Below are 144179 nucleotides of genomic sequence, written 5' to 3' on the forward strand. Positions count from 1 at the left end.
ACTTAAATAGAGTTAAACCGTTTAAGCCTCATTATATGAATTATTTGCTTATGCTTTTCTGCTACTTTATAACCTGAATTAATAGTGCTTTGTTCTTTTAATCAAGTGGAAAACTGTATTCTTTCTTCTTAAAATAAATCAATTATAATTTAAACGGGAATAAAAAGTACATTGAATGCTTAATTTCTGGATCATTTTTATCAATATTAATGTACTTAAGTGTGTACTAAATAAAAGTTAATTTAAAAAAAGGTGCTATTTTTTTTCAAAAATGCTGTAAATCAAGTTTCGTTTCTTTTTTACCTACTATTGCAGGTAACACAACTTTTTTTTTTATTATAATTAATTTAAAACAGAAAGCAAGATTTGTATACTATTGAATTTGTAGTTTTTGTTGAGAAGAATATAATTACACGTATAGAATTGGCATTTTACGTTTAAATATCATATTGGTACAAAATGTAAGTCACTGATCCTAACCAATTTCAAGCATTAATTTGAAATGAATACTGTACTAAAATTTGGATATATGTCCAATTTTATCGTGCTTTTAATCGAATTTATTAACACAGAAACTGTTCGTGTAGAACAGTTTCTGTGTTAATAAATTAATACAATTAATTCAAATATGGTGTTTTATGTTTTTTAAAGTGCTGACCACGCTGTAGTTGGTCTTGTACCTGGAAGGTACTGGGTTCGAATCCAGCTTAGTGCATAGATGTAATCTATCTGTCCTTTTAGGGTTGACGTTGATCCACCTTAATGGGACCGACAAAACAGAAATAAACAATAGTGTCTGTCACGTGCCATATGTTGCCAAAAGTGGTGGGCATTGAAATAATATTTCTGAAAAATATTAATCTTTGGAATGTCTTGCACATCAAAATCATCTTAAAGACTTAACAGTTAAAATTGAGTCAGCTACTCTAAAAAAAAAAAAATCTTTCTTGTGTTGCAAATTTTATAAATTAGAATGTCTTTAAAGATTAACAGAATATTGTATTTTAAGTTTATACGATTGTATAATATTTTCATGCTCAATTGACTGAATTAAATGATAAATTTTATATTATGTCTTTTGAGCTAACAATATGTCTTTGTAAATCTGTTTTGGCTCTTTCTTTTAGTATCTTGCTTTTTTTTATGTGTCACGTGGATGCATTCTTTTATATATATGTTACGGCGAATGACCGAAAAAGGTGGGTGTTGACTTTTACTGGTGAATGTCGACAAACACCAAATACGTAAGTGAAGGATCGAATATTTCATTACATTCTTGTACATTCGGACCCTCACCGGTGTATGTCAACAATCACATAGTCGCTTTGGTGAATATCCGAAATATTTGTTATATCCAATTTTATAATAATTTATTCGCTGAGATTATTATATTTATTTGATATATTTATATTTACTCTGTATTTTAATACTTACTGACGATAGATTAGAAGAAACATCAGTGTTTGGAGTATCGGGCAAATATATACCGGGCAATGGCACTTGACTTTAAAAAAACATCAGTGTCGGGTATACCGGGCAGTGGCACTTAACCTTAATAACACATCAGTGTAGGGTATACCGAGCAAATGTAAATGTATGGTCCGATACTCCACACACTGATGTTTCTTCTGATCTATCGTCAGTAAGTATTAAAATATCGAATAAATATAAATATATCCACGAATAAATTCATATCAAATCGAATGTAATAAATATTTCGGACATTCACCAAAGCGACTATGTGATTGTTGACATTCACCGGTGAATGTCGACATTTTCGAGACTTCGGTCATTTACCGTAACATATATCTAACGTCGTTGCCGAGAGGAAGGATAAAAACAGGTCTTAGGCAGGGAAAGAGGGTACAATATTTAGTTTTTAGAGAGAGAACAATCATCAAAGTGACACAAAATCGTTGTGTTCTTCAATAAAAGTTATGTTTCCCTAAACTGTGGCTTTTCTTCAAGTCAAGTGCTAGCTTCTATTGTTCAATACTTATCAGTGTTTGTTTCAATCAAATAGGTCTACTAACGTACTATTGGACATATTTTCTAAATTTAAGAAGTTTTTAATTAAATACAGTAGCATTAAATTCTAAATTGAAATTTATTTAAACTGAAACAGTTGCAGTGAAATAGTAGTAAGCTTGTATATAAAATGAATTAAGTACCTTGGATATATATTCTATAAAATAACAGCTTTCCCTTAACATGTATCTTCAAGAAATGATACATTTTCTTTTGATAATTTTTATTTTTACCTTTTTATTTATTTTTTAGTGGTAAGTAAGAGTACAGCATATGTAAAAAGTATAAAATAGGACCAAAAATTTTTTTTATAAAATTGGATCAGACAATTTGAAGCATGTATATTTTTTTCATTAGATCTTTCTATTTAATATATAGGTTTAACGAGTTGCTTTGCACTAATTGGTATAAAATAATTTCTATATGTTCTTTATGTCCATTATCTGATATAGCTATAGTTTAAAATTGTTCTATGCTATCCCTTCGAAAATAAATTTGATATTGAAGTACATAATGATTAAAACAATTTTCTGCTCCTAATTAAAAAAAAAAACTATATATCTATTTTCTCATTCTTTAAACAAGTTTTTTTTATCAAGCTTAGTTCTTTGAAAGAAAATTTCATTGATATTTAAAATCGAACAATTTAAATCAAATTAATTTAGATAGCGTTTATTGATTAGTAGATGTAATTTTAATCTGTTTATCAAATATATGCGATTATGTATATGTAAATATATGTTGTTTTATTGTTGTGTTATTCTAGGTCCTGTTTTATACTAAGACGTACTTATAGAGGCTAATGTTGGCTGGAAACTTGTAATAAATTGTCACAATTTTTTTTACTGATAAATGAATTGTAGTGGTATCATCAATGAAGAATTTTCTACCCCAGATAAAAGTTGGATAAAAAAAAAATTATTATTACAATATCTGGTTATTGTAACTAAAATTGTCCGCAATATAAAGAAATGTCTACCTTTTTAAAATGTTTGACTTATGAGCAGGATTGTTGATTTTGCAAATTCTTATGAAAAAGAGTCAGCTTTTATATAATTTATTTTTGTTTTGTTAAGACATATCTCTTAAAAAATGCATAGAAGGAAAATAATTCAACAATCAAAGACTATTTTCTAATTAAGGATTAAGCTTTTACTTAAATATATCAGGATGCAATGAGAATTGTGTATTACAGTATACACTCAATATGTTGAAAACCTTGTTATGTCAAAAAAATATTTTTCTCCTTGACATTATACAACCACCAAATGCTAATTTGAATTCCTATGTTGTAGAGTTTCTTCTCAGAACATTATGTTGATTTTTTTTTACATAAAAAATCATTTCTAATTAATGCATAATTATTTTTGTCTCACTTTTAAAAATAAAATTATTGTTGTGTTTAAAATTATATGTGAATGTACATTTCTGAAGCATTGATGTTAATTCAATAGAAGGGAATATATACATTTTCTGTAATTTTTTAATCACTTTGTATTTTAGAGTAAATAAAAAAGCATTAAATACCTATCAAAATTGAAAATAATTTATGATTTTTTACTGTTTCTTAAATACTGTTGAGAAATACATAAAGCTAAAGGTTAAAGTAATTTGTTAAAAATGGTTTAGAATTACATACTCGCTCCTGTAAACATGAATAAATATTTCATAATAATTCATGTTTAAATAAACAATTTCCTTATTCAAAACCATTTTCAACAAGTGTGTGATTTAAGTTCTCCAGCAAAGTCCGTCTTCTAAAGATAGGAAAGTAATCGCTATATTTTTTAAAAATAAGTTGTTGTAGTTAACTATATTTATAATAAAGTAGTTGTAACTAAGTACAAAAATGTAGTTTTTTGCACATCTGTATATGCATATATACTATACGTATATGCATACATATTACTTGCTACGAATTTATAATTAGACTAATGTAATCTGCTTCTGTTTTGTGATTTCAATTGAAAATACAGTTTTCTAAATTTAAACCTGTTATTCTTAAAATCTGTTTTGATAAAACAAAGATTATTTTTTACATAAGTATTTAAATATTTGATGAAAAACGCTTGAAATATAAATGGAACAAAATCTATATTTTTGCATCGCTGTTTTTTTTTTTTTTTTTGCGAAGATATAACTTTTGAAGTGACAATTAATATACATAAAAAATTGGGGAGTGTGGTAATGAATTGGCCACTAATAATGTATGAAAAAGTATTTTTATTTACGTGAAATAAATTTAAATGCTACCGATAAGTGGAGTTACTTGCTCTGTCGAACACATCAAATGTGAAAAATTTGCAACTTCTTTTTTTTTTCTGCAAACAAAATACTACCTAAAAAATATCTGTTATTTAATGACAACTAGAAAACCTTTTGTAGACTAACTTTAAATGTGTCAATGCTTGAATTTAAATGATCTTCAGAATTCTGAATACATGTACAAAAAGTAATACGTTCGACTGAATGGACCTCATTTGCCCTGATTATGAAGATTATTTTGCTTTTGCTTGCTTTTTTTTTCTATTTAGAATTCTTTTTTCTTGATGTATGAAACTATTAAAATGGCTGTTAAAGATTTTAGATTAAATGGCAGTTCAAAAGGCATAATTTATATTCATTTCTAAAGAAAAATGTTGCCTGATGTTAAATTCTTCAGAATATTAGTTTATTAGAAATTGATTACTTGAAATTTAATTAAAATAAGTTTTTGTTTCAGATGGACAGTGTTTTCAAGTCAAAGACAGACCAAGGATATACATTTTAACAGATGTAAAATTAATTTTGATAAATCATTATCTGTTATATTTAGTCAAAAAAAGAAGTTGATACTTACTTTTTAATAGAATTTCATGTGGCCCATTCATATTTAACAATGGCACATTCAACCTCACGTGTTGGAATTGAATGGGCTAAATTTCTATTTTTTTGTTTATCTATTATTTACAGTAAGCATTTTCTAATCCAATTTTTATAAATTTTTCAGATAACCAAATATATAAAATAAACATACAATTTTGAGCTAAAGAAATAAAATCGAAAATATTACAAAACTAACTGAAATTTGACTCATTTATGAGCACTCTTTCCTATGAGGGATTTCCTGGTTTACGAAAAACAAAAACGACCTTTCTTTGTTAAAAGTAAATTATTTAATTTGTAACATGCTTCCATCGTGAAAACCAGTACAAATATATACTAATTAGTCCTCACACTACAGGCTCCAGAAAAAGGTGTAATGCAAATGTTTTAAGATTTATAAATTCATTTTTTCAGAAATTTGGAAATTCTCTCTACATCATTTTTCTTAAAATGTATAAATAAATATTTCACATAAACTAATTTATGTGAACACTCATTAGACTTAATATGCATTGAACAAAATTAAAGACACAGTTTAAAAAAGCCCAAAGAGTGTTTTGCTATTTATAGGTATTTATTTCATGAAAGATAAGAGATACATTAGGTAACATACTAAGTAAGCTGAACAAAATAAACGAATCACAAATTTTCAGCTCATTTTAAAATGAGAAAATAAATTGTGCAGCACGGAGCACAGCTTAATTCCAGAAATTATTTAAATACTTTTTTTATATGTGTACTACAGGTCAATACTCTCAATTAGACTTCGTGTTATGTGAATCATTGTCCTTGAATATTTCTGATGGTGCAAAAAAATTTATTACATGTCAAGTTTTGTTTTAGTTTTTCTCATTTTAACATGATTTTTAACATTATATATTTACAATAAATTTTAAAGCATAAAATGAAAGTAAATTAACTTTTATATCTTTAATTGAGCTATCAATGCTTTCAAGAATTAATTTTCTGGTGAAAAGCCAATCCAACATAAATTATGATACAGTTGAATAATGGTTGAAATTTAATGATACGTCATGTCATGGCATGATATTGCAGAATTACACATTTTGAAAGTTGGTTCTTGTGAAAGTTTTGAGTAATTTATATTCGTCAATAAACATATAATACAGGGTTAAAGAATACATAGAATCACTCAAATAAAATAGGGCAAAGTATGCAAAATTCCTTATTAATTAATTTCATTTATGTAAAAGTATGGTGACTGAAGGTAAGAAATGCTAAAATAAAAAAAGAGGAATCAGGAATTATAAATAGGTTACAAAGAAAACAAATTTAAAATACATGAAACTTAAAATATGATCTCAGAAAATAAATATTTTATTGCTAGTTAAGTAGGTTTGTAAAATAAAAGTAATATTTACAAAAAATAAATAATTCACATTCTCTGACATAAAATTGAATTAATTTTCTTATGGAAAATCAAACTAGAATAAACTTGATTGTGAAAGATTAGCCAAGGGTCCCAATCCTTGCTTCCGAAACACGCGTGGCAGTGCCTTTCCATGGGGAAATGTATGGAATTAGGTTGCCGGACGCTCTTTCACTGTGTTCCATATAACTTTTGCTAAAAATAAATAAAGTCTTGTTATATAAAAAACATACTCTCTTAAAAAAAAAGGAACGAAACCACTCAATTTAAGGAAAAATTTAGAATTAAAACCTTTCACTCCATTAAAAGAAGGCGTAAAATCAAACAAATATTAAAATATTCGAGAACTTGTTTACTTGAAGAATTAAAGTTTACTAATAAAATCTTCTTAAAAAAAACAACTAAGCCACACAAAAAATTATTAAAAATGTCTGAAATAAATAAATAAAAAGCTAAATTATTAAAATTTCTCAATATCACTCATGATAACAAATTCTCTCACTATAGAATATTTTACAAAAAATTTTTAAGAAAAAAAGGATTCAAGCATCTTACATAAAAAAAATATGCTTTTTTAAAATATAAATAAATAAAAACAATATTCTCTAGGGAGAAAATTTTTCTTTAAAAAATTAAAATCAAGAGCCTTAAACGTAGGACAGGATATACTTTAATTGCTTAAACCTCACTTGCTTATTAGTAAATGGTAAACTTTAGTTACTGATATGCATGCCATGAAAAAATACATTATTGAAGAAAAATAAAAGTTTATATCTGTAAAATAATAATAACCTAGTTCCCGAACTAAGATTTATTTAAAATCAATTTAACAGAATGCGCGGATAAAAAACAGAGATTGAAGTTTGAAGAAAATATTTAATAATTAATTGAGATATATAAAAAATTAAATATATTGTGTGACAAGAAAAAGATGCTTTTGAAATAAAATAATGAAAAAATAGTTAAATAAAACCAATAAGCTAAATATAAATTTTATCGTTTGTTCTAATACTTTTAATCAATTTCAAAATTTAAATGAGTATAAATACAGAATGATAAAGCATTACTTAATATGGTAAGACAATTTATACTACTAATTGGCAATTGAAAATGAAATGTATTTGATTGAATTATAAATGACTAAGTAAATTATCACCTTACATGGAAAAAAAGACATTTTGTTGTTAATATTTTCACAATTCATAAGCTTGTTATGGTCAATAATGAAGTAATTGAAGTGATGAATAATAAAATAAATACAGATATAGTAAACGTGACTTTACGCCTAATTTTTCCAAGTCAATAAATAAAATAAAACCAGCATATAAACAGATGTAGAAAAATGATTAGTTTAAAATTAATGATAATTCACAGCATAAATTAGTCAACACCTTTTTCTCCTCATGGCAGCGAAGGAATTTTGTAAGAGTCTCCCACAAATTTAATGGATGAGTAACTTCTATCGCTGCTAAGTTCTTAATGTTTTTCTTAAAAATCAGAAGAGGGTTCTACTCTAGCACGCTAGTCATTGAAAATTCTAAAGCAGTTCTTTTCCAGCAATCTTCTCACTCTTTTCTCTAAGTTTTATTTAATACTCCAATTTTTATGCCTATATATATATATTTTTCTTAGTTTATTTTAACTACATTAAAGGCTATGCCCCCTTCTATTCATTGCTCACCAATCCTTAGAGTTTCACAATTTAATTTCTACAAAAAAATTAGAAATTTAAACAAAGACAGGTTTAAATAAAACATGAGAAAATAAATTTTCATAAATATGACGAATGGCCAAGAGTGAAACTGTATGAAAGGTCAAAGCAACCTCCCATCCTGCAGTAGCAAAACATGAGAATTTTTCTTTAGCATTTTCAAATTTTCTTTGACCATAGTCGAACCAAAAATGGGATAATACACCTTCCAATTACACATATCATTTTCTTCCAGGATCTCGTTTTGCAGTCATATCTTGGAGAATGTGACATTACAGTTTAAAAGAAATCAACAACAGCTGAAATTAAAATATATTTAAGAATTAGCAATAGAATTCACCAAACATTTAAAATAATTTATTAAAAATATTATTATCAAAGCTACATTGTTTTTAATATTACAAGTAGCTACACATGCTTTAGTAAATAATAAAAATAATTGATAGCAAATAATAGTTATGAATAACACAAAAGAACTTCATAAAGCATATAAAAGCAAATGCGTTTTGTCTGTAAAAGGGATTGTTTTAAATAATAATCACACAAGTAAAATTCATTTCAACACGATTTAAGCAATATTTTAAATAAGCAGTCTAGGATAACAAACTTGATCTTCCATCCCTGAGTGCAGGATGAGGGTAAACTTTGAAATCATAATTATGAACTCCCATTTTTCTTTATTTCATGATTCTCAAAAAAAATTTACTCTTCTGTTTTTGTTTTACCCTTATCTATAGGTTTATTTATTTTGCATTATAGATGACGTTGTAGAGGAGAAATTTATATACATTATAGGTACCAACTGCTTAAAATGAATTGTTGAGTTAATTGAACAAGAAGGATATCCATATTTAAAATTTGCTATTCAATTTGATAGTAAGTTGGAAATATTAGACACCGAACCTTTTCAACAATTAAGTTTTATCAATACATAAAAATCAAACGACTTTTTCAGCTATTCAAAAACGAAATCGGTTTAAAATTTTTAGTGAATATAGTTGACTCTCATTTTTTTAAAGCACCCAAATTTTTTTTGATTCTTAAACAACTTAACTTTTTTGTGACATAAAGAACATTATTTTAAATGAAAATTACATGCAGTTACATAAACACAACACAAAAAGGAATAACAGGAAAAATGTAAATTTAAAGCTCAATTAGCAAACTCTAAAGTTTCTTGTTCTTCAGGAGGTGCCGCTGCTGTTGTTTTGCAGCTTCAATTTCTACACAAAGTCAAATATAGCACAAAGAGTAAAGGAACAAAAGAAAAGAAGAAAGAAAGAGTTGGGCCAACACAAATTATAAAGAAAATATACATGTAGACCAGAATTGACTGAAGGTTGAAAATTTATATTTAGGACATAGTTTAAAAATTAGCAAGTTGTTTAAAGTAAAAATTATCCCTTAAAAGAAAGATAAAAAGCACTATAAGATTATATTAAGTGATGAACTTAAATTTTTTGGATGAATCCTATACTTTTCAAAACATTTTATATTATACTTATTTTATAGTTTTTTCAGCAAATTAGCAATCTTCAAATCCCCATAGTGTAGGACATGACATAAACTGCTTGGTTTCAAATGCAAAAACCACCAAGCAATGACAATTCTATTTTGAGAAAGAGAGATAGGCCGAAAGGAATACTTTCTCAAGTTTTAAAGCATGTTGTCACACTTCTTTATTCTTTCCTTTCATTTTGGTTTAAATAAATTTCTGAATTCTGCAAATTTAATTTTATTCCAACTAGAATAGAAACATCTGTATTCTTCACAATTATATCCTAATTTTGCTATAACAAGAAAAAAGGATATTTTTGAAAAAAGCAAACAGAATGAATAAAGCAAAGATGAATTAGATTGACAAACTTTTTATGTATTATTCCTTTATTTTTAAATGCGAAAAGTTATTAATTTCAAGGGAAAGTTTTTTTTTTTATATATATAATTTATAAAAAAATACATTTAAAGTAAAAAAGGTTTATTTAATTTTAAAAAAGTTTTCTTTGAAAATTATCACAGGCTTAATTAGCTTCAAAAATTAGAATGATTGTTAAATATATAAGTCAGCAATATTTTTTTTAAAAAAAATTTGCATATTTTTGCTTTAAGAAAAATACTTGTGAAGCATTTTACCAAATCTCAGTATTTTTCACCAAAAACACATTAAATAAAATAAAGAAATTTCAGCAACAGCACTGAAAAAAAAATCCTATCTTTATGAAATCAAAGTAGACCTGATACATGCATAAACACATTTTTGGCTTTTTGATAAGAAAATATACAGTAAACACACTAATATTTCTAAATTTAAACTGTCAAAACTCACTTTTTAAAAATAAAATATTTCAATGGAAAGAACTATTCATTACTATTGCATGTCCTGGTGCATAAGTAAACTTTTCAAATTCCAAAAATTTTACAAAAATCAGGGGGGTTCGACTTATACATTGGTATAGTTCATTCAACAGGAGTTGACACTTGGCTCCGCCTCCATCACGTGGTTTTCCAACGATACTATTTTGCTATTTTTTGGGAAAAGGATGTTAACAAACCTGAAGAAGGTTGCTATTTGGTAATCGTATGAGAAAAATATTTATTTCGCAATCTTTATGTGTATTTTTTTTAACATTAAATATTTCATAAATTTGACAGGGTGGCCACTCAAAACAGAGTTCAAATTTCCCTGACTTTTCCAGGTTTTCCAGGTAAAAATCTTAAAATTTCCAGGTTTGTGTTTTTTTCCTTTTTTCTTATAAAGTGTAGGCTGTATACAAGAAGAGTGTCTGCATTAAAAAATATCTTATTCAAAATGTCATTTTTAAAACATATCTTGATAAAAAAAAAATTTTTTACAAGATATTTTTTTATTATTTTTTAATGTTCTGGTACAACATTAATTTCTAAAAAATTAAGACGTGGAGAAAATAATATGTTTAGCTTGCAGAATATATTGTTTTTATTGAATAATTTTAATTGTTTTTATTGAATTTAATGTGTTACTTTAAGTAGTATTTGCTCAAAGTGTACCTACAAAATCACAAAATCAGAATAACCAATAAAACCTTGTATAAGTATTGTTTAATATATTTTCATTAAGGAAAAGAAAACCGTTTCAGGTGATTATATATTAATAATTTTTAATAATTACAGTGGCTCCCAAAAGTGCACACTCACTTATAACTTATATTGAAATAGGAAATAAAAATTCAATAATTAAAATGAATATTTCACAATGGGTATTTGATAATAAGATGTATAATCTATTCTTAGCAAAACTGCACGGAATATTTTAAAAACAAAGCAAACGTTAATTTTTTTATCAAATAGTAACAAAAATGTTACCCCACGAAAGTCATCGTACATTTAAATGTTTTGGATCTCAGAATTAAAATTATCGTCAATTGCTTTTTTTATTTAATTATTTTTCATTTCTTTATCAGCAATTTAGTATCAAACCTATAATAGCAAAATTATATTTTAATTTTTGCTTGCTAACTCCGTAATATTTTATTTTATCATTTAAAAATGACTTGTGGTCGTAATAGAATAGACCAAATTTGATTATTTGTCTTCATAAGAGGTAAATCAGTAATGAATATGTTAAATTAGTTTACTGTATTCAATTGAACTGCGCAATATGTGATAAAATGCTTAAAAGAAGGACTTCATATCAGAGATTAAAATCATAAATTTTGTGGAAAAAATTCATAAATTTGCAATTGAGTGTTGTAAAAGTTTCTGTAAAAATTTTTAAAAAATATTCTGCACGAATTTCACCAGACAAAAAAAAAAAAAACTAGTTACACGTATTTTCAACCTTTAAAAGCTATTGTAGATGTTAAAAGAAACTCCACTAAATGTTAATTTAACGAAAAATTAGATTTACTAATAGACTGAGTTTTTACTTTAAAAGTGTATGATGACTTTTGTGGGATAAAGTTTTTGTCACTTTTTGATGATTGATTCCTTAAAAATAAACTTTTCCTTTGTTTTCAAAATATTTCATATTGTCATTTAAAATGTTTCAGTTTTGTTAAGATTAGAACACATTTTTTATCATTAAATATATATTCTGAAACATTTATTTTAATTAATGGATAGTTTTATTTCATTGAAAGTCATCATAAGTGTATCAACACTTTTGTGAATCACTGTAATTACATTTCAATATAAAGCTTTAATGTATACTGTATTTCATCTTACCAGTGCTTTTTATAAAATTCACTGATCATATTTTCCTTAAACCAATATCTCAAGTCAAATTTTTAAATAATGGCATTTTAAAATAACATTTTTATTTTAAGGGATTCAGTATAAAAAAATAAATGTCAGAATGGTAAAATTGTCTAATTTTCAGTTCTATACTCTATAGAAGAAAAAAAATAGAAAAAATTCCTTTAAATTTATACTTTTTTGATTTTATTTTCTTATTTGAAATTAAAACATTTAAAGAATTCCAATCTAAACACACAGTTTTTTAGTTTAGCATAGTTAATTGTTTTTTGTTCCGTCTAAAAAATGTGGGTATAATGGATGAAACAATTTAAATTAAGAAAATTAGCAAATAACTTAAATTAGTGAAATTAAAAAAAATATATAAGAAAAAATTTCCAGCTTTTCTTTAAAATTTCCAGGTTTTCCAGGTTTTTATCCATATTTCCGTGATTTTTCTAGGTTTTTTCCAGTATAAAAAAAATTCCCTGATAATTCCAGGTTTTTCAAGGTTTTCCAGGTGGGTGGCCACCCTGATTTGATATTTCTCTCTTTTGAGTGAAAAGATAGTCACTTTTGAGACATTTTGCTGGGAAAGCAGCAGTTTTTAAATTTAAAATATATATTCAATTAGCCAGAGTAATGAAAGGTATAATAGCGGATGATAAAGAGAAGTAAGTAAGTGAAAAAGAATTTACTGTTTGCGTTTGGCGCGCATTAAGGGTTGTCTCCTTTTTAACAACAAAAATGTTTCTCCTATCCAGCGCTAAAATTAACTCTGCGCCCGAGTAGGTGGAGCCAAGTGCCAACTCTTGGTGAACCAATTATAGTAAAGTTGGGCATTCATTGAATGTGAAATATTCATGCATTATAAACTATAAGATATGTATGAATAACTCAGTATCAATTTACTCCTTTCAAAAACTATTTTTACTATGTTATGTATAATTAATTCTGAATTATCTCTCATATTTTCTTTACATATATTGGTTTTTTTAAAAACAATTCCTTAAAATACGTTCTGAAAAATTAAGATTAAGAAAAGTTATATATTTCAAAAAATATAACACAATGGAAACTTTTAAGACAGACCATAAAGCTACAAATTTAAAGATTTCAGATCACCTGTCAGATTCAGTACAATTAACAGTGTCTTTATTCGGATCTCACATTTAAAATTTCATCTGCTGAGTCTTACAGAAAATAATTTTAATCCTCATTCAAAAAATTTGTATTTCCACACTTTTAAAAAGACTTCACAATAACAATTGAATTTATATTTTGGAGATGGTCTCAAACATCATCTTTACTTAAGGGTAAACGTATCATATTCAGAGAGATTTAACAATTTTATTTATTTATATTCTAATTTTAGAAATTTTCCTATTTGGTTTACATAGTGGTTGACTTATACACCTGACCATACCAGAAACTTGATATGTTGTAATCAAAATTGGGTTGACTTTAATCACAGGATATACAATAATTCATCTATTTAAGATTATTCATAATAAACAGTAGAGTAAACTGAATTTTAAAAAAAAAACAAAAAACAATAGAAGTCATAATATTTATATCCAGTAAACCTGTTTTAAAAGAAGGAATAGAAAACAGACAATATAATTTTAATTTAAAACACTTACAAAAATTTTTTGTTTACACAGGGTATTTGCGACATTTTAGATTTTCAATTCATGGCTTTCCATGACAAATTCCAAGAATTTTTCATGACTTAAGAAAATTACTATTTTCTCCGAAAAAAAAATCAATAAATTAAAAAAAGCATTATAATAACATTAATTGAAATGATAGATAAAACCCAAACTGTTATACTTTGCATCTTCATAATTATAGATTTTAAATTTAAAAAAACAGTAATGAAAGAGTTAAAGCAATATAATAGCTGAAAAATACAGAAATGCAAATAATTTTTTTCTTTTTTTCTGCAGAATTATATTCTATAGATACCTTTATTGTTTAGTCGAAATGAAATAAATACTTCTGATTTTTCTGTTCTCATTTCAGAATAAAAACAATTTGCCAATGACTGGCTTGCTTCAACTGGAATTTTAAATTGATAAAATAAAAAATTCTGAAATCACAGAAGTTTAAAAGATAATTCGCTCTATAAATGATGTTTTTTCTTTCATTTTTTGAAAGATTATTTAAGATTAATTTTTTAATTAACTTTAAGTAAGCAAAATAATATTAAAAAACTCCTAAAAATTAAATAGTAATATCCTGAAATGATGAATATTTATCAACTAAAATTAAAAAATGAAAAAGAAAAAAGGCAGTTTATTTCAAATCGCATTGAAAGAAAAATTAAAGGAACATTAAAATGAATATTAGAGGCATGAATTAAAGCCTTAGCATTTAATTACACACACTAAACTACAAAATAAATAGATTTAAACAACATTTTAAAATTTTTTTAAAAAAAAGTTGAGTTAAGAGTAGAGCTTCAAAAATTGGCCATACTGCATCAAATGTAAACAATATGATCTGCTTCAGATAAACTTATAAAAGTTTGCTATTAACTAAGTCCAGGGAGAAGAAAAAAAAGGGAACTCGGGTACATTAGAGACAACCTCTAAGAGGATAACCAAAACTTATGAGAACAAATTTGCGAGTGGATTTTAAATAATAAGCTAATTTAGGGTTAATTATAAAGAAAAGAGTAATATATTTACCTAAAATGAGTAATTCGGTTTTCAAGAAGTATTCGTAATTGTACCTCAATATTGGCAAAAATATCACTTTACAACAGTCACAGTTCCAATACCATCTGGCCTTAGGTAGAAAATAATTTTTACTTTTTTAGTATATTATTTTCATAAAACACATATAATATTACAATAAAATTAGTATACTAAATTATTTATAATATACATAAACTTGTTCTTAGCATTGATGCAATCTTTATAATAAGCTATGAAGTTTATTTAAAAATGTTTTTAACTTCCACTTTACATATTAACTTTACATTTCAATCAAAAAAGAAAGAAAAGAGGAAAAGAGAAAAAAAAAGAAAGGTAAGTAAGAAAATAAAAAAATAAGCGAAGAATAAAATATTAAGCATATTTTATCGATTTTCTTTTTCTCCTATCTTTTAGCATAAAGAGGCGGCGATATAATTCGTCACTTATACAGGCCCGAAAACTAAAAGTGTCATTTGGCCTTCTACTATTAATTGGTTACAAGACCTTCATTGCATGCCATTATTAATTTTAAGTAACAATGAATAGATTTATTAATAATGAGAAAGTGTAGAGTTGGTATAAAAAATTTTTTATTAACTCGAAAATTTGAAAAAAGATAGAAGAATAAAATCCAAAAATATTTAGCATATTACGATTTAAAAAATGCACTTTCATTGTTCTTTAAAATTTGCAGAACTTTTACATAAAACATTAAAAAGTTAGCATTTTATTAATTTACTATAACCTAAATATGAAGTCTGGAATTGCTTATTAAATAGTTTTAAAAAGTAATTCGATTTGAAATAAATATTTTAAAATTTTTAAATAAATATTTATAAGAATTTTTTATTCTAAAAAGCATTTCTCGAAGTATAATATTTAAATCCGTTTATATTCTTTGTTTTGAAGTAAATATTTTTGATGAAATTTAATACTATTTCCCTTAAAAATAAAATTATTACAACTTATAACTAGAACAATTCTTAAATTTATTGAAAAATGTTTTTATTTTAATTGCTTATTATAAAATGTTTAATATGTTGTATTAAGCACATATTTTAAAATAAAGACTTTTCTTTTATTAGATAAAAGATATATTTATTTTTAATGTTACATGATTCCTAAAAATTTATTATTTTAATATTAGATGGTAAAAACAAGTAGTTAAAAAAATTTCATATAATAGCAGGAAAAAGATAAAGGTACGTTCTTGTTTGTATTACGGCATTTTAGGAAGAAGCCTGAAATGAGCTACTATAACTACTTATAACTATATACATATATATATAATTACCTTTCTTTAAGCCTTCTTTAAAAGTAAAATTAATACGCAATTCAGAAATGATGAAGACATTCAGAAATAATGAATATATTTATAGATAAGAAGAAAAAGTACTTTAAATTGCTGAAATCCTCCTTTTAATCATACATTTTTTTAGTTCAAAGTAACGATTTTTTATGAAATATACTTTTTTATTTTATTAATTTGCTAACTTTAATTACAATTTAAGTATTATGTTATAATAAATGTTAAAATAGGACATTTTTAATTTATATAAATTGTTTTAATCTATTTAAATGTTCAATATTTAATGTTCATTTTAACTTAAAATCTCAGTTAAATTACTTACTTTTTAAAAACGGGATTCAAAAAGGGTTTTAAGAGTTTTGCATAAATAAAATATGTTTAAATTTTTTGAATTTTTAGAACAAAACTCTAGTATAATAAACTCAATAATATATTTTTCAAAAAATTTTGGGATAATATTTGAAAATAGTAATTGCTAAAGAAATTCTGTTTTTAAAAATTGATTTCTCTCAATATTTGGAATTTTTATTAATTGAATTTCAAAATATTAGACAATTTACAATAAAACGATTTACTGATAAAATTATTACTGATAAAATGATTTTATTTTAAATTTTAATACAGAATATAAATGAAAATCAAAATTATACTTTAAAAATGCTCAACATATTTATTTTTCATTTACATAGCAAAAATATTTTTTCATGTAGCATCATATTTATATTTAAAATAGTTTTAAAAAAAACTTAAATAAAATCTTTCAAATGTCATATAGAGAGAGGGAGCTGTTTATTATTTTATTATATTAATCAAAATTATACTTTTAAAATGCTCAACATATTTCTTTTTCATTTACATAGCAAGAATATTTTTCCATATAGCATCATATTTATATTTGAAATAATAATAAAAAAAAATCTTTTAAATGCCATATAAAGAGGGTGCTGTTTATTATTTTAGACGTGTTTTAAAAAGCTTCTGATAGATGGCAGGGAAATTATTTTTCTAGCTTTCACATCATATACCTCCTCAGCAAAGGGAGAAAGAGGGCTTTATTTTCTTCAGAATTCGAAAAGATTAGAACAGTCAGTTTCATATCAAATCGCTAAAAATCAAGATAAGAACAACAGTATCAAAGATTATTTTCTTTAAAATATTATGGCAAAACAACAGCATAAAAGAAAATGGAAATCCCTTTCCATAAAATAGCATCGCTAACTGATGGTTAATAAAATTAATTTCTGCTAACTAAAGCTCTTTTCAGTCACAGATGACTTAATACTGTCAATAATACTCTAAATAAAACCTATTTTATACTTAATATGTTATTTTTTAAAATTTAATGTTATTTTTATAAAATTAAATTTGAAAAAAAAAAATTTCGTGCCATCATTTTTTTAAAGTATTCTTATTCTTTGTGAGTGGAAAGTTTATTTAATTTTTTCCTATGAAGGGGAAAAATACTAATTGAGCTCTAAAATCAAAAATTCGTTCTTTTTTTAATTGAAACTATAGAATTATGTAAAGGAACATTATGTTTTATGGAGACAGCTAATCCATGTTATCCACTACGGCAAATCTTACATTAACAAATTAAAATGTTATAGAACAAATAAATAAAGTTTTATTTTAATTAATTATAAACTCTTTCTTCATTAAAAAAAATTAATAAAGAAAGTTGATTTTTAATACTTTAAACTTTTATGAATAAAGCCTTTTTATAAGTAACCCTTTCTAGTTCAAACGAAAATTACTTTTAAAATGAATGTTGTTTTTCTTATGGTACTTGATATTTATCTGGTAAGAGATTGAGTGTTACATATGAAAGCATCAAAAAATGAGCTGCGAGTTAAGTAAATTTTTCCATGATCTTGGGATAAATAGAGTAATTTGAGTAAATCTATTTTCTTTTTTATAATATTCTGTATTGTATTATACCATTCCTTTTAAATAGAATTTCTTTAAAAAAAAGAACTCTATAATTCAAAAAGAAGTCTATGACTAAAATAAAAAAAAGTAAAATAGTTTGAAAATCAATTACTTAATTTATGGTGAGCTTCTTAAACATTCCAGAGGAAATATATAATAATTGTACCAAGTATAATCATATTTTTTTTACTATCCCCAAGTTGTATTGAAAATACTGTTATATAAAACTGTTATGTGTTATATGAAAGTACTGCTTCCCTCATGATGTTCTGATGATTTTTTTGCCTGCTCTTCTCTTTTTTCTTTTTCGAATTTACAGTAAAATTTTCACTAACATTTCCTTGACTTATCACTATTTTAAGAAATATTCTCTTTTACGAAAAACTTATTCCCTATTCTTGAAATAGTAAATTTTTTCCCTATGAGTTTTTAATAAACATTTCAATCATTACTATAAAAATAATCTTAAAAACTTATGAGAGAACGTTGTCTTACAATATTTTCCTTTTATTGATTAATAAAAAAGGTTTGACAGAAGATGCAAAGCAAATATTTTGCATGTAATGATTTACATATGGAAAAAAATTATTTATGAGTATAACGTTATAAATTGAAGATAAATGCAAGATAAGTTAACTACGAATTTGTAATTGTTAAGAAATGCGATATTATATATTACAAATTTAAATCCCTTCCGAAAGAAAATTCTGTCTACGGCTTGATATATAATATTTTAAAATGTATGAACGAATCATGAAAGCACAAAATTATTGGCAAAAGATCCGATACTTCTTATCTTGCTGTTGAAAATTTCTTAAATTATATATTTTTTGCAATAAAACACAAGTTTCAAGTGAGAAAAAATCCAAAAAGCATGCTTCTCTAAGACAAGGTGTGGGGTTTTGTAGGGTTGATTTGCTTTTGATTCTCTAGAATCTCGCAAAAAAACATTTACACGGGTGTCTGTAAACTGATCGGTGTGGCTTTTGACCAGAGAATGAGAGGAGGTCTTCGTAGGGACCCCCTCCCCCCGGGCTTGACCTTCAAACCTTAAGCTTTCGCTATCCATATCAAGCAGAGAAGAAATTTATAACTCATGTGTTGCAATAGCATAAAATGCGTCATTCGGAAAATATTTAATATAAAAATAAGCAACTTCATTTACCAATTAAAGAGCAAAATAGTTTTTTTTAAACTAGAATTATTTCATTTTAAAAAGTTTTATTTTAAATTAAATTTTTTTAATATCAAATTAGACTAAAATAAACATTAAAATTTTCTCCCTTTCAATTTTGATTTATAGTAAAATTTATCATATAATTTAATTCAAGACTTACATAGCACTCTAATTAAAGCGGAAAATAGTACAAGAGTCATAGCATAGTTTAAAAAAAGTTATAAATTTTTTCTGCTACTAAATCAATTTAATATTCAAATCAAAAGACGTATAAAAAAATTACTCCTTTCCCAGTAACTATTGAATAATGAAAGAAACATAACTTGCAGTGGCAACACAAAATAATAAACACACATTTAATCATTTTCAATGCTGATTTGGAAAAAATGTTTCCTATACATGCAGATTTCTTGCAACAAATTTTTTGGGGGAGTTAACAACTATAAGTATGTGTAAAATGGTTTAAATCTCTGGAGTTAGTTGAAGAACCCTGTTTGAAATATAAAAAGAACGTTAAGAGTACCGAAATTTTGAAATATAAAAAGAACGTTAAGAGTACCGAAATTTCGACTTTTATCGAGTTGAAATATTAGTATAGTTTCCAATTTATAGTTGAAGATACAGAATCTAAATATTTCAGAAAAGGCATAATTGTTTAGATGAAATAAAATTATTTTGTAATTAGGACTTATTAGGGGAGATCTTTAAATCACGAACAGGTGAAAAATAAAGCGGTATTTCTTGCTGCCTATAAATGACAATTTTCATGCTACAAAAGAAAATCATTTTCATACCTCCCTTTTAATTAGTGGAACTCTTTTAAAATTAGTCAAGTAGAATTCCGACAATAATAATTAATGCTAATAATAACTTTTTCAAAAACACGCCTTAGTAGATAAATTACTTATCATGCACATATTTCACTAATAAAATTATTTTTAGATTGTGACATGATTTATGCCTTGACTGCAGCAAAAGATTTGCCTACAGTTCATCAGCCTCCACAGTCGGACTTTTGGAATGATTCTAAATGTGCATCATACACTCACAAATAATTGTTTTTCGTCACAGATTATTTGTAAGCATCCTTTTGTTTTTCTACTGGGAGGCTCCGTTACCTGTTCGTTTCACTCATCAGCCCCAGTAGTTGCTTGTCATTCATGATTGTAGATTAAAAGAGGAGAACTGTTTATGTTCCCCTTTCTTTTATAAAATTACTGCCATTAGTTGTATTTTGAAGATTACTTAGTTTAGCAAATAAAAACAAGGAAAAAATCGGTTCTCGAAGAGAGTTATTACACAATAAAAATGCAGTTTCTGCCCATGCACAAATTTTTTTCTTCTCAAAACCAGAAGCAGTGGACATAAACCGTTCCTTCCCCTTGTTCTTAAAAGTTGATTAAAAATCATTTTGTTTGTAAAATATATAAGTATTATAATTTTCGCGTAAGCATATTTTATTTTAAGAATCCTAACAAAAATTAGATGATAGCTGATTTGAAAATAATCAAACGTACTTGAATAAATAATTAAATTAAGAACAAAATGTGTGAGACAATAGCAATTAAAACAAGAAATAATTTTTCTTGCTAATAATATATAATGATGATCTTATATGATATACCGGATCATATTCAAAACTGCTTTTATCCCTCTTTCTTCCTAATATTTTTTATTTTTTAAAACGTCTATATAAATGTTTAGATTTATATTTGGCAATATTTATAAATTTTTTTTTCTTTTTTAGTAAATTTTTATGTCAAGGGAAGTTTGAAGTTATGAAAATCACGTAAAAGATAAATTTTTCTACATTCCAATGGAAAAATATTTATTATATAGGGAAAAAATCTTTAAGTGAAAAAAAACTCTGTATTAAACTTGGTCTTTTCAGCATGCCAAATTTCAACTTAGTTGCATTCCTGCAGAGTAACTTTGGTCTATTTTCCCATCAAGTTTAGAAGTTACAAATTCTCAAATTAACTATCAAATGCTAATTTTTTTTCTTCCATTGTAATCCTTGTATAGTTTTCCACACACCTTAGTAATTTAAAGTTCTAAGTGAGCAGAAATGCAAAATGAATAGCAAACGTTAAACTCTCAAAACAATCCCTTTCAAGTTTCTGATATAGAAAAAAATTTATTTGATATAGAGAAAAAGCAAGTATCAAGTTCGGTGAGCATGGCAGTTTTTTTTTTTTCTTTTTCCAAGTTCATATGAAAGGAAATTTTTAGGATTGGTCAGAGAGCAACTTAATCGATTAGATCAACTTCAACACTATAGTCTCAAGTAAAAATCTGTAAGAGTCAAAATAAAAAAATAAAAAATCAGGTTAATATAAGCATTAATAAAAAAGCAACACACAAAGATCAAATCAGGCTATAATTTTTGATCTTCTTATACTTGTAGTTGATTGTTTCCCAAGATGAATTTCTTTCTTTTTCTTTTCATCAGGGAGTGATTTTAATATTTTTACATGAAATTACCTTAAAGTGTTTTTATATTCCTGTATGGTTAATTTATACATAATTACTGTCCCTTGTCTTAGCATTATTTCTTATATAAATATGAATACCGAAGAAGGAAAAGAATTTAGTGACTTCATAGGAAACATATTTAGGTTAACTCTTAAACAATTACTGTAAAACAAATAACATTGTTATTGCTGAGAATGTTTGCAAGCTTTAATGATGCATTTTTATTGGAGTTTTCATTGACAAGTCTGGTAAATCATAGATTGTTCAAAAAACTTGAATGAAAATATTATTTCAAATTATTTATATAAAAACAGATACAAATTTTACCCACTGCCTCCTCGTTGCCCAGACTGGTCAACAATAAAATTATAATAATTTAAATATTTTTAGGAATGAATGCTCTGAAATTAGTAATTTGTAGTTTAAACACTTTTTTATGTGGTAAGAACTAGAACTCTTTTTCTGCACATCTAAAAATGTCAAGTTTTTTATGTATCAATATGAATTAATCAGTATGTATTATTATAATGTAATGTCAAAATGAGAATCATAAGGATCAATGCAATTTTAGGAATAAAAAAAATTTGTATGTATATTAGTGTATCCGTCATGATATTTAAATATTGATTACTAGAAGAAGTACAAACGTTTGTTTTAGAATAAGAATTAGAATTTTTTTTTAATAGGGATGAGCTGTTGATGGGGTGCAGCTGTAGATCCCCTTTCTGTAGGGTAAAAAGGAAAATTAATGATGTCCGGCTATGCGTTTTTCATTCCTCCCTGTTGGTGGTTATTCTTGAGAAGCCTTGGGCTTTATCGGCACTTTGGTTCATTTTCTTATACTTTACTTTGCATGAAGCTCCCCTAAACATCTATTTCATTTTTTACTTCTTTGCTAATGATGCTGGTCATTATTATTATTCAACATTTTAATGAAATTACTTTTTTTAAATTGTTTGAGATTAGATATCCGTTAAACTACTTATTTTCCTTAAAAAAAGTAAATAGATGAAAAAATAAAAACTCTAACAACACAAAACTCTCATATTTTGTAGTTTACTCATAAAACAGTTTTAAAGTAAGTAATACAGAGTAAAAATCTTTTACAGCTCAAAATGCAATTTAAAAAAATATCAAACAAAAGTGTTTCTACCTGATATGGAAAATTACAGAAGTAAATAAAAAAAAATAAGTACATTAATAAACTCTAAATTTAAAAAATAAATAAATTTAGATTTACTATTAAGATCTTATTTTTGATAAGTAAGACAACTTTACTTGATGAGGAGGACTTCAAAATGGAAAGAGCTTCACTTTTATGCTTTATGTAAACCATTTATAGGTAGTATGTACTGTTCAAATTAGTACCTTTCTAGCTTATTATTTTCTGCGGTTAAAAAAAGGACATAATGATCAAGGCCACACAACATTATTTTCGGCTCTTTTCTTTATCTTTCAGCTCTTTATCTAAACAGTCGAAAGTTTGTAAATTATTTAAATCATGGCGAACAACTATTTGAGTCCTTCACAACTATTGAGATAATAGTATGTTTAGTACGCCATGATACAAATTAATCCAGTTTCTTCAAATGCTTCAAATATAAACAGATATATTTGTGTGCAGGTAAAAAAAAAGACATTCAAAAACAAAAAATTTGATTCTTTGAACCCTCAGAAATTTGAGTAATTTATCTAATAAATTTGTAATAAGCTTCGTGTTCATGCATCACTGCGATATTTCTTGAACCTTGATCTTGATTTTTTACAACGTAAGCACATTATATTTCTTAAACAAATACGTAAACAGATGTTTAACTGTTATAAAACTCTGAAGAAGCATCATAGTACTTTTTTTCTCATTATAGTAATAATTTTTAAGTAGGATTATTTTAAAATTTCTTGTTAGAATTTTTTTTACTAAGTAAAGAAATTTTTAATAATTTTTTTTCAGGCAGAAGTTAGAAACTGTTAATAAAATTATTAAAAAAAGGAAGAAAATTAATGGTAATAAAAATGTTAAGTCTTCTTATTTCGCAACTTCAAAAATTAGTATAATTTAAATATTCCATTTAGACATAAATGCGTAAAATGTTGGATCTTTTATAATTCATGCATTTAAATGTCTATTTTTTTGTATATTTACTTTGAGGAGGTAACTCAGATGCTTCTAAACTGGATTTCATCTTTTTAATTCGAAAAATATTCTGAAAAAATTTATTAATATATTGTATTTTTATTAAATTTTTCATATGAAATAATTCATAAGCAGCGGGAGGAAAACTACTAAATTATTGAGCTGAATCCTGAAAGAAATATTTACTATAATACGTTTCTCTCTAAATAAAAAAGCCCCAAGCGAAGATCCCCTCCGCTATTTTTGGGTGTTTATTTTAACTTTACATTTTGCTTTGCTGCACAAAAAGTGTAAGATTTAAAAACTTCAAATTACGAGGGATAAGCGGTGGTGGCTCAGGGGAAAGAACGCTAGCCTACTAATGAGTTTTGAGGATTTGAATTGCTGGTTGATACAAATTTCGTACCTGGCTGACATAAAATATTTCAAGGGATAGACCCATCGTGGATTAGAGTCCCATCATCGTCTTGATAACCGTGGAAGGTTTTCGTGGTTTTCCTCACCATGGCATGGAAATGCGGTGCAGTTCCATGAAAAAGTTCTCCATGAAGGCAATTCGCTCCCTGCACTTTTGTACAGGAGTTCTCTTATTTTTTGAATTGGATTCAAAATTACAAGGATACAAAGTTGAACATTGATAGTTATAAGCTCAAATTCGGGTCGGCTGTTCAACGACAGTTATAAAATAAAATTACAAAGGATTATAAAAAAAAATGGACAGGGAGTGCAATGGAATAGAAAAATGACTTTTCTATTATTAGCTTGGAAATTGTTATCTGCAAAATCTGGTATAAAAAAATACTGTACTCTGCAGAACACAGAAATGCAAATACTAATTTGAAATTTTACGCGGTGAAAAGGCTAATTTTGTTCATGAACTTAATACCGGTATTCAAATTTGTTCGAAAATTAATTGCAATTTTATTATTGCCTTTTACGCACCTTTTTTTTCTCCTTCTGTTTCTTTTCACGTTATATTCATTTTGTTTTACTGAGCAAAAACGATAAGATTTATTATTTGAAATTATGATGAGTTGTAGAGAAAATTTAGATTTCGATAATTAACTTGAAAATTATTAATTGTTAATAAATAATACTACGATTGGCTGATATGTTTGCTAGAAAGGAAAACTTAATCAAAACTACCAAAATATTGTAAAACTTACTTCATTTCTGGCTGTAGGGGAACACCAAAAAGCCTAGTATTTTTGTAACGAAGTGGTTTAGTAATGTTTTCGGTAAAAATAACAAAAAATTTAGATTTTATAATATGAGTTGAAATGCGATAAATGTGGTAAAATTTCGTAACTTTACCATGATAGTTTAGAGCACTGTATGAAAATCATTTGTTCGGAAAAATTTATTATTCAGTTTTATATTTTTTACCAAATGTGAGGTTATAAGAGCTATAATTTTGAAAGCTAGAGTATCCGGTAAACTGCTATCATTTTAACAAGAATTTTATCATTAACAAGAATTTTGTTTTGAAATTCCAATATGTCCGAAAGCAATTGCAAATTTAAATACTCATTTGTTATATCTTTCTTAAAGTTTTTTTCTTTTTTTTGCTTTAAATATTGACTATTTATCAATTGTCATAAAAAATTTATTTTATAAGCTTGCGCTCAATTTGTTGTTAATCAAAAGTAGCGAAAGACAGCGAGAGAGAGATTTGTATGTTGCCTAATATCACTCTTAATATTTATATTGACATTTTTAAAAGCAATAAACTTAAATAAATCACGTTAAAACCATTCCCTATTTAAACTTTAATAAGTTCTATTAACGATTAAAATTACTTCGCATTCTTTTTTCCAATTGAATTACACAATCTGTATTCCTTAAGTTAGTTTTTTTTTTCAAGTAGAGATAATTATTTTTCAAATTTATTAAATCCTCTATTTCATTATGCTTAACAACATTTTCTTACATAAAGCTACATTACTTGTATATTTTGAAAATAAAATGCTATGTGTTTTGTGAAAAGTGAAAAATATTGCAGATCAAGGAAGTATATATAAAGAAAAAAATCAATGATGAATGAATGATAAGCAATTACGGGAGTTGGTGAGCGGAGTAAGAAAAGGGTAAAGCCTGCTAGTTTTTATTTTTGTATAAATGGAATTATTTTTTAACAAAAAATAGACAGGTAATTTTTAACCATGCATTTAATAAAATATTTAAAGTTTCAAATGATGAAGAAAAAATAACTTTTTTTACAAGTTATAGTTATACGAATAATAGCAAAATAAAAATTGATGCTACTTCAAAAATATTCTATGCATGTTTTAAAACTGTGTGAAAACAAATAATGGATTTCTAAAATCAATGTTGATGCTTAAACGTAAATAAAATAAAGTTTTAAAGTTAAAGTTATGATTTTTATGTTAAAGAATTTAAAAATCGTGAATTTTAACGCCATAGAAAGTATAAATCTGCATAGCTAAATAGAATTTCATCGTATGAATATCATCTGTAAGAAAGTTAAAAGAACATCATTATCTTTATGAAGATAGTTAAAAGAAGTAAGTATTTAGTGGAAAAGTAAAGTAACTTCAAATTCTTGTTTAAAGTATCCAAGGCAATGAATTTGTTGCAGTTGGCCTATTTAGGATTTTAAATCTTTGTGATAATTAGTTTTCAACCAAAAATATAATTATTATTTAGTAATGTAAGTGAATAATGTAAAATAACACAGTCTTCATGCATTCATTCATAAAAAAACATTTTTTTTAACGTGGGAAGTAATTTATAAAGACTTTTAGACGAAAATATATTTTTTATTAGTTTATAATTTTGTAATACTAATATCATATTTTGCACATCCAGTTTGCTAATGTAAATAAATTTGCCCAATTAAAGATACTTAATTATTTATAAAAAATATTTCATAAAAAGAGAATGTGTTTTTTATATACTAAAACTGTTGAAAAGCTGATGAAAAGCAAAAAAATGGTTTATTTACTTAAATGTGTTTAATTATAGCAGTTTTACTGTTCATTATAAAGAAACGATATCCTAATTTACTACTCCACGAATCAAAATATGTATGTAAGCATTATTTCCCAGTTTATATATATAAAAAATTTGCTTACAAAAAGTACTGAAATGAATTTTGATTTCAATAATTTTTCAATTTAGTAAGCTTGCTTATCGCTAATAGTTAATAAAAGGTTTTAGTGCATATTAGTTTTTTATTATGAGGACCAGAAATAGTTTTTAATAATTCAAAATAGATATTGATTACTGTTTGAAATCACCAGATAAGTATGTTTGAAGTCTTTGAAGTAAAAAGAATGTGGGAGAGAGACTGGAAGGAAGCACATTTTGTCCCCTACCCCCAATTCTAAGAAACATTCTTTTCAAGTACGGAAAATCTGCCCAGAAGGTGGTCCTTGATTGTACAGATTCTTTTGGCGAGAAAGTTTTTTATAAAAAAAGGAGATAAATACTCCATTTTTTAAAACTTTCTCGCCAAATGAATCTTTGCTTAGTCCCTAGTCCTAAAGGGGTCTACTTTCTTCTTTGCAAAAAGAGAGAACTAAACACTTTAAAAGAGCAAGTAAGTAAAATGTTTTTTCTCTTCAGCTCATGCATTTATTATATTAATTACATAGCTTTTTATAATTAGTTTTATTCGTTTTAATTGTATTTGTTAAGTTTTTAGAAATTATATTTTATAACAATCATTTTTTAGTTGGCTATTTCATTTTATGCTCTCCTGTAAGCTGTTAGTTTAGTTTTAAAATGAATTAGAAGATTTTTTTCATAAATAAAAGTTCAATTAACTCTATTTAATAAAAGAATTTATAATTTCGTAGTCATTAATAACAAATGTTTCTTTCATTTTTCAGAAGCATTGCTTAATTTAATAATTTGCTTAATTTCGGTAGCCATTTTTTTTCTTTGGAGGACTGTAAAAAAACATTATTTGAATAATCTAAACCGCGGATGTCAATTATTGTTTCAAAAAATACTTTTGATTAGATATGAGAAGTAATTTTAAATAATTTTTAAACCACCAAAAAATAAATAAATAAAACTAATATTTATAAATAATTTATTTGTTTTGATACTCAATATAATATATTTTGTTTACTAAATAAATGAATAACAAAATGACATATTAAATAGAAGGACCTTATTTCTAATTTTTATTTTGTTATTTTTATCTTTTTTTTTTGCATTTAATGAATTGCTGTAAAGGTATAAGAACATTTCAAATCTTTATATTAAGTTTAATTTTACAATTAAATTTGTTATAAAATGAATGAATTAGTTATAAAACTATTATTATGTTGTAAAATTAAATTTGTTATAAAATTAATTTACTTTAAAATTAAGGTTAAATTTTTTTGAATTGAAATTAGACTATTATTTCATGGTTTTCATACATATCTTATTCTTTTTCTATTTTAATTTACTATTTCGAGTTTTTATCTGTTTTTATATAGTTGTTAATTCTTAAATATACCTGTTCAGCCTTCACCTTTAAAAATTTTGTTTTTAAGAAACTTATACTTGACATATTTTCTACAATAAAGTAACTTTAATTAATTGTTTAATTAAAATTTAATTTAGGATGATAACTGTGTAGATTAAATATATAATCCAGAAATTGTTGGAAACTTTCCTCAATAATTCAGGAAATTTTATTTCCAAAATTTAGTGGGAACCCTGAATAACAAAAGCTTTATTTAGAATTTATCTATTTATTTTAATTCTAATTGGCTCCCATGTCTTATTTTTTTCATACATATCTTATTCTTTTTCTAAATTAGAATCAAAAAAATTTTTCACTTTAAAAACAACTTCATTATGTTAGAAAAATATTTAACTTATTATTATTTTATAATTTTATTATAATATTATTAAATATTTAGTAGTTCACATATTTTATCCAACTTCAAAAAACGATGCATAATAAGTTAAAATTTCAAGTCTAATTATTTACTTTAGATTTCGACCTGCCCTCTAAATTTTCCACTACAATTCCCAACTAAATTTTATAGTCTTTTCCAATGATATTTATTTTTAATCAAAATCATCAGTAGTTTATGCTAAAATGCAATATGCATTGAGCATAAAAAACATAGTTGTTAAACATTCAACTTATTGTCAGTTACTAAAAATAAAAATATTTGCCATAATTTTAATACATGATCTTTCTCCTTCATTTAAATCAAAATTAATTTCATTTAAGTAAAAAAATTGTTTTTAACAAAAATTATAAAATATAAGAAACAGTTTTGATTTTGTAGATTTTTAACTGTTTTTATGACGATCATATTCTAATTAATTCATTTTCTTTTATGGAAAGACAGGATGAAAGATCCAAGAAATGCCAATCCACTAGTCAACAGAAAAGAAAGTAAGAACATATAGTGAAACATTATTTTGTCTCAGTGACATGAATTTTATCCCATATTTTGTGAAATAGGGTGAACCGGGGTAATTCACGATCACTCTGCTTCTGGGGAAAATAATGATCACCTAAGTTTTATTTACAAATATATATATATATTTTTAATTTGAGACATGGACAAGAATGCTTGTACACTTTCCTAAAGTATAACTACATTTACTTAATAATAGTTTTTTGTTTAATCTAACAAAATAAGTATCTTTTAAACTGCTTTCTGCATTTTCCATTTCAAAAATGGGTTTCAAAATGCGTACATTTCTGCAAAGATCCTCCTCCTTCTCTTAATAATAAATATTTTGAGTTACTTTCTTTTTCTTTGATATAAAAATAGTGTAAGCTTTTGTTTAATTGTTTCACATCTACTGTAAACATTATAATTGATTATAGGAAACTCTATCAAATGTTGCCCCTTATAGATGGGGCAATTATTGATCACTATTTGATTGATTAATCTTGTAATTTGTATTGATTAATCTTATAAATCTACATAGAAAAACAGTTACCATTACTACAGCTTCGGCTACACTAGTCAAAACATCAGGCCCCATGAATAGAAAAGTATCTTTAACAGTAGGACTTTAAAGCATTTGTCAGGTCCGACATTTTTCAGCAACTGAATAAAAGAAGCACCCCTAAAAAGAACAAAATTAAAAATGTGCAGATAAAAAGCTAAATATTTAGTAAGCCTAGAATATAAAAATAAATAACTAATAAAGTATGCAATTAAAATTATAATTGTTTCTACGATATTAAATTGAAGACATGTCAAATAATATTCTAAGTGAAATTTATTGAGTTAGGGAATTTAAGTACTAGGGTTCAGTTGTCACTGAAAGCAATGATGTTATGCCAGAGATTAAGCAAAGACTAAATGCCAGAAATCGCAGTTATTTTGCACTTAAGAGATTGCTAACATCAAAAGTAATAACGAGGCTTCAGGTTTATAAAACTATAATCAGACCAACATTTACCTATGGATCAGAGACATGGACTCCAACCCAGAAACAAGAAAAAATACTGATTACCAGGGAAAGAAAAATTCTTAGAACTGTGGAGAAGGCGATACAATTTTGAAATTGCAAGACCATTTAAAGAAAAAGGTATAATAAATTACGTAAAAGCAAAGAGAAGTCAATGGCTAGAACACCTTGAGAGAATGGAGGAAAACAGAGACATTAAGAAAATATTCAAGGGGCAGTGCCAGAGGAAAAGAGGAAGACCGGCCAAGAGATGGTTACAAGGTAGAAAAAGACCTTAAGACTCTATAAGTCCAAAACTGGAAACAAAGAGCTAAAGACAGGCGACTTTAGAGAAAAATTGTTAGTGAGACCATGGTCCAACATGGACTGTAATGCCAGGGAGTTAGTTAGAAATTTATTGCAAAAGATCTTTTACTTATTAACTTTTTCCGTTTTTATTATCTTTATTGATTACTTTTGCAAAATCAATAAATGTAGGAATATCAGTGGATAAATGTACTAAGAGATAGTCCGAGTATTTCTGGAGTGGAAAAAGGCTCTAATTGAATTCAAAAAAAACTTTTTTTTCTTTTCCCTTAAATTTTTTTTTCTTCTTTAAAGGAAAAAACGAGGACACTTACGAAGATGATTGTTTAATCAAATGTGATTTCTTTACGAATATGTTCTCCAGTGAAAAAAAAAATTAAAACTTTTGGTTTCTTTTTTTCCACTTAAAATTAATACTTCTTTTTTTTAAAAAAACTTTTCTTTTACAAAGAGAAGTTGTTTTCTTACATACAATTAAAATAAATACTCATTTTTCTTAAAATGTAAAATATCAAAAGAGATTACACTTAACAAATTTAATATATTAGGAGGCTTTGCTTTATTTGTGGACGAAATATATAACAACTAAAATTGGGAATAGTACTTATAACTATCTATTAAGTTTTCTTTTTAAAAATTTTACCATAAATATTGAGATTTATAACTTATTAAAAGGCAGGATTATGTTAGTCCAAGTAGTTTTGGAGTGAAAACAGTTCTTATTGAATTCAGAAAAAAATTTTCTTTTAAATATATATATATATATTCTCAATTTTTCGAATGATAATAATAACTGGGACACTTACGAGGTTGATTGTTTAATTAAAGATGACATAAAATGTGCTTTCTTTACAAATATGTTTTCCAGAAAAACAATGAAAGCTTTGGGTTTGAAATATAGCTTTTTCCCCCCGTTAAATTAATACTTCTTTAAAAAAAACTTTTCCTTAAAAAAAAAAAAAAAACTTTTCATTTACTAAAAATAAGTTTATTTTATTTTACATACATTTAAAATAAATAATTTTTTTATATTTAAGATACCTAGAGAGAATACACTTAACAAATGTAATATACTGGGAATGTCTGCTTTCCAACCCTCATAATTGATTTTTATTTCTTAAACATCAATATTTTCCACAAAAACACAGAATATTTAGCGAACATGTAAATAAATGAGAAGTAATTTTACTTGTCCTATAACTAAAATAGGAAACATTGCATTGAATTTTAATTTTAAAAATGTCACTATAAATGTTAAGATTTATAATGGGCAACACACAATCTCTTTTTTTCTTTTGCTACTTCAGATTGACATCTACTCTAGCAAGAATTTTTAAATTAAAGATATTAAGATTTTGTGGGGGGAAAGTAAAATTTTTTACAATAATGGAAAAATATTCGGTGTTTAAAGAAAAATAGGTTGAAAAAAAAACTGACTTAAGTTTGCAATAGCTTTTGAACAAATGGAAATTTTTAAAAACGCTGAGAATAAATCAAAGTATAAAATGGTACAACTAGCAAATTAAATTTTACCTCTGTAGTTACGTTTTACAGATAGTAGATTTACGAACATGTGTTTTTTTTCTTCTTTTTTTTACTACAAGTTTAACAGTTAATAATTCTTAAACTAACAATCGAATCATATATACCTAATTCCTTAGAACATTTTGTGTACTATTCTTCACACCTTCATAATTTTAAGTTTCTAAGTCTTATAGACGTTAGGCAACACAGTATAATTTAAGGTAAATCAACAACAAAAACATGGGGAGGGGGAGAAAAGAATTTGCAAAAAAGGCACTTAAAATTTTAATACCTTTTAATCAAATTGGAATTTTAGAAGAAGAAAAACTCTGTTAAGTTCATATATAAATGTGGCCCTTTCAGCATGCCAAATTTCAACTCAGTAGTTGAATTTTTAAGGACTGTAGAGAGGCCTGTATGGTATTTTTTACAACAAGTTGAACAGTTAATAATTCTTGAACAAATAATAGAATGTTAATTTTTTTTATAGCATCATAATTCCACAACACTCTTCTACACGCCTTAATAATTTAAGTTTCTAAGTGTTATAGCTTTTGGGGCAGCAAAGCAAAATGCAACATTAAGTTAAAAACACAAAATAGCGGCGTTGGAGTAGGTGGTACCTCTTAACGATGTTTTTTTTTTTGTACGTAGAGATGATTATCTGAATATTGATCAAACATATTTCAATGTGACACCTAAACTAAATTCTATTTGCACTTACGTAAGTGGCAGCTGTGTATCTCCTGGTTGGGCAAGCGTAATGGTATAATCAGAAAGCGAGAGGGAAAATACAACATGATCATTCATTTGCTTTCACTAGAAAATATTTTTTTTAAAGTAATGTGTCTTTAAATTTTATATTCAGTTACTTTTTCTTATCCAAACATATCCATTAACAACATATCCAAATCATTATCTGATTCAATCAATTTCTTAGATGACATAAATAAATAAGATACGTCAAAATTAGATATTTAGACAACAGTATAAACTAAACCTTTAAAATTTGGAGAGCTATAAAATTATGGCATACTTGAATTAAAATCCTTGGTCATTGTACTGATGGGAAAGGAACTTCAAGCATGAAATTAGATATTATTCAAGAAAAAATGATTATTTTATACTAGTAAAATATTGTTTAAACCAGAGGTTCCTGAACCTTTTTGTTTCGCAGACCACCTGCCATGTTTTTCCATTTTGGATAGACCCCCTGCTTTCCTGATATTGATTTTCTTGTAAATTCATCAACTTAATTTTGTAATGTATTTTTGATAGCTGGAACAGTGCTACTCACAGTGAAATATTTAAATTTCTAACTGTAGTGAAGTATATTGTGGAAAAAACATGTTATTTTATACATTTATTAATTAAATTCAATCTAATTTAATATATAAATGGAATAAAATAATTCCACTATATAGCCCGTACTCCGCTACAAATATTATAATTGCGGAAATAAGCTTGAATACAAAACCATAGTAGTGTAGTGTCGGTCTGCTTATTACGTTTTCACATAAAAAGTAGGCAGCAAATCTCCGTGATCTTGTGCGTAGATAAAGTTGGCAGTCTAGCTAGCTAAAGAGTTAACACAGGTTAGACTACAATTTACCACAGAAAAATACTTTTTTGTTACAAAATAAAATCTTACACGCAGAGAAAAAAAAAATTTACGCAGGCAGAGCTGCAGGCAACTGCTAGTTTATAATAATTCAGTTTCATACATCAAAAAATAATCCTAATAACTTAAATTTTCATAAAATTTTTACTTCATAGCTACTTTTGTAAATTATGTAGAATGTAGATAGATATATGCTTTTATATTATAAGGTAATATAATGTAAATAATTAAGTACTATCAGTGTATGTTGATTATTCCATTCATGAAATGCCAAAATTAAAAGTCACTACCTGCCCATATGAGATCCACTATCGTTGACCCCCATTTTCATTTCATGGACCTCCAATTTTTTTTCACTCGACATGGACCCCTTGCAGGTTGTCATCGAACCCTGGGGGTCGATATAGACCAGTTTGGGAATCACTGGTTTAAATTATTAAACATTGTTCAAATTATTGTTAAGAATTTTAAGATATACAATTAAAAGAAAAATGTTTTCAATACCAATTTATCATTATGGATTTTAAGCTCAGTTACGTTTATTTTCAACATCTACAGAAAACTAATAAAGACCGATTAAGGATTGCCACTCAAATCTGAACAAAAAATTCCCTGTTACATATTATAAACAATATATTAAGAGGGAATACACAATCACTATGCTCATGTATGATCTATATTAGGATAACTATACAGATTTTAATTGCAGGAAAAACTCAGAAATAAGGAACAGTTCAACAAACTACTTTAAAAAAATGCTACAGTAAATGAAATAGCGTAGCGGAATAACGGTTGCTAATCGGTCACAAGGTGATAAAATATAACACTAAAAAATTGTCAGTCAGCAGACACCAAATTGATCTTTTCTTCTACAATGCACCCCATGTGCGTTTTGTTATAATATTTTAAAATAAATATGGGATTATTTTTTGTATTTCGCAAAATTCCAAAAATTACTTTATTTCATACTTAATTTTTTTTAAAAATTTTTAAAAATTAATTTTGTAATGTTGTTCATATTTTGAGAATGCTTAAACAGGGTTCCCACTAAATTTCAGGAAAAAAAATTCCCCGACTATTTCAGTTAAACTACGTAAATTAAAATGAAAATTGAGCCCTACGTTCATCAGAAAACTTTGATTCTTTTATTTATAATGTGAAATATTAGATTTTCTGTGTAAAAGATTATTATTAAATGAACAACGGGAACATTTCAGTTTGACTAAAATGTGTATCTTTTATAACAAATAATTATAACAAATAATTATAATAGATGTTAGAATTATTTAACTTGAATCTCAATAACTGGTTACTGTTACTGACAATTTTAATACTGGTTATTTTCTAGGCACTATATAGGAATATTCCAGGTCTTTGTAAAGGTCTTAATATAGGAACATTCCAGGTCTGATAATTCCAGGTTTTCCCCATGTCTCCTTGACCCATTTGAACACAGTTTAAAAGAAATGCCTAACATTATCAAAAGTTTTTCCAATCATCTAAAATTTTTAATTTTTAAAAATGCACTACTGTTAAAGGTGTTACAGTTGGCCATTGGCCGGTATCAGAAATTTCTGAATTTTAGTACATCCAACATGAAGAAGAGAGTAAGTAACAGAGGTGATTGTGACACAAAGTAAAAGACCCCGAAAATTTTCTGTGCACAAAAGTGACATCTAGATATTAATTCATATGCCATACATGTTTCATATTTAACATAATAATTTTTTTAACTGACATTAATAATTAAATGAAATACTAATAGAAAATTTCACACCTTTATAATAACTAATTCAAGAAAAAAATTACTACTCAGTGGAATTGCGATATTGGATTTTAAAATTGTTCAATTTGAATCAAGCTATTGGATTTTAAAACTGTGGAAATACTACTTGAAATATTGAATTTTTATATTGCGCAAATACGAACCATGATGCATGTAATTTTTAGATTTCGTTAACATGAATCGCACTGCGTATTTCTCAAATCACCTTTAAATACAAAAATAGATGTTTGATATGGGTCAATATGAGACATGATATTGGGTTTCAAAAACTCATGAATATGAATCTTGATATTGGACTTCAAAAACTTGTGAATACGTATCGTGACATTATATTTTTAACTCATGTTAATACGAATTGCAATATTAGGTTCTGAAATCAAGTGAAATTAGATTGCGATGCACGATTTTTAAATTGTGAAAATACGAATCACATAACTTTTAAATTAGATTGAGGGGGAGGAACCCTCGCATATTAAGTTGAAGACAACTATGACAAAAATCGAACAACATTTATTACTAACTGTAACATAACAAGATAAAAACAGAAACGTAAAATTAAGTATGAGTGTGCACAGAGCAAAGTTCGAAGCTTCTTAAATACTGAAGAAGGGTACAAGGTTGCCGATCCTGCGTATGTCATCCAGCTGATTCCCTTGGCGACTACGCACTATGCCTGGCGCCACATTACTCCCCACTGGATTTTCATAGTCGTCAGATTCTGAAACGAACTCTTCTTCCATACCGAGTAACATACGTCTTCGAGCACAGTACCCTTTCTGCCAATGATTGCACAATTGCAGTCATTGGCAGAAAGCCAATGACTAGTTTGCTTTAGCTAGAATTTTAAATTGATAAAATTAAAAAAAAAAAAATTCTTAAATCACAGAAGAGTTTAAAAGATGATGTTTTTTCTCTCAATCTGAGGGAAGAATCTCTTTCTGAGGAGTCCCCCTCTAGAAATGATGTTTTTTCTTTCATTTTTTGAAAGAACACCATAATTTTTAAAGAACATGATAAAATAATTTTATATTCTAATAAAATATTCCTGAGTGGTGATTTTGTTAGGAATTCAGATATTTGGAGCAGGATGAAATTGGGTAGAGGGGACTGCATTTTAAAAATTAGATTTTTTGGAAGTGGTGCAAGGGGCAAAACATGATTTTGGAGCAACAAAAAAGCAATTTTGGAGCAGTGAAACAAAGATTTGGAGCATATTTAATAAAAGGAATTAAAACAATAACTTAATAGCAAGAGTTTTTAATTTTGTTCATTAATAACATATCTTAATTTTTATCACTTTTTTGAAGGTCCCTGCATAAACAAATTAAGTTTCTTTTTGGTATCTTCCAATGCTGTTAAATATTCTGCTATCCTCAACTTAGCCTCAGATAAGAGGATCTGTCCACTTTCTATAATCGACATGTCTTTATTATTTAACTCATCTTTAATATTTTATTCAGCTGTGGCTAAGAGATCTTGAGAAGCCTTCAATTTTTTTTAGCAAATCAATTTCAGCAGCTTTGAATCTGCTTTCCTCAGTTTCAGTGTTTCCACATTCTTTTCGCTTTCTTTTTTCTCAACCTCTAATCAAGTAGAATAATTTTTCAATGCTGCACTGGTCCCTTTAATCATATCTTTGTCAACTTTAAAGTTATTTAAATTACCTGCTGATATGTGAAAACTTGTTTCAAACTATTAACACTATGCAAATTTAAACTTGCCCTATTGTCAAGTAGCTTTTTATTCACACATATGAACAAAACTAAAACCTCTCTGGTACTAAAACCTCTTTCAACATCGGCATTCCCATGTGGTATGCACAAAAGAGCTTTAAAAAGCTTCGTTATAAGAGGATATTTCCCAAATTATCTTTCTTCACAAAATAGTCCAAGTACACACAAAAACACATCAAATCACAAGTCACAAAATAGTTCCAAAACACATCAATTGGTGCATATTCATTTGAGTCAGAAGACGTAACAGTAACAAAGGTTCTCCAAGTAACAGTAACAAAGATGCCTCTTCTGGGTTTATAATGAATGGAGTTACTGTTGCCAGATATCTTATTGACTTAATAGAAGTGTCTTCCATTCTCATTACAGGATGCAACACTTTAAGATGGTACAGTGACCTATTTTCAAGAGGCAATGCCTTTAATAACATTTTTGCACATGCCATAGACCTGGCACCTAAATACAGACTTTTTTCCTGAAGAAGATAAGGATGTCATCGTATTTGTGATATCTAGTCCAACATGTATTAAATTTGAATTTTGGCAAATTTCTGCGTTTTCTACATCCAAAGATTTTAGTCCTTTCCAATCAAACTAAGAAAAGCAAAACTCTTTAAAAAAACGCCCTAACAATGCTTAAACAAGAGACACCATTTCATCATACAGCAAGTGAATCAATGGTGTCTCAGCTTGGAAAAAACCTAGAAATTTATTTAATATAGCCGAAATATTTCTTAAAAATGAGCTTTTGCCAAAACCAATTTAAATAAATTCAATATTGAGTGGCTCATACTATTTTTTAAATTAATAATTACTTTATTTAATTTTGTAAAAGGTAATTAAAAACTCTCATTAATACGATAATTTAATGTTACTATTTCAAAATTACTTTGAAGACCGTCAACTTAATTATTTTTCTATTTGCCTCCGTGGTTCATTAATTTTAACCGAAGAAGTAATTACAGATACAAAGTTTTATAAGAGTTAGTTATTACAGATATAAAGCATAGAAACTCAAACAAATCTGCTGAAAAAAAGTTCTTTTGGATCTCATTAAGTACTCAAAAAGAAAAAGAAAAAGTGCTTGTAAAGGAGGTATAAATTTCATGTTAACGAGATTTTGTGTAAGTAGTGAAATTTAAATTTTTGATTAGCGAAATTCCGAGAAAATTTTGTTGAAATATAAATTATTGATTAACAAAAGTTTGTGAATCAATAATCTTGAGATTCGCGGAATTCTGCAAATTAACAGAAGAAACACATGCCTGATAAGAACAAAATTCCCAATAATCCCAATTTAAAATGAATTTTAAAAATCAAATTGAATAAGTCAAATATATTTAAAAAAAATAGTAGATAAATAAAAAGGATTCTACCTATACATTACTAGCCCTTACTGTTTACATTCAAATCTGCAATGAATTTATCTTAAAAAAAACATACCTTTTGCATCTCCAAGACAAGAAAATATAGTTTTGATTTTACAAAGAATATTTTCTGTAATTTCGCGAGATTTTGCTATCATTGGAAAACTATTCCTCCAATTATACAACAATTCCTAAAAGAAACAATATATAGCTTTAATGAAATATTACAAGTTACAAAATTATAATGTTATGAATAAATGTTAAAATAATTTATAGTGTAATGAATAAAACAGTTTAACACATTTAATCAGCAATATGTATATATGTAATAACAGGGCTACAACCCTGTTATCAGTGTTGTATTTAGCTTGAAATAATTGCAGTCTTAAGCCATCATATGTTCTAAACAGGTTTATTTAGAGGTAGGCTGGTATTGATAACAGTTCCCGTCCCCACTCCTGCAAAGGAGGGGGCGTGGACAAGTCTCCAGACAATTCCGGAACAGCTTATCTGGATCAAATCATAATGAAAAGGACACACAAAACTATGTGTTCTTACGTTTTATACCAACACAGATTTGAGGTAAAAAGGCACACTTCGTACATTCCTTGTAGCCTTACGCATTAATGAAAACCATTTACTGCTTCCTTATATGGCAGTGAATGAGGGAACGATTCTAAAAATAACTCTTCCTTTGAAATATAAATCTATTTATATTTCAATGGTATGTTTTCAGCCTTGAATTCCCAAAATAGAATCTCTCTACGCTTATTCTTTAACAAAGACATTTTATGAAAACGAAAGAGTTTTAATTCTTTTATTAATACAAAAGTAATATAACAATTGATTAGACTAGATAACTAATTGATTAGATTGATAACTAGAGATTAAAAATGCAATCTGAATATTTAGTAAAAATGGCTGATCTAGACACAGTAGTTACCCGTAAGATTTCTTTCTGTGAGTAATGCAGATTTTTGCTAAACATTTTTAAATAAAAAAAATTACAATGATAAAAACAAATTCTGCACAAAAAAAAATCAAATTTAATTTAACAAAAAATAGCTCAAAAATAATATTGAGCCACCGGGGGAACGATTAGGTAACAAGCAACTGTCCTTAATTAAGACAAATAACCTATTCAAAATACACATAAAGCATTTAAAAAATTTCGTAAAATAGTGTTTTTTTTTCCTGAAAAAATCCCCCCCCCAAAGTTTTTTTTTTTACATAAATGAAAATTTCTTTTGGAAATATCAACTTTGCCATTATCTCATAAAAAATAGAAGTATATTAAATTTAGAGATATTTTCATAATACTCTTTGTTATCTTGTTTTTTCATTTAATACTAAAATAATACTAAACATTTACATTCATTATGTAAAACATTTACAAAAAAAATGGATAGTTTTAAATCACATATAGAATAAAAATAGGGTAATTATTTATACTTAATTCACGAATTCATTATAATAAATAATACAGATCTCAGTGAGCAATTTTTTAAAGTTGCAACACCTGATATTATCTTTATGTTTCTCATGGCCAATCATAAAAAATGAATCATATGACTAGAATAAAAATTGCAATTTAAATATTGTTTTAAAATCACTGAGGCTTAAAGTAATTATTTCCTTAATTAAAACTTATCTTTAAAAATTATACTTACATTTAAATTATAATTATATTTTGTTAAAAAATTCATCATCACAAAAATTGTAGTTGAGTATAATATTAGGCAGGTGAAAAACTGAAAACTTTAGCCAAAACGCCATCTTCTTCACGTATGAATAAACACCAAATTTACAAAATACAGAATATGAAACTTCTCATTGAAAAACAAATTATGAAAATAATTTTAGAAACTAACAAGTAGTAGGTAATAAAAAATTTGAAAAAAAAAAACTCATTATAAAGCTTAAGAACACAGATTCTTTTCTTTAAAAAAAATTAAGTGATATAATTCAAAGATAATATGAAAAACTTGTGTTACCTATGATATACTAACAAAACTCATGATGTACTAAAAATTTAGAAATACAATAAATATTACTTTTAATATTTATCCGTGTTTAGAAATAAAAACTTGTTATTAAACGAAATTTGAAAATATTTACAACATTTAGATAAATGACTTAGTTTAAAAGAAAGAATGTGTGTAAAATATTCAATTTAAAAATTTTTTTACAACAATGAGCTCATAAGTAAATAATCAATTTATTTTAGAAAAATTACATATAAAATCTTTATTTAAATAATGATAGTAGACAATAAAGAGAGTAGAACTTATAAAAAATTAACTTTTTAAAATTGTTTGATATTTTAAGAATGTAACAAAAAATAATCAAAGTTTAATCAGGCTAAACTTAAAAGTTTAAAAATAATGATTGTAAACAAAAAAATATTGTAACTTAGGCAAATATACTTTCATAGAAATTCATTATACTACACTTAATTTTAAAATATTTAATTTTCACTTTTTTCTTAAACAATCAATTTCATTTTTAAAAACAAAATAGTTTGCCATTTTTTGAAAGGTACCAAATATTAAAATAAAAAATTAGATTATAACTAAAATAACAATAAATAAGCTTTTACTAAACAAAAAAAGTTTTATTAAAATCTCATTCAATAAAATCTTAACAATTAATAACTAACAAATTTAAATTTTGATATTTTAATTTGATTTTAACCAAAACATTTAATTAATCAAATACGGTATAATTAAAATAAAAGCTAAAAATATACAAAGATAATTGTTACTTTTTTATACAAATTGACAGCACATGAAGAATATATATTAAAAAATACTGAAACTGAATATAAACATACTCATTGAATATTTTTGACTGGTAATTTAAAAGCCAATATAAAGAAATAAAGAGTTTATACCAAAAGAATATGGTTAAAGGATATTTGGAAAAAAGAATTAAAAAAAACTGTGTCAAAGATTATATTCTCTTATTTTCAAAATTTAATATAAAAACTAAACTTTAATTTCTTTCAATAATTTTTTTCTTTCAAAAAATGAAGTAGAAATAGCAAGAGGAATAGTTCACACTACTTTTTGTACATACAAATAACTATTATTAAGAGTGTTCTAAGAGAATGTTTGTATAGTTAGAAAACATTTTTAATTATTTTAACATTTTTAATTACGTTTGTTTAGTTAGAAATTTTTTTTAATTTTTTAATTCTTTAAAAAAAAACGAAGATTAAGCAGTTTCAAAGAAATTTGAAAATATTATTCATCTATTAACTAAAGATATCTAAGAAACTACGGAAGATGCAAGAATTCTAAATAGATTACATTTACAGATAAAGACAAGCATTTCTATAATCATTACTAAAATAAATCTTACTCCATCATTTCTGAAATAGTACCTTGTAATTCTGTACTTCCTTCTTCTACCATCATAAAGAAAATTGAAGCATGAACATAAGTATAAACCGCAGGAGACCACTCTAATCTCAATATATCAGAGCATTTTGCTGCTTCTTTCCAATCACATTTAAAGCTAATTAAAATATAACAAAGTTTATCATAAAAACAATGTATGTTCACAATTATAAAGCAAGAAGGTAATTAATTCTGAATGTTACCAGTGGCACCACAGCAATTCCCAATAACAAACATAACGAAAGTTTTTACACTCTTGCTGAACATTAATAGACAGTTGATATGTGTCAATGGCCTAGATACCCAAAATGCAATTTTTAGTGCAAGATGATAAATACTATCGACACTGGTGGACAAAATTAAGAGATGGAAAGCATTTTTGCCCATTTCTATTATGCTATATTCTTCTATGATGCACATTTCTATGACGCTATTTCTGGACGGTTATTGATATGGAGGGAACCCGATACCATCCCAGCAACATTATCGAAAGGGATCATTATGCTGGTGGAGGACTCATGGTTTGGGCAGGAATCATGCAAGATACCCGCAAACCGCCCCCATCTTTGTTTGCTTTTTAGGTTAAATGGAGGAATAGTTTTGGAAACATCATCTCTGGAAAGCAAGTAACATTTACGAACTTTCGATATTGTGATAACTATACAATTAGAATTTTGAATTAAAAATCAAATATTTACCAACAAAACAGCAAAATGACATATTAATATATAGTTGGTTCTTGAAAAAAACCTTCTTTTAAAAATTGTAATATGTTATAAAAGGTTAAAATGAAACAGAAAAAATAGCATTAATGCAACAATTGTAACAATTTGTCGACAAACATTGCTGTTAGCGATTGTAAAAAAATGTGTGATTAGTTGGTTTGCTGAGAAAAAATAGTTCACAAATTTCTATGAATGGTAGTACAAAAGCTTCCAAAAAAAGAATGCAACATAAAATATATTATTATTAAATTATAACCAACTAATTTTTGGAGAATTTTATAAAGTTAAAAAAACAAAAACATTTTGAATCATTTCATCAAAATGGAAAACAATTACCACCAAAGCATCAGAACAAACTTGAGCCATAAATGGATTCAGTCCATGGACAGAATTTAAAAACAGAAGCAAATATCCTGTTATTATATAGCTTATATATTTTATCTAATATAATTTTTATATCATGAAGTAACTAAAATATAAATGCTTTTATTACATCACTTTATTTTTCAAATAATGTGACAAGAGGGAATTAATCAAATATTGATTTGAATCTTGTTTATACCTGTTAAGCAAAATTAGGAAAAAAATACACATTCTTCTGTGGAAGCCAGAAGGCGAAGTAAATAAATAATTGATTGGCTAGAATCATTTTATTAACTGAGTACGTAAAATGTACAGATAATTTTCAATTGATGGTATTTTTAAAAATGCATGCATTAGCCAAAGATTTGAAGGTAAATAGGCAGCTATACCGTTAATCTACCCAGGACATAAAGTGTATAGAAAAATAGGAGGCATCATATTATGTATAGCTTAGATTGGTATATAAATTCGATATTTTTTTCTACTGAACCTAGGTAGAGAAACTCTGATGTTTGATAGTTCTAACTTAAAAAAAGTAAGATTTTTTTCAAATTCAACTTACCCCTTATTGAACAGCAGTCTGGACTTTAGCATCTTTCCCTGATGTATTTACAGATGATTTTGAAGTTGATTCAGAAGAATTAGACAATTCTTAAACTGTAACGTAAATAAATAAAATTGAACAGTAAAAGCATTAGCAAATTTCAAAAAACTACAAAAATCCCCTTACTTTGTGGAATAAGGAAAAAAATAACCAGCAACATACTCTATAACATTTGTTTAAGCATATATGTATAGCATTTATTGATTTGCATTCATGAAAATATTTTAGCTTTAAACTATGAATTCATGCTTTTTTTAGAGAAATAATATTTTAACATACATAGTCTAATAAATATAAAGTCTGGTTCTGGAAATTTTTAATATCATTAATGTCGAGAGCATTGTTCACAGATACAGCAGATAAATTTCTTAGTTTTTTTGCATTTTTCTTGAAATATAGGGAAACAAATGTTATAATTCCATCATCACAGACTGAAATATAAGTGGAAGAGCTAAATTTTCGTTCGAGTTCAACAAATGTGCTCAGCAAGGTGAATCCCTATTAGTTATGCTGTTCAATATCACCTTACATTTGAGAATCACATCATTCGACAACTAGGAAATATAATCACAAAGTCAACAAAAGTCTGTGCCCATGTACAGAATATAGGAATTAATGCAAGAAAAAAATAGTAGACTAATAGAACAAATAAAAGAAATTACAGGAAAAGCAAATGAAGTAGGTCAAACTAAAATAAAATTCATGATAAAGACAAAGACAGAAGAGCAAATACAAATACAAGGTCTAAAAATTGATAAAATTTTTTAGGGTACCTTTACTTATCACGGTCACGAAATGAACAATAAATGTGAAATTCCACGGACACAAAATGGAAATATTTGTAAATAATGATTACTAAAACGGAAATTAATTTTGAGAATATGTATAATATGTAAAACCCTAATAAGACCAATAGTAACATATGGGTCTGAAACCTAGGAAAACAATATGAAAATATAGTAGGAAATTTTGAACATAGTGTAATTAGAAGAATTTTTGAAGCATTAGTTAAAGTAACGCATGGAGAAAGACATGCAACCACAAAATGGAAAAATTAAAAAGGAAAAACATCATATGATTTATCAAAGCTAGAAGATTATAGTGGATAAGACATGCCTTAGAAAATCATTAAAGGAAAGGAGGAAGATCAAAGTTAAGATTGCTGGATCAGGTTGAGGAAGAACCAGAAAAAAATATTAAACTGGAGAAACATGGAACTTTATTGTAGAGAAAGCTCACAGGACTTTTGAGTTGGAAAAGAAGAAGTACAATTCTGATAATCTGACATGACTCTAAGAGTTTCAACCAATCATATAAGAGGAAATCACTTGAGATCTTAATTTTTTTGTTAAAATCCATATAACATTTCTTAATTAGTAATAGTACTCATCATATGATGTATACATCACATGAATGTAAATTATATTTCCTTCTGAATTCAACAAAAATGCATTATCACATAATTTAATTGTGATTCATAAAGTATGATTAGGATAAGTACAAAAGCAAACCATGATGATCAACTGTAAATATCTATGCAGCGTAACAAAAGTAACAACTTTATTAAATCATTCACATAGATTAGAAATTTTTTTTTTAAAAAAAAGCACTGTCGTTGTTCATTTACGTCACACTAGAGCTGCACAATGGGCTATCGGCGACGGTCTGGGAAGCATCCCTGAGGATGATCCGAAGACATGCCATCACAATTTTGATCCTCTGCAGAGGGGATTGCACCCTCGCTTCGGTAGCCTGACGACCTGCACGCGAAGTTGAGCACTTTACGGTAGCACAGTTTAACGAGGACCAATACCGCACACCCTCGGTCCCTACGCAGACTGATCCAAGTGGTCACCCACCCGCACACTGATTGCAGCCAGTGATGCTTGACTTCGGTGATCTGATGGGAACCGTGTCTTAACGATCAGTCAACTGCGGGACTAAAAAGAACTGTCAGATTTGTTATTTTATATACATCTTTGAATTATCATGCTCTATTTTTTTACATGATATAAACTGTCATACAAACATGATATAAACTGTCATTTTATGATTGCAATAATGTATTCACTTGTAATAACTTAATTCAGAGTATAAATTATAGTCTTTTAGAAAGTTTATCTAAAAGGCAAGTAAGATAATCCATGGATTTTGATTTTCCAATATATCTGCAGTCTTTTGTGGATGTTAAATAATCAGAATTTGAACTATTATTTAGCTATTAGACAAGAAATTCGTAAAACTATTCGTCAATATCAACACAATAAATGAGTAAGAGACATTTAAATTTAAAAGACAATAATTGAATAACCTCTCACTTTTACAACATCTAATTCTCCTGAGAAATTTTGAGCTGTTGTTCGTAGATTAGATTGTTGATCTTTGAGCTCTTTCACATTGCTTTCTAGAGCTGTCATTTTACTTTCAAACTTAGCAACACTCTAAGAATAAAATTAAATGATTATTTATAGTACTTTTCTAAAAACAGAAATTACTGTATTTTTCACATAAATGATAGTACGTTTTTTTAAAAAATAAACAAATACATCAATTAAAAATTTTATTCAATAAGTTCCAGTATTACCTTTCTTAAAATAGATTGAAAAATACTTTAAACTAGGGGTGCGCTATCTCTTGATCTGCAAACCAAGACAATATCAAAAATAAAAAAATTTTTTAGAAAAAAACATCCCAGAATTTTGAATTGCACATTTAATTTTTTTCTCTTTTTTTAATGAAAAGGAACTAAAAAAATATCAGTTTTGCATTTGTTGAATTTTAATTTATAATTTTATATCCAATGTTTAAAATAATTTAATTTTATTGAGTTAACTGATAAAAAAAATTTAGTATCTAGTATATTGATGTTTCTGTATGAAAAATACTATAATTGCTAATATCTGTCTAAATACTTGGACAAGCAAATTGGTCAACCTGCTGTCCAAGTGGCCCTTCTCTTAAAAAGATTGTACATCCCTACTTTAAACACTTTTAGGTTTTTTAGGTATTTTAGGTGTGAAACTATCTTCCGCAGTCTTAGCACCAAACGTTTTTTTACAGTTTCCCGTACGAATGATTTTGCTTTCAAAAAAGATGTATAAATTCTAATATAAGGTATAGTGTTTTCTAAACTAATTTTTAGGATCTTCGTTAAACACTTCGGAGGTAAATTAATGAGGTCGGAAAATCATTGATAGAAATAGAAATGTTACTTAGTGATTTAGTTTCATCACACTAGTAATGATCTTTGTGCTTCAATTATAACAATTCTAATTTCAAGTTGCAGAATTAGAATTTTTAGATCATTCTAAATGAATAAAAATATCATTTCATCAGATACTGTACATTAAATGGTTATTTTCAAAGAGAGATGACCCATCTTGAGTACTCATGGTACAATAAAACTACGAAGAAACAACACCAACAGAAATCACACTTTTTAAAGCTGGAAGCTAATAGTTTTTAAAAATTGAGTCATCATAAGCAGCAGAAATGAGTTGTATTTTTGAGAATAGATAAGCTTATTTAATTTTGTATAATTCTTATTATTTCAAATGATAATATTCCTCTGCATACTATTTGTTTTTGTAAGTTTATTCCAAAGTAAAATACTTAGAGGGAAAATTCAGGAATATTACAATATATTTTAACAGTAGAATGAAATTTTTTTAGTACATTAATACATTAACAGGCACAATTTTTTTTCATATTAACTCAAAAAGTACATGACATATACATTCAAACTATACCAATTAGTAAAATAATTTTTCATAGAATTAATATAATTTTTTTTTTGTTGGTACGAAAAGAAAGACCTAAATGGACATAAAATAGAAATACTTGACTCAGAGACTTAGTTATTGGTCACAGAAGTATATTTTTATCAATAGAACTATTTAATAAGGCATTAAAACTGAATTCTCAATGTATTTATTTCAAATATCAATTAATTCATCAAACATTGTGAGAAGATTTTAAATTAATTTAAGAAGAGAGTATTGAAAACAGTATAAAATGGTTTTGAACTGTTTTCTGTAAATGAGGTTCGCTTCATTGTGTATAAGTAATACTTATTTAAATCAAGCCTGTACAAAAATTCTATTTCATAGGAAACTGAATCAATTTTAGTGAATTTCTAAAAAATACAAAAACTGGGAGAATTGAACCAGGAGAAGCTGGCAATAAACACTTACATTCATCGAAGTAAAAAGTATGCATATAAATCTTAATCTAAAAGTCATTTCTTTAAACCATTATGCATAATTACTTAAACTATTAACACTCAACATACTACAGCACAGGCCATATTATCACACTGGTAACCTGTTCAGAGATAAAAGAATTATTTTCGCCATCAGTGGGTATTTGATCGCCCAAAAGTTTTTTTTTAAAAAATTTCTTCGACAAATACGGAGAAATTTGGGAATATAGGAGTAAACAGGAGATAGTCGTAAAATACAGGAGTCTTCTTTACAGGTACACATATAAATAATGACCTTAAAACATATTCCTCCAAAATATAAAGGGCTCCCACTTAAAACCAGAAAAAAAATTTCCCTGACTTGTCCAGACATTTCAAGTAAATTTCAATGAAATCCAGACCATGTTTTATCTATAATAGGGGGTGCACAACCAGAGGATTCTGAACGAAATAAAAAATATTAATTCCAATTTTTTTTTCCTTTAAAAAAATTAGGAAATTTTACATTTATATATTCAAGTTGAAACATCTTTCGATGTTTTAACACATTATTACGAATTGTGAGTAAAGATTCGCTAATTTAGATCACGATTTTTGACGTGGTTTATTTGCGCCAGTATTATAGCATGTCAAGTTATTTTTCAATTGTTGTTTTGGCAATTATTGGTACAATTGCTACAAGGTTTTTAAAGTCCCCATATATTTCATATGCTATAGCTATGTCTTAATTTCGAATCCCACATTTAAGTACATCACTTTTTGACACGCTTTATTTACGTTGATTTCATTTTAAATATGAAAGGATTTTGATAGATTTATTTGGTAGTTTTTACTCTGTGATTTAAGAAAATTCTTATATTTTTAATACTAGTCAGAGAGCAGGCAAGTTTTGAATCGTGCATTAAAATATTTACTTTTTACGTGCGCTATTTGCATCGATTTGAACATTAATATAAGAGGTTTTTCGAAAGTGTTTTTTTCTTCTTTTGTGATTTAGAATATCCTGATATTTAAACACAATATTTGCAAATCGCGCAATTCGTTTGCGTTTATTTATTTATTATTTTTTTTTGTAATTTGAAAAGTATTTATGTATCTTATCAAAATCGACACCTTCCTGAAGAGAATTTTAAAAAAAACGAGATGAGTAAATTTACATAAAACACGGTCCCATTTGCAAAAAAATAATTCAAAACATGTGCATATTTTTTTTAGCCCCATGAACACGTGGAAGTTTAACAGCACACACTTAAACTATTCTTTTTGCTGTCATGTGATTTAAAAATCACATATTGCGATTCGAATTTAGGCGTTTTAAAAATAATACGTTATGATTCTTCTTGCAATTTAAAAGTCGCACATCATAATTCGCATTTACGCAATCTTAAAATTGCACATCGCATTTCGTTTTAACAATAACGAGATTTGAAAAATCATCCATCGCGATTAGTATTCACGAGATTTAAAATCACATATCGCGATTCATGTTCAGTCGTTTAAAAAATCATACATTGCGAGTCTTCTCGCAATTTAAAAACCACATATCACTATTCGCGCTATTTGAAAACCATGCATAGCGATTTTTATTTGAGCAATTTAAAAATAAATAACACATCGCTATTTGTATTCACGAGATATAAAAATCAGGAAAGGAAGAACACCGTTTGTGATAGATTCCAAAACTGATGAAGTTATTTACCCTAAGTTTAATACTGCCTACACCAGCTTCTGTCAAAAGGCAGTTTTCCAGAATGAATTTGGCCTGTTAAAAATTACAGAGCAGTTTTCAAACAAAATCATTAAAAATTTTTATTTAATAACTCGAAAAAGCTATCATATGATCAAGTAGATAAAATTATCACAATATTTAAAAACTTTGCAAATTATAGAATAAACATTAAAAATTTTTTAAAACCATTTTCTTCCTACTTAGACCATTTCAGATCATATGCTGGGAAATGATCTCTATATCATTAAATTTTAACTTTAAAAATTTTTATAAAAATAAGTTTCGAAAAGTATTGTAAATTTTAATTGATTTTAAATATATATGTGTAACTGTAAATAGTAAGTGTCGTTTTAAAAAAGCATTGGTCATAAGGAATTGAAAACAGGTATCTTAATAGTTTTTTTTTAATAAGTAAAATAATTCCTTCAAAATTAATGGGTTTTTTTTTCTTCTTTTTCTTCCCTCTCTCAGCCTCTGCTGCTTATAATTAATTTAAAATAAATGTTTTAAAGTTAAAGTATATTCCCGACTAAATGCTAATTCTTTTTAGCTGAAGGGGTTTTGTTTTAATTTTAATCATTTTTAACCCTTATCTTTCTTTAAATCAAAGTATTTAAATTGCATTTTTTTTAATGACAAAATATTTATTTTTTTAAATTTAATTCAGTGGACAAATTTTTTAATGTTAAAATTTATGTTTAAATGGACTTTTGTATTATGTAATATGATAAAAATAAAAATGATTTTTCCAAAATTTTTAATTATTTTAATTTATCTAAAAAACAATTTCTGATAAATTGATTCTGATTCTGTTTCCCCCCCCCCCCCTAAGTAATCAGTTTTGCAGTTTCTCATTTTAAACATTTAAAATTATTCAATTTTATGCAAAGATATTACAAGGTTAACTGACAAAAAGAATTTAGTCTTGAGAACAATGATGTTTATATAACAATTACTACCAACAATTGCTGCCAACACGACTGTCTAAATATTTTGGCCTGCGGCCTTTTATTGGTAAATCTGCTGAGCATGTGGCCCTTCACTCAAAAAAGGTTGTGCACGCCTAATCTATACCATGTAATTTGTCATTAGAAAACAGAGTTTTTAATTTGTAAGGCTTATTGCGTAATAAGACTTTTAGAAGGTCAAAAAAATCTTTAAATGTGCCAGTTTCCCGAAAATAAGAAATTTTTACAACAAATAATTGTAATAGACATTGGAATTATTGAACTTGAATCTCAATCACTGATTACTGTAACTGATAATTCTAAAATTGGTTATTTTTCTGGAATGATACAAGAATTCTCCAGCTTTTTGCCAGAAATTGCAATCTTTCCTGACTATTCCCTGCTTTTTAAAGTTAAAATAAAATTCCCTGAGAATTCCGGGTTTTCCCAGATCCGAGGGAATCTTGATATCATAAATCTGTTTTTAGTAGCGAAGCAGAATATGGATAATGATATGCAGAATTATTCAATATTAATACAAATATTGAAACATTTATTATTTACCATTTAGGAGACCAGTGAAGCATTTGAACAAGGCTTCACTCAATTCTCTCTCTATTAAAAAATCGGAAAGGCTACTGTTTTGGGCGTACAATTTCACATTACATTTTGTTTTGTTGTGCAAAAACTAAACAATTTAGAAACTTGAAATTATACAGGTAAACTTGTAGGAAAAAATACTATGTGGGCCGCTCTACAGACAGCAGGAATACAACTTCAGAGTTGAAACTAGGAATGTTGAAAAGGCCTCGATTGTTTATGCACAGCTTTTTTTTTCTTCATTTTTTTTTTTTTTTTGAAATTCCAATTTGTTGAAAGTTATTGCACTTTTAAGGGCTTTTTTATCTTCTTTTTTTTGCTTTAGATTACATTTTGCTCTGCTGCACAAAACTCTATAATCTACTGTGACAATGTCACTGCCACGGGGGTATTATTTATAAATTTTATCCTAGTTTTTGTTGGTAAGTGTATAAAATTCTTTAAAAGAAAAGATCGATTAATTAAAATAAAATCTAATTTTCTTGATTTAAAAAAAAAAAAAAAAAATTCAGGAAACTCATCCTCATATCTGATATCCTGAGTAGAGACTGATGTCTAGAAGGGATATACAGAACAAAGTTCACAGTTGTTCAGACAAAATTATAAACTATAGGGGAGAGTGGGGTCAATTGTAACAGGGTACGATTGTGACAGAGCAAAAATTTCGAGTGTCCGGTTCTAGATTTGGTTCCTAGGTGGCGCACAAGGTGTATTTAATAAATCTACATGCACACTCCTGCTGGCAACCATTTTTATGTACTTTTGAAAGAGTTACATCACAAAAGATATTTTCACGCGATGTAAGTGCTTTTTTTGGCATTAGAATATTATATTGTAACAAAGTAATTTTGTTTAAACAAAGAAAAATTATTATCCGAATATGTAAGTGGACACCTTAATTAACATTTAAAAAAAAGATTAGTTTTGTTAATAAACTAGCATTGCTTTTAACAAATGAAGCTGAAATGGCGTCTTGGGGACAATTGTAACAATAAGTAAAGGGACAATTGTAACAGCTGAAAATAAATAAACTTACGTTTACAAATCATTACTTAACTCTTTAAGAACCACCAATAGTTTCCTACGTCACTTATATTATGTTGCATGTGCATTATTTTATTTGTCACCTTTCACAGCATAAATTAAAATTTTTAACCCCTTAAAGTTAAAAGTTTAACCCTTTAGGTCTCTGCTCATTATTATTTTTACTCCTAATATATCACTACTATTTTGATCAATAAAAATACGTATATATCACAACTATGATAATATGTATAATTAACTATGTTTTAGTTGAATTTATGAACTGTTACAATTGACCCCGTAAGAGGGGATAATTGTAACAAGTGCATAACTGTCAAAAATTGTTAATAACTAATATAATAACATTTAAAATAATGTATTTACTTTTTTTTCTAGTAGAGGATAGTCTACTTTACTCGTCTGTCAATTAATACTAATAATATATTGGAAGTAAAAAATGTTACAATTGATCCCACTCTCCCCTATCATGATCGGAAATTAAAACGCTGTATCTATATTAGTAATATAAGTTTATAACAATATTGCTAATATATAGATTCTTTGCACAGATTTGGATAAGTGAGTATTAAAAAAATAAAAATCTGTGACTTCGGGAAAACAATGCAAAAAATTTTAAAATTATTTTCTTATTGTCTGTATGAATATTGAATTTATGTGACAAGTTATGCTTTGAATTATGAGGAAACCAGAGACGAAACTTATTCATTTTGCTCGGCAATGCTTTGAAATTGAATGAATACAAGTATCACGATATTTGATTTCTCGAACGTGTGAATACTAATAGGAACATTCACTTTTTAAATCGCACAAAAAACTAGATCATTTTTTTCACAAATTAATAAAAGGGAAAAGTGCCAAAAAATCATTCTCTTATTATATTTATATGCCACAATATATGAAGAAATAGTTCCCTAAATATTCAAAAAGTCACTATTTTTGAAGAAAAAAAAAGTCTTTAGACACTTTTTTTGCTTAAAAGAGCCGCCATAGTCACCTAGGAACAAAATAGGTGGCAAGTATAGTTTGTCTATGGTAATAACTCCCCCATACAAAGTCTGAGGCTATCTGCTGCTATGGAAACAAGAATAGCACATCTGGAACAAGATAGCTTCTCTTCTCTCTAGGGCTAACACAATAGACTGGAGAAAAAAATTCCCCTTCTCCCGCCTACCAGAGCCAAAAACTTGTCTAAACAGTGACCCCCCACCCCTACTTGGGATAGTAATACCACTGTCACCGACACTGGACTAGACGAATTTTCAAGATCAGATAAAAAGATAATACCAAGTTTATCGTCAATGTGGTTGACCAGAGGTGGTTACTGTTAAGACTGAAGAACAAATTCTTTTTCAGCATTCATGGAAAGGTGAGTTAAAATAGGGAGGGAAGTCATGAACAAAACCTAAAAAAAAACAAAAAAAATCATTTTAATCGGGATTTCAACAACTCAATTTAAGATCCGAAAAACAGTTTCTTGAATTTTCAATGTGTTTTCAAAATTATTAATAAAAAATTCTTATATACCACTCCCAGGCAAGGTGTAGAACAGAATGGATTAATCCAGAGTTTAAATCGTCATGCCCAAAATCCTGTTATTAAAATTATGTCACAATTAAAAAAAAAATATTCTGATAAATAAAAAGTTAATTTTTGAATATGAAACGAAATGAAGACAAGTTTTTGTTTTATTTAAAAAGTTTATTATTATTTTTAACATTGCATAATTTATCCTTATACAAAAACATAATTTATCTGTATTAAAAGCATATTTATTCATATTCAAAGGATAAGGTATTCAATTTTGTTGTTCAATGAATTGTGGAGCTTCAAAACTTAAATATTTTTCAGATTATATTATTTTTCTTTCATAAGTTAAAGCATACTGTATAAAAAACATTAAATATTTATTAATATGTGTAACTATTATGTGTACAATGGTTACACCTATAGAATTTTTACCAAAGTTTTGGGACACTTTAAGAGTTTAAGACAGTAAAACCAATGTATTCTGTCCAAAATCTTAATCCTGTTGTTCTCAGGGTGTGAAAATATGAGACAAAATTGTGGCAGAGACTTAGATTAAATATGCAAACATGAAGCTACAGACGGATACATCCGAGCAATACAAAAATCTAGATAGGTCTCCAAAAAATTGAAACTTTAAATACGTAGTAGATCAAAGAATCCTACTCAATTAAAGATCTTTTTACTTTTTTTAAGTCATAGTTAAATATTTATGTCATTCACTACTACATCAGATGAAGAAATGTAACGACAATTTAGCTGCTTTAATGAAAGACAGTTAAATTTTTAAGTTTTTCAAATGTGACATGGTCAGGGATGAGATTAGCCAAAACGCAAAAAAGCTGAATTTCCACGATAGTAAATTTTACGCAAGCGCAACCCTTTAATAATAAATTCCAGACAGTTTAAGGTAATAAATAATGTCTTGACATTCAATTGTGTACTAATCTATTATTATAAAACGATTACATTGATACTTAACATTTAGTGAAAATAAAATTACCAATTGAAAAAATAAAGCTGGAAATTAAATTTTTCCTCAGTTCACGTAAGAGACAATATCTACTTGAAAAACTACCTGGTTTTGCAAATTAAAAATACTGAGGATATAAATTAATATTTCATTTCTTTTAATAAATACTGTTATGTGATTTATAGCAAATATATCAGTAATATTACTTTTTAAATTATATTGGAAAAAAAAAACTTTAACAATGGACTGAATCATTATGTTCATATTATAGTGTGATCTAACTACAGCCCTCTGAAACATATCAATAACAGTGAAGTAGAAATATATAGTAACTCCTTAACATACAAAAATTGCTATTTTAGTTTGAAAAATTACATGACAATCAGCAACTGTTTAGATAATTGTTTTTTATTTGATAAGAATTTTGCATTTTATAGCATAAATAACAGCAATTATAAATAAAATTTTGATTAATTAACTCTTTTTCTCCCAAATTTTTTTTTAATTAAATCCCTTTTTAAGTGATTGCTTTTTTTTGCTTTATCTCTTATGTTTGCTATATTTAGTCGTTAGTCCATCTTCATCTTGTGACAAATCCTATTTTTTCTTCTTTGCAAGCACAGAATAAGTTTTGAATATATTCCCTTCCAGTTTCTCTGATGTTGTAACACTTACATATACTAATAATCGTCGTTAGAAAAACAGTCACCTTTATAGTAACTAATTTTAAAAAAATTTACTTCTTACAAGAATCGCGATAGTTGATCTTAAAATTGCGTGAATATGAATAACAATTATGGATTTTGAAATCACATGAATATGAAACTAGATATACGATTTTGAAAATGAGAAAATACAAACTGGGATATAGAAATTTTAAAATGCGTAAATACAAATCACGATTCATAATTTTTAGATAGCGTAAATACGAATCATGATGCGTAATTTTTAGATTGCATAAATAAGAGTTATGAATTTTTAGAGTGCGTGAATGCGAATCCCAATGCCTTATTTTAAAATAACGTATAAATACGAAAATCAATGTTTGATATTATAAACCGCATGAGCAAATCAACACATTGAATTTTAAACTTGCGTGAACACGAATCGCTACATAAGTTTTTAAAAAAACGTAAATACGAATCACAATATCGGATTTTTAAATCTCGTAAATAAGAATCGCAACGTACAATATTCAAATTGCTTGAATAAGAATCGCAACACGCAAATATGAAAAGCTATGTTTGATATTAAAATCGTGTGAATAAGAATCAAAATATTAGCAGATTCCTGGCTTGGGACCTTTAAAAGGCTTGTCAGAAGCAGCGTCATTTGAACTATGAAAATCGGATCTATCTGTAGGGCGGGTAAAAAATTCGGAAAATCTTATCAGCTGCGTGTAAAAGGGGTGAAAATAGGTAAAAATGAGAAAGGATTGGTAGCTACGTAGTTTGAATTTTCTGCTTCTCTTTGAAAATCGGTGAATTTTCTAAAAAAGTGGAATACTTATAAAAAAAAATGAAATTTTTAGAAAATCTGAATTTTTGATTAAAAAAAAAAAAAAGCTGAAATTTATGAGATAAAAATGAAAAAAGCGGAAATCCGCTAAAAAGCGGAAAAATCTCATCCCTGCATGGTTACAAAAATGACGCTCTGAGTGTTTTTTTGTTTTTTTTAAACGAAAATAACACTATGTCGAAATAAATATTACTCAATCTTGGAAATTAAACTAAAGGAAAATGCTATTTGAAAAAGTAATCGCTTTTTGAAGTAGCAAAATAATAAAAATTAAGAAGCGTATAATTATACAGATTATTACAATTGCTAATAAAGTATAACAATTTTGGTTAATTTGCGAGTCATTAAATGAAACATTAGTGATTATAAAATAGCATTAATTGCTCTATAAGTTACGAAATCAGACATAAAAGTATCCTTTTTTTTGTTGAATTTCTAAAACTCACATTTTGGATTAGCAATAATCTGGGAAATATAAATTCAATAGTTTAAGCAGGAAAGCTAAAAAAAAGTGTGAACCCCTTAATTCATTAACGCCCAAATTTTCTCTACTTAATATATTTTAATGAATCTTTCAAATCTTATTTATTTTGTCTGAATAAGAGTTTAAAACTTAAAATTTAAGCATAATTTGAATTAATTTTAAAATTATTGCATTGAGCTCTCGAAGAAAATTACAAAAATTTAAAAAAACACCTAAAAGGAGAAAAAAGTTCGTAAAATAACGGATGTATTGTTTAAAATATGTCTGATATTTCCTAGCAAATGAAATAAAATTCATAGCAAATCAAATAATTCAAAGCAAATCAGATAATTCAGATGTATTTAGTTTATTCCAAAAATAATTGACCTTAAATTAAAAATATTAACTTCCTGGCTTTTTCATTTTCCAGTTTATTTTTCATCTGAGTATACTAGGACAGTCACCAAAATTAAAAAAAGCAAGCCTCTCACAGAGACATAAGTAAGCTTTTCTTCTGTTATCTGTTCAATATTAGATGGCTAAATATATGGCTCATCATTAATTTGGAAGTATTTGAGATGCAACAACATCCTCAAGAATATTCATAGAAAAGATCGGTATAATTAATGTTATTGTGATGTCATAATTAATGTCATGAAATTACTAAAATATTTCTTGTGAACTTCGCTAAAAAATTTTTCTCCTTTTAACTCTGAAATGTAAACTAATTATAATAAAAGGCTAAGAAATAGAAGTTCTATCACTTTTTCTTTTTTATTTGTAGTGACAAGTAGTTCTGGTTTGATAACAACAAATGAAAAGGAACAATTCCGGCACTGCTGAAATAGAACACACGAAGAGAAAGATATTTTGTTGCCGTTGAACATAAAAAATTTGAAAATGGTTTCTCCTATCTTCCAAAAATATATAAACTTATAAATACAGATTTTATATAAATGATAAATAGGTTTAAGAAGCATTAAATTTTACTCAAAAATGATAACTAGCATATTAGATAAAAAAAAAATTTTATTTAAATCAGTGACATTTAAAAAAAAAATCCAAGTGGTTTAAATTATGATTTTTCCTCTTTCAATACCTGTTCATGTTAAATAATTCCTTGTTAACAATGCTTGATATTTCCGATCTATACTGAAATAAATACAATAATGTTATCTTTTTAACATATTAATAACTGGCACAATCATATATTTTAAATAGGCGCTAAGAAAAGATGTTGGTGCATGCAAAAGTCTAATTCAGACATGTATTCTTTAATCCAACATGCTAAGCAGGACATGTATTATAAAAAAATGTTGAAATTTTTTAAGCACTGGGAGATTCTGAATAACACACAAAAATAATGGGTTAGCGTTATTTTTAAAAAAATATCTATATATGTATGCATATAGACAAATTTATTAAAGAAAATTATTTAGAGTCAGATAATAATAAGAAGAACAAACAGGTATGAAAGTTACAACAATAAATTTAACATGTTAAGCAACATACCGAGCTGGTTCCAAGAATTCTTTAGCAGTTACACCATCTCTGTGCTTTAACTTGATCAATGCCAATTCAGTCATAATGAAAGGTATCAAATACACATCATCTTTAACTCACTTTTCAAACTTACAAAAACAAGTGCTGCCTAATTCTACAGACTGTGAAACATCTTTACTCTATTGCCATGTAATATCTGCAAAATAAAGTTTCAGGGATTGTTAAGCTACTTAATTTTATTTTAATAATTACAAAGATGATAAATATGTACATTGCACAAAAAAATAAATGGACTACCTTGAATAACTTTTTATCTAATGATTAGTTCAAGAACATAGACTTAAGGGTTTGGGGGGTGACATCAGACACAAAAACGAACTGTCTCTGAATAAACTTTTTGAAAGATTTGAATTTCGGATACTTAAAATATAGGAGTGGCAGCAGCCTAGGAAATATGGTCTCAATAGTTTAGATCCCTTAAGTGTTAATTTTACTTTAGCGTATTTCGCCATATATTGAAAAAAATTTAAGCATATTGAAGAATTTTACTTATAATTAATTATTAACTTAATTTTGCCAAAAATAATTCCATGCAAAAATTAGTTTTAGTGACTACTTACTATTTTTTATTATTTTATTTAGTAGTAAAAAAATTTGAATTGCATGGTATACAATTTTAACATTATTTTGAAGACTGTATTTTTGCCTGGAAAAATAAAAAGTTTGAGCAAAATCGGTCAAATAATTTCTAGAGAAATTAAATTTAAAAAATACATCTTTTACAAAATTTGATTTTTCAGAAACTATTTAAACGATTTCGCTAAAATTTTGCATTTAGAAATTTACAACTGCATTCTTTAAAAATGATCTAAAAACTTAAATACCTTACAATCCAATACTTTTTGGATTATTACTATTAAACAAAAGTAATATATGTATACTAAAAGTTTTATTTTGCATGGAACCTTCATGAAAAAAAAATTTATAATTATAAGTAAAAACTTTTTAATTTGCTTAAAAAGTTCTCAGACTGATGGTGAAATAGGCAAAAGGTAAAATTAACATTAAGGAGTTCAAACTGAGGAAGGGTCTCTTGACCAGCCTATAGAGACTATATTTTCCAGAATACCGTTAGATCCTATATTCTGGGGATCTGAAATTCGAAACCATCATCAAAAAAACTATGTTTATACAGAGAAAATACATTTATGTGTGTGACTTAAAATATTGTCTGCATTAATTAATCAGCATATTTTAGGCCACCCCCTTGAACCATTAGGATTGAGTCCCAAAAGGTGAAGATCCGATCATTAAATCAAAATCTATTGAGTGGTCCTTTTTACTTTGTGCACTATACATAAGGTATAAAAGATCAAAAGTCATTTGACAATTAGTGTTAAACTCACAAAGCAAAAGCACAAAAAAAAAAATTAGATTTTTATTAAGCCCAACCAAAATCTTTTTTCAATAAACAAACTAGAGGCTGAGACTATCTCATCTCTATTTCCAATATATGAATTTTAACCAATAGAATATAATTATGAGAGTGATATGAAGTTTTGTTTTGCACTGACAAACACTTTTGATTCCAAGTGTTTCAATTGAACTATATACAGCGCCTACTTTAGATTTCATACAGAAGGTAAGTAAATACAATATGAAATTTAATGACCAATATTATAATATGGGATTTATATATAGTATTATTATTTGATTTATTTTTTGGTTTCTAATGTACAGTACACATAAGATTTAGACATTTCTTCTTTTACAAAATTAAAACAACGGTTTGCTTATCTCCATATAATATTTCTATTTTGTGTGTATTAGTACACCTGAATTTCTATCTTAAATCTCTATCTTTGAAATGCAAAAATTAATAAATAAAGTAAAATTAAATAATTTTTAAATATCATTTTTTTGTACAATTCTAAAAGAAAATTTAAAAAAAAAACACTATTTCAAGAGAACTTTAATGTTTCCTCAGCTGGAACTGCTATTAAATCCTTCCTTACTCATACCCCACAAAGGCTTCTTCCTTTTGCTGACTGATGGAAAAATTCTTAGTTTCCAATGTCAAAATAGAGCAAAGCATGGGAAGAAGAGGAGATGGAACAAGGTTTCTCATGAAGGCTCACTTTTGAAGGTTGGAATCAGCTCAAGAAAACCGAAGCCAGATATAAATATGATTACTTGGAGCCTGGGATATATGTCAGATGAAGGTTTAAAAAGAAATTAGTATCAAATTTCTTCATCTATTCTTTTTGCATTGTAAATATTTTAATTTTTAAAGTTCAAATAAATATCAATGTGCAAATAAGTTTATATAATTATTTCTATGTCATTGTTCTAAGAACAATTTATGGAGTTATTCTAAAAACATTCTCAACAATTGTTATTCTAAAAACAATTTATGGAGTTATTAATGTACCCTTCCTATAAATGGAGAACCCTTGTAAGCAGACAATTTTTTCCCTTTGGGCAATTTTGTCCCAAGAGTGTCCACTTAACCAAGGTTTCCTTATATATCATAAATTAACTATACCTTGAAAAATTGAACAATTGCCAGAAGACAAGTTAACTCCTGAACCAAACATAGGTACAAATATGCCTTCATAGAAGACATTTTAAATGAAATTTGTGTTATATAGAAAGGAATCCACAAAAAACTCTTAAGCTTAGCTCGAGGGCAACTCTAATTCATAATTTGTCTATCACTGAAAATATTTTAAACCAGTAATGTGAACAGCTTTGAACCAGTCTTTACCGGGACTAGGATTTGCCAATGGTTTTCCTCTCATTGTCATTTTCTTATTTTTTGTCACTTTACAATATTTAATATTTTTGAGTTTACTAAAAAATTACTGCATGCCAAAAACTTTTTACAATATAAAGTAAAAGTGGTTATTTTTAATAAAAAAAAGAATTTAGAGGAATATAATTTTATATAAATTAATTTATATAAAATTAAGATTGAGACAAGGTACTGACTACTTAGTTTTTTTAGCTGGATTACTAAGGAATGATTTGCTTTTGTTTTGAGAAGTAATAATTTTTACCATTCAACAGAGATTATTTTCTGCAAGTGTCTGAAATTAAGAAATAATAAATTTCTTTAAATGTTTCATACAATTTTTATAAATTAAAAGCAACTTTATCAAAGAAAAAGTGTTAATATTAAAAAAATTCCAAAATTTCAAATATTGCCTGGTATACAGTTTTTTTTTTTATAGGATAAAATCAAAAATTAAAATGAAATTAATTTTTAATAATAATGGAAAATGTAGAATAAAATAATTTTTGAAAAAAAGGATACTTATTATTTTTATTTTACAAAAAGTAAACATTTTCAAAGCGTGTAGCTAAAAAAAAAAAATTTAGAAAATAAAATTTGTAACAATTAGATAGAATAGGTATTATTTTCATTTTAAACCAACATACTAGTTTTAGCTCATAAAATTAATTAATAACTAAATTAATTAGTTTTGAAACTCACTAATTTCCATTTCACACATTTATTAAGTTTATCTTAATCTCATATTATCCAAGATGGTAAAAATTAATACTGTGGTAGATTTATAGCTTAGTTTATTTTCAATTAGTATGTCTTCTGTTTTAAATCACTAGAGAAATGGAAAAAATTAGAAATTTTCTCCCCTGCACAAAACTCCTCAGTGATCCAGTAGTTGAAAACAAGAATTTCATTTTTTTCCTATCAAATATTTAAAGATGAATTTTAAATTTTTATATCCCTGTCAGCCTATTGTTTCTGAATTTCTTATTTGCCTCTGTGGATAAATTTATCCTTAATAAACAAAATCAACATATTTTAATAGAGCACACCTTGAAGTTACAGTTTCCAGTACAAGGACAGAAATATGGTATGTCTGCTTTTCAAGAGAATAGTTAGTCAATTAGTAGATTAATTTTCTTGTTATGACAGGAATTCTGCAGAGTGATTATCTTGAAATATCTAATTTTATTTATCAAAAATCCATTAGAAATGTTAGAATTATTATATCAAATAATTATGTTCTTACTCTCCCTTTAAAGTCATTAATTTTGAATGAAATAAGCAATAGGAAAATACATTTTGACATACAAATTAAATTACATATAATTTGGAAACTCATATTAACTTAACTCTTAAAGAAAACACAAAGGTTTTAAAGAATTTAAAATTAAAAGAAAGCATCTTCAATTAATAAAATTAAGAAATTTTGCACAGATTAAAATAAAATATATGAGTAGTACGCACTTGACTTTTACTGCCAGTCGAACATGATGAATATCTCCTTCAATTTTTAAAACGTCTTTAAACTGTAAAAGAAAAAATTATTTTAATTATTTAAAGGTTTCACAAATTTTGGGGGAATATTTCTTCCTTAATACTATTTCTTTTGCTAGTTACATGAAAAAAACTTTCGAACGCAAAGAAGACTACAGATTAAATCTTAAATAATTAATAAATGAATTAATTAAATAAAAAGTTTACTTTAATTTGAATATGATTTTAAACCAATCAGTTGGAAACAAAAGTTTCGAAAGAGTTCTATTTGTTATTATCGAAAAATGTACTTTACATTCTGGCACTGAAAAAATTTGCTATTTTTAACTCTGTCTTCTGCGTGAAAATTCAATCATTAGATCAAAAGTTATTAATGCATTAGCTTTGTGCATTCGTTAGAAACCTGAGAAATACATTAACAAAAAATTGCTTATTTAAAAGAAATGCCAGATTCAGCTGCAATCATGACAAAGTCAAAATCTACGCTGTTAAAAATTTGGAGAACTTTACAGATTTGGTTATTAATCTCTGGAACTTAATGAACTGATAAATTTTAATGAAATTCGTTTTGGATAAGATGATATAATACAGTCAAACCCCGCTATAGTGAACACGGTTTATAGTGAACTCCCGGATATAGTGAACGAAATATTCGGCTCCGTGCCCTGCTATACCCGTTTTTTGTGGATATAGTGAACCAAAAAAGTGATTAAGTTGGATAAAATGAACTTTATCTGTCTACGACTGATTTTTTTCTTCATTTTTTGTAATAATTTTAAAATTTCTACTTCAAAATAAATACATATACCGATTTTTAAAGTCATCTGTAGAGAGGAAGGTAGCAGTAAGCATTTTTTTCTTGTTTGCTTCTTTTATCTTACTTTCCCATCCCTAAACAAATCAAGTAGATGTTTCCTACCCAGGCAGATGATGCACCTGTAAGGTGTCAGTGGGATCAATATGCATTTTCTGTCAGAGGGAAAGAGTAATTATTCATTATTGGTCAAAGGGTTGGACACTAATATGTGTTGATAAGACCCTCATTTCAACTCCATTTTGCTCTCAGTTCAGTTAAAAAAAGCCTGCAAACAAGTGTCTCAAATTTAACTATGGCGAACAGTAAACGTAAAATGTTCTTCATTGATTATAAAATGGGCATAATCAGGAAAATTGAAAATGGATGTAATCAAGCTGATATTTGCAGGGAATATAAACTATCCAAATCTACACTTTGTAACATATGGAAAAATAGGCAATTAACAATTTCTGCTCATGAAAAGGAATTAAATGGCAGAAAAAAGTTGAGAAAAGCAGATCCCAAGGATGCTGAAGAAGCATTACTAAAGTGGTTCAGCATTCAAAGAAGCCGCAATCTTCCAGTATCTGGACAAATGTCGAGGAATTTGCTGAGCGATTTTATTAGACTGCTTTAATGTGCTCGAATGGCCAATTCCAAGATCTGAGTGGCCAATTCATCTGGCGAATATCTTCAATTTCGAGAAAATTGTGAGAGCAAACAGCTCTAAGTGAGTGTCTATTGTTGATCAAAGCAATCATAGAGCTTTTAGATTTTACTCATATGCTGCACACTAGCTAATTTGCCGCTCTAAAGAACATAGAAAGATTTATAATTACTTAGTATAATGCCTGCCAAGATTATCAAACTTCCTCTGCTATAGCAGTTGAATTTTTTTAGTTGGTAGGTAGATAGTGAGTGCCTGGTTTGTATAATTCATAATTATATAAGAAAAGAACCAGGAATTTGATGCCTTAAAGTTCAATGTTAACCTTTACAGAATGTAATCGGGTGGCGATTTCATTTTAATGGGACTTGGGCAGCCATCAAGCTTACCTAGTTTAAACTTTAAAAAGAGGGGATATTTGTTGAATCAAATTTCCAGCCAGATATCAACTTAATAGTGTATTAAAATCTGGTCTGTCATAATGGAGATAGGCTACCAAATATGAAAATTCTCTTATTTTTGAAAACACAAGTGTATTTATCTTAAAATTTAAAGAAATGATTAAAGCAATTAACCTTTTAAAATTGACTAAAATGTAAACAAATATCATTTATCTAGCTTGAAAAATTTAGTTAAAAAGAAATTATTCAATGCCTCAAATCATAGTAAATCTATATTTTCAAGTAAACCTGTGATTCTTTTTGCAACTTTAGTGTTCTTTCCTTTGCTTTAAAAACTAATGAAATGGTACAAAAAAATTACAAAAACAAATTATAATGAGAGCACTACATGAATTTAAAATGAATGTTTCAAAGACATCATGCAAAGAGAAAAACTTACCCCACAAGTAATTTCAGATTTCAAAATAAGAATATCTAAGGTTTCTAAATTAAATTTAATCTTCCTAATTGTTTAAGATTTTAGAATCTAACAAATAGAAAGCTAAAAATATAAACAAAGAATTCCAATTGAAAGAATAAACTCTAAATGGTGGTAAATTTATGGAAAGATATATTAAAGAGACAAGAATTTTTTTAATTAAAAGAAAAAATTTTTCTTAACAACAAAAGTAATAAAAAAATTTTAAGCATTTAAAAACATATTTAATAACAAATATTTTTTTTAATTGTGTTTTACCAAAAGATTATAGAGATGTTTATGTTAAAAGATAATGGTAAGATCATATTGCATTTATAATTAGATGAGGTTTATTTCTTAGTATGATTAGTTTTCAAATTAAATAGTTGTTTAGCAAAATAGCTGTAATGTTAATCAGGACTTTTTTTTATTCTTATTTATTATTAACTCAAATAAGAATTTAAAAATTCAGAAAGAAATAAGGTCAAGTATTTATTCTGCAACTTTGTAATAAATCTTTAGAATAATAGAAAAAGTGGGTTGGTAGATATATGAGCATTGATGAAACATATTATGTTGAAAAAATTTCATAGTACTTAGGTTCCTCCTTACGAAACTGTTGAATGTATTTAAAATTTGGTTACTTTTAATTTATCAAGAATTTATGGATTTTTATCTTTAGTGTACTAATATCTGTACTAATAATAATGTGCTCTAAGATTCATTTTTCTCAAAATTTCGTTTTGATATTTTCCTCCTTTATTAATTTGTTCCTTGAATTTTTTTCTTCTCTTACATACGATGATAAAGGTCACTATTCATTGCAATAATAGATTTGTTACAAAATGTTTTGTATTCGTTTAATTGCATCAAAATGAAAGGATATGATATTAGAAGCAATTTCGTTTTAGCACTGACAATAAACAATATTTTAACAATATTTATATTATCAGAATTGTGTTTATTACTTTAAATTTAAATTATTTGGCTGAAATTTGAGACAAGTACCAAAATTTTTATTCGCATTATGTTTAAAATAATATAACAGTAAAATAATGATCATAGCAAAAAAATTATTTGATTGACTTAATGTTTAAATTTTAACTGAAAAACATCTACATTATGGTAAACGAAAAAAAATTACATCACTGTAGAAAAGAATCTTGTATAAAGTTTCATCTGAAAGGTCCTGTATAGTCTTTGTAAAAACAAGATTTGTAAATGCTTAATATCTTTTTCTATTGCTTATTCATCAATATCCGAAATTTAACTTTAGCATCTCTTCAATTTTTGTATTTTCTTCTTTTAAAATGTCCCATTAAAATGTTTACATATTACACCTTTTATTGTAAACCTATTTACAATGTAACAATGTAATGTGTGTCTTTTTTATTGTAAACCTTTTTTTCCATTCTAATTTCGGAATTTAAAAAAATTCGCCAATGACTGGCTTGATTCAACTAGAATTTTAAATTGACAAAATAAAATAAAAAATAATAATAAAAATTCTGAAATCACAGAAGTTTAAAAGATAATTTACTCCAGAAATGATGCTTTTTCTTTAATTTTTTGAAAGAACACCATAATTTTTAAAGAACATGATTAAAACATTTTATATTTTAATAAAACATGACTGTGAGTGGAATTTTTTTTTACAAATTCAGATATTCAGAACACCATGAAATGTGGGGGAGGGGAACGGACTACACATCAACAGTTAGAGGCCATAGGTTGTGCAACCCTAAGTCAGAACATCATATTCTAAATAAGTTACTGTCAGCACCTTCATTCTTTAAAAGAAAGAAATGCCAACAAATAATAGACTTGATTTGAAAAAACAGATTCTAAAGCAAAAATGTATAAAGGTTTGAAGATATACTAATATCCTACTAAAAGTAGAATGCTTTCTTCTACTCTTAAAATATTTTGTGAACTGAGAATCAATAACACGGATTTGCAAATTTAACAACTAAGACCAACAGCTTGACATAAATTTAAATTTATAATAAAACAGAAACTTTTTTGTGATGCATATTTTTTTAATAAAATAAGGAATGTTTTATTATTATTAAAAGTTTTGAGTTAGAGGTTCTAGAATGATGCCAGTGAACATTACCTAAACAAATCAAACCATAACCATAAACAGAAAATATGAAAGAATATTTAGAAGAAACAAAAAAAACAAAAAACTTTGATTGATGAACTTTTGACTTTTCGGAACTTATGACTTAAATATCTCTTAAAAAAATTAAAAGTTAAATCGAAAGAAAAACTTTCTGAAAATAAAACCCTGAAATGAAATATAAATATTCACTTATTGTTCTGAACAAATAATTCTTTTATTAATATAGTGATAATCAAATATTGTTCTCATTAAGTTTTAAGAACTACAAAAATACCGTTTGAAAAATAATTTTATCCATTAAGAAAAAAAGTTGAACAAATTCATAATAGCAACCATGTTATGTCATACCTACTTACAAAATATATGACTGTAGAAGAAGCAAAATATTTGCATACCAGTAAAACAGTATCCTTCTTTTTAATTAGTAATTTATGAACATGGGTGCAATGTAATATATTTATTATATTGGTACTTTTAGATTGTAAAAATAAATCAATGCTTTAAGCCTTTGGTGTGCTTTTAAATGTTTTATTCTAATGTAGCTAGTATCAATATGTTTTTCAAACATTCAATATCATTCTTTTAACAGAAATAGTCAAAAGAGTTTGTAATTACTTAAGACAAAAAAACTCTTTCATCTACTTTCCAATGCTCATGAACCACAAATAAGATTATATTTCAAAATCCTAAAACAATAATTCAACACTAATGGTTAAGAAAAGATAGTGAATCAAATGCAACTAACAATTTAAATTGTGGTAAAACCATGTTACTCACAATTCTGTTTATAAATTATGATATAAATTAATAGTTATTTTTTAAAAAAAAAAAGAAAGAAACAAAGTGTTTTTACCCCACTCTTTATTTTAAAAAAAAGTAGAGCTTTTGCTTGGTATATTTTTATGTTTATCTTATTAGAATTGGTAAAAATAAATGTAAATTTAGTACGAAGGAAATGATACCAACTTCATTTTAAGTAAAAGAAATGGATATAAAATAACAGCAACAGAACTGAAACTCATAACTTAAACGACTGTATATAATACCTGTGGTAAATACTAAAAGCTGAATATGTTAGTTAAGCAAAATGGCAATACTGCTTTTTGTTAGCAAACATTTTCCTTAAGAAACTTGTTTTACTTTATTAATAAGTTTAAAGATGCAAACACTTCATTCTCATAAACATATCTATCATCATAAACTATTTATTTTATAGTTTCAAAACAACTATCTTCATTCAGAAACAATAAAAGACTTACAAAATATAAAGAAATTACGAACAACCTTCCTAAATTACAGAAGTTTGAATTATGTTTGTAAATAACATTTTTGGTAGGAAAAAAAAATGTATAACTTTTTTTTACATAATTCCATTAACAATTAGAGAGAAGTCAATTTAACTAGTTACTTTCATAGATAAATTGTTTTACAAAACCTTAAATTAAATGATTTTAAAATTGATTGGAGGATTTAAAAATTATTACCCATTTAAAATAGAAATTCTGTTATTTGCAAATAACTCAAGAGCATCAATTTACATATTTTATTTTTCATTCCATAGCAATATGAGAAAAATTTAACGGCTTTTTGCCTTCCTGCGGAATAATTTAAGTGTAATACTGAAACCTTATATTTTAAATACATTGTATCAGATTAAACTTTTCCTAAAAACTCTCGATTGGTGTATTCTCCCTACAAGCCTGTTGATACAATTTCTTTAATCATTCTGCGGTATATCTCACCCTCTTAACCTTGAACAAAAGGCATTAAATATTTATTTAAAAAAATTAAACACACAACCACAAAAACAGCAATATTACAAAATGATAATTTACTTTTAAAAGAAATAAAAGAAACCAAAAACAAGAAAGAAACAAAAACCTCAAACACCAATCTAGGATTTTATTTGAAAGCCAGGCCTTAAGATAAATGCACATTTCTTTAAGGAACAATTTCAAATAAATTTAAAAACTTTCCAATAATCCTATTAGAAATGTAAGAATTAAAAATTCAATCACATAATCAATGCAATTCCACAACAATTAATTTTTTTTCTATGTTCAATTTCCAAACAGGAAAAAAGAAAGTTGCAAGTAAAAATGGCCCAAGGGAATAAATTTCAGAACAAAACAAGTTTACTGAAAAATACCACCATTTCACTTCATTGTATTGGTGGCTTTTTCGAGCAAAGACTGAAAAAAATAGAAAGTGAAATAAAAGGGTTTATTTTAATTGCTAGCACCTGATCAGGCCTTAGATTATTCTGACATCAACAGTTTCTTCAAGTAAAAGTGGGACTGGCTCAACTCTTCCTTAATTATTCAGCTATAACATGCTTATTAATAAATAAAGAAGAACCCAAAATATTTACAGCAATTGTAACAATTAGAAAAGGAAAAATCTTAGTTTCAAAATAATAAGTATCCATCTAATTCAAGACTGAAAATTTTGACTGAAAAAATTAACATAGCAATGAAACCACAAACTAAAAGGATCAATTCATGAATAAAAATATGATTCACAAATTTTCTCATTTTAATGAATAATGATAAAATACGGTCATTATGCAAGCAATGCAATTTTAATCAATATTACTTTTTTGAATATAGAGCATCTTCTTCAGATATTTTCACAAACTCATTCTTAGGAGTTTCATATCTTTTTCTTCTGTTGCATCAGCTAAAACAAAATAAACGAATGTTTCAATTTCAGCAAAACTAAGGCCTAATTAAACTTTGACTGTATTATTAAGCAACTTATTTAAAACAAAAGGTCCTTAAAATTAGATTACTAGGATAATAAAAGAACTAATAAAAATTTAATTCACAGTAATTAAAGATAATAGCATTAACAATAACTACACTAGTCAGTGAAAGTAATTTGAAGAGCACATTTATGAAGGACATAAGAGGAAAACAGTAAATTTCAAACTAATTTACTTTCAATAAATATTTTAGTTAAGATATATAAGATATATTTATTTCCCGTTGTGATATAAAGCATTATCATAATTAATGGGTAATGAATAAAAATGTAAAGGTAACATAAGATGTAAAAGTAACTTTCTAATCTGGGAAATATTAACAAATGAAACAGGGTCTGATTTTTGAGGTCAAAAACATGTTAAAAAGCATTATAAACTGTCAAAAACCTGTGGCAAGTTCTTTTTTGTCATTGGGTAAATTTTATTAGATATTAAATCATGCACAATACTTTTATTATATACATGATGATTTACAATATATATCAGTTATAAAAAAATAGTCAAAATTATTAAAATAATTGTTTTTTCTAAAAACATGGTACTCTTAATACTTTAAAATCAACATTAATCAATAAGTGTACAGTGAAAATATTTGACATAGTTACATAGCTATTAGTAGCTGTTTCTTTTAAAAACAAAATCACAAAGACATTTTTTCAAAAATTTAAAATTATAGTACAAAAATAAAACTGTTACACACAGGATCTTAATATTTATAGAATTTGAAATTAAAAAAAATAGTAAAGAAAGAGTTGAAGCAATATAATAACTGCAAAAAAATCCAAAAGCAAATTCTTTTTTTCTGCAGATACTTTTCTTGTTCATTGGAAAGGAAAGAAATACTCCAAATTTTTCTGCTCTCGTTTCGGAATAAAAAATAATAACAAAAGTTCTGCAATCAGAAGTTTAAAAGATCCCTCTAGAAAAGTTTTTTTCTTTCATTTTCTGAAAGAACACCATAATTTTTAAAGAACACGGATAAAAACATTTTATATTTTAATCAAATATGTGAGCGGGGATGTTGTTAGAAATTCAGACATTTGGAACACCATGAAATTCGGGGAGATGATAAATTCCATCTTAAAAATTAGATTTTTTGGTAACTTAAATCACACACAATAGCAACTTAATAGAAAGATAAGAAATTAAAAAACATTTTCCACTGACATTGGTCGTGAACAAGGCGATGATGATTGTTAAGAATCGAAAATTTTGTGATCGATAGCATGATGAGGCAATTTGGACAGCATTGCACATGCATTCACCTCCTAGACAATCTGGAACCCTTCAATTTTAAGCTGGGTAGGCTTCAAGGTGCCAACAGAGATATGCATCAAAATTATTAAATAGAAACTGTAATACTTAGTATTTTCCTTCCTAAATGATTAAAACAGGGTTGCCACAGAAAAAAATGAACAAAATAGTTGCTTTTAGTAGCCTAAAACATGAAAATAGTTGCCTAAATAAGAACAAAAATTCAGCAAAAATAAGACTAAAATTTTATTAAATGACTTAATTGTCATATACCATGATACATTTAGTCAAGTTAGTGGCAAATACGATAATTTTTATGTCAACGTTAGTGTTCTAGCACTAAATTTTTATATAAAAAAATTTCCATATTTGCAGAAAATTAAATACTTTTAATTACTAGAATTCATTCAAATTCATGCACTGTATTAAAAATTGGGATCTTTCAAATCATGCAGAATTTCTCAGCAATAACCGTTCAAAAGGCAATCGAGAAATGAAATAGACTTAGAATCTATGCAAATTGAACGCATTAAAAAGTGATGACTCAAATTTACAATCGAAAACTTTTTATTTTTTAATTATTTATTTATTTTTTTTTAATTTTATTATTTTTATTTTACATTTCCTAAGAAAAGAAACTCAGTGTCTTCAGAAGATTTTGCGGGCTGCAGGTTTTCAACCCAATTATGCTAAAAACATTGCTAGGAGTACAGAAAAGTCTTCTCATAGTCTCCTTTTCCTGAAAATAGTTGCTTTTTTTAGTCTTTTCAGACAAAAAAAAAATTTTTTATTCAATTTCTGAATTTTTCTATAAATTGTTTAAATCAATTATTATATGGTAAAAACCATTTTAATTTTTAACATGTTTTAATTACTAAGAGCTTGTTAAAATTATCAAATAATACAATCACTTGCAAACATAAATTTTTTTTTTTTTTTTGCTTTCATTGCAATAGAAGAAAATTTATTTATCTGTACTAATCCAATACTTTCAAAATTATATATTTTTTGTGGAAAAAAAGTATTTCTGCCTTAATATTTATGTACCTTTATTAACAATGACTATTTCCAAAATAATTAACACTTTAGAGAACTAAATTCTAGTCAATAAGTTATAAGATTTTTCCACATGCCTACTCAAAAAGCTCCGTGAAACATTGCATGAAAAGATGATTTGTTTGTAAAATATTATAGATTTATTTATACTTTTGATTGGTATTAAAAAATATGCTCCAGTCTTTTCAGCAGTTGAACTTTTTATTCAACTTTCTTGAAATGTTAAAATACACAATATACTTACGGAATTATTCATGAGTGCTTTCACTCGCCCTATTAGTGAGGTGTGAATAAGACTTTCTGCTGTATTGTAATCCATACTGAGTAAGAAGTTCAATAATCCAGACAATTCATTTTGTTCTAAAAACCTCATCACAAAGCTGCAAATAAAATTATATTTAAAACTAAAGGATAATTTAGAAAAAAATTAGTTTTTCTAAGCAATTTAATAAACATAAATCATTATCAGATTATATTAGCATTATTATCAGATTGTATTACCATTATTATGAGATTATAAAAGAATATTACAATAGTGAATATTGAAAGAAAAAAATTAAATTAATGAAAGTTTGAACAATTAAAAGGTAGTTGAAAACAGTATTATCTAATGATCCTTCATAATTCATATTTTTGGAATTCTCGATAAATGCTATAAAAAAATCTGATGAATAACAGTTGATGAAGGCAGGATTAAAAAAAAAATACAAGTAGTTTCATTGTTTGATGAAATTTGAAAAATTCTTTTTCAAATTCCATTCTTCTTATAAATTCTCTGTTAACTCAACAAGTTACGTCTTTAATCTTGCATTCTTTGTTAATAATTTGTCAGGTTTTGATTACAATCTTCTTTTCTCCGAACTAAATACTATTACTTTCCAACCACAAAAGCCTAACCCATATCAACCTCTATTTTTCAATTAATTTCTTATAAGAATTCCATATGTACAAATTTATTAAGGATGGTGGTTGCAAAACAACTTGTTTCATATTATATACATGGACTTTGCCTTACTTACCTTAATTTATCTCAAGTAATCATAATTTTCAGAATTCACACACATTCTGGCTACTCAAGCTTTTACTATGTATTTATTGTATTCACAAAAAACATTTTCATTTGGGAACAAATTATAAATCGTAAGAATAAAAAATGTAATGAAATGAATTTAAATCCACGTTGGAGCAATTTAAGTATGTGCTACAACCCATAAATTTTCAAAATTAGAGCAAAATTACTAAAAAGGTCAAACACCCTTTTGGGATTTATTGAAGATGCTCTAGTTAATCATTAAAATACTTATTATATTTTACTAATGGTATTATATTGGTCTTTTAGAAACAATTCTGTCAATTGTGGATCCCCACGATTCGCAAATTGTTTATTAAATGGGAATAAAAAATATAAAAATTCATAATCTTTATGAAATTTGAAATCTTTGAATTTAATTCTTCTACGGCTTGCTTTAGAAGCTCTCTTGATAAAAATGGTCACAGAAGTATTCAAGATACAAATTGTTCTGCAGGACTTCATTTGTTCTGCGCTGTACGTCACAGTTTTAGGCACTTTCTGCTTCTGGGCCATTACATATCACTACAATACTTGTGCAAAAAGGATTTTAACTTTTACCTACAGTTGCATCCTTAATGCAGTTTTTAAGTTGTCTAAAAGTTTTGCACGGGATATTATTTCATCCTCTTCACGTGGAAACAATAACTGAAACATACCATAGTAAAATTTTTATTCTGTTAACTGAAGCATAGAAATAAATACTTAAAAAAATTAACTATAATGTAAATTTTGTGAATAAAATAAAAACATTTGTTTCAAAACTTACTTCAAAAAGTGTAGGGTGATTCCAATAGAGATGTGTCAAGCATTTTTAAAAATGCTTTCTTAAACATGAATTTCAAGTGTAACTAAATCGATGATATGGTTGGTAATGTTTCTGATACAAGTACCAGAAGTTATCTAATTTAAAATTTTACATAAAAAAAAACATGCTTTTTTTTAAATTCTTTTTTTTAATAAAACCTGCAATAGGAGAAATACCAAATGAAATAGAGGTAAATGGAATGTACTTAATTCATGTAAACTAAGAAATATGACAAAACAGTTAATGGAAGATAAACAAGATCAATTTCATTGCCTTGTTTATCTTCCGTTATTGTATAGTAAGGTACTTGTAAATAAACTTTTAAATGTTCAATTTTTGCATTGAAATTTCACTTTTCGAATTTAACATAACTAGGAATAGTTCATGTTTAATAAGCTTTGTATTTCCTAAATAGGGTTGATGTTTGTTGTAAGTACATAACAGATTTTATTATAAACTGTTCAGCATGAAGACAGACTTTATACTTATAGTTTTCAATCAAATCACTAAAATCCAGACAAGTATTTTAACATTTACATACCCTGATGGAATGAGTAGTTCATGTTATGAAGAATAAAAATCATAAACTAAATTTAATATTCACTTTTACATAAACTAATAGCATATAAGGTTTGAGTGATGGGCATCATTCTCAAAAATTTTAGTCATGATTAAATTTATTTGGAGTGATTATTCTATAGCAATTAAAAAATAATTCAATGTACTAGCAGTAAACTCCTTATTCTTTCTTACAAATAGATCTGTAAGCTACAAATCAAAGAAATTATCCTTCATATGCCTTAAGTACAAATATTACAACAGGTGTCATATTTAAAAAAGTTGAAAAGTCAAACTGTCAAAAGTTAAATTCAAAATAATGGGTAATGCTTAACTAGTCAGAAAATTCTATTTCGTTGCTTGCCTATCCTGCTTGAACAATTCATCACAAAATGCTATAACACTGACAATGATCGTCTCAGTGCTTTGAATTATTATGCCAAATTTCATCGTATTTGGCACACAGACTTAGCCCAAAGATATTCATTTATGTAAATATAATAACAAATTTAAAATAACTTTTATGTATGGAAAAATTAGTACTTACATCTTATTTACTCCTTTAATCACAAAACTAAGGAACTAGTAAAACTATGAGCCTTTATTACTTAGAATTTGAAGAAAAAAATTATAGAAAGAGTCTATCAAAATAAGTGAGCAGGAAAATATTTAGAGGAAAGCTGTTAATTGTTTCAGAAGATATAGTTTAAAGCAAAATGTCAATATTTTAATTTCAAAGTGAGCTTTTGCAGCTATCTTAAATTTACAGAGTGGTGCAAAACTTAAAACTTTGCTCTCTAGACGGGGAGGTGTTGTTCTAATTTGTACAGGTCAATAGAACTAAAAGTTTAAAACTTAATGCGATTTAATGAAAAAAAATACAAATTTAGACTAATAAATATTTAAGCATCTGACACTGCTGTCTGGGCAAGCGAGGTAATGTTTCATAAGTTTCATTTTCATTTAATTTTCAGTTTTATATAAAATATTGATTATTAACATTGTTATGAGTTTTTAATTAAATTTACAGCATTAAGTTTTAATTAAATATTTCTTTAAATTAAACTCTTTGGTGAGTTGTAATAAAAATACAGTGCAATGGACAATATTAAAAATTTAATTAGTTTTTTAAGATAAGTTTTTCTTCAATGTTTGTTTATAGAATTATGGAAGCCTAACGGCTTTTTTAGGGATGCACTTTTTAGGCGGTGTCATGTGATCCGTATATATTTATACCTCATGTTAGTATGTATTTATATCAGTATGTAGGATTTATGCAGTGTTTTCCTTAAACGACTTTAGAAGCCCTGTCTACCCTTTGATCTCTATAAATGCACCCTCTTTACCTGTTCTGTAAAAATAGCCACCATCCCTTAAAAGCACTGCCTATTTATTCATATTCCATTTTAAAGAAAAATAAATGACAATTACACAATGGTAAAATTTGTATAAGTATCTCTTTTTCCGAATAGGGAATATTAATGATTTTTTTAAGCGATTTTAAAGTTATTTTTTAATTAAATACTTTATTTTTAAAAAATGCACCATTAAATGCTTATTTTCTAATAATTTTCGGTTCGAGTTATAGAAAAAAGCTTTCAAGCTGTTTTTTAAGAAACAGTTTTGTTTTTTTTTGTTTTACAACTAAATATAGATCGGAGTTAGATTGCATAGTATTCATATGCAGAGAAATTTTTGTATGATAAATTTTCTAAAATAAATTACTTAAAATCTAAAAAATATTTTACATTTTAAAAATATATTTCTAAGATGAGAAACCAAAAATATTGGGAATTATGAATCAAACTGTGAACTACAGGATGACTAAACCATAGCCACTTTCAAATTAAAACTAAAATACAATGATTTCAATAATTTATGAAGGAATTTTTCTTCTTAGTTAAGAACTAATGAACTTCTGACCATGTAAGTAAAACTTAATTGTACCTTAAATATAAATAATTTTTTAACACCCAAAATAACATGATCATAGAATTTTCATTAAAATTCAGAAATACCCAGGTTTTTATGAATTTTAAGTATTTACCTGGGTAAATATCCAGAGTATTATATAATATATTTTAACTCTTTTTGCCTTGTTTTTCTTGTTATTTTATCCGTTTTGTTCTTTTAAATTGGCCTGCCATTGGAAATAAAAATATAATATAATATCTAAATGTAGGAAAATACAACTTATACGTAACTAATTTTGAATAGAAATTTTACAGTACACAGATCAAGCCTGAAATTACTTAATTATTTAAGCTAGTTGATAAATATTCATTTTATGCATATTAAATATTTATGTTACAATACAAATTTGATAGCATTAGTTTACAATACAAATGGTGAAATACAAATTTTACAACATCGTATCTGCTGTAGCATATTTAACAGATATGGGATAATAATATTCTATTAAATTAAGCTAGTTGATAAATATGCATTTTACAGTGCTGACAGCACATGTTAAAAATTCATATTGTAGGCACATGATCAATTGACATGATTTATCAATTGATAAACTTAAAGTTTGGTTTCAGTAGTTATTATAAATTTTGAAACACACAAGAAAGAGAATTATTGGCTTAGGTTATTTTTTAATTACCATTAGATCAGCTGATAGCTTCTTAGATTTTTAACTACCAATGTCCATCAATTCTTTTATGTTTGCAATCTTCAGCTTCTAAAAAAATTTCGACGATGTTCTAGATAAGAAAGAAAAATTTTTGTTTAATTAAGTGCAGGAATAAGCATAGTTATCAACATGAAAAGAAAAACAATATGATGATTTTACAAAAATGTAAATTTCACGCCAACTTTCAAACCATATAGATATTTTTTCATGAGCTTCAAACTTTGATAATTAAGTTCACTTTAAAACCAATTTATTGAATGTACCAATTTAACTAGGGAATAATTTTTTTTAATTTAAACTAATTATCTCAAAGAAAAAATTTTTTAGTGATAAAATTAAAAACTTTGTATAATTTGGGTGTCTTAAAAGTCAAGCAAATATTTGTAAATAAAGCTCTTTTTTTATGATGGGTGCCCTTTTTTAAGGGGCTCTATACAGTTTCTAATGCCCTGCCCTTTTGAAGGTCTAGAATGAGCATCACAGATTTCATATCTTAATACAAAAGTTACAAAACAATGAAATAAAGATAATATTCCAATTAAAAACAGCAACTGGAATACTGAGAAGTAATGTTTAAAAACAGTAGAGCATTTCAGATTAACAAAGCTAAGTATTACACAATACACACAAATTTATCAAGAAAATAAATAAACTGGTTTCTTGAATGTTAAGCACTGTTTTAAACTAGCAAATGAATTATTTCAGTTTTGTTAACTCTTACTAATGAGTAAATTTCTTGTTTACTTCGTTACAGAACTATATAAGATATATTTACTACACCAAATAGGTTTACGCCATTTACAATATCCTACACAATTCAATAATTTTTCTCCAAATAAAACTTCGAAATAAAAGAGAGCTTTTATAATAAATTTCAAACTAAAACTAGCTCAATAATAACAAGTGAACTATCGACCTAAATAAAGCAAAAATTTAAATACTATTTTCTGCAGATAATTTCGGTTCTGGACGTAATATTTATATAAAAATGACTATAACAAAATACTATAACATGCGACCTATCACTAGTCAACATGCAGAGCAAGTATTAAAAAAATTTGCGCACCCCGAAATTTTTAGTTTCAAATAACTTTTTTTATTTTAGTCGAATTTTTTTAATTTAAAAATTCTCTTTTCGTAATAATATCAACAATTCAAATGCATGGAGTTTAGATCCATGTTCAAATGCTAATAAATAAAAAAAATTGTTTACATTAAGCCAGTTTCGAAGGATTGTGTGAAAATATTTTTACGCTTATAGCTTACTAGGTAAGCATCTTTAAAGCACTAGAGCTGCACATCCCGGAGGAATATACTGGAACTGATTTATGATTGATTTACATTTTGGGAACAAACTACGGAGAAATGTTATTGAGGAGGAGCTACAAAAAAACTTAACAGAAGGCAATGCCGAGAAAGCCAATCAGCGCTCTCAAAATCTCTTGGGGATACTATGCGTGTAAAGAGAGTTTACATGCGTCCTCAAGGATGATCCGAAGACATGCCATCACAATTTTGATCCTCAGCGGAGGGGACGGCACTCCCGCTTCGGTAGCCCGACGACCTGCGCGCGAAGTCGAGCACTTTACGGTAGCACAGTTTAACGAGGAAAAATACCGCACACCCTCGGTCCCTACGCAGACTGATCCAAGTGGTCACCCACCCGCAGGCTGACCGTAGCCAGTGATGCTTGACTTCGGTGATCTCCTGGGAACCGTGTCTTAACGATCAGTCCACAGCGGGACCATCTTTCTTTGTTAAAGAACGCATAATGGAATAATAATAAAAAAATAAAAAATGAAATAAAATGGCAGGGTGGGGTTCGAATTTCGAAGTCGTCTAACTCCCTTTAATATCAAGTAATAATTTCCGCACTCTGCCCCTAAGTAGGGGCTTATGGTCCAAACATGTTTGCTGAAGAAAATTTTTATAGGTGAATTAGAAGGTGCAGGGGGGCCCTCAAAGGTCTATTGCAAAGCTGACCGTGAGAGGACTTTTAAAGCAAAAATGTGGCAGGCCTTTCGGGTTCGAGTGGCATGGTGGTCAAGATACCGGACTAGTAGCTGACGGCTGGGGTGAGGGGACCCGGGTTCGAATCCCAGCTTCAGCAACTTTTCAAAAAAATTTCTTTTTTTTTCTTCCGCTTATTTTGCTTTATATTATTTTTTAAATGAGCTTTTCTATATTTTAGAGGGTCTTAAATATAGAAAATAATTTTTTTTTAAATTGGGTAAATATCGAATAATGGGTAAAAACTGGAAAAATCCCGGAAAATTAATTTATTTCCATTGTTTTAAATTATTTTTACAATATATTCGACAGTTTATCATGCATAAGATCTCCTACAAGTAGAATCGCGCATCTTTCTTTGTTGAAGAACGCATAAAGGAATAATAATGAAAAAAAATATAAAAAATAAAATAAAATAGCGGGGTGGGGTTCGAATTTCGAAGTCGTCGAACTCCCTTTAATATCAAGTTATAATTTTCAAACTCGGACCCTAAGTAGGGGTCAATGGTCCTAACATATTAGCAGAAGGAAATATTTATAGGTGAATTAGGGGGTGCAGGGGGGCCCTCAAAGGTTTATTGCATAGCTGATCGTGAGAGAACTTTTGAAGCGAAATTGTGGCAGGCTTCTCGTGTTCGAGTGGCATGCTGGTCAAGATACCGGACTAGTAGCTGGCGGCTGAGGCGAGGTGGCTCAGGTTCGAATCCCAGCTTCAGGAACTTTACAAAAAGATTTCTTTTTTTTTCTTCCGCTTATTTTGTTTTATATTATTTTTTAAATTAGCTTTTCTATATTTTAGAGGGTCTTAAATATAGAAAATAATTTTTTTTAAATTAGGAAAATATCGAATAAAGGGTAAAAACTGGAAAAATCCCTGAAAATTGATTTATTTCTATTGTTTTAAATTATTTTTGCAATATATTCGACAGTTTATCATGCATAAGATCTCCTACAAGAAGAATCGTGCATTTTTTTTGTTAAAGAACGCATAATGGAATAATAATCAAAAAAAAAAAAAAATGAAAAATAAAATAAAATGGCGGGGAGGGGTTCGAATTTCGAAGTCTTCTAACTCCCTTCAATATCAAGTTATAAATTTCAAACTGGGATCCTAAGTAGGGGTCAATGGTCCTAACATGCTAGATGAAGGAAATTTTTATAGGTGAATTAGGGGGTGCAGGGGGGCCCTCAAAGGTCTATAGCATAGCTGTCCGTGGGAGTACTTTTGAAGCGAAATTGTGGCAGGCTTCTCGTGTTCGAGTGGCATGGTGGTCAAGATATCGGACTAGTACCTGACGGCTGGGGCGAGGGGCCCCAGGTTCGAATCCCAGCTTCAGCAACTTTTGAAAAAAATTTCTTTTTTTTTTCTTCCGCTTATTTTGCTTTATATAATTTTTTAAAGGAGCTTTTCTATATTTCAGAGGGTCTTAAATATAGAAAATAATTTTTTTAAATCGGAAAAATATCGAATAATGGGTAAAAACTGGAAAAATCACGGAAAATTGATTTATTTCTATTGTTTTAAATTATTTTTGCAAAAAATTCGACAGTTTATCATGCATAAGGTCTCCTACAAGTAGAATCGTGCATTTTTTTTTGTTAAAGAACGCATAATGGAATAATAATGAAAAAATAAAATAAAAAATAAAATAAAATGACGGGGAGGGGTTCGAATTTCGAAGTTGTCTAACTCCCTTTAATATCAAATTATAATTTTCAAACTCGGACCTTAAGAAGGGGTCAATGGTCTTAACATGTTAGTTGAAGGAAATTTTTATAGGTGAATTAGGGGGTGCAGGGGTCCCTCAAAGATGTATTGCATAGCTGTCCGTGGGAGTACTTTTGAAGCGAAATTGTGGTAGGCTTCTCGTGTTCCACTGGCATGGTGGTCAAGATACCGGACAAGTAGTTGACGGCTGGGGCGAGGGGGCCCAGGTTCGAATCCCAGCTACAGCAACTTGTCAAAAAAAATTTCTTTTTTTTTCTTCCGCTTATTTTGCTTTATATTATTTTTTAAATGGGCTTTTCTATATTTTTGAGGGTCTTAAAAATAGAAAATAATTTTTTTAAATCGGGAAAATATCGAATAATGGGTAAAAACTGGAAAAATCCCGGAAAATTGATTTATTTCCATTGCTTTAAATTATTTTTACAATATATTCGACAGTTTATCATGCATAAGATCTCCTAAAAGTGGAATCGTTTATCTTTTTTTGTTAAAGAACGCATAATGGAATAATAATGAAAAAAAAAAATATAATATAAAATGGCGGGGAGGGGTTCGAATTTCGAAGTCTTCTAACTCCCTTTAATATCAAGTTATAATTTTCAAACTCTGACCCTAAGTAGGGGTCAATGGTCCTAACATGTTAGCTGAAGGAAATTTTTATAGGCTAATTAGGGGTTGCAGGGGGGCCCTGAAAGTTCTATTGCATAGCTGTCCGTGAGAGGACTTTTGAAGCGAAATTGTGTCAGGCTTCTCGTGTTCGACTGGTGTGGTGGTCAAGACACCGGACTAGTAGCTGACAACTGGGGCAAGGGGCCCAGGTTCGAATCCCAGCTACAGCAACTTGTCAAAAAAAAATTCTTTTTTTTTCTTCCGCTTATTTTGTTTTATATTATTTTATAAATGGGCTTTTCTATATTTTTGAGGGTCTTAAAAATAGAAAATAATTTTTTTAAATCGGGAAAATATCGAATAATGCGTAAAAACTGGAAAAATCCCGGAAAATAGATTTATTTCCATTGCTTTAAATTATTTTTACAATATATTCGACAGTTTATCATGCATAAGATCTCCTACAAGTGGAATCGTTTATCTTTTTTTGTTAAAGAACGCATAATGGAATAATAATGAAAAAAAAAATATATATAAAATGACGGGGAGGGGTTCGAATTTCGAAGTCGTATAACTCCCTTTAATATTAAGTTATAAATTTCAAACCCGGACCCTAAGCAGGGGTCAATGGTCTTAACATGTTAGTTGAAGGAAATTTTTATAGGTGAAATAGGGGGTGCATAGGAGCCCTCAAAGGTCTATTGCAAAGCTGACCGTGAGAGGACTTTTAAAGCAAAAATGTGGCAGGCCTTTCGGGTTCGAGTGGCATGGTGGTCAAGATACCGGACTAGTAGCTGACGGCTGGGGTGAGGGGACCCAGGTTCGAATCCCAGCTTCAGCAACTTTTCAAAAAAATTTCTTTTTTTTTCTTCCGCTTATTTTGCTTTATATTATTTTTTAAATGAGCTTTTCTATATTTTAGAGGGTCTTAAATATAGAAAATAATTTTTTTTTAAATTGGGTAAATATCGAATAATGGGTAAAAACTGGAAAAATCCCGGAAAATTAATTTATTTCCATTGTTTTAAATTATTTTTACAATATATTCGACAGTTTATCATGCATAAGATCTCCTACAAGTAGAATCGCGCATCTTTCTTTGTTGAAGAACGCATAAAGGAATAATAATGAAAAAAAATATAAAAAATAAAATAAAATAGCGGGGTGGGGTTCGAATTTCGAAGTCGTCGAACTCCCTTTAATATCAAGTTATAATTTTCAAACTCGGACCCTAAGTAGGGGTCAATGGTCCTAACATATTAGCAGAAGGAAATATTTATAGGTGAATTAGGGGGTGCAGGGGGGCCCTCAAAGGTTTATTGCATAGCTGATCGTGAGAGAACTTTTGAAGCGAAATTGTGGCAGGCTTCTCGTGTTCGAGTGGCATGCTGGTCAAGATACCGGACTAGAAGCTGGCGGCTGAGGCGAGGTGGCTCAGGTTCGAATCCCAGCTTCAGGAACTTTACAAAAAGATTTCTTTTTTTTTCTTCCGCTTATTTTGTTTTATATTATTTTTTAAATTAGCTTTTCTATATTTTAGAGGGTCTTAAATATAGAAAATAATTTTTTTTAAATTAGGAATATATCGAATAAAGGGTAAAAACTGGAAAAATCCCTGAAAATTGATTTATTTCTATTGTTTTAAATTATTTTTGCAATATATTCGACAGTTTATCATGCATAAGATCTCCTACAAGAAGAATCGTGCATTTTTTTTGTTAAAGAACGCATAATGGAATAATAATCAAAAAATAAAATAAAAAATAAAATAAAATGACGGGGAGGGGTTCGAATTTCGAAGTTGTCTAACTCCCTTTAATATCAAATTATAATTTTCAAACTCGGACCTTAAGAAGGGGTCAATGGTCTTAACATGTTAGTTGAAGGAAATTTTTATAGGTGAATTAGGGGGTGCAGGGGTCCCTCAAAGATGTATTGCATAGCTGTCCGTGGGAGTACTTTTGAAGCGAAATTGTGGTAGGCTTCTCGTGTTCGACTGGCATGGTGGTCAAGATACCGGACAAGTAGTTGACGGCTGGGGCGAGGGGGCCCAGGTTCGAATCCCAGCTACAGCAACTTGTCAAAAAAAATTTCTTTTTTTTTCTTCCGCTTATTTTGCTTTATATTATTTTTTTATTGAGCTTTTCTATATTTTAGAGGGTCTTAAATATAGAAAATAATTTTTTCAAAAAAAAAATATATAAAATGACGGGGAGGGGTTCGAATTTCGAAGTCGTATAACTCCCTTTAATATTAAGTTATAAATTTCAAACCCGGACCCTAAGCAGGGGTCAATGGTCTTAACATGTTAGTTGAAGGAAATTTTTATAGGTGAAATAGGGGGTGCATAGGAGCCCTCAAAGATCTATTGCATAGCTGTCCGTGGGAGTACTTTTGAAGCGAAATTGTGGCAGGCTTCTCGTGTTCGAGTGGCATGGAGGTCGAGATATCGGACTAGTAGCTGACAGCTGGGGCGAGGGGGCCCAGGTTCGAATCCCAGCATCAGCAACTTTTGAAAAAAATTTCTTTTTTTTTTCTTCCGCTTATTTTGCTTTATATAATTTTATAAATGAGCTTTTCTATATTTAAGAGGATCTTAAATATAGAAAATAATTTTTTTAAATTGGGAAAATATCGAATAATGGATAAAAACTGGAAAAATCCCGGAAAATTGATTTATTTCCATTGTTTCAAATCATTTTTGCAATATATTCGACAGTTTATCATGCATAAGATCGCCTACAAGTAGAATCGTACATTTTTTTTGTTAAAGAACGCATAATGGAATAATAATGAAAAAAAAAAAATGAAAAATAAAATAAAATGGCGGAAAGGGGTTCGAATTTCGAAGTCTTCTAACTCCCTTTAATATCAAGTTATAATTTTCAAACTCGGATCCTAAGTAGGGGTCAATGGTCCTAACATGTAAGATGATGGAAATTTTTATAGGAGAATTAGAGGGTGCAAGGGGGCCCTGAAAGGTCTATTGCATAGCTGTCCGTGAGAGGACTTTTGAAGCGAAATTGTGGCAGGCTTCTCGTGTTCGAGTGGCATGGAGGTTAAGATAACGGACTAGTAGCTGGCGTCTGTGGAGAGGGGACCCAGGTTCAAATCCCAGCTTCAGCAACTTTTCAAAAAAATTTCTTTTTTTTTCTTCCGCTTATTTTGCTTTATATTATTTTTTAAATGAGCTTTTCTATATTTTTGAGGGTCTTAAAAATAGAAAATAATTTTTTTAAATCGGGAAAATATCGAATAATGGGAAAAAACTGGAAAAATCCCGGAAAATTGATTTATTTCCATTGATTTAAATTATTTTTACAATATATGCGACAGTTTATCATGCATAAGATCTCCTACAAGTAGAATCGTGCATTTTTTTTTGTTAAAGAACGCATAATGGAATAATAATGAAAAAATAAAAAGAAAAAATAGAATAAAATGGCGGGGCGGGATTTTGAATTTCGAAGCCGTCTAACTCCCTTTAATATCAAGTTATAATTTTCAAACTCGGACCCTAAGTAGGGATCAATGGTTTTAACATGTTAGCTGAAGGAAATTTTTATAGGTGAATTAGGGGGTGCAGGGGGGCCCTCAAAGGTCTATTGCATAGGGAGGACTTTTGAAGCTAAATTGTGGCAGGCTTCTCGTGTTCGAGTGGCATGGTGCTCAAGATACCGGACTAGTAACTGACGGCTGCGGCGAGGGTGCCCAGGATCGAATCCCAGCTTCAGCAACTTTTCAAAACTATTTCTTTTTTTTTTCTTCCGCCTTTTTTGCTTTATATTATTTTTTAAATGAGCTTTTCTATATTTTAAAGGGTCTTAAATATAGAAAATAATTTTTTTAAATAGGGAAAATATCGAGTAATGGGTAAAAACTTTAAAAACCCAGAAAATTGATTTCTTTCCATTGTTTCAAATTATTTTTACAATATATTCGACAGTTTATCATGCATAAGAACTCCTACAAGTTGAATCGTGCATCTTTTTTTGTTAAAGAACGCATAATGGAATAATAATGAAAAAAAAAAATAAATAAAATGACGGGGAGGGGTTCGAATTTCGAAGTCGTCTAACTCCCTTTAATATCAAGTAATAATTTTCAAACTCGGACCCTAAGCAGGGGTCAATGGTCTTAACATGTTAGTTGAAGGAAATTTTTATAGGTGAAATAGGGGGTGCATAGGAGCCCTCAAAGGTCTATTGCATAGCTGTCCGTGGGAGTACTTTTGAAGCGAAATTGTGGCAGGGTTCTCGTGTTCGAGTGGCATGGAGGTCGAGATATCGGACTAGTAGCTGACGGCTGGGGCGAGGGGGCCCAGGTTCAAATCCCAGCTTCAGCAACTTTTGAAAAAAATTTCTTTTTTTTTTCTTCCGCTTATTTTGCTTTATATAATTTTTTAAATGATCTTTTCTATATTTAAGAGGGTCTTAAATATAGAAAATAATTTTTTTAAATTGGGAAAATATCGAATAAGGGGTAAAAACTGGAAAAATCCCGGAAAATTGATGTATTTCCATTGTTTCAAATTATTTTTGCAATATATTCGACAGTTTATCATGCATAAGATCGCCTACAAGTAGAATCGTACATTTTTTTTGTTAAAGAACGCATAATGGAATAATAATGAAAAAAAATGAAAAATAAAATAAAATGGCGGGGAGGGGTTCGAATTTCGAAGTCTTCTAACTCCCTTCAATATCAAGTTATAATTTTCAAACTCGGATCCTAAGAAGGGGTCAATGGTCCTAACATGTTAACAGAAGGAAATATTTATAGGTGAATTAGGGGGTGCAGGGGGGCCCTCAAAGTTCTATTGCATAGCTGTCCGTGAGAGGACTTTTGAAGCGAAATTGTGGCAGGCTTCTCGTGTTCGACTGGCGTGGTGGTCAAGACACCGGTCTAGTAGCTGACAACTGGGGCAAGGGACCCAGTTTCGAATCCCAGCTACAGCAACTTTTCAAAAAAATTTCTTTTTTTTTCTTCCGCTTATTTTGCTTTATATAATTTTTTAAATGAGCTTTTCTATATTTTTGAGAGTCCTAAATATAGAAAATAGTTTTTTCAAATCGGAAAAATATCGAATAATGGATAAAAGCTGGAAAACTCCCGGAAAATTGAATTATTTCCTTTGCTTTAAATTATTTTTACAATATATTCGACAGTTTATCATGCATAAGATCTCCTAAAAGTAGAATCGTGCATTTTTTTTTGTTAAAGAACGCATAATGAAATAATATTGAAAAAAGAAAAATAAAAAATAGTATAAAATGGCGGGGTGGGATTCGAATTTCGAAGCCGTCTAACTCCCCTTAATATCAAGTTATAATTTTCAAACTCGGCCCCTAAGTAGGGATCAATGGTTTTAACATGTTAGCTGAAGGAAATTTTTATAGTTGAATTAGGGGGTGCAGGGGGGCCCTCAAAGGTCTACTGCATAGCTGTCCGTGGGAGTACTTTTGAAGCGAAATTGTGGCAGGCTTCCCGTGTTCGAGTGGCGTGGTGCTCAAGATACCGGACTAGTAACTGACGGCTGGGGCGAGGGGTCCCAGGTTCGAATCCCAGCATCAGCAACTTTTCAAAAATATTTCTTTTTTTTTTTCTTCCGCTTATTTTGCTTCATATTATTTTTTAAATGAGCTTTTCTTTATTTTAGAGGGTCTTAAATATAGAAAATAATTTTTTTTAAATTGGGAAAATATCGAATAATGGGTAAAAACTGGAAAAATCCCTGAAAATTGATTTATTTCTATTGTTTTAAATTATTTTTACAATATATTTGCCAGTTTATCATGCATAAGGTCTCCTGCAAGTAGAATCGTGCATCTTTTTTTGTTAAAGAACGCATAATGGAATAATAATGAAAAAATAAAAATAAGAAATAAAATAAAATGACGGGGAGGGGTTCGAATTTCGAAGTTGTCTAACTCCCTTTAATATCAAATTATAATTTTCAAACTCGGACCTTAAGTAGGGGTCAATGGTCTTAACATGTTAGTTGAAGGAAATTTTCATAGGTGAATTAGGGGGTGCAGGGGTCCCTCAAAGGTCTATTGCTTAGCTGTCCGTGGGAGTACTTTTGAAGCGAAATTGTGGTAGGCTTCTCATGTTCGACTGGCATGGTGGTCAAGATACCGGACTTGTAGCTGACGGCGGGGGCGAGGGGGCCCAGGTTCGAATCCCAGCTTCAGCAACTTTTCAAAAAAATTTCTTTTTTTTTCTTCCGCTTATTTTGCTTTATATTATTTTTTAAATGAACTTTTCTATATTTTAGAGGGTGTTAAATATAGAAAATAATTTTTTTAAATCGGAAAAATATCGAATAATGGGTAAAAACTGGAAAAATCCCGGAAAATTGATTTATTTCCATTGCTTTAAATTATTTTTACAATATATTCGACAGTTTATCATGCATAAGATCTCCTACAAGTAGAATCGTGCATTTTTTTTTGTTAAAGAACGCATAATGGAATAATAATGAAAAATAAAATAAAAAATAAAATAAAATGACGGGGAGGGGTTCGAATTTCGAAGTTGTCTAACTCCCTTTAATATCAAGTTATAATTTTCAAACTCGGACCTTAAGTAGGGGTCATTGGTCTTAACATGTTAGTCGAAGGAAATTTTTATAGGTGAATTAGGGGGGGCAGGGGGGCCCTCAAAGTTTTATTGCATAGCTGTCCGTGGGAGTACTTTTGAAGCGAAATTGTGGCAGGCTTCTCGTGTTCGAGTGGCATGGAGGTCGAGATATCGGACTAGTAGCTGACAGCTGGGGCGAGGGGGCCCAGGTTCGAATCCCAGCTTCAGCAACTTTTGAAAAAAATTTCTTTTTTTTTTCTTCCGCTTATTTTGCTTTATATAATTTTATAAATGAGCTTTTCTATATTTAAGAGGGTCTTAAATATAGAAAATAATTTTTTTAAATTGGGAAAATATCGAATAATGGGTAAAAACTGGAAAAATCCCGGAAAATTGATTTATTTCCATTGTTTCAATTCATTTTTGCAATATATTCGACAGTTTATCATGCATAAGATCGCCTACAAGTAGAATCGTACATTTTTTTTGTTAAAGAACGCATAATGGAATAATAATGAAAAAAAAAAAAATGAAAAATAAAATAAAATGGCGGGGAGGGGTTCGAATTTCGAAGTCTTCTAACTCCCTTCAATATCAAGTTATAATTTTCAAACTCGGATCCTAAGTAGGGGTCAATGGTCCTAACATGTAAGATGAAGGAAATTTTTATAGGTGAATTAGGGGGTGCAAGGGGGCCCTGAAAGATCTATTGCATAGCTGTCCGTGGGAGTACTTTTGAAGCGAAATTGTGGCAGGCTTCTCGTGTTCGAGTGGCATGGAGGTTAAGATAACGGACTAGTAGCTGACGTCTGTGGAGAGGGGATCCAGGTTCAAATCCCAGCTTCAGCAACTTTTCAAAAAAATTTCTTCTTTTTTCTTCCGCTTATTTTGCTTTATATTATTTTTTAAATGAGCTTTTCTATATTTTTGAGGGTCTTAAAAATAGAAAATAATTTTTTTTAAACGGGAAAATATCGAACAATGGGAAAAAACTGGAAAAATCCCGGAAAATTGATTTATTTCCATTGCTTTAAATTATTTTTACAATATATGCGACAGTTTATCATGCATAAGATCTCCTACAAGTAGAATCGTGCATTTTTTTTTGTTAAAGAACGCATAATGGAATAATAATGAAAAAATAAAAAGAAAAAATAGAATAAAATGGCGGGGTGGGATTCGAATTTCGAAGCCGTCTAACTCCCTTTAATATCAAGTTATAATTTTCAAACTCGGACCCTAAGTAGGGATCAATGGTTTTAACATGTTAGCTGAAGGAAATTTTTATAGGTGAATTAGGGGGTGCAGGGGGGCCCTCAAAGGTCTATTGCATAGGGAGGACTTTTGAAGCTAAATTGTGGCAGGCTTCTCGTGTTCGAGTGGCATGGTGCTCAAGATACCGGACTAGTAACTGACGGCTGCGGCGAGGGGGCCCAGGTTCGAATCCCAGCTTCAGCAACTTTTCAAAACTATATCTTTTTTTTTCTTCCGCTTATTTTGCTTTATATTATTTTTTAAATGAGCTTTTCTATATTTTAGAGGGTCTTAAATATAGAAAATAATTTTTTTAAATAGGGAAAATATCGAGTAATGGGTAAAAACTGGAAAAACCCTGAAAATTGATTTATTTCCATTGTTTCAAATTATTTTTACAATATATTCGACAGTTTATCATGCATAAGAACTCCTACAAGTTGAATCGTGCATCTTTTTTTTGTTAAAGAACGCACAAATTAATAATAATGAAAAAAAATATAAAAAATAAAATAAAATGGAGGGATGGGTTTTGAATTTCGAAGTCGTCTAACTCCCTTTAATATCAAGTTATAATTTTCAAACTCGGACCCTAAGTAGGGGTTAATGGTCCTAACATGTTAGCAGAAGGAAATATTTATAGGTGAAATAGGGGGAGCAGGGGGGCCATCAAAGGTCTATTGCATAGCTGACCGTGGGAGAACTTTTGAATCGAAATTGTGGCAGGCTTCTCGTGTTCGAGTGGCATGGAGGTCAAGATACCGGACTAGTAGCTGACGGCTGTGGCGAGGGGGCCCAGGTTCAAATCCCAGCTTCAGCAACTTTTCAAAAAAATTTCTTTTTTTTTCCGCTTATTTTGCTTTATATTATTTTTTAAATGAGCTTTTCTATAATTTCGAGGGTCTTAAATATAGAAAATAATTTTTTTAAATAGGGAAAATATCGAAAAATGGGAAAAAACTGGAAAAATCCCGGAAAAGTTATTCATTTCCATTGTTTTAAATTATTTTTACAATATATTCGACAGTTTATCATGCATAAGATCTCCTACAAGTGGAATCGTTTATCTTTTTTTGTTAAAGAACGCATAATGGAATAATAATGAAAAAAAAATATATATATAAAATGACGGGGAGGGGTTCGAATTTCGAAGTCGTCTAACTCCCTTTAATATCAAGTTATAATTTTCAAACTCGGACCCTAAGTAGGGATCAATGGTTTTAACATGTTAGCTGAAGGAAATTTTTATAGGTGAATTAGGGGGTGCAGGGGGCCCTCAAAGGTCTATTGCATAGGGAGGAATTTTGAAGCTAAATTGTGGCAGGCTTCTCGTGTTCGAGTGGCATGTTGCTCAAGATACCGGACTAGTAACTGACGGCTGCGGCGAGGGGTCCCAGGTTCGAATCCCAGCTTCAGCAACTTTTCAAAACTATTTCTTTTTTTTTTCTTCCGCTTATTTTGCTTTATATTATTTTTTAAATGAGCTTTTCTATATTTTAGAGGGGCTTAAATATAGAAAATAATTTTTTTAAATAGGGAAAATATCGAGTAATGGGTAAAAACCGGAAAAACCCTGAAAATTGATTTATTTCCATTGTTTCAAATTATTTTTGCAATATATTCGACAGTTTATCATGCATAAGATCTCCTACAAGTAGAATCGTGCATTTTTTTTTTGTTAAAGAACGCACAATGGAATAATAATGAAAAAAAATATAAAAAATAAAATAAAATAGCGGGGTGGGGTTCGAATTTCGAAGTCGTCGAACTCCCTTTAATATCCAGTTATAATTTTCAAACTCGTTCCCTAAGTAGGGGTCAATGGTCCTAACATGTTAGCAGAAGGAAATATTTATAGGTGAATTAGGGGGTGCAGGGGGGCCCTCAAAGGTCTATTGCATAGCTGACCGTCAGAGGACTTTTGAAGCGAAATTGTGGCAGGCTTCTCGTGTTCGAGTGGCATGGTGGTCAAGATACCGGAATAGTAGCTGACGGCTTGGGCGAGGGGTCCCAGGGTCGAATCCCAGCTTCAGCAACTTTTCAAAAACATTTCTTTTTTTTTTCTTCCGCTAATTTTGCTTTATATAATTTTTTAAATGAGCTTTTCTATATTTTAGAGGGTGTTAAATATAGAAAATAATTTTTTAAATTGGTAAAATATCGAACAATGGATAAAAATTGATAAATATCCCGGAAAATTGATTTTTTTCCATTGTTTTAAACTATTTTTACAATATATTCGACAGTTTGTCATGCATAAGATCTCCTACAAATAGAATCGTGCATCTTTTTTTGTTAAAGAACGCATAATGGAATAATAATGAAAAAAATAAAATTAAAAATAGTATAAAATGGCGGGGTGGGATTCAAATTTCGAAGTCGTCTAACTCCCTTTAATATCAAGTTATAATTTTCAAACTCGGACCCTAAGTACGGGTCAATGGTCCTAACATGTTAGCTGACGGAAATTTTTATAGGTGAATTAGGGGGTGCAGGGGGGCCCTCAAAGGTCTATTGCATAGCTGTCCGTGAGAGGGCTTTTGAAGCGAAATTGTGGCGGGCTTCTCCTGTTCGACTGGCGTGGTGGTCAAGACACTGGTCTAGTAGCTGACAACTGGGGCAAGGGACCCAGTTTCGAATCCCAGCTACAGCAACTTTTCAAAAAAATTTCTTTTTTTTTTCTTCCGCTTATTTTGCTTTATATTATTTTTTAAATGAGCTTTTCTATATTTTTGAGAGTCCTAAATATAGAAAATAATTTTTTTAAATCGGAAAAATATCGAATAATGGATAAAAACTGGAAAACTCCCGGAAAATTGAATTATTATCTTGCTTTAAATTATTTTTACAATATATTCGACAGTTTATCATGCATAAGATCTCCTAAAAGTAGAATCGTGCATTTTTTTTTGTTAAAGAACGCATAATGGAATAATATTGAAAAAATAAAAATAAAAAATAGTATAAAATGGCGGGGTGGGATTCGAATTTCGAAGCCGTCTAACTCCCCTTAATATCAAGTTATAATTTTCAAACTCGGACCTTAAGAAGGGGTCAATGGTCTTAACATGTTAGCTGAAGGAAATTTTTATAGGTGAATTAGGGGGTGCAGGGGTCCCTCAAAGATCTATTGCATAGCTGTCCGTGGGAGTACTTTTGAAGCGAAATTGTGGTAGGCTTCTCGTGTTCGACTGGCATGGTGGTCAAGATACCGGACAAGTAGTTAACGGCAGGGGCGAGGGGACCCAGGTTCGAATCCCAGCTACAGCAACTTGTCAAAAAAAATTTCTTTTTTTTTCTTCCGCTTATTTTGCTTTATATTATTTTTTAAAAGGGCTTTTCTATATTTTTGTGGGTCTTAAAAATAGAAAATAATTTTTTTAAATCGGGAAAATATCGAATAATGGGTAAAAACTGGAAAAATCCCGGAAAATTGATTTATTTCCATTGCTTTAAATTATTTTTACAATATATTCGACAGTTTATCATGCATAAGATCTCCTAAAAGTGGAATCGTTTATCTTTTTTTGTTAAAGAACGCATAATGGAATAATAATGAAAAAAAAAATAATATAAAATGACGGGGAGGGGTTCGAATTTCGAAGTCGTATAACTCCCTTTAATATTAAGTTATAAATTTCAAACCCGGACCCTAAGCAGGGGTCAATGGTCTTAACATGTTAGTTGAAGGAAATTTTTATAGGTGAAATAGGGGGTGCATAGGAGCCCTCAAAGATCTATTGCATAGCTGTCCGTTGGAGTACTTTTGAAGCGAAATTGTGGCAGGCTTCTCGTGTTCGAGTGGCATGGAGGTCGAGATATCGGACTAGTAGCTGACAGCTGGGGCGAGGGGGCCCAGGTTTGAATCCCAGCTTCAGAAACTTTTGAAAAAAATTTCTTTTTTTTTCATCCGCTTATTTTGCTTTATATAATTTTATAAATGAGCTTTTCTATATTTAAGAGGGTTTTAAATATAGAAAATAATTTTTTTAAATTGGGAAAATATCGAATAATGGGAAAAAACTGGAAAAATCCCGGAAAATTGATTTATTTCCATTGTTTCAAATTATTTTTACAATATATTCGACAGTTTATCATGCATAAGATCTCCTACAAGTAGAATCGTGCATTTTTTTTTGTTAAAGAACTCACAATGGAATAATAATGAAAAAAAATATAAAAAATAAAATAAAATGGCGGGGTGGGGTTCGAATTTCGAAGTCATCGAACTCCCTTTAATATCAAGTTATAATTTTCAAACTTGTACCCTAAGTAGGGGTCAATGGTCCTAACATGTTAGCAGAAGGAAATATTTATAGGTGAATTAGGGGGTGCAGGGGGGCCCTCAGAGGTCTATTGCATAGCTGACCGTGGGAGGACTTTTGAACCGAAATTGTGGCAGGCTTCTCGTGTTCGAGTGGCATGGAGGTTAAGATACCGGACTAGTAGCTGACGGCTGTGGAGAGGGGACCCAGGTTCAAATTCCAGCTTCAGCAACTTTTCAAAAAAATTTCTTTTTTTTTCTTCCGCTTATTTTGCTTTATATTATTTTTTAAACGAGCTTTTCTATATTATAGAGTGTCTTAAATATAGAAGATAATTTTTTTAAGTAGGGAAAATATCAAATAATGGGTAAAAACTGGAAAAATCCCGGAAAATTGATTTATTTCCATTGTTTCAAATTATTTTTGCAATATATTCGACAGTTTATCATGCATAAGGTCTCCTACAAGTAGAATCGTGCATTTTTTTTGTTAAAGAACGCATAATGGAATAATAATGAAAAAATAAAATAAAAAATAAAATAAAATGGCGGGGAGGGGTTCGAATTTCGAAATTGTCTAACTCCCTTTAATATCAAATTATAATTTTCAAACTCGGACCTTAAGAAGGGGTCAATGGTCTTAACATGTTAGTTGAAGGAAATTTTTATAGGTGAATTAGGGGGTGCAGGGGTCCCTCAAAGATCTATTGCATAGCTGTCCGTGGGAGTACTTTTGAAGCGAAATTGTGGTAGGCTTCTCGTGTTCGACTGGCATGGTGGTCAAGATACCGGACAAGTAGCTGGGGCGAGGGGCCCAGGTTCGAATCCCAGCTACAGCAACTTGTCAAAAAAAAAATTTTTTTTTTCTTCCGCTTATTTTGCTTTATATTATTTTTTAAATGGGCTTTTCTATATTTTTGAGGGTCTTAAAAATAGAAAATAATTTTTTTAAATCGGGAAAATATCGAATAATGGGTAAAAACTGGAAAAATCCCGGAAAATTGATTTATTTCCATTGCTTTAAATTATTTTTACAATATATTCGACAGTTTATCATGCATAAGATCTCCTACAAGTGGAATCGTTTATCTTTTTTTGTTAAAGAACGCATAATGGAATAATAATGAAAAAAAAATAATATAAAATGACGGGGAGGGGTTCGAATTTCGAAGTCGTATAACTCCCTTTAATATTAAGTTATAAATTTCAAACCCGGACCCTAAGCAGGGGTCAATGGTCTTAACATGTTAGTTGAAGGAAATTTTTATAGGTGAAATAGGGGGTGCATAGGAGCCCTCAAAGATCTATTGCATAGCTGTCCGTGGGAGTACTTTTGAAGCGAAATTGTGGCAGGCTTCTCGTGTTCGAGTGGCATGGAGGTCGAGATATCGGACTAGTAGCTGACAGCTGGGGCGAGGGGGCCCAGGCTCGAATCCCAGCTTCAGAAACCTTTGAAAAAAATTTCTTTTTTTTTCTTCCGCTTATTTTGCTTTATATAATTTTATAAATGAGCTTTTCTATATTTAAGAGGGTTTTAAATATAGAAAATAATTTTTTTAAATTGGGAAAATATCGAATAATGGGTAAAAACTGGAAAAATCCCGGAAAATTGATTTATTTCCATTGTTTCAAATTATTTTTACAATATATTCGACAGTTTATCATGCATAAGATCTCCTACAAGTAGAATCGTGCATTTTTTTTTGTTAAAGAACTCACAATGGAATAATAATGAAAAAAAATATAAAAAATAAAATAAAATGGCGGGGTGGGGTTCGAATTTCGAAGTCATCGAACTCCCTTTAATATCAAGTTATAATTTTCAAACTCGTACCCTAAGTAGGGGTCAATGGTCCTAACATGTTAGCAGAAGGAAATATTTATAGGTGAATTAGGGGGTGCAGGGGGGCCCTCAGAGGTCTATTGCATAGCTGACCGTGGGAGGACTTTTGAAGCGAAATTGTGGCAGGCTTCTCGTGTTCGAGTGGCATGGAGGTTAAGATACCGGACTAGTAGCTGACGGCTGTGGAGAGGGGACCCAGGTTCAAATTCCAGCTTCAGCAACTTTTCAAAAAAATTTCTTTTTTTTTCTTCCGCTTATTTTGCTTTATATTATTTTTTAAACGAGCTTTTCTATATTATAGAGTGTCTTAAATATAGAAGATAATTTTTTTAAATAGGGAAAATATCAAATAATGGGTAAAAACTGGAAAAATCCCGGAAAATTGATTTATTTCCATTGTTTCAAATTATTTTTGCAATATATTCGACAGTTTATCATGCATAAGATCTCCTACAAGTAGAATCGTGCATTTTTTTTGTTAAAGAACGCATAAAGGAATAATAATGAAAAAAAAAATGAAAAATAAAATAAAATGGCGGGGAGGGGTTCGAATTTCGAAGTTTTCTAACTCCCTTTAATATCAAGTTATAATTTTCAAACTCTGACCCTAAGTAGGGGTGAATGGTCCTAACATGTTAGCTGAAGGAAATTTTTATAGGTTAATTAGGGGTTGCAGGGGGGCCCTGAAAGTTCTATTGCATAGCTGTCCGTGAGAGGACTTTTGAAGCGAAATTGTGTCAGGCTTCTCGTGTTCGACTGGCGTGGTGGTCAAGACACCGGACTAGTAGCTGACAACTGGGGCAAGGGACCCAGTTTCGAATCCCAGCTACAGCAACTTTTCAAAAAAATTTCTTTTTTTTCTTTCTTCCGCTTATTTTGCTTTATATTATTTTTTAAATGAGCTTTTCCATATTTTTGAGAGTCTTAAATATAGAAAATAATTTTTTAAAAAATCGGAAAAATATCGAATAATGGGTAAAAACTGGAAAAATCCCGGAAAATTGATTTATTTCTATTGTTTTAAATTATTTTTACAAAACATTCGACAGTTTATCATGCATAAGGTCTCCTACAAGTAGAATCGTGCATTTTTTTTGTTAAAGAACGCATAATGGAATAATAATGAAAAAAAAAATGAAAAATAAAATAAAATGGCGGGGAGGGGTTCGAATTTCGAAGTCTTCTAACTCCCTTCAATATCAAGTTATAATTTTCAAACTCGGATCCTAAGTAGGGGTCAATAGTCCTAACATGTTAGATTAAGGAAATTTTTATAGGTGAATTAGGGGGTGCAGGGGTCCCTCAAAGATCTATTGCATAGCTGTCCGTGGGAGTACTTTTGAAGCGAAATTGTGGTAGGCTTCTCGTGTTCGACTGGCATGGTGGTCAAGATACCGGACAAGTAGCTGGGGCGAGGGGCCCAGGTTCGAATCCCAGCTACAGCAACTTGTCAAAAAAAAAATTTTTTTTTTCTTCCGCTTATTTTGCTTTATATTATTTTTTAAATGGGCTTTTCTATATTTTTGAGGGTCTTAAAAATAGAAAATAATTTTTTTAAATCGGGAAAATATCGAATAATGGGTAAAAACTGGAAAAATCCCGGAAAATTGATTTATTTCCATTGCTTTAAATTATTTTTACAATATATTCGACAGTTTATCATGCATAAGATCTCCTACAAGTGGAATCGTTTATCTTTTTTTGTTAAAGAACGCATAATGGAATAATAATGAAAAAAAAATAATATAAAATGACGGGGAGGGGTTCGAATTTCGAAGTCGTATAACTCCCTTTAATATTAAGTTATAAATTTCAAACCCGGACCCTAAGCAGGGGTCAATGGTCTTAACATGTTAGTTGAAGGAAATTTTTATAGGTGAAATAGGGGGTGCATAGGAGCCCTCAAAGATCTATTGCATAGCTGTCCGTGGGAGTACTTTTGAAGCGAAATTGTGGCAGGCTTCTCGTGTTCGAGTGGCATGGAGGTCGAGATATCGGACTAGTAGCTGACAGCTGGGGCGAGGGGGCCCAGGCTCGAATCCCAGCTTCAGAAACCTTTGAAAAAAATTTCTTTTTTTTTCTTCCGCTTATTTTGCTTTATATAATTTTATAAATGAGCTTTTCTATATTTAAGAGGGTTTTAAATATAGAAAATAATTTTTTTAAATTGGGAAAATATCGAATAATGGGTAAAAACTGGAAAAATCCCGGAAAATTGATTTATTTCCATTGTTTCAAATTATTTTTACAATATATTCGACAGTTTATCATGCATAAGATCTCCTACAAGTAGAATCGTGCATTTTTTTTTGTTAAAGAACTCACAATGGAATAATAATGAAAAAAAATATAAAAAATAAAATAAAATGGCGGGGTGGGGTTCGAATTTCGAAGTCATCGAACTCCCTTTAATATCAAGTTATAATTTTCAAACTCGTACCCTAAGTAGGGGTCAATGGTCCTAACATGTTAGCAGAAGGAAATATTTATAGGTGAATTAGGGGGTGCAGGGGGGCCCTCAGAGGTCTATTGCATAGCTGACCGTGGGAGGACTTTTGAAGCGAAATTGTGGCAGGCTTCTCGTGTTCGAGTGGCATGGAGGTTAAGATACCGGACTAGTAGCTGACGGCTGTGGAGAGGGGACCCAGGTTCAAATTCCAGCTTCAGCAACTTTTCAAAAAAATTTCTTTTTTTTTCTTCCGCTTATTTTGCTTTATATTATTTTTTAAACGAGCTTTTCTATATTATAGAGTGTCTTAAATATAGAAGATAATTTTTTTAAATAGGGAAAATATCAAATAATGGGTAAAAACTGGAAAAATCCCGGAAAATTGATTTATTTCCATTGTTTCAAATTATTTTTGCAATATATTCGACAGTTTATCATGCATAAGATCTCCTACAAGTAGAATCGTGCATTTTTTTTGTTAAAGAACGCATAAAGGAATAATAATGAAAAAAAAAATGAAAAATAAAATAAAATGGCGGGGAGGGGTTCGAATTTCGAAGTTTTCTAACTCCCTTTAATATCAAGTTATAATTTTCAAACTCTGACCCTAAGTAGGGGTGAATGGTCCTAACATGTTAGCTGAAGGAAATTTTTATAGGTTAATTAGGGGTTGCAGGGGGGCCCTGAAAGTTCTATTGCATAGCTGTCCGTGAGAGGACTTTTGAAGCGAAATTGTGTCAGGCTTCTCGTGTTCGACTGGCGTGGTGGTCAAGACACCGGACTAGTAGCTGACAACTGGGGCAAGGGACCCAGTTTCGAATCCCAGCTACAGCAACTTTTCAAAAAAATTTCTTTTTTTTCTTTCTTCCGCTTATTTTGCTTTATATTATTTTTTAAATGAGCTTTTCCATATTTTTGAGAGTCTTAAATATAGAAAATAATTTTTTTAAATCGGAAAAATATCGAATAATGGGTAAAAACTGGAAAAATCCCGGAAAATTGATTTATTTCTATTGTTTTAAATTATTTTTACAAAACATTCGACAGTTTATCATGCATAAGGTCTCCTACAAGTAGAATCGTGCATTTTTTTTGTTAAAGAACGCATAATGGAATAATAATGAAAAAAAAAATGAAAAATAAAATAAAATGGCGGGGAGGGGTTCGAATTTCGAAGTCTTCTAACTCCCTTCAATATCAAGTTATAATTTTCAAACTCGGATCCTAAGTAGGGGTCAATAGTCCTAACATGTTAGATTAAGGAAATTTTTATAGGTGAATTAGGGGGTGCAGGGGGGCCCTGAAAGGTCTATTTCATAGCTGTCCGTGAGAGGACTTTTGAAGCGAAATTGTGGCAGGCTTCTCGTGTTCGAGTGGCATGGTGGTCAAGATACCGGAATAGTAGCTGACGACTGGGGCGAAGGGGCCCAGGGTCGAATCCCAGCTTCAGCAACTTTTCAAAAACATTTCTTTTTTTTTCTTCCGCTAATTTTGCTTTATATAAATTTTTAAATCAGCTTTTCTATATTTTAGAGGATCTTAAATATAGAAAATAATTTTTTTAAATTAGGAAAATATCGAATAATACGTAAAAACTGGAAAAATCCCGGAAAATTTATTTATTTCCATTGTTTCAAATTATTTTTACAATATATTCGACAGTTTATCATGCATAAGATCTCCTACAAGTAGAATCGTGCATTTTTTTTTGTTAAAGAACGCACAATGGAATAATAATGAAAAAAAATATAAAAAATAAAATAAAATAGCGGGGTGGGGTTCGAATTTCGAAGTCGTCGAACTCCCTTTAATATCCAGTTATAATTTTCAAACTCGTTCCCTAAGTAGGGGTCAATGGTCCTAACATGTTAGCAGAAGGAAATATTTATAGGTGAATTAGGGGGTGCAGGGGGGCCCTCAAAGGTCTATTGCATAGCTGACCGTCAGAGGACTTTTGAAGCGAAATTGTGGCAGGCTTCTCGTGTTCGAGTGGCATGGTGGTCAAGATACCGGAATGGTAGCTGACGGCTTGGGCGAGGGGTCCCAGGGTCGAATCCCAGCTTCAGCAACTTTTCAAAAACATTTCTTTTTTTTTTCTTCCGCTAATTTTGCTTTATATAATTTTTTAAATGAGCTTTTCTATATTTTAGAGGGTGTTAAATATAGAAAATAATTTTTTTAAATTGGTAAAATATCGAACAATGGATAAAAATTGATAAATATCCCGGAAAATTGATTTATTTCCATTGTTTTAAACTATTTTTACAATATATTCGACAGTTTGTCATGCATAAGATCTCCTACAAGTAGAATCGTGCATCTTTTTTTGTTAAAGAACGCATAATGGAATAATAATGAAAAAAATAAAATAAAAAATAGTATAAAATGGCGGGGTGGGATTCAAATTTCGAAGTCGTCTAACTCCCTTTAATATCAAGTTATAATTTTCAAACTCGGACCCTAAGTACGGGTCAATGGTCCTAACATGTTAGCTGACGGAAATTTTTATAGGTGAATTAGGGGGTGCAGGGGGGCCCTCAAAGGTCTATTGCATAGCTGTCCGTGAGAGGACTTTTGAAGCGAAATTGTGGCAGGCTTCTCCTGTTCGACTGGCGTGGTGGTCAAGACACCGGTCTAGTAGCTGACAACTGGGGCAAGGGACCCAGTTTCGAATCCCAGCTACAGCAACTTTTCAAAAAAATTTCTTTTTTTTTTCTTCCTCTTATTTTGCTTTATATTATTTTTTAAATGAGCTTTTCTATATTTTTGAGAGTCCTAAATATAGAAAATAATTTTTTTAAATCGGAAAAATATCGAATAATGGATAAAAACTGGAAAACTCCCGGAAAATTGAATTATTATCTTGCTTTAAATTATTTTTACAATATATTCGACAGTTTATCATGCATAAGATCTCCTAAAAGTAGAATCGTGCATTTTTTTTTGTTAAAGAACGCATAATGGAATAATATTGAAAAAAGAAAAATAAAAAATAGTATAAAATGGCGGGGTGGGATTCGAATTTTGAAGCCGTCTAACTCCCCTTAATATCAAGTTATAATTTTCAAACTCGGACCTTAAGAAGGGGTCAATGGTCTTAACATGTTAGCTGAAGGAAATTTTTATAGGTGAATTAGGGGGTGCAGGGGTCCCTCAAAGATCTATTGCATAGCTGTCCGTGGGAGTACTTTTGAAGCGAAATTGTGGTAGGCTTCTCGTGTTCGACTGGCATGGTGGTCAAGATACCGGACAAGTAGTTGACGGCAGGGGCGAGGGGGCCCAGGTTCGAATCCCAGCTACAGCAAATTGTCAAAAAAAATTTCTTTTTTTTTCTTCCGCTTATTTTGCTTTATATTATTTTTTAAATGGGCTTTTCTATATTTTTGTGGGTCTTAAAAATAGAAAATAATTGTTTTAAATCGGGAAAATATCGAATAATGGGTAAAAACTGGAAAAATCCCGGAAAATTGATTTATTTCCATTGCTTTAAATTATTTTTACAATATATTCGACAGTTTATCATGCATAAGATCTCCTAAAAGTGGAATCGTTTATCTTTTTTTGTTAAAGAACGCATAATGGAATAATAATGAAAAAAAAATAATATAAAATGACGGGGAGGGGTTCGAATTTCGAAGTCGTATAACTCCCTTTAATATTAAGTTATAAATTTCAAACCCGGACCCTAAGCAGGGGTCAATGGTCTTAACATGTTAGTTGAAGGAAATTTTTATAGGTGAAATAGGGGGTGCATAGGAGCCCTCAAAGATCTATTGCATAGCTGTCCGTTGGAGTAATTTTGAAGCGAAATTGTGGCAGGCTTCTCGTGTTCGAGTGGCATGGAGGTCGAGATATCGGACTAGTAGCTGACAGCTGGGGCGAGGGGGCCCAGGTTTGAATCCCAGCTTCAGAAACTTTTGAAAAAAATTTCTTTTTTTTTCTTCCGCTTATTTTGCTTTATATAATTTTATAAATGAGCTTTTCTATATTTAAGAGGGTTTTAAATATAGAAAATAATTTTTTTAAATTGGGAAAATATCGAATAATGGGTAAAAACTGGAAAAATCCCGGAAAATTGATTTATTTCCATTGTTTCAAATTATTTTTACAATATATTCGACAGTTTATCATGCATAAGATCTCCTACAAGTAGAATCGTGCATTTTTTTTGTTAAAGAACGCATAAAGGAATAATAATGAAAAAAAAAATGAAAAATAAAATAAAATGGCGGGGAGGGGTTCGAATTTCGAAGTCTTCTAACTCCCTTTAATATCAAGTTATAATTTTCAAACTCTGACCCTAAGTAGGGGTGAATGGTCCTAACATGTTCGCTGAAGGAAATTTTTATAGGTTAATTAGGGGTTGCAGGGGGGCCCTGAAAGTTCTATTGCATAGCTGTCCGTGAGAGGACTTTTGAAGCGAAATTGTGTCAGGCTTCTCGTGTTCGACTGGCGTGGTGGTCAAGACACCGGACTAGTAGCTGACAACTGGGGCAAGGGACCCAGTTTCGAATCCCACCTACAGCAACTTTTCAAAAAAATTTCTTTTTTTTCTTTCTTCCGCTTATTTTGCTTTATATTATTTTTTAAATGAGCTTTTCCATATTTTTGAGAGTCTTAAATATAGAAAATAATTTTTTTAAATCGGAAAAATATCGAATAATGGGTAAAAACTGGAAAAATCCCGGAAAATTGATTTATTTCTATTGTTTTAAATTATTTTTACAAAACATTCGACAGTTTATTATGCATAAGGTCTCCTACAAGTAGAATCGTGCATTTTTTTTGTTATAGAACGCATAATGGAATAATAATGAAAAAATAAAATAAAAAATAAAATAAAATGACGGGGAGGGGTTCGAATTTCGAAATTGTCTAACTCCCTTTAATATCAAATTATAATTTTCAAACTCGGACCTTAAGAAGGGGTCAATGGTCTTAACATGTTAGTTGAAGGAAATTTTTATAGGTGAATTAGGGGGTGCAGGGGTCCCTCAAAGATCTATTGCATAGCTGTCCGTGGGAGTACTTTTGAAGCGAAATTGTGGTAGGCTTCTCGTGTTCGACTGGCATGGTGGTCAAGATACCGGACAAGTAGCTGGGGCGAGGGGCCCAGGTTCGAATCCCAGCTACAGCAACTTGTCAAAAAAAAATTTTTTTTTTTCTTCCGCTTATTTTGCTTTATATTATTTTTTAAATGGGCTTTTCTATATTTTTGAGGGTCTAAAAAATAGAAAATAATTTTTTTAAATCGGGAAAATATCGAATAATGGGTAAAAACTGGAAAAATCCCGGAAAATTGATTTATTTCCATTGCTTTAAATTATTTTTACAATATATTCGACAGTTTATCATGCATAAGATCTCCTACAAGTGGAATCGTTTATCTTTTTTTGTTAAAGAACGCATAATGGAATAATAATGAAAAAAAAATAATATAAAATGACGGGGAGGGGTTCGAATTTCGAAGTCGTATAACTCCCTTTAATATTAAGTTATAAATTTCAAACCCGGACCCTAAGCAGGGGTCAATGGTCTTAACATGTTAGTTGAAGGAAATTTTTATAGGTGAAATAGGGGGTGCATAGGAGCCCTCAAAGATCTATTGCATAGCTGTCCGTGGGAGTACTTTTGAAGCGAAATTGTGGCAGGCTTCTCGTGTTCGAGTGGCATGGAGGTCGAGATATCGGACTAGTAGCTGACAGCTGGGGCGAGGGGGCCCAGGTTCGAATCCCAGCTTCAGAAACTTTTGAAAAAAATTTCTTTTTTTTTCTTCCGCTTATTTTGCTTTATATAATTTTATAAATGAGCTTTTCTATATTTAAGAGGGTTTTAAATATAGAAAATAATTTTTTTAAATTGGGAAAATATCGAATAATGGGTAAAAACTGGAAAAATCCCGGAAAATTGATTTATTTCCATTGTTTCAAATTATTTTTACAATATATTCGACAGTTTATCATGCATAAGATCTCCTACAAGTAGAATCGTGCATTTTTTTTTGTTAAAGAACTCACAATGGAATAATAATGAAAAAAAATATAAAAAATAAAATAAAATGGCGGGGTGGGGTTCGAATTTCGAAGTCATCGAACTCCCTTTAATATCAAGTTATAATTTTCAAACTCGTACCCTAAGTAGGGGTCAATGGTCCTAACATGTTAGCAGAAGGAAATATTTATAGGTGAATTAGGGGGTGCAGGGGGGCCCTCAGAGGTCTATTGCATAGCTGACCGTGGGAGGACTTTTGAAGCGAAATTGTGGCAGGCTTCTCGTGTTCGAGTGGCATGGAGGTTAAGATACCGGACTAGTAGCTGACGGCTGTGGAGAGGGGACCCAGGTTCAAATTCCAGCTTCAGCAACTTTTCAAAAAAATTTCTTTTTTTTTCTTCCGCTTATTTTGCTTTATATTATTTTTTAAACGAGCTTTTCTATATTATAGAGTGTCTTAAATATAGAAGATAATTTTTTTAAATAGGGAAAATATCAAATAATGGGTAAAAACTGGAAAAATCCCGGAAAATTGATTTATTTCCATTGTTTCAAATTATTTTTGCAATATATTCGACAGTTTATCATGCATAAGATCTCCTACAAGTAGAATCGTGCATTTTTTTTGTTAAAGAACGCATAAAGGAATAATAATGAAAAAAAAATGAAAAATAAAATAAAATGGCAGGGAGGGGTTCGAATTTCGAAGTCTTCTAACTCCCTTTAATATCAAGTTATAATTTTCAAACTCTGACCCTAAGTAGGGGTGAATGGTCCTAACATGTTAGCTGAAGGAAATTTTTATAGGTTAATTAGGGGTTGCAGGGGGGCCCTGAAAGTTCTATTGCATAGCTGTCCGTGAGAGGACTTTTGAAGCGAAATTGTGTCAGGCTTCTCGTGTTCGACTGGCGTGGTGGTCAAGAAACCGGACTAGTAGCTGACAACTGGGGCAAGGGACCCAGTTTCGAATCCCAGCTACAGCAACTTTTCAAAAAAATTTCTTTTTTTTCTTTCTTCCGCTTATTTTGCTTTATATTATTTTTTAAATGAGCTTTTCCGTATTTTTGAGAGTCTTAAATATAGAAAATAATTTTTTTAAATCGGAAAAATATCGAATAATGGGTAAAAACTGGAAAAATCCCGGAAAATTGATTTATTTCTATTGTTTTAAATTATTTTTACAAAACATTCGACAGTTTATCATGCATAAGGTCTCCTACAAGTAGAATCGTGCATTTTTTTTGTTAAAGAACGCATAATGGAATAATAATGAAAAAATAAAATAAAAAATAAAATAAAATGACGGGGAGGGGTTCGAATTTCGAAATTGTCTAACTCCCTTTAATATCAAATTATAATTTTCAAACTCGGACCTTAAGAAGGGGTCAATGGTCTTAACATGTTAGTTGAAGGAAATTTTTATAGGTGAATTAGGGGGTGCAGGGGTCCCTCAAAGATCTATTGCATAGCTGTCCGTGGGAGTACTTTTGAAGCGAAATTGTGGTAGGCTTCTCGTGTTCGACTGGCATGGTGGTCAAGATACCGGACAAGTAGCTGGGGCGAGGGGCCCATGTTCGAATCCCAGCTACAGCAACTTGTCAAAAAAAAATTTTTTTTTTCTTCCGCTTATTTTGCTTTATATTATTTTTTAAATGGGCTTTTCTATATTTTTGAGGGTCTTAAAAATAGAAAATAATTTTTTTAAATCGGGAAAATATCGAATAAAGGGTAAAAACTGGAAAAATCCCGGAAAATTGATTTATTTCCATTGCTTTAAATTATTTTTACAATATATTCGACAGTTTATCATGCATAAGATCTCCTACAAGTGGAATCGTTTATCTTTTTTTGTTAAAGAACGCATAATGGAATAATAATGAAAAAAAAAAATAATATAAAATGACGGGGAGGGGTTCGAATTTCGAAGTCGTATAACTTCCTTTAATATTAAGTTATAAATTTCAAACCCGGACCCTAAGCAGGGGTCAATGGTCTTAACATGTTAGTTGAAGGAAATTTTTATAGGTGAAATAGGGGGTGCATAGGAGCCCTCAAAGATCTATTGCATAGCTGTCCGTGGGAGTACTTTTGAAGCGAAATTGTGGCAGGCTTCTCGTGTTCGAGTGGCATGGAGGTCGAGATATCGGACTAGTAGCTGACAGCTGGGGCGAGGGGGCCCAGGTTCGAATCCCAGCTTCAGAAACTTTTGAAAAAAATTTCTTTTTTTTTCTTCCGCTTGTTTTGCTTTATATAATTTTATAAATGAGCTTTTCTATATTTAAGAGGGTTTTAAATACAGAAAATAATTTTTTTAAATTGGGAAAATATCGAATAATGGGTAAAAACTGGAAAAATCCCGGAAAATTGATTTATTTCCATTGTTTCAAATTATTTTTACAATATATTCGACAGTTTATCATGCATAAGATCTCCTACAAGTAGAATCGTGCATTTTTTTTTGTTAAAGAACTCACAATGGAATAATAATGAAAAAAAATATAAAAAATAAAATAAAATGGCGGGGTGGGGTTCGAATTTCGAAGTCATCGAACTCCCTTTAATATCAAGTTATAATTTTCAAACTCGTACCCTAAGTAGGGGTCAATGGTCCTAACATGTTAGCAGAAGGAAATATTTATAGGTGAATTAGGGGGTGCAGGGGGGCCCTCAGAGGTCTATTGCATAGCTGACCGTGGGAGGACTTTTGAAGCGAAATTGTGGCAGGCTTCTCGTGTTCGAGTGGCATGGAGGTTAAGATACCGGACTAGTAGCTGACGGCTGTGGAGAGGGGACCCAGGTTCAAATTCCAGCTTCAGCAACTTTTCAAAAAAATTTCTTTTTTTTTCTTCCGCTTATTTTGCTTTATATTATTTTTTAAACGAGCTTTTCTATATTATAGAGTGTCTTAAATATAGAAGATAATTTTTTTAAATAGGGAAAATATCAAATAATGGGTAAAAACTGGAAAAATCCCGGAAAATTGATTTATTTCCATTGTTTCAAATTATTTTTGCAATATATTCGACAGTTTATCATGCATAAGATCTCCTACAAGTAGAATCGTGCATTTTTTTTGTTAAACAACGCATAAAGGAATAATAATGAAAAAAAAATGAAAAATAAAATAAAATGGCGGGGAGGGGTTCGAATTTCGAAGTCTTCTAACTCCCTTTAATATCAAGTTATAATTTTCAAACTCTGACCCTAAGTAGGGGTGAATGGTCCTAACATGTTAGCTGAAGGAAATTTTTATAGGTTAATTAGGGGTTGCAGGGGGGCCCTGAAAGTTCTATTGCATAGCTGTCCGTGAGAGGACTTTTGAAGCGAAATTGTGTCAGGCTTCTCGTGTTCGACTGGCGTGGTGGTCAAGACACCGGACTAGTAGCTGACAACTGCGGCAAGGGACCCAGTTTCGAATCCCAGCTACAGCAACTTTTCAAAAAAATTTCTTTTTTTTCTTTCTTCCGCTTATTTTGCTTTATATTATTTTTTAAATGAGCTTTTCCATATTTTTGAGAGTCTTAAATATAGAAAATAATTTTTTTAAATCGGAAAAATATCGAATAATGGGTAAAAACTGGAAAAATCCCGGAAAATTGATTTATTTCTATTGTTTTAAATTATTTTTACAAAACATTCGACAGTTTATCATGCATAAGGTCTCCTACAAGTAGAATCGTGCATTTTTTTTGTTAAAGAACGCATAATGGAATAATAATGAAAAAATAAAATAAAAAATAAAATAAAATGACGGGGAGGGGTTCGAATTTCGAAATTGTCTAACTCCCTTTAATATCAAATTATAATTTTCAAACTCGGACCTTAAGAAGGGGTCAATGGTCTTAACATGTTAGTTGAAGGAAATTTTTATAGGTGAATTAGGGGGTGCAGGGGTCCCTCAAAGATCTATTGCATAGCTGTCCGTGGGAGTACTTTTGAAGCGAAATTGTGGTAGGCTTCTCGTGTTCGACTGGCATGGTGGTCAAGATACCGGACAAGTAGCTGGGGCGAGGGGCCCAGGTTCGAATCCCAGCTACAGCAACTTGTCAAAAAAAAAATTTTTTTTTTCTCCCGCTTATTTTGCTTTATATTATTTTTTAAATGGGCTTTTCTATATTTTTGAGGGTCTTAAAAATAGAAAATAATTTTTTTAAATCGGGAAAATATCGAATAATGGGTAAAAACTGGAAAAATCCCGGAAAATTGATTTATTTCCATTGCTTTAAATTATTTTTACAATATATACGACAGTTTATCATGCATAAGATCTCCTACAAGTGGAATCGTTTATCTTTTTTTGTTAAAGAACGCATAATGGAATAATAATGAAAAAAAAAATAATATAAAATGACGGGGAGGGGTTCGAATTTCGAAGTCGTATAACTCCCTTTAATATTAAGTTATAAATTTCAAACCCGGACCCTAAGCAGGGGTCGATGGTCTTAACATGTTAGTTGAAGGAAATTTTTATAGGTGAAATAGGGGGTGCATAGGAGCCCTCAAAGATCTATTGCATAGCTGTCCGTGGGAGTACTTTTGAAGCGAAATTGTGGCAGGCTTCTCGTGTTCGAGTGGCATGGAGGTCGAGATATCGGACTAGTAGCTGACAGCTGGGGCGAGGGGGCCCAGGTTCGAATCACAGCTTCAGCAACTTTTGAAAAAAATTTCATTTTTTTTTTCTTCCGCTTATTTTGCTTTATATAATTTTATAAATGAGCTTTTCTATATTTAAGAGGGTCTTAAATATAGAAAATAATTTTTGTAAATTGGGAAAATATCAAATAATGGGTAAAAACTGGAAAAATCCCGGAAAATTGATTTATTTCCATTGTTTCAAATTATTTTTGCAATATATTCGACAGTTTATCATGCATAAGATCTCCTACAAGTAGAATCGTGCATTTTTTTTGTTAAAGAACGCATAAAGGAATAATAATGAAAAAAAAATGAAAAATAAAATAAAATGGCGGGGAGGGGTTCGAATTTCGAAGTCTTCTAACTCCCTTTAATATCAAGTTATAATTTTCAAACTCTGACCCTAAGTAGGGGTCAATGGTCCTAACATGTTAGTTGAAGGAAATTTTTATAGGTTAATTAGGGGTTGCAGGGGGGCCCTGAAAGTTCTATTGCATAGCTGTCCGTGAGAGGACTTTTGAAGCGAAATTGTGTCAGGCTTCTCGTGTTCGACTGGCGTGGTGGTCAAGACACCGGACTAGTAGCTGACAACTGGGGCAAGGGACCCAGTTTCGAATCCCAGCTACAGCAACTCTTCAAAAAAATTTCTTTTTTTTCTTTCTTCCGCTTATTTTGCTTTATATTATTTTTTAAATGAGCTTTTCCATATTTTTGAGTCTTAAATATAGAAAATAATTTTTTTAAATCGGAAAAATATCGAATAATGGGTAAAAACTGGAAAAATCCCGGAAAATTGATTTTTTTCTATTGTTTTAAATTATTTTTACAAAAAATTCGACAGTTTATCATGCATAAGGTCTCCTACAAGTAGAATCGTGCATTTTTTTTTGTTAAAGAACGCATAATGGAATAATAATGAAAAAATAAAATAAAAAATAAAATAAAATGACGGGGAGGGGTTCGAATTTCGAAGTTGTCTAACTCCCTTTAATATCAAATTATAATTTTCAAACTCGGACCTTAAGAAGGGGTCAATGGTCTTAACATGTTAGTTGAAGGAAATTTTTATAGGTGAATTAGGGGGTGCAGGGGTCCCTCAAAGATCTATTGCATAGCTGTCCGTGGGAGTACTTTTGAAGCGAAATTGTGGTAGGCTTCTCGTGTTCGACTGGCATGGTGGTCAAGATACCGGACAAGTAGCTGGGGCGAGGGGCCCAGGTTCGAATCCCAGCTACAGCAACTTGTCAAAAAAAATTTTTTTTTTTTTCTTCCGCTTATTTTGCTTTATATTATTTTTTAAATGGGCTTTTCTATATTTTTGAGGGTCTTAAAAATAGAAAATAATTTTTTTAAATCGGGAAAATATCGAATAATGGGTAAAAACTGGAAAAATCCCGGAAAATTGATTTATTTCCATTGCTTTAAATTATTTTTACAATATATTCGACAGTTTATCATGCATAAGATCTCCTACAAGTGGAATCGTTTATCTTTTTTTGTTAAAGAACGCATAATGGAATAATAATGAAAAAAAAAATAATATAAAATGACGGGGAGGGGTTCGAATTTCGAAGTCGTATAACTCCCTTTAATATTAAGTTATAAATTTCAAACCCGGACCCTAAGCAGGGGTCAATGGTCTTAACATGTTAGTTGAAGGAAATTTTTATAGGTGAAATAGGGGGTGCATAGGAGACCTCAGAGATCTATTGCATAGCTGTCCGTGGGAGTACTTTTGAAGCGAAATTGTGGCAGGCTTCTCGTGTTCGAGTGGCGTGGAGGTCGAGATATCGGACTAGTAGCTGACAGCTGGGGCGAGGGGGCCCAGGTTCGAATCCCAGCTTCAGCAACTTTTGAAAAAAATTTCTTTTTTTTTTCTTCCGCTTATTTTGCTTTATATAATTTTATAAATGAGCTTTTCTATATTTAAGAGGGTCTTAAATATAGAAAATAATTTTTTTAAATTGGGAAAATATCGAATAATGGGTAAAAACTGGAAAAATCCTGGAAAATTGATTTATTTCCATTGTTTCAAATCATTTTTGCAATATATTCGACAGTTTATCATGCATAAGATCTCCTACAAGTAGAATCGTGCATTTTTTTTTGTTAAAGAACTCACAATGGAATAATAATGAAAAAAAATATAAAAAATAAAATAAAATGGCGGGGTGGGGTTCGAATTTCGAAGTCATCGAACTCCCTTTAATATCAAGTTATAATTTTCAAACTCGTACCCTAAGTAGGGGTCAATGGTCCTAACATGTTAGCAGAAGGAAATATTTATAGGTGAATTAGGGGGTGCAGGGGGGCCCTCAGAGGTCTATTGCATAGCTGACCGTGGGAGGACTTTTGAAGCGAAATTGTGGCAGGCTTCTCGTGTTCGAGTGGCATGGAGGTTAAGATACCGGACTAGTAGCTGACGGCTGTGGAGAGGGGACCCAGGTTCAAATTCCAGCTTCAGCAACTTTTCAAAAAAATTTCTTTTTTTTTCTTCCGCTTATTTTGCTTTATATTATTTTTTAAACGAGCTTTTCTATATTATAGAGTGTCTTAAATATAGAAGATAATTTTTTTAAATAGGGAAAATATCAAATAATGGGTAAAAACTGGAAAAATCCCGGAAAATTGATTTATTTCCATTGTTTCAAATTATTTTTGCAATATATTCGACAGTTTATCATGCATAAGATCTCCTACAAGTAGAATCGTGCATTTTTTTTGTTAAAGAACGCATAAAGGAATAATAATGAAAAAAAAATGAAAAATAAAATAAAATGGCAGGGAGGGGTTCGAATTTCGAAGTCTTCTAACTCCCTTTAATATCAAGTTATAATTTTCAAACTCTGACCCTAAGTAGGGGTGAATGGTCCTAACATGTTAGCTGAAGGAAATTTTTATAGGTTAATTAGGGGTTGCAGGGGGGCCCTGAAAGTTCTATTGCATAGCTGTCCGTGAGAGGACTTTTGAAGCGAAATTGTGTCAGGCTTCTCGTGTTCGACTGGCGTGGTGGTCAAGAAACCGGACTAGTAGCTGACAACTGGGGCAAGGGACCCAGTTTCGAATCCCAGCTACAGCAACTTTTCAAAAAAATTTCTTTTTTTTCTTTCTTCCGCTTATTTTGCTTTATATTATTTTTTAAATGAGCTTTTCCGTATTTTTGAGAGTCTTAAATATAGAAAATAATTTTTTTAAATCGGAAAAATATCGAATAATGGGTAAAAACTGGAAAAATCCCGGAAAATTGATTTATTTCTATTGTTTTAAATTATTTTTACAAAACATTCGACAGTTTATCATGCATAAGGTCTCCTACAAGTAGAATCGTGCAGTTTTTTTGTTAAAGAACGCATAATGGAATAATAATGAAAAAATAAAATAAAAAATAAAATAAAATGACGGGGAGGGGTTCGAATTTCGAAATTGTCTAACTCCCTTTAATATCAAATTATAATTTTCAAACTCGGACCTTAAGAAGGGGTCAATGGTCTTAACATGTTAGTTGAAGGAAATTTTTATAGGTGAATTAGGGGGTGCAGGGGTCCCTCAAAGATCTATTGCATAGCTGTCCGTGGGAGTACTTTTGAAGCGAAATTGTGGTAGGCTTCTCGTGTTCGACTGGCATGGTGGTCAAGATACCGGACAAGTAGCTGGGGCGAGGGGCCCATGTTCGAATCCCAGCTACAGCAACTTGTCAAAAAAAAATTTTTTTTTTCTTCCGCTTATTTTGCTTTATATTATTTTTTAAATGGGCTTTTCTATATTTTTGAGGGTCTTAAAAATAGAAAATAATTTTTTTAAATCGGGAAAATATCGAATAAAGGGTAAAAACTGGAAAAATCCCGGAAAATTGATTTATTTCCATTGCTTTAAATTATTTTTACAATATATTCGACAGTTTATCATGCATAAGATCTCCTACAAGTGGAATCGTTTATCTTTTTTTGTTAAAGAACGCATAATGGAATAATAATGAAAAAAAAAATAATATAAAATGACGGGGAGGGGTTCGAATTTCGAAGTCGTATAACTTCCTTTAATATTAAGTTATAAATTTCAAACCCGGACCCTAAGCAGGGGTCAATGGTCTTAACATGTTAGTTGAAGGAAATTTTTATAGGTGAAATAGGGGGTGCATAGGAGCCCTCAAAGATCTATTGCATAGCTGTCCGTGGGAGTACTTTTGAAGCGAAATTGTGGCAGGCTTCTCGTGTTCGAGTGGCATGGAGGTCGAGATATCGGACTAGTAGCTGACAGCTGGGGCGAGGGGGCCCAGGTTCGAATCCCAGCTTCAGAAACTTTTGAAAAAAATTTCTTTTTTTTTCTTCCGCTTGTTTTGCTTTATATAATTTTATAAATGAGCTTTTCTATATTTAAGAGGGTTTTAAATACAGAAAATAATTTTTTTAAATTGGGAAAATATCGAATAATGGGTAAAAACTGGAAAAATCCCGGAAAATTGATTTATTTCCATTGTTTCAAATTATTTTTACAATATATTCGACAGTTTATCATGCATAAGATCTCCTACAAGTAGAATCGTGCATTTTTTTTTGTTAAAGAACTCACAATGGAATAATAATGAAAAAAAATATAAAAAATAAAATAAAATGGCGGGGTGGGGTTCGAATTTCGAAGTCATCGAACTCCCTTTAATATCAAGTTATAATTTTCAAACTCGTACCCTAAGTAGGGGTCAATGGTCCTAACATGTTAGCAGAAGGAAATATTTATAGGTGAATTAGGGGGTGCAGGGGGGCCCTCAGAGGTCTATTGCATAGCTGACCGTGGGAGGACTTTTGAAGCGAAATTGTGGCAGGCTTCTCGTGTTCGAGTGGCATGGAGGTTAAGATACCGGACTAGTAGCTGACGGCTGTGGAGAGGGGACCCAGGTTCAAATTCCAGCTTCAGCAACTTTTCAAAAAAATTTCTTTTTTTTTCTTCCGCTTATTTTGCTTTATATTATTTTTTAAACGAGCTTTTCTATATTATAGAGTGTCTTAAATATAGAAGATAATTTTTTTAAATAGGGAAAATATCAAATAATGGGTAAAAACTGGAAAAATCCCGGAAAATTGATTTATTTCCATTGTTTCAAATTATTTTTGCAATATATTCGACAGTTTATCATGCATAAGATCTCCTACAAGTAGAATCGTGCATTTTTTTTGTTAAACAACGCATAAAGGAATAATAATGAAAAAAAAATGAAAAATAAAATAAAATGGCGGGGAGGGGTTCGAATTTCGAAGTCTTCTAACTCCCTTTAATATCAAGTTATAATTTTCAAACTCTGACCCTAAGTAGGGGTGAATGGTCCTAACATGTTAGCTGAAGGAAATTTTTATAGGTTAATTAGGGGTTGCAGGGGGGCCCTGAAAGTTCTATTGCATAGCTGTCCGTGAGAGGACTTTTGAAGCGAAATTGTGTCAGGCTTCTCGTGTTCGACTGGCGTGGTGGTCAAGACACCGGACTAGTAGCTGACAACTGCGGCAAGGGACCCAGTTTCGAATCCCAGCTACAGCAACTTTTCAAAAAAATTTCTTTTTTTTCTTTCTTCCGCTTATTTTGCTTTATATTATTTTTTAAATGAGCTTTTCCATATTTTTGAGAGTCTTAAATATAGAAAATAATTTTTTTAAATCGGAAAAATATCGAATAATGGGTAAAAACTGGAAAAATCCCGGAAAATTGATTTATTTCTATTGTTTTAAATTATTTTTACAAAACATTCGACAGTTTATCATGCATAAGGTCTCCTACAAGTAGAATCGTGCATTTTTTTTGTTAAAGAACGCATAATGGAATAATAATGAAAAAATAAAATAAAAAATAAAATAAAATGACGGGGAGGGGTTCGAATTTCGAAATTGTCTAACTCCCTTTAATATCAAATTATAATTTTCAAACTCGGACCTTAAGAAGGGGTCAATGGTCTTAACATGTTAGTTGAAGGAAATTTTTATAGGTGAATTAGGGGGTGCAGGGGTCCCTCAAAGATCTATTGCATAGCTGTCCGTGGGAGTACTTTTGAAGCGAAATTGTGGTAGGCTTCTCGTGTTCGACTGGCATGGTGGTCAAGATACCGGACAAGTAGCTGGGGCGAGGGGCCCAGGTTCGAATCCCAGCTACAGCAACTTGTCAAAAAAAAAATTTTTTTTTTCTCCCGCTTATTTTGCTTTATATTATTTTTTAAATGGGCTTTTCTATATTTTTGAGGGTCTTAAAAATAGAAAATAATTTTTTTAAATCGGGAAAATATCGAATAATGGGTAAAAACTGGAAAAATCCCGGAAAATTGATTTATTTCCATTGCTTTAAATTATTTTTACAATATATACGACAGTTTATCATGCATAAGATCTCCTACAAGTGGAATCGTTTATCTTTTTTTGTTAAAGAACGCATAATGGAATAATAATGAAAAAAAAAATAATATAAAATGACGGGGAGGGGTTCGAATTTCGAAGTCGTATAACTCCCTTTAATATTAAGTTATAAATTTCAAACCCGGACCCTAAGCAGGGGTCGATGGTCTTAACATGTTAGTTGAAGGAAATTTTTATAGGTGAAATAGGGGGTGCATAGGAGCCCTCAAAGATCTATTGCATAGCTGTCCGTGGGAGTACTTTTGAAGCGAAATTGTGGCAGGCTTCTCGTGTTCGAGTGGCATGGAGGTCGAGATATTGGACTAGTAGCTGACAGCTGGGGCGAGGGGGCCCAGGTTCGAATCACAGCTTCAGCAACTTTTGAAAAAAATTTCATTTTTTTTTTCTTCCGCTTATTTTGCTTTATATAATTTTATAAATGAGCTTTTCTATATTTAAGAGGGTCTTAAATATAGAAAATAATTTTTGTAAATTGGGAAAATATCAAATAATGGGTAAAAACTGGAAAAATCCCGGAAAATTGATTTATTTCCATTGTTTCAAATTATTTTTGCAATATATTCGACAGTTTATCATGCATAAGATCTCCTACAAGTAGAATCGTGCATTTTTTTTGTTAAAGAACGCATAAAGGAATAATAATGAAAAAAAAATGAAAAACAAAATAAAATGGCGGGGAGGGGTTCGAATTTCGAAGTCTTCTAACTCCCTTTAATATCAAGTTATAATTTTCAAACTCTGACCCTAAGTAGGGGTCAATGGTCCTAACATGTTAGTTGAAGGAAATTTTTATAGGTTAATTAGGGGTTGCAGGGGGGCCCTGAAAGTTCTATTGCATAGCTGTCCGTGAGAGGACTTTTGAAGCGAAATTGTGTCAGGCTTCTCGTGTTCGACTGGCGTGGTGGTCAAGACACCGGACTAGTAGCTGACAACTGGGGCAAGGGACCCAGTTTCGAATCCCAGCTACAGCAACTCTTCAAAAAAATTTCTTTTTTTTCTTTCTTCCGCTTATTTTGCTTTATATTATTTTTTAAATGAGCTTTTCCATATTTTTGAGTCTTAAATATAGAAAATAATTTTTTTAAATCGGAAAAATATCGAATAATGGGTAAAAACTGGAAAAATCCCGGAAAATTGATTTTTTTCTATTGTTTTAAATTATTTTTACAAAAAATTCGACAGTTTATCATGCATAAGGTCTCCTACAAGTAGAATCGTGCATTTTTTTTTGTTAAAGAACGCATAATGGAATAATAATGAAAAAATAAAATAAAAAATAAAATAAAATGACGGGGAGGGGTTCGAATTTCGAAGTTGTCTAACTCCCTTTAATATCAAATTATTATTTTCAAACTCGGACCTTAAGAAGGGGTCAATGGTCTTAACATGTTAGTTGAAGGAAATTTTTATAGGTGAATTAGGGGGTGCAGGGGTCCCTCAAAGATCTATTGCATAGCTGTCCGTGGGAGTACTTTTGAAGCGAAATTGTGGTAGGCTTCTCGTGTTCGACTGGCATGGTGGTCAAGATACCGGACAAGTAGCTGGGGCGAGGGGCCCAGGTTCGAATCCCAGCTACAGCAACTTGTCAAAAAAAATTTTTTTTTTTTCTTCCGCTTATTTTGCTTTATATTATTTTTTAAATGGGCTTTTCTATATTTTTGAGGGTCTTAAAAATAGAAAATAATTTTTTTAAATCGGGAAAATATCGAATAATGGGTAAAAACTGGAAAAATCCCGGAAAATTGATTTATTTCCATTGCTTTAAATTATTTTTACAATATATTCGACAGTTTATCATGCATAAGATCTCCTACAAGTGGAATCGTTTATCTTTTTTTGTTAAAGAACGCATAATGGAATAATAATGAAAAAAAAAATAATATAAAATGACGGGGAGGGGTTCGAATTTCGAAGTCGTATAACTCCCTTTAATATTAAGTTATAAATTTCAAACCCGGACCCTAAGCAGGGGTCAATGGTCTTAACATGTTAGTTGAAGGAAATTTTTATAGGTGAAATAGGGGGTGCATAGGAGACCTCAGAGATCTATTGCATAGCTGTCCGTGGGAGTACTTTTGAAGCGAAATTGTGGCAGGCTTCTCGTGTTCGAGTGGCGTGGAGGTCGAGATATCGGACTAGTAGCTGACAGCTGGGGCGAGGGGGCCCAGGTTCGAATCCCAGCTTCAGCAACTTTTGAAAAAAATTTCTTTTTTTTTTCTTCCGCTTATTTTGCTTTATATAATTTTATAAATGAGCTTTTCTATATTTAAGAGGGTCTTAAATATAGAAAATAATTTTTTTAAATTGGGAAAATATCGAATAATGGGTAAAAACTGGAAAAATCCTGGAAAATTGATTTATTTCCATTGTTTCAAATCATTTTTGCAATATATTCGACAGTTTATCATGCATAAGATCGCCTACAAGTAGAATCGTACATTTTTTTTCTTAAAGAACGCATAATGGAATAATAATGAAAAAAAAAATAATATAAAATGACGGGGAGGGGTTCGAATTTCGAAGTCGTATAACTCCCTTTAATATTAAGTTATAAATTTCAAACCCGGACCCTAAGCAGGGGTCAATGGTCTTAACATGTTAGTTGAAGGAAATTTTTATAGGTGAAATAGGGGGTGCATAGGAGCCCTCAAAGATCTATTGCATAGCTGTCCGTGGGAGGACTTTTGAAGCGAAATTGTGTCAGGCTTCTCGTGTTCGACTGGCGTGGTGGTCAAGACACCGGACTAGTAGCTGACAACTGGGGCAAGGGACCCAGTTTCGAATCCCAGCTACAGCAACTTTTCAAAAAAATTTCTTTTTTTTCTTTCTTCCGCTGATTTTGCTTTATATTATTTTTTAAATGAGCTTTTCCATATTTTTGAGAGTCTTAAATATAGAAAATAATTTTTTTAAATCGGAAAAATATCGAATAATGGGTAAAAACTGGAAAAATCCCGGAAAATTGATTTTTTTCTATTGTTTTAAATTATTTTTACAAAAAATTCGACAGTTTATCATGCATAAGGTCTCCTACAAGTAGAATCGTGCATTTTTTTTTGTTAAAGAACGCATAATGGAATAATAATGAAAAAATAAAATAAAAAATAAAATAAAATGAAGGGGAGGGGTTCGAATTTCGAAGTTGTCTAACTCCCTTTAATATCAAATTATAATTTTCAAACTCGGACCTTAAGAAGGGGTCAATGGTCTTAACATGTTAGTTGAAGGAAATTTTTATAGGTGAATTAGGGGGTGCAGGGGTTCCTCAAAGATCTATTGCATAGCTGTCCGTGGGAGTACTTTTGAAGCGAAATTGTGGTAGGCTTCTCGTGTTCGAGTGGCATGGTGCTCAAGATACCGGACTAGTAACTGACGGCTGCGGCGAGGGGGCCCAGGTGCGAATCCCAGCTTCAGCAACTTTTCAAAACTATTTCTTTTTTTTTCTTCCGCTTATTTTGCTTTATATTATTTTTTTAAATGAGCTTTTCTATATTTTAGAGGGTCTTAAATATAGAAAATAATTTTTTTAAATAGGGAAAATATCGAGTAATGGGTAAAAACTGGAAAAACCCTGAAAATTGATTTATTTCCATTGTTTCAAAATATTTTTACAATATATTCGACAGTTTATCATGCATAAGAACTCCTACAAGTTGAATCGTGCATCTTTTTTTTGTTAAAGAACGCACAAAGGAATAATAATGAAAAAAAATATAAAAAATAAAATAAAATGGAGGGATGGGTTTCGAATTTCGAAGTCGTCTAACTCCCTTTAATATCAAGTTATAATTTTCAAACTCGGACCCTATGTAGGGGTCAATGGTCCTAACATGTTAGCAGAAGGAAATATTTATAGGTGAAATAGGGGGAGCAGGGGGGCCCTCAAAGGTCTATTGCATAGCTGACCGTGGGAGGACTTTTGAAGCGAAATTGTGGCAGGCTTCTCGTGTTCGATCGGCATGGAGGTCAAGATACCGGACTAGTAGCTGACGGCTGTGGCGAGGGGGCCCAGGTTCAAATCCCAGCTTCAGCAACTTTTCAAAAAAATTTCTTTTTTTTTCCCGCTTATTTTGCTTTATATTATTTTTTAAATGAGCTTTTCTATAATTTCGAGGGTCTTAAATATAGAAAATAATTTTTTAAAATAGGGAAAATATCGAAAAATGGGAAAAAACTGGAAAAATCCCGGAAAAGTTATTCATTTCCATTGTTTTAAATTATTTTTACAATATATTCGACAGTTTATCATGCATAAGATCTCCTACAAGTGGAATCGTTTATCTTTTTTTGTTAAAGAACGCAAAATGGAATAATAATGAAAAAAAAAAAATATATAAAATGAAGGGGAGGGGTTCGAATTTCGAAGTCGTCTAACTCCCTTTAATATCAAGTTATAATTTTCAAACCCGGACCCTAAGCAGGGGTCAATGGTCTTAACATGTTAGTTGAAGGAAATTTTTATAGGTGAAATAGGGGGTGCATAGGAGCCCTCAAAGGTCTATTTCATAGCTGTCCGTGAGAGGACTTTTGAAACGAAATTGTGGCAGGCTTCTCGTGTTCGAGTGGCATGGTGGTCAAGATACCGGAACAGTAGCTGACGACTGGGGCGAAGGGGCCCAGGGTCGAATCCCAGCTTCAGCAACTTTTCAAAAACATTTCTTTTTTTTTTCTTCCGCTAATTTTGCTTTATATAAATTTTTAAATGAGCTTTTCTATATTTTAGAAGATCTTAAATATAGAAAATAATTTTTTTAAATTGGGAAAATATCGAATAATACGTGAAAACTGGAAAAATCCCTGAAAACTGATTTATTTCCATTGTTTCAAATTATTTTTACAATATATTCGACAGTTTATCATGCATAAGATCTCCTACAAGTAGAATCGTGCATTTTTTTTTGTTAAGGAACGCACAATGGAATAATAATGAAAAAAAATATAAAAAATAAAATAAAATGGCGGGGTGGGGTTCGAATTTCGAAGTCGTCTAACTCCCTTTAATATCAAGTTATAATTTTCAAACTCGGACCCTAAGTACGGGTCAATGGTCCTAACATGTTAGCTGCAGGAAATTTTTATAGGTGAATTAGGGGGTGCAGGGGGCCCTTAAAGTTCTATTGCATAGCTGACCGTGAGAGGACTTTTGAAGCGAAATTGTGGCAGGCCTTTCGGGTTCGAGTGGCATGGTGGTCAAGATACCGGACTAGTAGCTGACGGCTGGGGTGAGGGGGCCAAGGTTCCAGTCCCAGCTTCAGCAACTTTTCAAAAAAATTTCTTTTTTTTTCTTCTGCTTATTTTGCTTTATATTATTTTTTAAATGAGCTTTTCTATATTTTAGAGGGTGTTAAATATAGAAAATAATTTTTTTAAATTGGTAAAATATCGAACAATGGGTAAAAATTGATAAATATCCCGGAAAATTGATTTATTTCCATTGTTTTAAACTATTTTTACAATATATTCGACAGTTTGTCATGCATAAGATCTCCTACAAGTAGAATCGTGCAACTTTTTTTGTTAAAGAACGCATAATGGAATAATAATGAAAAAAATAAAATAAAAAATAGTATAAAATGGCGGGGTGGGATTCGAATTTCGAAGTTGTCTAACTCCCTTAAATATCAAATTATAATTTTCAAACTCGGACCTTAAGAAGGGGTCAATGGTCTTAACATGTTAGTTGAAGGAAATTTTTATAGGTGAATTAGGGGGTGCAGGGGTCCCTCAAAGATCTATTGCATAGCTGTCCGTGGGAGTACTTTTGAAGCGAAATTGTGGTAGGCTTCTCGTGTTCGACTGCCATGGTGGTCAAGATACCGGACAAGTAGCTGGGGCGAGGGGCCCAGGTTCGAATCCCAGCTACAGCAACTTGTCAAAAAAAAATTTTTTTTTCTTCCGCTTATTTTGCTTTATATTATTTTTTAAATGGGCTTTTCTATATTTTTGAGGGTCTTAAAAATAGAAAATAATTTTTTTAAATCGGGAAAATATCGAATAATGGGTAAAAACTGGAAAAATCCCGGAAAATTGATTTATTTCCATTGCTTTAAATTATTTTTACAATATATTCGACAGTTTATCATGCATAAGATCTCCTACAAGTGGAATCGTTTATCTTTTTTTGTTAAAGAACGCATAATGGAATAATAATGAAAAAAAAATAATATAAAATGACGGGGAGGGGTTCGAATTTCAAAGTCGTATAATATTAAGTTCCTTTAATATTAAGTTATAAATTTCAAACCCGGACCCTAAGCAGGGGTTAATAGTCTTAACATGTTAGTTGAAGGAAATTTTTATAGGTGAAATAGGGGATGCATAGGAGCCCTCAAAGATCTATTGCATAGCTGTCCGTGGGAGTACTTTTGAAGCGAAATTGTGGCAGGCTTCTCGTGTTCGACTGGCAAGGAGGTCGAGATATCGGACTAGTAGCTGACAGCTGGGGCGAGGGGGCCCAGGTTCGAATCACAGCTTCAGCAACTTTTGAAAAAAATTTCTTTTTTTTTTCTTCCGCTTATTTTGCTTTATATAATTTTATAAATGAGCTTTTCTATATTTAAGAGGGTCTTAAATATAGAAAATAATTTTTTTAAATTGGGAAAATATCGAATAATGGGTAAAAACTGGAAAAATCCCGGAAAATTGATTTATTTCCATTGTTTCAAATCATTTTTGCAATATATTCGACAGTTTATCATGCATAAGATCGCCTACAAGTAGAATCGTGCATTTTTTTTTGTTAAAGAACGCATAATGGAATAATAATGAAAAAATAAAAAGAAAAAATAGAATAAAATGGCTTGGCGGGATTCGAATTTCGAAGCCGTCTAACTCCCTTTAATATCAAGTTATAATTTTCAAACTCGGACCCTAAGTAGGGATCAATGGTTTTAACATGTTAGCTGAAGGAAATTTTTATAGGTGAATTAGGGGGTGCAGGGGGGCCCTCAAAGGTCTATTGCATAGGGAGGACTTTTGAAGCTAAATTGTGGCAGGCTTCTCGTGTTCGAGTGGCATGGTGCTCAAGATACCGGACTAGTAACTGAAGGCAGCGGCGAGGGGGCCCAGGTTCGAATCCCAGCTTCAGCAACTTTTCAAAACTATTTCTTTTTTTTTTCTTCCGCTTATTTTGCTTTATATTATTTTTTAAATGAGCTTTTCTATATTTTAGAGTTTCTTAAATATAGAAAATAATTTTTTTAAATAGGGAAAATATCGAGTAATGGGTAAAAACTGGAAAAACCCTGAAAAATTATTTATTTCCATTGTTTCAAATTATTTTTACAATATATTCGACAGTTTATCATGCATAAGAACTCCTACAAGTTGAATCGTGCATCTTTTTTTTGTTAAAGAACGCACAAAGGAATAATAATGAAAAAAAATATAAAAAATAAAATAAAATGGAGGGATGGGTTTCGAATTTCGAAGTCGTCTAACTCCCTTTAATATCAAGTTATAATTTTCAAACTCGGACCCTAAGTAGGGGTCAATGGTCCTAACATGTTAGCAGAAGGAAATATTTATAGGTAAAATAGGGGGAGCAGGGGGGCCCTCAAAGTTCTATTGCATAGCTGACCGTGGGAGGACTTTTGAATCGAAATTGTGGCAGGCTTCTCGTGTTCGAGTGGCATGGAGGTCAAGATACCGGACTAGTAGCTGACGGCTGTTGCGAGGGGGCCCAGGGTCGAATCCCAGCTTCAGCAACTTTTCAAAAACATTTCTTTTTTTTTCTTCCGCTAATTTTGCTTTATATAAATTTTTAAATGAGCTTTTCTATATTTTAGAGGATCTTAAATATAGAAAATAATTTTTTTAAATTGGGAAAATATCGAATAATACGTAAAAACTGGAAAAATCCCTGAAAACTGATTTATTTCCATTGTTTCAAATTATTTTTACAATATATTCGACAGTTTATCATGCATAAGATCTCCTACAAGTAGAATCGTGCATTTTTTTTTTGTTAAAGAACGCACAATGGAATAATAATGAAAAAAAATATAAAAAATAAAATAAAATGGCGGGGTGGGGTTCGAATTTCGAAGTCGTCTAACTCCCTTTAATATCAAGTTATAATTTTCAAACTCGGACCCTAAGTACGGGTCAATGGTCCTAACATGTTAGCTGCAGGAAATTTTTATAGGTGAATTAGGGGGTGCAGGGGGCCCTTAAAGTTCTATTGCATAGCTGACCGTGAGAGGACTTTTGAAGCGAAATTGTGGCAGGCCTTTCGGGTTCAAGTGGCATGGTGGTCAAGATACCGGACTAGTAGCTGCGGGCTGGGGTGAGGAGGCCAAGGTTCCAGTCCCAGCTTCAGCAACTTTTCAAAAAAATTTCTTTTTTTTTTCTACCGCTTATTTTGTTTTATATTATTTTTTAAATGAGCTTTTCTATATTTTTGAGAGTCCTAAATATAGAAAATAATTTTTTTAAATCGGAAAAATATCGAATAATGGATAAAAACTGGAAAACTCCCGGAAAATTGAATTATTTCCTTTGCTTTAAATTATTTTTACAATATATTCGACAGTTTATCATGCATAAGATCTCCTAAAAGTAGAATCGCGCATTTTTTTTTGTTAAAGAACGCATAATGGAATAATATTGAAAAAAGAAAAATAAAAAATAGTATCGCGGTGTAATAAAAAATAGTATGGCGGGGTGGGATTCGAATCTCGAAGCCATCTAACTCCCCTTAATATCAAGTTATAATTTTCAAACTCGGCGCCTAAGTAGGGATCAATGGTTTTAACATGTTAGCAGAAGGAAATATTTATAGGTAAAATAGGGGGAGCAGGGGGGCCCTCAAAGGTCTATTGCATAGCTGACCGTGGGAGGACTTTTGAATCGAAATTGTGGCAGGCTTCTCGTGTTCGAGTGGCATGGAGGTCAAGATACCGGACTAGTAACTGACGGCTGGGGCGAGGGGACCCAGGTTCGAATCCCAGCATCAGCAACTTTTCAAAAATATTTCTTTTTTTTTTTCTTCCGCTTATTTTGCTTCATATTATTTTTTAAATGAGCTTTTCTTTATTTTAGAGGGTCTTAAATATAGAAAATAATTTTTTTTAAATTGGGAAAATATCGAATAATGGGTAAAAACTGGATAAATCCCGGAAAATTGATTTATTTCTATTGTTTTAAATTATTTTTACAATATATTTGCCAGTTTATCATGCATAAGGTCTCCTACAAGTAGAATCGTGCATCTTTTTTTGTTAAAGAACGCATAATGGAATAATAATGAAAAAATAAAAATAAAAAAAAAAATAAAATGACGGGGAGGGGTTCGAATTTCGAAGTTGTCTAACTCCCTTTAATATCAAATTATAATTTTCAAACTCGGACCTTAAGTAGGGGTCAATGGTCTTAACATGTTAGTTGAAGGAAATTTTCATAGGTGAATTAGGGGGTGCAGGGGTCCCTCAAAGGTCTATTGCTTAGCTGTCCGTGGGAGTACTTTTGAAGCGAAATTGAGGTAGGCTTCTCATGTTCGACTGGCATGGAGGTCGAGATATCGGACTAGTAGCTGACAGCTGGGGCGAGGGGGCCCAGGTTCGAATCACAGCTTCAGCAACTTTTGAAAAAAATTTCTTTTTTTTTTCTTCCGCTTATTTTGCTTTATATAATTTTATAAATGAGCTTTTCTATATTTAAGAGGGTCTTAAATATAGAAAATAATTTTTTTAAATTGGGAAAATATCGAATAATGGGTAAAAACTGGAAAAATCCCGGAAAATTGATTTATTTCCATTGTTTCAAATTATTTTTACAATATATTCGACAGTTTATCATGCATAAGAACTCCTACACGTTGAATCGTGCATCTTTTTTTTGTTAAAGAACGCACAAAGGAATAATAATGAAAAAATATATAAAAAATAAAATAAAATGGAGGGATGGGTTTCGAATTTCGAAGTCGTCTAACTCCCTTTAATATCAAGTTATAATTTTCAAACTCGGACCCTAAGTAGGGGTCAATGGTCCTAACATGTCAGCAGAAGGAAATATTTATAGGTAAAATAGGGGGAGCAGGGGGGCCCTCAAAGGTCTATTGCATAGCTGACCGTGGGAGGACTTTTGAATCGAAATTGTGGCAGGCTTCTCGTGTTCGAGTGGCATGGAGGTCAAGATACCGGACTAGTAGCTGACGGCTGTGGCGAGGGGGCCCAGGGTCGAATCCCAGCTTCAGCAACTTTTCAAAACTATTTCTTTTTTTTTTCTTCCGCTTATTTTGCTTTATATTATTTTTTAAATGAGCTTTTCTATATTTTAGAGGGTCTTAAATATAGAAAATAATTTTTTTAAATAGGGAAAATATCGAGTAATGGGTAAAAACTGGAAAAACCCTGAAAATTGATTTATTTCCATTGTTTCAAATTATTTTTACAATATATTCGACAGTTTATCATGCATAAGAACTCCTACAAGTTGAATCGTGCATCTTTTTTTTGTTAAAGAACGCACAAAGGAATAATAATGAAAAAAAATATAAAAAATAAAATAAAATGGAGGGATGGGTTTCGAATTTCGAAGTCGTCTAACTCCCTTTAATATCAAGTTATAATTTTCAAACTCGGACCCTAAGTAGGGGTCAATGGTCCTAACATGTTAGCAGAAGGAAATATTTATAGGTAAAATAGGGGGAGCAGGGGGGCCCTCAAAGGTCTATTGCATAGCTGACCGTGGGAGGACTTTTGAATCGAAATTGTGGCAGGCTTCTCGTGTTCGAGTGGCATGGAGGTCAAGATACCGGACTAGTAGCTGACGGCTGTGGCGAGGGGGCCCAGGGTCAAATCCCAGCTTCAGCAACTTTTCAAAAACATTTCTTTTTTTTTCTTCCGCTAATTTTGCTTTATATAAATTTTTAAATGAGCTTTTCTATATTTTAGAGGATCTTAAATATAGAAAATAATTTTTTTAAATTGGGAAAATATCGAATAATACGTAAAAACTGGAAAAATCCCTGAAAACTGATTTATTTCCATTGTTTCAAATTATTTTTACAATATATTCGACAGTTTATCATGCATAAGATCTCCTACAAGTAGAATCGTGCATTTTTTTTTGTTAAAGAACGCACAATGGAATAATAATGAAAAAAAATATAAAAAATAAAATAAAATGGCGGGGTGGGGTTCGAATTTCGAAGTCGTCTAACTCCCTTTAATATCAAGTTATAATTTTCAAACTCGGACCCTAAGTACGGGTCAATGGTCCTAACATGTTAGCTGCAGGAAATTTTTATAGGTGAATTAGGGGGTGCAGGGGGCCCTTAAAGTTCTATTGCATAGCTGACCGTGAGAGGACTTTTGAAGCGAAATTGTGGCAGGCCTTTCGGGTTCAAGTGGCATGGTGGTCAAGATACCGGACTAGTAGCTGCGGGCTGGGGTGAGGGGGCCAAGGTTCCAGTCCCAGCTTCAGCAACTTTTCAAAAAAATTTCTTTTTTTTTCTTCCGCTTATTTTGCTTTATATTATTTTTTAAATGAGCTTTTCTATATTTTAGAGTGTCTGAAATATAGAAAAAAAAATTTTAAACTGGGAAAATATCGAATAATGGGTAAAAACTGGAAAAATCCCTGAAAATTGATTTATTTCTATTGTTTTAAATTATTTTTACAATTAATTTGACAGCTTGTCATGCATAAGGTCTCCTACATGTAGAATCGTGCATTTTTTTTTGTTAAAGAACGCATAATGGAATAATAATGAAAAAAAAAATAGTATAAAATGGCGGGGTGGAATTCGAATTTCGAAACCGTCTAACTCCCTTTAATATCAAGTTATAATTTTCAAATTCGAAACCTAAGTAGGGATCAATGGTTTTAACATGTTAGCTGAAGGAAATTTTTATAGGTGAATTAGGGGGTGCTTTGGGGCCATCGAAGGTCTATTGCATAGCTGTCCGTGGGAGTACTTTTGAAGCGAAATTGTGGCAGGTTTCTCGTGTTCGACTGGCATGGTGGTCAAGATACCGGACTAGTAGCTGACGGCTGGGGCGAGGGGGCCCAGTTTCGAATCCTAACTTCAGCAACTTTTCAAAAAAATTTCTTTTTTTTTCTTCCGCTTATTTTGCTTTATATTATTTTTTAAATGAGCTTTTCTATATTTTTGAGGGTCTTAAATATAGAAAATAATTTTTTTTAAATTGGGAAAATATCGAATAATGGGTAAAAACTGGAAAAATCCCTGAAAATTGATTTATTTCTATTGTTTTAAATTATTTTTACAATAAATTAGACTGTTTATCATGCATAAGATCTCCTACAAGTAGAATCGTGCATCTTTTTTTGTTAAAGAACGCATAATGGAATAATAATGAAAAAATAAAAATAAAAAATAGTATAAAATGGCGGGGTGGGATTCGAATTTCGAAGCCGTCTAACTCCCTTTAAGATCAAGTTATAATTTTCAAACTCGGACCCTAAGTAGGGATCAATGGTTTTAACATGTTAGCTGAAGGAAATTTTTATAGGTGAATTAGGGGGTGCAAGGGGGCCCTCAAGGTCTATTGCATGGCTGACAGTTAGAGGACTTTTTGAAGCGAAATTGTGGCAGGCCTTTCGGGTTCGAGTAGCATGGTGGTCAAGTCACCGGACTAGTAGATGACTGCTGTTGTGAGGGGGCCCAGGTTCGAATCCCTGCTTCAGCAACTTTTCAAAAATATTTCTTTTTTTTTCTTCCATTTATTTTGCATTATAATATTTTTTCCAAGTCTTTTTCTGTATTTTAGAGGATCCTACGTATAGAAAATAATTTTTTTAAATGGAAAAATGGCGAATAATGGGTAGAAACTCGAGAAATCCAGGAAAATTTTTTTATTTACATTGTTTTAAATTATTTTTAAAATATTACATTAGGGGTCTATGGTCCAATTATGGCTGAAGAGGGAAATATTTATAGGCTAATTAGTGGGGCCTCAGTGGGCTCCTAACGGTATACTGCGAAGCTGAGCTTTTGAAGCGAAACTGTGGCTGACTTCACGTATAACCGTGGACGGGATGGTAGGACACCAGACAAGCAAGTTCACTGCTGGAGGAAGGGGTCCTGAGTTTAAATCCCAGGGACGGACACTTTTTAAAAAAAAAAATTTTTTTTGTTTACTTTTCATTATATTATTTTTTTAATGTGTTTTTCGATATTCTGGAGGGTCCTGCATGTAGGAAATAAGTTTTTTTATAGAGAAAATAGGAAAAAAACTGGAGAAATCCAAGAAAATCAGTTCATTAAATCTTTTTTGACTCATTTTGCAACATTTTGGCTATTCTAGCATGCATGGGGTGTTCTATGTGTAAAATCCTGCTAAGAAAGCGTAATGGAATAATAATAAAAAAGAATAAAAAAATGAAAAGGGGAAAAAACGGGATAATTTATTTTGTTTTTACTTCTTTTTCAATACCTTTCTTCTTTTAACCAACTTCTTTTCAAAAATGTTCGATATTTTTGCGTGAAAGAGGTGTTTTATTAATAAAAACAAATATCTTTCTATGTTAAAAAGTGAATAATGACAGGGACGGTCGGCACGCTCACGTCAAAACCACGTAACTTCCTTTGATATTAAGCTATAATTTTCAATCTCGGCCTGAAAATAGGGTTAAATGTGCCGAACAATCGTACCATAGAATTATGCAATACATAAAGAATTTTATCGATTTTTTTTTCTATTATTTTATTGATAATATGATATATAGGAATGGAAAACAGTAGTGATAACTAAGGAAAATATTATTCTGGTTTATCTGATTTTGTTGCAAAAATCATTAATTGAGCTATTGAGTCCAAAAACCAGTTATCTCTATTTTTTTTTCTTCAAAATTGACATTCTCATTCACGCATTAAGTTTAGCTAACTTAAATACATAGCTAGGATACAAAACAAATTCAATTTTACCTTCTTGGTTTAGTAAATTTTATGAAGTGTGAAAACTCAATATATCTGGATTATATTGAAGTTTTTTGTCTTTCCTTTAAAGTTAGTTATGACGGGGTTTCGTACTCAATGATTCAATTGTTGCATGAAAATGAAATATAATTTTTATCCGTTGTTGAAGGATGAATGCAAATGATTGAGATCAAATACTGTATCACTTTTTTTTGTGGGCATCTTTATTTTGTTGAGAGTGATAAGTAAACACTAGGGGACAACATTTTTCTGGAGAAGAAATATTTTCAGGCTTCGCACTGTCCTATAATATTTTGAATAGAAGTAACGAAAGTAATTAAATAAGATGCATTTTTACCACAATAAAGATTAAAATAGAAACATACATAACTGTGAAATCTGCAGTTTTTAAATTTTAATTTTAGAATGACAGATAATAAAATTAAAATTTCTAAGTTTTTTATTATTTCATTAACACCACTTTTTAAATTTTCTAAGGACAATACATGTATATTTACAAATTCAAATCAAGCTGTTTGTGATAGCATTTATGATGTAATAAATTTATTGGATTTAGAATGTGCAATTTAAGTGCACTGAAAGTTTTATTTTAAAATTGAAAGAAATAATCGTAAATAAATAAAATAACGAAAAGCATCGAGAAACTTATTACGTAATGATTCTCCAGTGGAAAAAGCCTGCAGCTGGTCTCGGACCCACGACCACAATCACAGCAGGCGCCAATCTTTGCCAAGCCACTGAGACATCACATCGGATGCTTTCTTTGATATTTTATGTCGCATGCAGTAATATATATATATTTTTTATGCCAATAGCGCCAACATATGGCGACCTTTTGTCATATTTAGTGTGGTAACCCTTTAGTATAAATACTGGACTATGCTTTGAAAACAATGCCACCTTTTTCCTTAGGAACATGATGTTGCCCTAGCACACGAAATACACTCTCGATGTTTGGTGCTAAGCACCCCCTCTTCCCCCCATCTCCATTCCACCTCACTACTCCTCATCATCGATTAAGAAGAAAATCAATTGATTTTATACATAGGACACCTTTGGTATGCTAAACTATCCTGAAATTATTGTAAAAAAAGGTTTAAAAATAATATAATGCAAATAAATCAATTTTCCGGGATTTTACCAGTTTTTAAGCGTTATTTGAAATTTCTCGAATAAAATAAATTTTTTAATACATAGGATCCTTTAATTTATCGAAGAACACATTAAATAAATAATATAATGTAAAATAAACAAAAGAGAATAAAAAGAAAATTTTTTAAAAATTAACCACAACCGGGGTTCGAACACTTCCCCTCTCGCTTCAGGCGTAACTCACAAGCACATGGTCTTAGCCGTTGGACCACGCTTATACCGCGATCGTGCTACTACATAGATTCAAGTACCCTCTCCCGCCTAGCTAAACAAAAGATTTAGGGGCGTTTGCAGCCCCCCTAATAGATCTATGAAAATATACTTTGGAGGGTTGTTTCGGCATGTAGCTGCCCACCTTCGGTCCGAGTTTCAAAATTATAACTTAATATTAAAGGGAGTTAAGCGGTCTTGAAATTTGAAACTTTTTCCCGCCATTTTATTTTATTTTTAATTTTATTCCATTATGCGTTCATCCATTATGCGTAGGGGAGTACTGCAGTATGTCTACCACAACAAAAATACAATTCCCTAGTATATAAGACATATAAACTCAATTCTATGATGACCTTTCTATGAGTACCCTTTCATAGATGAAGGTTGATATTGTCGCGACCTCTACCACCCCTACTGAAATCAGACCTGTCTTCGATGATTCGAACAAGGAAAATGGATTTCCTGGTCTTGTTTAGAAAAGGGTCCAAACAGTACTGAAGAAGATTCTGAGTATTGTAACACGATTTCGAAAACAGGAGATAAGGTGTTTTCTATGACATGCGAAGAGCCTTTCTAGAAATAAGTGTTTCTCACACAGACATAGATTACTTGAGATTCTTATGGCCTGCTGAGAGAATACAGGCAGAGTGTATCAAGCAGTTCTTTTAAACTCAACTTCACTTGCAAACTGTTCTAGAGAAAATAAATAGTGGGGAATCTTCATACCCTGAAAGTGTAACTGAAAAACTAGCAGCACATAGTTTTTATGTTGACAATTGTGTTAAAAATGAAGAGCCACCATCTTTTTTATTAATGTATCAACCAAAGTAATGGCTGAGAAACAATTCAAGCTTAGAGGGTGTTCAATGATGCTTCTCCAGATACAAATGTTCGGTTTGATGTCGAATAAAAAAAAATTCGACACTCTACGAATAAATACGGAAAGTATAGCAAACACGAAAAGTGGCTGAGAAATATTCACTACCTAGAAGATATCCGTTTCCCCAGGAATTTTTGTTGAAAAAGCACGAAAGAAAATACATCAGTGCATATCCTGGGGTCAGTCCAGGGTAAATTTAATACCGTTTAGCGGTACTTTCTCAAATTCAACTTCAGGAAAAACGGTAGTTTCACAAAATACTTTTAAAAAAGCAAGTTTTCATCCAAACCCCGTTCTCGTTTCAATCTATGGAAAAGAGCTTTTCTGCAAACTGTCTTTTACGAAAAGGTTCAGATAGTGCAATGTGGTAAGCCTAGCTGGTCGCTTATGCCATATCAAAGCGAGCTTTTCTTTCTCTGAGTTTTAAAAAATGAAACAACGAACCCTCGATACACTTTATAGGAAGTAAAAGTGCGAACATTATCTTCAACATTATTGTAAATTTATTCTAACATACCTTTACTTTTTATGAACAATTTTTTTCTCTACAAAACTTTTTTTTTTGTATGACCAAACTGAAAATGTCAGTTATAAAAAAAAAACACATTTTTTAATATATTTTTATTAATCTCTTTATACATCAAAAGAAAGCTTGCAAGAATTTTAAGTTATGTAAATAATTCCTTATAAGCGACCATCTGTTTTATTTACTTATTGTAAAATCTATTTCAAGTAAAAGCAGCTGAACAACTTCATAGTTGGATTAGCTATAAATTTTTGCTCGAACTGAATTTAGAAACAAATTCCAGTAAATATTTTTAAAAAATTTAGTTGTACAAATACAATAAAATTATACTTGTAGAAATTTTTTTTTAGAATAAATCTATTAAAATTACTGTGCTCAATAGTAGTTAACGGCTATAGTAAAAATTATTTTTTGCCTTTAAATGATATAAATTATGTAGTATGATTTAGATAAAATCAATGTATCTTCGAAAGCTCGAAATATTAGAAACTCTAGTTTGTTTTAGAAAGATTTTGCTGCTTAACTTGCTATTAAAAAAAAATCGGATTTTCTTTTCTTTTTCAAGTTTTTTAAATTTCTTTTTTAAGATGTCTTTTGTGAGGTTCTGTAGAGTTTCTTTTTTAAATTTACTGAGATGTTGCTAGCTCTCTTGTTAGATGTTGTTTTCTCTATGGTTTTCTACAAGTTCTGTAACCCTGAAAGAAGAAAAAAAAATTTTACTTTTTAGGAATATACAAATATAATATTGGCATTCATGCGATGCATAAGTTACAAATTCACAATTAAATCCCATTCAAACCCCGCTATAGTGAACTCCCGGATAAAGTAAACGAAATGTTCGCTACACACAAATAATGTTATTTTTTGTGGATAAAGTGAACTGAAAAAAGAGAGGAAGTTGGATATTATGAACATTCTTCCGTCTTTGACTGATTTTCTTCATTTTTTTTGGTAATAATTTTGAAATTTCTTCTTCATAATAAATACATATACCGATTTTTAGACCATCTGCAGCATGGATTTTAGCAATAAGCATTTTTTCTTGCTTGATTCATTATTGAATTGATTCAGCATTCAAAGTAGCCGCAATCTTTCAGTATGTGGACAAATGCTTCAAGTCAAAGCCGATGAATTCGCTAAGCGATTTGGTGAGACTACTTTTATGTGCTCGTAGAGTAATAAAAAATAAAGTTTAACACATTTTTTGTTACTACGTAATATTTTTCAGTCATTTTTGTACTTCCTTTTATTGGTCATTTATTTAAATAACAGGGGGGAGTTTGGAACCATGATTTAAAATTGTTTGCCGAACGGATATAGTGAAGTCCCGGTTATAGTGAACGGAAATTTCGATCGCTTGAAGGTTCGCTATAGAGGGTTTTGACTGTAGTAAAATACTTTGATTGTGAATTTGTAACTTATGCATCGCAAAAAGTCGTTGATTTTTCAAGTGAAATACCTACATTTTTTTTAATTAGTTAGCAAAAACTCAGATAAGCAAAAATTTCAAGACTTTTTTTTATTTTGCTTTATTTAATTAATATAAATAATATGCTTTATAAGCACCTTTAAATCATAGTCATCATTAAAAATGTAAAAAAAAAAGTTTTAGTTATGCATAAACTAACATAATAGTATTAATTGAAACACCAGATTGGTTATTTTGTAACCGTCGTTGAACAGTCTATCCAATTTTTGGGTTTACGACTACTAATGTTCAACTACGTAGTCTTGTAATTTTGAACCCAATCCAGAAGACAAGGGAACTCCTGGATCAAGTATTGGGAGAAAATTTGCCTTCGTGGAGGACTTTTTTGATGGAACTAACCCACATTTGTGTGACATGGAGAGGAGGACCGCGAGAACCTGCCACGGTTAGCCTGACGGTAAGAGGACTCTAACCCATGAGCCGTCTACCACTGAGGATGAGGAATTCGTATCGATTAACCATCTCTGTGATTCGAACCCGATTGGAAGGCGAACGCTCTATTCCCTGAGCCACCGTGACTCAGATTGGTTATTTAGAAAAATCATTTTAATTTTAAATATAAGTCAAAACATTTGAACAAAACTTTCATTAGTAAAGTTGCACGGCATAAAAATGTTGTCACACCAAACTAAAGCTCCAAACGTTTCCAGATATGAATCTGTTATTCGAATTTTAGAACTCATTACATATGGTTGTAAACCACGAAAGTTCTTTTATTGTATCGTTTAATGCTATAAACTCGTATCCCCTGCAACTTGATGCATTTCATTTTAGTTTGTTATATTTTCAACTAAATCCTGCTATATTTCCAACAAACCTGCTTTAAATATAACCTGATATGGAAAATATGTTTTAATAAATGACAACCCCAATTGGAATCTAAATAAGAAGAATAATTAAGGTTTGATGAGTAACGTTTATTTTCATTAGTATTCATTAATTAATTCATTACAGCTACAACTTCAGTCTAATACTGTTAATTAGAGCACATCGAGAATTGTGACATAATATCTATTAACAGTAAATTATCTATTAACAGCAAAATTCACTACTGGCGAGAGAATAGGATTATCTATCATTTTATTTCACTGATTTTTTTAAAACATAAATGTGTATTTTTCAATTTTTAATCTAACAATTTTATAAAACATAACCCGTTATAAAAGTTTTGCCGCTATTTATTTAACACAAAGTGTTATTTTCTGAGTATTATTTTAATGTTTACATAAATATTTACTACAGATATTTTACCTATTTAGATAAGCAAAAAGAATGTTCCTTACCTTGGAATGTCCCTGCAAAAGCATAACAAAAATAAATAAGGAAAATTGACATTTCTTTGGAAAATATATTTGTGAAGGCAACTCAAGAAATCATGAATTAAGTTAAGTGCACATAAAAAGTATTAAAATATGTCATAGAGAATTCAATAGGGACACATACAATTCAAATTATTAGAAGATTCTATGCAAAATCTTAATTATCAGGTGATACTCTATAACAGCTTTATTGTTTTTACGTGACTGATATCTTAGTTTGCACTGGTTTGTGCATCAATTGATAAAATTCGATACTTTATAATATAAATTCGACGATTGGATTAAGTAGATTACATAAATTAGAATATTTGTTATATCAGGTATTATATTATAATTAGAGCCCGGATTTTGATGACCTAAAAAATCTCAATTAATGCCCTTAAAAAGTGTAAAAAATGCCCTTATGAACTGCAAAAAATGCCCTTAAAATGCGAAAATTGCGCTAAAAATGCCTTATGACATGACTTAAATAGAAGTAAAAATATTGAACTAAAACAATGTTTTACTCTTTAAAATTATTATGAGTCGTTTCAAAAAATATAAAGCAATGCAATACTTGTTCTACGTTCATTAAAGTTTGACAAATATGTTTTATATCCAAAAATAACAAAAAAAAAGGAAAATATATTGACTCCAAAGCATTTTCATTTTGTATAGAAACTTAAATGAATATAACAACTTCCATCTCATAATATTACTAAATATCAGAATTACAGTGGATTATTAAATTTTTTTTTTAATATTTTGAAATGTAAACGAGCGTCTCTTGTCTGAAAGCAAATTTTTATACCAGGAGAAGCTTCTTTCAACGTCTACTGATGTTATTGGTGCGTACTTGAAAAGGACGTTCACACTTACTGACAATTCTTCTTCAATTTGAAAAGATGTTGCTTCACCTGTTAATATCCTAGAAATTTTCTTCATTGTTTGGAAGCCAGTGTAATAATAAAAAATAATAAAAATTAGAAAAATTTAACAAAAAATGCTTTAAAATGCAAAATACGCCCCAAAGTTTTAAAGAAAATGCCCTATAAATCTCAAAAAATGCTCTAAAGGACAAAGAATGTCCAAAAATGCAAATGTCATCAAAATCCGGGCCTTAATTATAATAATTAGACAAGATTATTCGGCACACTGTAGTTCTTTAATAATGACATGTGTTGCACGAGATTATATGCAATACTTTTCTATTTAAACATACATGTAATGGGTTTTTATTCAAGAGATTTTTTATATTTATTTTTAACGTATTCCATTACAATGTTAAACAAATGATACATGAACAGGTATAAACCGGTTTCAGCCGAGTAAAAACTATAAAGCTTACTTAATAGATAACTGATAATTAAGATTTTACATAGAATCTTACAGTGCGTCTAATAAATTAGCCATATATATATATATATATATACATGTATGTAAAATCTTCATTAACAGGTGATACTATACAGCTTTATTGCTTTTTGACGCGACTGATACCGGTTTGAACTTGCTTACGATCGTGTATCAAGTGGTTAAATTAGACGATAATATAGTATAAATTAGAAGATATATAAATATCGAACATTTATTACATCAAGCATATAATAATGATTAGATCAAATTATGTTGTTGCAGTTCATTTGCGTTGCACTAAAGCTGCACAATGGGCTATTGGCGACGGTCTGAGAAACATCCCTGAGGATGATCCGAACCAATGCCATCACAATTTTGATCCGCTGCAGAGGGGATGGCACCCCCGCTTCGGTAGCCCGACAACCTGCACGCGAAGTCGAGCACTACACGGTAGAACAGTTCAACGAGGACCCATAACGCACATCCTCGGTCCCTAAGCAGACTGACGCACTGTGGTTTTCCAATAATGATAAGATTTGCACGAGTTTATATGCAATACTGTTGTATTTAAACATGCATGTAAAAGGGTTTTTATTCAGGAGATTTTTTATATTTATTTTCAACGTATTGCATGGCAATGTTAACCCATTGATAGAGGAGCCTAAACAACCGGTTTCAAGTTTGTTAGTTATACTTAGTGATCAATGTGAGTATAAGTGGAATACATCTCCATATAAGTATTTCGTAAGTAATATGAAACAACACAATTTTTTATGTATAATTATGCTTTTAAAACGCATTTTGATGAAATTAAATTAGAGAAATGGAACTAATTTAAGTAGCAGAAAAGTAAAAAACGCTTTACTATTATTGAAGCCAATGATTCATAATTACTTTTGGTAATAGGTACTTATTAAAATAAAATTATAAGCTTCCCACTAAAAAACAAAATTAATTCAGAAACAGTTCGATAAGGACATACGTATAAAATTGTCATTCTGTAACTTATGCCAATGATGCTTAATTAATTTTGATAATAGACACTTATGGTAAATGGTGCAATTTTAATCAATACCAAATATGCTGATGTAGGTTAAATTAGTATATTTGATATTGATTAAAACTACATGAATACTGAGCAGCTTCATAGATTATGTGGAAAATGTGTTTTACGGATCCTAAAAATGTACTAGAAAAAAAATCATTAGATGTAAATTTTGACCGTTATGAGTTAGCTTTAAGTAACAACATTCCAAAATATGCTAAATACAATGAATCGTAATTTTAATAGGATGAATTACCAAAAAATGTATTTTTCTTAATTTAATAACGTAAAGCCACCAGCTGGCCGGGATAGCCTGGTCGGTAGGGTCCATGTCCGAGAGTTCATGGGTTTGAATCCCACCGGCCGAAGGCTTCCCGTGTAGTACATGGTAACTGGTGCACATTAAATCTGTCGAGTCGCAAAGTCCTCCTTGTTCCCATAACAAATCAATACCTCAGAGGGTACTGAATTGGAGACTGATCGTTCTCTGATTCAGGTCAGATATATGGATGATTGGATGTATGAATGGGTCTGCCCTATAAACGGGTGTGACGTATGGTGTGGTAGAAGTCAAATTCTTGGACATAGATGGCGCCACTGGAAAACAAGATGGAGATTGGAGATAATTCTTTTTTCAAATTCTTAAAAAGTAATATCAGTGATGTTTTCTACTGTGAAATTCTGCTTGAACAAAACAATGTCAAGTAAGCTCCCTCATCAACATGGATAACTACGTCTCCAGATTAGTATTCCTGAAACCACGTGTTTATTCTGTTTATAACCAGGCTTTAAAAAGGTGTTTAGAAAGAAACTTTATAGCTTAAAATCAATTGCATGTGAAATAAGAAATTGTTTTTACGTACTAAAGAGCAAAATGAAGGGAGAAAAGATATTTATTTGTTTCGAGGGACCGAAAGAAATTGCTAAACTATTGTTGGCACCGGTAATACTTAATTAATTTTAAAAATTAATGCTACTGACAACATCGTATTAAATGTTATTTTAATATGTACCAAATAAACTGATTCAGATATTTTATTTACTATAAAAGTAAAACTAATGGAGAAAATATACTTTAAGGGAACTGTAAAAATTAGCCATACTATTATTGACGTTAACTACCTACATTTTTGTAATAAGTACTCATGTAATTTTGGTGCTTTCGTTTGAAGTTACAGTAAATGGCGCTGATTTCATAGGTATTGTAGCGTAACTATCAATATTAATACCAATAATAGCTATAAATATTAAATACCAATTCACTAGTATATAAGACATGCTAATTTGATATTATCTTGAGGTACCTTTTGATAGATGAAGATTGACATAGTCGATAATTAAATTCCTACAATGATGACCCGGACATGATACGAACTTGCCAACATTGATGGATGTTACACATTAATCAGTTGATTTGCTTAAAAATATACAGCTCAAAGAAAGAAAAAATCCGGTGAAGTAAATAAAGTCTCCCGGTCAATAAACAAAAAATTATGAAGAAGGAAAAAAATAAGCGAAATGCTACAAACAGAAAATGAATGGAAAAAAATGAAGAAAATATAATGAGCAAAAAATTGATATAAATAAATAAACAGCATGAATCAGTTAGTGGTACTCATTCATCGAATTCTATCGCAGATAAAATTCTGGAAAGGGAGTAATGTAGCGTAACTACCACTATAAATGTTAAATATCAATTCACTAGTATATAACACATGTTAATTTGATATTATCTTGAGGTACCTTTTGATAGATGAAGATTGACATAGTCGATAATTAAATTCCTACAATGATGACCCGGACATGATACGAACTTGCCAACATTGATGGATGTTACACATTAATCAGTTGATTTGCTTAAAAATATACAGCTCAAAGAAAGAAAAAATCCGGTGAAGTAAATAAAGTCTCCCGGTCAATAAACAAAAAATTATGAAGAAGGAAAAAAATAAGCGAAATGCTACAAACAGAAAATGAATGGAAAAAAATGAAGAAAATATAATGAGCAAAAAATTGATATAAATAAATAAACAGCATGAATCAGTTAGTGGTACTCATTCATCGAATTCTATCGCAGATAAAATTCTGGAAAGGGAGTAATGTAGCGTAACTACCACTATAAATGTTAAATATCAATTCACTAGTATATAACACATGTTAATTTGATATTATCTTGAGGTACCTTTTGATAGATGAAGATTGACATAGTCGATAATTAAATTCCTACAATGATGACCCGGACATGATACGAACTTGCCAACATTGATGGATGTTACACATTAATCAGTTGATTTGCTTAAAAATATACAGCTCAAAGAAAGAAAAAATCCGGTGAAGTAAATAAAGTCTCCCGGTCAATAAACAAAAAATTATGAAGAAGGAAAAAAATAAGCGAAATGCTACAAACAGAAAATGAATGGAAAAAAATGAAGAAAATATAATGAGCAAAAAATTGATATAAATAAATAAACAGCATGAATCAGTTAGTGGTACTCATTCATCGAATTCTATCGCAGATAAAATTCTGGAAAGGGAGTAATGTAGCGTAACTACCACTATAAATGTTAAATATCAATTCACTAGTATATAACACATGTTAATTTGATATTATCTTGAGGTACCTTTTGATAGATGAAGGTTGACATAGTCCATAATTAAATCCCTACAGTATTAATAACTAATATAACTATAATAATAACTAATATAATAATAAAATAACTATTGTGAGTAGCGAAAATCCTACTCTAAATACTGTGGTAATAGTTTTATTAAAGCCCTTGAAAAGAATAATTCCGGAAGAAAATTGCTTAACACTAAACATACCGGTCAAATGACAGTTTAAGAACTTTTGCATCGAAAGTGCACATTATCGGTTTTGCACATTTGACTTCATGACTTTTTCTAACAATTATATACAGTTAATATTTTTTTTTTCTTTTGTATCTTGTTTGTTTCGAATAATACTTGTCGTATTATTTCTACCACAACCGGTCATTTTACCGGGAGAATAATTTATTGCTGTATGAGATTATCGGATCAGAAATTACGATGTAATGCGTGTTCAACATATTGCATTCCATTAATTGCACATTTCTGTAAAGAATGTTGCGGTTCAATCAGAATAACTGTAAATTCAAATTTCAAGAAAGTACCTAAAACTTTTGATTGGCATTTCTGTTTAAGACAAAATGACAACAACTAAATGGTTTGGTAAGTAGCTCATATTTTATTTTGATATCCTTACTTCATTTCCAACGAACTGTTAGTTTTTACCCCCAAAAAATGTCGAAACAATCAAGACAGCACAAGTTCTTAGAAGAAATAATATTAATTATAAGAATAATTATAAAAATTATAATTCTTATAGGAATTATATATTCTTATAATTATAAAAATAATGATAAGAATTATAGAAATAATAATAAGTAGAAGAAATTTGTTTGTGGAAAAAGTACAATGGAATCACCCTGCATATGTAAAAAATGCGTTGAATTAAAAACTCTTATTCTTTGTGTTTATAATTGGCAATAATACAATTTTGCTTAATTCTAATAAAGTTATTTTTTTATAGTTTATTTCCTTCCTAACATCCATATTTCATACATTCAATCAAGAAACAGAAAGTCCGATCATTTTATGTTAATTGCGGTAAAGTTATGTTAAGCATTAATAAGTGTTAATTGCGGTAAATTTTTACAATCAGAAGTTCGTTTTCAACAACAGCTGCATTTTTCACATAATTTTCTAATGGAAATAGCTACATTATTTTTAATACTTACACAGATGAATGCCAAGCTCAATAGGATCATGAGGCCTAAGAATCTTATGGTAGCCGTCTTTAATGGTACGTCATATTTATTCTGCAGTAGCTACTCTTTTATATACGATAAAAATTAATAACTGATATGATATTTACACATATTGACTCAATTTCCTTCATTGGAATTTCTATAATACTTTAGTAAAGCCAGGAATAATACAAGAAATAATGGGAATATATAACGAAGATTGTTCATTCGGATAAAAAGTTAGAATTTAATTTTCCCATCTATTAAAATCGTGGTCTAGAGATCACGGGGGGAAATTATTTATTTCAGCTGCTTTTATATAACGGGTGGGCATGAGTTTCGCTTTATGCAACCAGATAACTATTTATTACGCAACAAAAACTAAAAATTCGAATACTTTCTCATTTATTTATTAAATCAACTCGATTAGATATGATGATAAAAATGATAATGGTAGATGATAATGGTTAATGGTAGTAATTGAAATTTACGGGATAGTAATCTCTGATTTACTCATATTTTAATAAACCAGCGGGTGACCGAGCTCCGCTCGGAGAAAACAGGTATCGAAGCTAACTCGAAGATTTAAATTTTCAATTGTGATTTATCAAAACAATACATGCCATAAGAAAATTTGTGAAACCATTGGTGAAAAGATAACCGGTTAAAGTGCACCATTGTAAACTATCTAAACAAAGTTTGGAAAGGGAACTATTCTATACAAAGGTAAAGTTTGAAAAGTCATAGGAAATAAAATGTAATTGATAACAAAAAATTATACAATTAAAGACACTGTTCACAACGGATTCGTAAATTTGCTTCCGTTCATCCGCTTCTTGAAAATTCTTGTCCAGGAAAAGGCGTCGATGAGAGAGGTATTGTCGAGCATAAAAGACGACGTAAACTCCGCAGGAAGACGCGTCATCTTGGTGGTTGTAAGCGTTGCGAGGTTTCACGATGCATCCTTTCAGCTTTTCATTCGTAACCACGGTATTCAAAACGTGTCGCAGTATTTTTCTCAAAACAGCATCGATGGGCAGCGGGTTGTCGACTGGATCGCAGACTAATAGTTGACGTTCTCCATAGCTTGCTTCGTAAATTCCTAGCATCCAGTGCTCGCCTCTATCCATTTGAGCTCTCTTGTGAATGGGAATGAGTAGCACGTCGAATCCTTGTTGAACGCTGTATAGATAGTTGGAAGCCTTGTTCTGGTCGCTAATATCGTTGAGAAGAGCCATTCCTTCCTGTTGCAACGTAGAAGCGTGCGACAAATTCAGGGTGAAGTACGGCAACTTTGACGGTAAGCTTGTTCGGCGTAATGGAGAAGCATTCTGACAATGACGGTATCTTCTAGTTGTCCATTTGCGGGTAGAATTGAGTTGATCGCTTGTTGCTCCAAAATTCCGGCTCCTTGAAGAATTTCATGTAGAGGTGCGTTCTGCATGTTGAAAATGTAGCTTGAAATCTGAAAAATGTCGAAATGTCGGACTTTGTTGACGGTGATTTTAACACAAAAGTTAAACTTTTCTCCACTTTGATAAATGTAAACCAATGCGAACCTTACAATTAAATTATTAATTCCTTCGTATATATTATTGGTTTAAGTTGTCCAAAATTAATATTTCAATTGTAAGGTTCGCATTAGCATACATTTATAAGAGTGGAGAAAAGTATCTATAGCCATTATGGCGAACTAATAAAGTTTGAAAATATCCTATCTGTAACTCCGAACTGCTCGACCGTAGCGCTTCAAAATCGGCGCCAATCGATTCCTCGTGGCCAAAAACCCCAGACCCCCAAGTTTACCGGAGTTTATTAATTCTGGGGCGATTTTCGACTTGGCAACCATTCCTCGTATTATAGTATAAGATTTAGTTCTTAGTTTTTGTTAAAATAAGATCTTGGAGTTATTTTATTCATCTTTCTCTCTCAAGAGTTTTAATAGTATGTATTAGAATTTCGATGTTTGTATCAGTATTTATTGTTTTGGGAGGGTTAATTTCGGTCGCTTTGTTTTTCGACTCTAGTAAAAGCATTTATTTTTCGAGTAACTAAACACCGTTCTAAAAACTAAAAGAAGAAAAATTAGTTTTTCTAACTGTACTTGAATTTCGTTTTGTTTAAAATTCCCTGTCCGCTGCCTGTACCTTTTCTTCTACGGCTGTAATTATTAATTTTTTTAACAAAATCTGAATCATGTTTAAATATTTCGGTAGATACATTTTTCTCCTTTAATTTAACAATAGCCTCGTGATATTGAAATTTGGCCTTTCTTCAAGAGTCACTCGTGAAAATAGTAAAAGGGGTTAATTTAGTTTCCCAAACTTCACTTAGGAAAATTATTCTTTTATAAACTAATAGATCCAAATTCTTATTATGTTGCACCAATTTGCCGAAATTTTTGATGTGGGCCTTTTTTTAAGATTGAAAGTAAACATAATATTAAGGGGAGTTCCGTGGTTTTAAAGTTTTCGCCTGACCGGTTCATTTGGGACCTTTTTCTATCATTATATACATTATTCGCTTCTTTGACAAAGAAAGATACTTGTTTTTATATGTAGAACGCATTTTATTCACGGCCAAAAAACTTTTTATATGGCTGACCGGGAGAGGATTCCTCAAATTAAATATTCGTCGGACCACCGTTCATGGCGTGGTCCTGTTGTTAGGGCTCTGCGCGAGTAAAATTCGTTGTGCGGGGATGTCGTGGGTTCGATTCCAGGCGGTGGTAAATTTTTTAAAATTTCTTTTTTTTTGTCTATTTTATTTTATATTATTTTTATAATGTGTTTTTCGATATTTCAAAGGGTACTCTATAAAACAAATGTTCTTTTTCCATCTGGAAATAGCGTATAATGGGTAAAAAAAGGAAAAATTCCGGATAATTTATTTATTTATTATATTTTATATTATTCTTTAAGCTTGTTATTCAATATTTTCGCTTATTTAGCGTGAATATAAGGTGTTCTATATATAAAAACAGCACTTTCATTCAGAAAAGAGGTTTTTGTACATTATAAAATGCTCAACAACTTTTCATATGAGGAAAAAATTTTTCATGCAGCGTGAATGTATTGTTTGAATAAACCCTCTCTTGTTTAGACTGAGGGAAACCTTGTTAAGAGCAGTGATGGCTCAGGGGATAAGGAGTTCGCATTCCAGTGAGGTAGACTGGGTTCGAATCCCTGCGATGGCTGGTAGATGCGAATTCAGCATACTGCTTGCACCAAATACAGCGCTGACGTTAAATATTCTCAGTGGTAGACGGATCATGGCATAAAGTTCCTTATCGTGAGGCTTATAGTGGGAGGTTTTCGCATTTTTCCTCTCCATGTAACACAAACACATGTTAGTTCCATCTAAAAGTCTTCCGCGAAGGCAAATTTCATCCAAAACTTGATTCAAGAGTTCCATTGTTTTCTGGATTGATTTCAAAACTACAAGACTACGGAGTTGAACATTGTAGTTGTAAACACAAAAAATTGGATCGGCTGTTCAACGAAGCTTATAAAATAAAGTAAAATGTATATTATGAACAGCTGACCCAATTTTGAGTTAACAGGAATCAATGCTTGATTCCGTAGCCTTGTAATTTTGATCCCAACCCAGAAGACAAGGAAAC

The 144179-nt window shown here is 29.9% G+C and overlaps 1 protein-coding gene across 17 annotated transcripts; it reads right to left on the reverse strand.

Moving 5' to 3' along the window:
* Positions 1–7845: 7845 nt before the first annotated feature.
* On the reverse strand, positions 7846–78341 carry LOC147816136 (disheveled-associated activator of morphogenesis 2-like). Of its 17 annotated transcripts, none has more exons than XR_015431780.1 (15): positions 78216–78341; positions 77120–77219; positions 76559–76651; positions 72321–72456; positions 69598–69681; positions 62527–62588; positions 58278–58464; positions 53572–53689; positions 46085–46207; positions 43725–43819; positions 42059–42192; positions 38750–38864; positions 29861–29989; positions 14900–14999; positions 7846–8293 (listed from the first exon to the last, which is right to left on the reverse strand). XR_015431780.1 is itself a non-coding variant. In XM_087158240.1 (15 exons), exons 2-5 carry the CDS (start codon positions 77120–77122, stop codon positions 69655–69657), a joined length of 249 nt encoding a protein of 82 aa, XP_087014366.1. In that variant the 5' UTR covers positions 77123–77219; positions 78216–78341; the 3' UTR covers positions 7846–8293; positions 14900–14999; positions 29861–29989; positions 38750–38864; positions 42059–42192; positions 43725–43819; positions 46085–46207; positions 53572–53689; positions 58278–58464; positions 62527–62588; positions 69598–69654. The 17 variants fall into 16 exon arrangements, 15 of the variants coding, with proteins under 15 accessions (XP_087014366.1, XP_087014371.1, XP_087014376.1 ...); XM_087158240.1 differs by lacking the exon at positions 76559–76651 and adding an exon at positions 73711–73793; XM_087158245.1 differs by lacking the exon at positions 76559–76651.
* Positions 78342–144179: the final 65838 nt, after the last annotated feature.

The sequence above is a fragment of the Parasteatoda tepidariorum genome, chromosome 2 (genome assembly GCF_982258835.1).
Source record: "Parasteatoda tepidariorum strain Cologne lab strain chromosome 2, Ptep-v5.0, whole genome shotgun sequence".
In the NCBI taxonomy this organism is placed as follows: Eukaryota; Metazoa; Arthropoda; class Arachnida; order Araneae; family Theridiidae; genus Parasteatoda; species Parasteatoda tepidariorum.

What these genes read in the sequence shown, in the direction of transcription:
- LOC147816136 (XM_087158238.1), bottom strand. An exon ending in ACTGCATTAAGGATGCAACT is followed by an intron (nt 72,457 to 73,710) that starts GTAGGTAAAAGT and finishes TTTTATTTGCAG; the next exon opens with CTTTGTGATGAGGTTTTTAG. An exon ending in AAGCACTCATGAATAATTCC is followed by an intron (nt 71,760 to 72,320) that starts GTAAGTATATTG and finishes AACTATTTTCAG; the next exon opens with GAAAAGGAGACTATGAGAAG.